Source organism: Xenopus tropicalis, chromosome 8, assembly GCF_000004195.4.
Source record: "Xenopus tropicalis strain Nigerian chromosome 8, UCB_Xtro_10.0, whole genome shotgun sequence".
Classification (NCBI taxonomy): Eukaryota; Metazoa; Chordata; class Amphibia; order Anura; family Pipidae; genus Xenopus; species Xenopus tropicalis.
The window spans coordinates 130305035-130412637 of NC_030684.2; the positions used below are offsets into that span (position 1 = coordinate 130305035).

The window sequence follows — 107603 nt, forward strand, 5'->3', positions numbered from 1 at the left end:
CTACGAAATAAAGCCCCTGTAAGCTGATAGGGTGCATAGAGGCCCCTAATAGCCAATCACAGCCCTTATTTGGCTCCTCCATGAACTTATGTTGCTCCCCAACCCCTTGGGTGTTGCTCTCAGTACCCCCAAACCAGGGAGTTATTTTTGAATTCCTGACTTGGGGGCAAGTTTTGGTTGAATAAAAACAAGATTTCCTACCAAATAAAGCCCCCTGTAAGCTGATAGGGTGCATAGAGGCCCCTAATAGCCAATCACAGCCCTTATTTGGCACCTCCATGAACTTTTATGGTGCCTGTGTTGCTCCCCAAGTCTTTTTACATTTGTCTGTGGCTCATGAGTAAGAAAGGTTGGGGATACCTGCATTATATAAATCATTTACCTGCATTACTAGTCTTCTTCTGCAATATACAGCTATACCGACAAGTATAACACAGAGCAAACTCATGGGAATTATTAAGCGCCAATAACCTCTTCTAGTTGCTGAAATGACAGAAACAACAACAACGCAGATTACAAAATATTCATCTCAATATCATAAAAATTAAAAAACTTTTTCCCTGTCTTTTCAGTTCCCACTGATTACATTCTTTTTGCTTTCGTGTTATCATTAGTGATGAGTGAAAGTGTCACCAGGTTTTTGCCATGAAAAAACATCCATAGGCTCCAATGTTCTGGGAAAAAGTACACAAAAAATGCCCATTGTATTCAATGTGTGTCAGAAATTTCTGCCATTTCACAAATTTTTCAGTGATGCAAAAAGGGAAAGATTCGCCCATCACTAGTTATCATTTGTCCCTAGGTAGGCAGGATAAGTAAAGCCTGTTATTTATACATACAATGGATGTCAGATACTTTGTATTACAGGTATTGGACCCCTTATCCGGAAACTCATTATCCAAAAAGTTCCGAAGTACGGAAAGGCCATCTCCCATAGACTCCATTTTAATCAATTAATTTACAATTTAAAACATGGTTTCCTTTTTCTCTGTAATAATAAAACAGTACCTGTACTTGATCCCAACTAAGATATAATTACCCCTTATTGGGGCAGAACAGCCCTATTGGGTTTATTTCATGGTTAAATGATTCCCTTTTCTCTGTAATAATAAAACAGTACCTGTACTTGATCCCAACTAAGATATAATTATCCCTTATTGGGGCAGAACAGCCCTATTGGGTTTATTTCATGGTTAAATGATTCCCTTTTCTCTGTAATAATAAAACAGTACCTGTACTTGATCCCAACTAAGATATAATTACCCCTTATTGGGGCAGAACAGCCCTATTGGGTTTATTTAATGGTTAAATGATTCCCTTTTCTCTGTAATAATAAAACAGTACCTGTACTTGATCCCAACTAAGATATAATTACCCCTTATTGGGGCAGAACTGCCCTATTGGGTTTATTTAATGGTTAAATGATTCCCTTTTCTCTGTAATAATAAAACAGTACCTGTACTTGATCCCAACTAAGATATAATTACCCCTTATTGGGGGCAGAACAGCCCTATTGGGTTTATTTCATGGTTAAATGATTCCCTTTTCTCTGTAATAATAAAACAGTACCTGTACTTGATCCCAACTAAGATATAATTTTATTAGTATAAGATATAATAATAAAAAACACCTGCCATTAAAACATTGCTTTATACATATTTAATTCCTGAAATGGAACAGTCCGAGAAAATAGGTACTTTTTTGTGTAGTGTCTATAGGTAAGGAAATAATTAAAGTCAAGTTCTCCACTGGTAACTGATTAAAAGCTTATCCGGTGTTGGGTCTTATTCAGACCTGTAGCGCCACTGTGTGTAAAATACAGCATTCCTCCCAAGATTTGATAAATGTAAAGAGGGACACAAAGATCTGCCATGGGTAGTGGGTTGACATTCCCAGTTCCCAGTATCCCTATGTAGGAAAATTCAGGAAAATCTCCTGCACTAAGCAATTAAATACGGCCCAAAGAAGTGAGTGTAATGAAATTTCTGCAGAGTGTGCCAAGAAAGGGTTACACTTACTATTAAAGTAATATGATGTTAAACATTGCAAATGTTCTGAGAGTTGGAATATGATGCATTATATTGTATTAGTGCTGTGCTTCCCCCCCATACATACCTTCTGTCTGTGCCTCCCCACATGGATATAAAGGGACGGATGTGCTGTTCCTGTGAGTAGTATTCTGTACCCAGCAGGTAAATTCTGCCCCCAATGCCTTATCCTTCAGTGATACAGTGATTGTGCTGCCATTGGCATATAGTCTGTCAGTGCCAGTATCTCTGTAGGTCCAACTGTAGGACAGGGTTGGTGAGTTTGATGGGACAGAACAATGAAGATGGCAGAGATCAGAGGAATTCCCATCTAATGTCTTCTCTATTACTGGTGTAGGGATGGGGAGAGGCTCTGCAATTAGAAACAGATCATATTTACAAATTACATATGATAAGCAATGTTTATAGATCATTCTAATAGGTATAATGATGGTTTGTGTAAGCAAGCTTGTTGCTTGAGAGTAATTGTGGGCCAAGGTGTATATATGTTCAAGTGAATTTCAACTTCCAACCTAATGGTCGTCAGTACTTTTCTATTTAACCTTCTTCTATTTAAGTGTTCAGAACGGAGACCCTCAAGTTAAATTATACAGTTAAATCAATCACTGATGCTGCAGTACCTAATCTACTTCTGAGCAGCCTTGTGTTTAAACCTAGACAGTCTAATCCATCATGAACAATTCATGACCTGTCCAGAAAAAATCCTTCACATCATACAGTATATACATATATATGTATTTATACGTTTAATTTCACCCAAACTAAATAGCAGGGGACATTCTGATTATATAAATTTGTTCTGGGTTTTAAGGGTAAGTATTGAGTTGCAGGATAATTGTTTTCTTTTGATTTTGGATTACCCTTTGGTCAAACACTCCTAATTTAAAGAAATGTTATTATTTATCAATTCTAAGTCTTTCGTGTGTCTTTCACTTCTTTTCCTATCCAACCATCAGGAGGGAGTGAAATGTTAGGGACATCCTTCGTCTAGTGTTGCCATCTACCTGGTGTGCATATTAAGAGACACACACTTACCCCACACAGTGACATTATAAAAAATGTCTGTCATTTCTCCATTAACAAGAAACAGTGCAGTGAAGATCCCAGAATCCTCCATTCTCAGCTCCCTGATCAGTAATGCGGTGCCACTGTTAGACCCTTCCAGCCGGTTGGGGAAATAATTCTCATTCTCTCTGATAAACTTCTGGTCTCTGAATTCAGCCAGGAGCATTCTCTTCCCATTGACATGAAATATCCATGAGACTCTATCAATGGGATGTGTGAGATTCAGACGGGGTGTCAGTGAGACAGTCTCCCCTACACGGCCAGTCACTGGGAGAGAGACGTCTCCTCCTCCTGCTCCTGCTGCTGCTGCAACACATAGAAGTAGGGAATGAGCAGCAGGAACACTCAGTCACATTTTATGGCGAGTCAGAGAGAACATTTTTCTAGGGCTAAGAGGGAACTCTGTCAGTAACAAATGTAAGTAGCGGTAGTGCAGTAGCTTATTTATGTGTTCCATATAAATAATGCATAAATAGAGATACCATCTTTTTGAATTGTGCCTGCGTCACTGCGCTAACCTGCCAGTTGCAGATGAGAAGCAACACAGACCACCTTACCTGTATGCTGCGGTTCAGCATGGTGCCATTGGTACAGGCAACACTGAAAAGAATGGGCCCATTACCTCATGGGGATAGCATAACACAGCTACCACACGGGAACACATCTGCCAGGTTGTTAGGCAAACCAGGACATTAACAATTAGATAAACTTAATATATTCAAATTTATGCAAATTACCTTTGAAAAACCCTTTGAAAGGGTCAGTGTTAAATAAGAAGGGGACTAACAAATCCCAATATTATGATACTATTTTGCCAATTTACATTCACCAAATAATCATGTTCAGTTGGAAGGGCCACAGTTTTAACTAGAAAGGGAAGTTTGAGAACAAACTTTTTCTAACCTTCGAGCACAGTTATATAGTAAAAACCACTGTGCAAAGTTTGGGGCCCCTGGTATTAATAGTGTCTGAATGGCAGCAATTTAAATTTCCCCACTGAAAGTCAACGAGTGACATCTGATTGGCAGTTAATGGCTCCACCCCCTTTTTCTAACCTAACACTGCAGTTACCCAGTGACTAACTCTGCAAATTTTAGGGTCCCTAGGATAAATAAAGAATCGCAGCAGTTTGAGTTTAAACCAATAAATTAAATAGGTAAATTGTGATAGGCGGTTGGTGGTTGTGCCCATTTTTTCTAACCTTGAGTCAAAGTATTCTGACTCCAATTGTTAGGATAATGGCTGAGTTTCCCCTGAGACCCCTCCCCCTGGGCATGTATGGAGCTGGGCACAACCACCGTGGGCAATCTTTGCCAGATACCAGAACTCACCAGACACTTGGGATCCATAAGGGTTGTTTATTTGTTGTGGGTAAACAAATGTTGGGGTGGATGGATAAATGGAGGTCAAAAGGAATATTGCTTTCCTAACCCCTGGGGTAGCTCCTCACTAGTGATGGGCGAAAAGTTTCGCCAGGCATGGATTCGCGGCGAATTTCCGCGTTTCGCCATTGGCGGATTGTTTCGCGAAACGGATGAAAAATTTCGCCGCGGAAAAATTCGCCGCACGTCCAAAAATTGTCGCCGGCGTCAAAAAAGAATAGTCGCGGGCGACGAAACAATAGCGCGCAACGAAACAAGAGCCGCGTGCGACGAAACAATAGCCGTGCGACAAAATAATAGCTGCGGGCGACGAAACAATAGCCGCGCGACGAAACAATAGCCGCGCGACAAAACAATAGCCGCGGGCGACGAAACAATAGCCGCGGGCGACGAAACAATAGCCGCGGGCGACGAAACAATAGCCGCGGGCGACGAAACAAGAGCCGCGGGCGACGAAACAAGAGCCCCGCGCCACGAAACAAGAGCCGCGCGCGACGAAACAAGAGCCGCGGGCGACAATTTTTTTGTCGCACGACATTTTCGCCGTTTCGCGAATTTTTCGCCGTTTCGCGGATCTTTTCAAAGATTCGCGAATTTTTCGGCGAAGCGAAACGGAACAGATTCGCTCATCACTACTCCTCACACATGGAAAGCAGGAACAGGAAAGGGGTGATGGGAGGAACTGATGTCACATATAAGGAAAGGGAATGGGAGGGTCTACAGACTTAGCAATAAACAACTTGCAATATGACCTTGGTCACTAGGTGGCAGTGTAATAATGAATATGTATGTATGTATAACTTTATTTATAAAGTGCCACAATGGTACGCAGCGCTGTACAGTCTTACAATATACACAATTACCCACAGGGAGGACAAGTGTTATAATAAATACAATAAATAAGTATAAATACACAGGGAGTAAGTGCCATGTGGTATGAGACACAGGAGGAAGGAGGTCCCTGCCCCGAAGAGCTTAATGCATATAAACCATTAACTTTAAACATAATACACAAATATTAACTGCTGGGGCAGCACATATTATACAATTGTGTAACTGGGGGGTTGTTTAAGCAGAGTGTGTAAATAATACTCACTTTATATAACATAATAATAAGTGATATAATTTGCTGCTTCATGTAATACTGAGAGAAACCCCGAGGCACTATAGTTTCAACACAGTTTTAAAAGACAAAGGATTTTGGCACACCTGCCTTAGGTCGAACTAAAAGCAAAACTGTATTTATGTACCTGATAAAGCCAATTATCGTTAAAAATTCACAAAAAAGAAAAGAAGGAAAATATTAATATATGTACAAGCCTTAGTACCTATCAATTATTCTACTGGGCTGTTACTAAAAAATGTTTCATTGTTGCCAGCTGTCTTAGGTTGAGAGAGTCAACTATGTCTCAGTATAAAGTAACCTTCATCTGAATATGTAACAGTTCTGTTACTTACCGAAAGGTAAGTATTTTGTTGGATCTTATTCCACGGGTCTTTCTAGTATAAGTATTCTCAGGACATAAAATAGTTCTATGTTATTTGGAAATGTTACTGGTTCACCATTAAGATCCAACAAGATACTTACCTCTCAGAATCACAATCCAAGTGGTTAAACAAGTTCTAAATAAGCTTACCATACGTCGCCAATTAAGCTTGACCTACTCTCCCCTTCATACTGTGTAGCCAACAGACTGGGTATCTGAATTTTAAAATTCTCACAATGGACTGAAACTCTATTGGTAACAGTTTCAATATAAACAGAACTGTTACATGTTCAGTTGAAGGTTACTTTATATTGAGTTAACAATGAAACATTTCTTAGTAACAGCCCAGTAGAATACTGTATATACTCGAGTATAAGCCTAGTTTTTCAGCTCCCAAAATGTGCTGGAAAAAGTCACCCTCGGTTTATACTTGAGTCGGGTGCCATGGGACCCTCTAGACTAGCACCCTCTGTCCTTTGTGTGCAAATTAGGCCCCCCGCAACCAGACCCCCCAGTGCCCTGGCCTGCTCCCAAATTCATCTTCATCTATCTATTCCTGTCCCATTCTACACTAGACATTGCACTTTATATTCTATATAAACTATATATAGTTTTGAAGGATTTTAACTCTTTGTGTTTTAGCTTGGTTGCTAATTGAGCTAAAGGGGTAGTACTCTTATGGTATCATCGTTGATACCATATTGTTTTTGTTTACCCTCTTCTTGACTAGAGCTAGTTTACTGTTTAAATATTTAAAAACACACCCCACTCATTTCATTTAATTTTATTGGTATTTATTTTAATTATTGAAACTTAGCAGTAGCTGCTGCATTTCCCACCCTAGGCTTATACTCGAGTCAATAAGTTTTTCCAGTTTTCTTAGGTAAAATTAGGTACCTTGGCTTATATTCGGATCGGCTTATATTCGAGTATATACGGTAATTGATAGGTACTAAGGCTTGTACATATTTTAATATTTTTCTTCTTTTCTTTTTTGTGAATTGTTAATGATAATTGGTTTTATCCGGTACATAAATAAAGTTTTGCTTTTATTGCGCCCTAAGGCAGGTGTGCCAAAATCCTGTGTCTTTATAAACTAAAGTTATAATTTGCTGCTTCTACTGTAAACACCATTATGAGGACCCAGGGAACTTGTTCTTGCTTTGCTTGTTAAATAAACACTAAATGGGGGGCAAGTGTCCCTTTGTGGATACCTTGTTATACTCCCAGTAAACCAAGACAGGGAACCCCATGAGGATTATAAATCCCCATATTAAGAACTCACCAATGTGGGCATTAATGAATTAAATTAGATAAATTAAATGAGTCCTTTATTACTTATTCCTAAAAATAATAAGCATAACTCATATAATAAAACATTTGAATTATGGGAAAATCCTAATATATTAAATATATTCGCTGTATGCCAGATATCCTTAGTTAATAGCCAAACATGTGCATGGGTAAATATAAATATATCAAGTAGCTGTGATACTTTCCCATTCATTGTTACGTTAATAAACACCTATATGTCACCGCAAATAATTAAATAAATAAATTGAAATATGTCTGGCCTCAACCCCTAAGGTAAAGGGGCACCATAGATAAATATCACACAATATTAGATAATTCTAGCCTAACAAGACAATGCAACAAATACATCAGTCTTTAGAGGCTGTAAAACTGGCCATTTTGTAACCGCAAATAAACTACACCCAATATCAGCTAAAATGGCCGCCTGAACCAAACACAGGGATTGTCGCTGCTAAAAGCCAACACATCAGGAAACATAAGAACACTCCTTAGATTTCCATATAGACAAGAACATATACTACTGATACTCTCACATTCCCTGTAAATATATTTCCAATGCTTATTTCGTGCCAAACGTTTCTTGAAATAGACAATATACAATGACCAGTCATCAATGATTTCCCATGAGGTCTGTTGTTTGTTGTGAGTCGGTGTACAGGTGTAGGCCCGTTTTCAAAGGTGAAGTCACACCGTACCACCAGGAACAAAATACAGACCAAAACAAAACTGCTATATAGATTTAAAAAATAGTCAGGTTTGTAGTTCTTCAATACAAACGCTATTTTTTTGTATCTCACAAAACTGTGTGCTCCCTCAGAGATCAGCTGACAGGAAATAATGCAGCTTTGCATTATCAGGGGCGGCCCTTAATACTTAAAATGACAGTTTCCTGTTTAGGATTACCCAATGGCAGATACTACTAAAAAAGTACATTTTTATAAAAACGATTTATCTGTATGAAGCAGGGTTTTACATATGGGCTGTTTTATGTAATATATTTTTACAGAGAACTGTAACATTTAAGGGTATAGTTTTCCTTTAAAAAGAGACATTCATTTATAAGTGATGCAAGAAAATGTAGTTCAAAGCCCTTACAGGTAAAACCATGCCCAAGTGTTAAGACGTAACAGCAAAATGACTTTCCCTCCTATATATAATACAAAGTGCACAATGTCACAGTGTAAATATACAAATAATTATTTAAAAACAAGTTTACATTTAAAAACACCAATATACAAAAAACATCAATATATAAAATTACAAGGGTGCTGGGGCAAACAAAACTTTGAGGTGGGCATGGGGAAAATCTTAATTCAGAAACCCATGTGACTATTTAGACGTTATTAAACATAACTAATTTAAAATAAAAAATAGTGCTTGCGTATAAATCTCTAGAAACAATAAAAGCTAAATAGTCGCATTTACTACCCCTAGCATTCTCTTAGAATAAAACATCTTTGGAAAAAATAAACAAACGAAAATAATTATAGCAGGGTAAAATATTTCTAAAATGAGCACAAACTCTAATTTCCTAAGAAACACTGAACCCAAAGGCTTGAACGCATGCTTTCAATATTACAGAGGATACAGATGACAGTTTGAAATTGGACCGGAGCACTAATCAGGCACTTTGGCATTGGGTTTGGAAGTAATGTGGATAGACATACAGTCCTATTGGGTTTATTTAATGTTTAAATGATTCCCTTTTCTCTGTAATAAAAAAACAGTACCTGTACTTGATCCCAACTAAGATATAATTACCCCTTATTGGGGGCAGAACAGCCCTATTGGGTTTATTTAATGGTTAAATGATTCCCTTTTCTCTGTAATAATAAAACAGTACCTGTACTTGATCCCAACTAAGATATAATTACCCCTTATTGGGGGCAGAACAGCCCTATTGGGTTTATTTCATGGTTAAATGATTCCCTTTTCTCTGTAATAATAAAACAGTACCTGTACTTGATCCCAACTAAGATATAATTACCCCTTATTGGGGCAGAACAGCCCTATTGGGTTTATTTCATGGTTAAATGATTCCCTTTTCTCTGTAATAATAAAACAGTATCAGTACTTGATCCCAACTAAGATATAATTACCCCTTATTGGGGCAGAACAGCCCTATTGGGTTTATTTCATGGTTAAATGATTCCCTTTTCTCTGTAATAATAAAACAGTACCTGTACTTGATCCCAACTAAGATATAATTACCCCTTATTGGGGGCAGAACAGCCCTATTGGGTTTATTTCATGGTTAAATGATTCCCTTTTCTCTGTAATAATAAAACAGTATCAGTACTTGATCCCAACTAAGATATAATTACCCCTTATTGGGGCAGAACAGCCCTATTGGGTTTATTTCATGGTTAAATGATTCCCTTTTCTCTGTAATAATAAAACAGTACCTGTACTTGATCCCAACTAAGATATAATTACCCCTTATTGGGGGCAGAACAGTCCTATTGGGTTTATTTAATGGTTAAATGATTCCCTTTTCTCTGTAATAATAAAACAGTACCTGTACTTGATCCCAACTAAGATATAATTACCCCTTATTGGGGGCAGAACAGCCCTATTGGGTTTATTTAATGGTTAAATGATTCCCTTTTCTCTGTAATAATAAAACAGTACCTGTACTTGATCCCAACTAAGATATAATGACCCCTTATTGGGGGCAGAACAGCCCTATTGGGTTTATTTCATGGTTAAATGATTCCCTTTTCTCTGTAATAATAAAACAGTACCTGTACTTGATCCCAACTAAGATATGTGGGTACAACTGTAGTAAAAATAACTAGCCAGCAGCAGTGATAGCAGCAAGGTTTTGAGCCAGTAAGCCTCATTTTGAAAATGCTGTGCAGTTTTATGAAATTATTCAAATAGAGAAAGTCCAAAGAAGGACACTAAGCTGGTAAAGGGTATGGAAAGTCTCAGTTATAAAGAAAGACTGGGCAAGTTGGGGCTGTTTATGCTGGAGAAGGTGGGATATATAGCATATTCATTTTCATAGCTGACACTTAAGCTAAAACAAAATGCCTGTTTTATATACGGTAAAGGCTTGTTACAGTATTCTCTCCACAGAATTTTTTTTTTTTTAAACAAGTGTTAAAAGTATCCCCTTGTGGATACCTTGTTTTAATCCCAGTAAGCCAAGACAAGAAACCCCATGAGGATTAGAAATCCCCATATTACAAACTCACCTATGTGGGCATTAATCGTGAATTAAATTAATTTAATTAGATAAATTAAATGAGTCCTTTATTACTTATTCCAAAAAATAATAAGCATAATAAAACATTTGAATTATGGGAAAATCAAAGTCCTAATATATTAAAAATATTCACTGTATGCCAGATATCCTTAGTTAATAGCCAAACATGTGCTGGGTAAATATAAATATATCAAGTAGCTATGGTACTTTCCCATTCATTGTTACGTTAATAAACACCTATATGTCACCGCAAATAATTAAATAAATAAATTGAAATATGTCTGGCCTCAACCCCTAAGGTAAAGGGGCACCATAGCTAAATATCACACAATATTAGATAATTCTAGCCTTACAAGACAATGCAACAAATACATCAGTCTTTAGATGCTGTAAAGCTGGTGATTTTGTAACCGCAAATACACTACACCCAATATCAGCTAAAATGGCCGCCTGAATCAAACACAGGGATTGTCGCTGCTAAAAACCAACACATCAGGAAACATAAGAACACTCCTTAGATTTCCATATAGACAAGCACATATACTACTGATACTCTCACATTCCCTGTAAACATATTTCCAATGCTTATTCTGTGCCAACCGTTTCTCGCAAAAGACATTATACAATGACCAGTCGTCGATGATTTCTCATGAGGTCTGTTGTTTGTTGTGAGTCGGTGTACAGGTGTAGACCCGTTTTCAAAGGTGAAGTCACACCATACCACCAGGAACAAAATACAGACCCAAAAAAAGTGCTATATAGATTGAAAAAATAGTCAGGCTTGTGGTTCTTCAATACGAACGCTATTTTTTTGTATCTCACAAAACTAAGCGCACGTGTTGCCAGAGAGCTTGCAAATTGTAGCCTTCGTTTAGTTCATGCCTCCGGTACAGATTTAATAACAACTCTAACATATTACATTCATTACAAGTTTAACCGTGCAAATCTTTTCTTACCAGAGTCAGAAGTGGCAACCGCTATGAAGCTCAGGAGCAACACAACTTCACCCGCGCCCTTCATCTTAGGAAGTGAAAGATTGCATTGCAACCAGAGGGCTCATCTATTCCTTCAACCGCCAATCACAGAACAGAGTAGGCGTGGTTTCACCCAACGCTAATTTATTCAAGAGAAGTACCTAACGGTATCGTACTCTTATACGGCTAGTATACTGATTGTGGCACACACATGCTCTTTGGGTGCTTATTCATGGTTTGTTGCATTTCTGTTATTATACAAATCAGTTCACCCGCTAAGCCGATTCTAAGCCTACACAGGTATTGTGCTCATAGGTTTAAAGAAAAACTATACCCCCAAAATGCATACGTAACCAACAGATAGTTTAAATCGTATTAAGTGGCTTATTAGAAGTATCTCGCCAAACTGGAATATATATATCAGTAAATATTGCCCTTTTACATCCTTTCCCTTGAGCCGCCATTTAGTGATCGGCTGTGTGCTCCCTCAGAGATCAGCTGACAGGAGATAATGTAGCTCTGCATTATCAGGGGCGGCCCTTAATACTTAAAATGACAGTTTTCTATTTAGGATTACCCAATGGCAGATACTACTAAATAAGTATATTTGTATAAAAACGATTTATCTGTATGAAGCAGGGTTTTACATATGAGCTGTTTTATGTAATATATTTTTATAGAGAACTGTAACATTTAAGGGTATAGTTTTCCTCTAAAACGAGACATTCATTTATAAGTGATGCAAGAAAATGTAGTTCAAAGCCCTTACAGGTAAAACCATGCCCAAGTGTTAAGACTAAACAGCAAAATGACTTTCCCTCCTATATATAATACAAAGTGCACAATGTCACAGTGTAAATATACAAAGAATTATTTAAAATCAAGGTCACATTTAAAAACACTATAAATATATAAAATTACAAGGGTGCTGGGGCAGATAAAACTTTGAGGTGGGCATGGGGAAAATCTCAATACAGAAACCCATGTGACTATTTAGCCGTTATTAAACATAACTAATTTAAAAGTAGAAATAGTGCTTGCATATAAATCTCTAGAAACAATAAAAGCTAAATAGTAGCATTTACTACCCCTAGCATTCTCTTAGAATAAAACATCTTCGGAAAAAATAAACAAACAAAAATAATTATAGCAGGGTAAAATATTTCTAAAATGAGCACAAACTCTAATTTCCTAAGACTGAATATTTTAAATTTATATTCAAACCCAAAGGCTTGAACCCACGCTTTCAGTATCATAGAGGACACAGATGACAGTTTGAAATTGGACCGGAGCACTAATCAGGCACTTTGGCATTGTGTTTGGAAGTAATGTGGACAGACATACAGTATTATCCACACTCGCTGTAACTCTGCTGCGGTAGTAATAGGGAGCTTTAAACCTTTCACATCACAATTCCCTGCGCAAAAGTCCATATACAATGGAATAAAGGCAACTACACCAACATCCCAGCTGGGAATTACATGCCTTGTATTAAAATATTATATTAGTAATACAGCACTAAATGTGTATGGCACATACAACATTGTGGGGGGGCTCCTGCCCCTAAAGTGAACATCCATCAGCCTTAAATTCCCATTGTTGTTAAGTATGGAAACACCCACAGTGTATATATTAACCCTGTGTTCATGTGTTGAACGATTAAACCATCACCTTTTATTAAATACAACACATTCACAATACTAAAACATCATTATATTACAATTCATTACCCCACAAAATGTGACTCTCTTTTCAAAAGAATAAAGGTAATGAATTTTAATATAAGGATGGTATAGTGTTTAAACCTACACTTTGCACCAAAATACATTGACACCAAGATATAAAAATGTAACTGTAAGTGATTCTTTTCTTCTTTTGTCAGTGTTTCCGTGCAGCACAAACAGATAGAAAAGACTATTCAGTGCACTGAGTAGTATACAAATTCATACTTTTTGATGTATTGTGGCACAAATTATATTACTTCTTAAAGAAAAGTAATTTACACATTAAAATGGAGGCACAGAAAGTATGGAATTTTTGGCTGGGTCCAAGCTTTGGGGTAGGTGCCATCTGTGTTCTATTTAGCAGTTTTAACATCAGTGCAAGAACAAATGCAATAAACCTTTCAGTAACATTTTGCTATTCTGTCTTTTGTTTCATATATACAGAGACTTCATAATGTACCCATTATCCAGAAAGTTCCAAATTACAGAAAGGCCATCTCCCATAGACTCCATTATAAGCAAATAAATTAAATTTTTAAAAATAATTTCCTTTTCTCTGTAATAAAACTGTACCTTGTACCGATATAATAACCCCTTATTGGGGGCAGAACAGCCCTATTGGGTTTATTTCATGGTTAAATCATTCCCTTTTCTCTGTAATAATAAAACAGTACCTGTACTTGATCCCAACTAAGATATAATTACCCCTTATTGGGGGCAGAACAGCCCTATTGGGTTTATTTCATGGTTAAATCATTCCCTTTTCTCTGTAATAATAAAACAGTACCTGTACTTGATCCCAACTAAGATATAATTACCCCTTATTGGGGGCAGAACAGCCCTATTGGGTTTATTTAATGGTTAAATGATTCCCTTTTCTCTGTAATAATAAAACAGTACCTGTACTTGATCCCAACTAAGATATAATTACCCCTTATTGGGGGCAGAACAGCCCTATTGGGTTTATTTAATGGTTAAATGATTCCCTTTTCTCTGTAATAATAAAACAGTACCTGTACTTGATCCCAACTAAGATATAATTACCCCTTATTGGGGGCAGAACAGCCCTATTGGGTTTATTTAATGGTTAAATGATTCCCTTTTCTCTGTAATAATAAAACAGTACCTGTACTTGATCCCAACTAAGATATAATTACCCCTTATTGGGGGCAGAAAATTCCTGTTGGGTTTATTTAATGTTTAACTCTTTAAGTGCCAGCAGACCCTGAGCTTTCCAAATCAAGGATTTATACCAGAAACATATTTTATTTTATGGACAAAATTTCAACTGATTTGGAAAGCCTCATGTCTCCCGAACGTGCCAATACCTGATATGTATAGTTTTATGGAGATTTCTGACTTCTATAGATCAAAAACTCCCAGCAGTAAATTACCAAATTTTCAAAGCATTACAGCAGAATACGGCACACTTTACATTCCAAAGCCAAAAATCCTGGAACATTAGGTTTACCCCAGGAAACAAATATATTTGAAAAGTACACATTCTGTCGAATCCGAAATGGGTAACCATGTCTTCCAACTCCTAAGTACCAAACGGCAATGCTTTACTGAATTAAGCAGTTTCTATAAAAAATTATGAAAATTCAAAATAATCGCCTCAAAGCTTCCAATTTCAAGCACCTTATCTCCCTCTCCTTAGGTACCAAGAAAATACATCCTAAGTATGAAAGCCAAGGGTCCTGAACAGTTTGATGCCCATTGTGCATAGGATCACCAATGTATCTGGCATTTAGAGACCCCAAAAGGAAGTGCATACAAACTGCCCCAGAGATCTTTAGCTACTGAAAATTCAACAAAATACCTGGATTTTTGTGGGGTAAAAACACAAAAAAATACATTGACCTCCAAAACCATATATTTTCAGAAAGTAAACATTTGGGTACATTCAAAATTGGTACCCATGTCTTTCTACTCCAAACTACAGAGTCACAATGCTTGCTAGCGGTTGTGATGAAATACCTGAAAATGGCAACAAGCCTTCCACTTTCAAGCACCTTATCTCCCACATAACATTAGGAACCAAAAAAACACACCCTAAATATGAAAGCCAAGGGGCCACTGAACAGTTTGATGTCCATTGTGCATAGGATCACCAATGTATCTGGCATTTAGAGACCCCAAGAGGAAGTTAGTGCATACAAAGTGTATACGCTGCAATATAAGCTACCGGTATGTGTATTATGTGCTATAAGGCCCGCTAACAGTATGGAGACCCTAGAAAACCATATATTTTCTGAAAATACACCTTCTGACAAAACAAAAATGGGTAAATACATCTTTCTACTGCAAACTACCAAACTACAAAGCTATGCTAAACAGAACGGTTTTTATGACATTTCTGAAAATTGTCACAAAGCTTGCATTTTACCTTATTATGTACCCCCACATTTTGTAACATATAAACATAAAACACTCTAAATATGAATGCCAGGGGTCTACTGAACAGTTTGATGCCCTATATGCATAGATATACCAAACTATGTGGGGTACAGGGGCACCCAAGTAAAAATAGTGCATATGAATTTTCACATAAGAGGCTTCGGCTCATGCAGTTTTTGCACCCGGCATGTGTATTATGTGGCATAAGACCCCCTAACAGTACAAAGACCCTAGAAAACCATATATTTTCCGAAAATAAACATTGTGACAAAACAAAAATGGGTAAATACAACTTTCTACTGAAAACTACCAAACTTCAAAGCTATGCTAAACACAATGGTTTTTATAACATTTCTGAAAATCATCATAAAGCTTGCATTTTGCCCCATTATGTACCCCACATTTCGTAACATACCAACATAAAACACCCTAAATATGAACGCCAGGGTCTACTGAACAGTTTGTTGCCCAATATGCATGGATTTACCAAACTATGTGGGGTACAGAGGAAGCCAAATTGAAATACAGCAGACAAAATGTCCATGTGCAAAGACAAGTAAATAGGAACAATGTGAAATGCAATAAAATTGCTAAATTCCCCCCAAAAAATCACTAATCAATGCTTTTTTTCCTAGTGATCTAGTAGCAGTAATCTGCAGTGAGAATCACAGTTTGAGTATTTTGGCTTGGGCAAATCAGTTTTACAGACAAAGTCAAGCGAACTACAACTATACATAACTGAAAATGCAATAAAATGGCTGAAAACGCAATAAAATGACTAAAAATGCACCAAAATCATAGAAAATGTAATAAAAGCACCAAAATAATACACACAAGGTATTGCACAGTGCAGTTAGCGAATATGATATCCGCAATGGCAATTAAACATTTTTTCAGGCAAGAAAAAAAAACCGATGCAATAAAAAAATGAAAAAAAATCCACAAAATTGCGTAAGTGTGTAAGTATGTGTACACTAGGGAAAATGTGTGTTTTGTGCATGTGTGTGCATGTGCAAGTTAGTGTGAGTGCTGTGCTGTTTAAATGATTCCTATGGGTCAGATTTATCAAAATGTGAATTTAATACATAAAAACGTACCTGCAGTCCATTCATTTAGGATTTTTAGAAGCGTATTTGTCAATTGGTGAGAGTCAGAGTTCACTAATTAATAAATACACTTCTGAAAATCCCATAGGAATGAACAGAATGTGGGTGAGTTTTTATGTATTCAGCTCAAAAATTACATTTTGATAAATCTGCCCCTAGGTCTGGTAAGACTGGTTCAAAGTTAAAGGACGACGGAGATCAGCTTGGCAATAGACGGCGGTTTGATCATACAGTAAAATGTTTTGAATATGGACATATGTCTAAAGACTGCCCTTTAAATGTTGAGCCTACGCAATGCGATATGAGTCACAGGGGTAAACCCCACTCGTTGCTTACAAGAAAGGCAGGTGCAGATGTTGTAAGTTGTTACGCGGGGAAAACACAATGGTGTACCATAAACGTAAATGGGAAAGAGGTACAAGCATTACTTGACTCAGGGAGTATGGTAACCCTAGTAACCAGGTCCCTTGTGCCCCAAAGTAAAGTTAATAATGCAATACAAGTGGGAGTTGTCTGTGTACATGGAGATAGACAGGATTATCCTACCGCCCAAGTCACCCTGTCTACCCACATCTGCTAGAGTCCTTAAGGTACAAATAACCTTGAATATGTATTTCCCTTTGCTGATGTGCAGCCTGATGAGGTATTACTTAGCGAGGTAGGCTGCAAGGCCCCAACCCCTCTCCGGGCTTTGGGAGGGGATAACACAAGCAGTGATACTGAGCCCCACACGTCTGATGAACCTGATAGGGAGTTAGCTGACTTAGAAGTCAGTCCTATTCATTTTAAGAGTGCTCAGTGGGAAGATCCCACTTTACTGGAACCTAGGCGTAATGTTCAGGTGACAAATGGTGTTAGGAATAACCCAGATGACTCATTAATGACCTTCTATATCATGTAGAAGGTTGTTAGTGAGCCATCTGGGTTATTCCTAACACCATTTGTCACCTGAACATTACGCCTAGGTTCCAGTAAAGTGGGGTCTTCCCACTGAGCACTGATAAATGTAAGGTTATGCATTTGGGTTTTAAAAAATAAGCAGCCATTTATTTATGGGACTAAGTTAAGCAAATCAGATTGGGGATAACAACTGTATAGCAACAGTTATAACTGCAAGGTTTTTAGCTGGTAAGCCTCATTTTGAAAATTCTGTGCAGTTTTATGAAATTATTCAACTAGAGAAAGTCCAAAGATGTGCAACTAAGCTGGTAAAGGGTATGGAAAGTCTCAGTTATAAAGAAAGACTGGGCAAGTTGGGTCTGTTTACACTGGAGAAGGGTGGAATATATGTATATATGTATGTATAACTTTATTTATAAAGTGCCACAAGGGTACGCAGCGCTGTACAATATTACAATATACACAATTACACACAGGGAGGACAAGTGATATAATAAATACAATAAATATATATAAATACACAGGGAGTAAGTGCCATGTGGTATGATACACAGTAGGAAGGAGGTCCCTGCCCCATAGAGCTTACAATAGCATATTCATTTTCATAGCTGACACTTGAGCTACAGCAAAATGCTCATTTTATATATGGTAAAGGCCTGTTACAGTAGAAAATATATTTTTTTTATAACACACATTTTGATGAATTTTACTAACTATACATATGTTTTTCTGCCAAGCTACCAAATTGGAAAGTTTTGCTACAGTTAGCAGCTTTAATAACATTTTTCCAAATCAAAGCTTACATTCTATAGCACCTCATTTTTTAAATAACCGGTGCAAGGATACTATATCATACGTATGAATGCAAGGGATACTCTCAAATGTTAGCTAACCCAAATGCATAAGCTTACTAAACCATTTGGCATGTAAAGATACTAAAATAAATGTAGTGCACACTAAGGGGCACATTTTTTTTCTGGCCTTGATAGTCGTATAAACTCGACATGTTATAAATTTTAATTTAACTTGATCATTGCTATATTTATATAATGTCACGATAATGCTTGAATCGTACATACAAATATTTTGAGTTTACATTAGAAAATCCCAATTTTTTAGAGTTGAAAGTATTGTTAAAACTCAAAAAATTCGAGTTTAAACAGACATTAGTTTCCATCAATCCTCTTTATTTTTCCCAAACAGAAATTGCCCCAGCAGTCATTTTAGGAGCATTGGCTCATTCTTGGAAAACCATAATGTATTTAAGTTTCACTTGAAACTGGGTGAAATAGAAACCAATGAGGGGATTAACTTCCCCTTGAAAAGGTATGAAATAGAAAATAGTGAGGGGATCAACTTCTCATTGAAACTGGGTGAAACTGAAAACAATGAGGGGATTAACTTCCCCTTGAAAAGGTATGAAATAGAAAATAGTGAGGGGATTAACTTTCCTTTGAAACTGGGTGAAACAGAAAACAATGAGGGGATTAACTTCCCCTTGAACTGGGTGAAACAGAAAACAATGAGGGGATTAACTTCCCCTTGAACTGGGTGAAACAGAAAACAATGAGGGGATTAACTTCCCCTTGAACTGGGTGAAACTGAAAACAATGAGGGGATTAACTTCCCCTTGAAAAGGTATGAAATAGAAAATAGTGAGGGGATTAACTTCCCTTTGAAACTGGGTGAAACAGAAAACAATGAGGGGATTAACTTCCCCTTGAACTGGGTGAAACAGAAAACAATGAGGGGATTAACTTCCCCTTGAACTGGGTGAAACAGAAAACAATGAGGGGATTAACTTCCCCTTGAACTGGGTGAAACTGAAAACAATGAGGGGATTAACTTCCCCTTGAAAAGGTATGAAATAGAAAATAGTGAGGGGATTAACTTCCCTTTGAAACTGGGTGAAACAGAAAACAATGAGGGGATTAACTTCCCCTTGAACTGGGTGAAACAGAAAACAATGAGGGGATTAGCTTCTCCTTGAACTGGGTGAAACTGAAAACAATGAGGGATTAACTGCTCCTTGAAAATATTCTAAGCCTCCATAGGACTCAATAGTACTCGACAGATCAATCCTTCCGGTTTTTTTTACCAGAAAAAGTTAACTAAACATTAACAAATCTTGAATTCTAGGGCAGATTTATAAAATCACGAGTTCGAATCCCGAATGGGATAAATTTGGATTGGATATGAAAATTTCTGAAGATTGCACATATCACGAAAATGCTTATGAAAAAATTGTATTAGTCACGATAATATCGTATTGGCGATCCGAAAGTCATGAAATTTTCGTACCGAACGATTGTAAACAGCGGGAAAATCGAAAAAGTCACGCGGGCGCATGAAAAATTTGCGCGGGAGTTGACAAAGTTGCACAAGCGGCAAAAAACACGGTGCAAATATGCTCGGAACGTTTAAATGAATGCTCCGAGCGTTCGTGCATTAGTAAATGTGCCCCTAAGAGTTATTTTCAGGGAAAATTCCCAGAAAAACTTGAATCTATTCATAAATCTCAAAAATATCTAGAAGTAAAAAAAAAAAATGACTTTTAGTAAATGTGCCCCTAAGAATTATGCATAATAAAATTCCAAAAATAATTAAACCAATCAAGCAATAAAAAAAAATGTATATTGGTAAAATTGCTGGTTAGACCCTCAGTTCTACTAGTCTTTCAGTACAATAAAAGTTTTGTAGACATAATCAAGTCAATAATGCAGAACCGAAAATACAATAACATTTTAGAAACAGTATAAAAAAAAGTGAATTGGCAAAAGTGATATCGGAGCTCATACTAATCTCACTGGGCAATAAAACTTAGTTTTTGGAAAATAAACACTTTATAAAAAAAATAAAAATGTTCGGGGGGGGGGCAGATTTACTGAAATTCAAATTTTTCCAACGTTTTTTTTTTACACTACTAATAGACTCATTTTCATAAATGTCGGGTATTTATGAAAAAATCTATACTGAAAAAAACAAGCGGGAAAAAGTTCCGAAAACTGTGACTTTCGACTTGTCTCACGATTACCACAACCATTTCGTATTGTGGCACAAAAGCCAGCATCAAAAATCCAACAACCTTTTAAAATATTGTAGCAAAGAACGATCGTCCAATTATAAGGGGGGGGGGCATCTGCCATTGACTTCTACATGATTTCTGGATTAAGAATTTTTGCATTGACATACTTTTGTCACATAGTAAATCTTGCCAAAGTCACAACTTTTTTCTGCGACTTTTAGAACTAAAAAATCTGAATTTAAAAAAAATCTGACCGCTAGTAAATGCCCCCCTTAGGGTTCACCATTTGATAAATACACTTTTATAAATCTCATAGCAATGAATAGAAAGTAGGTGAATTTTTCTGTGGTGAGCTCTGATATCACATATAATAAATCTGCCCCTTGGAGGAGCATTTACTAAGCTGTGACTTTTTTCGGGTTAGGCTTTTTGTCGCTGAAAACCTGAAAAAGTTGCAGAAATAAAGCTACAACTTTTCTGAGATTTATTATGTGACAAAACTGTGAATTCAAAAATACGCCATCTAAAACCTGTCGAGATCACGTAGAAGTCAATGGCAGACGTCCCTTTTACAACTAGAAGATCTTTCTTAGCTTTGGGGTTTTAGAGGCTTTCGAATTTTTTGATGCTGGCTTTTGTGCGACAATATGAAAATATCGGGGTTATTGTGTGACAAGTTGAAAAAGTCCTTGTTTTTGACTTTTTTTCCTTTTTCAGTTCAATAAATAACTGCCATTCGTGAAAATACATTTTCTCATGGTTTCTTAAAAATAAAATGAGAAAAAAAGAGTTTTAGTAAATCTGCTCCATAATATGTAGTTTTACAGCCCTTTTATTATTTTGATTTCCAAATCAGTTCTATATTGTATAGCACCAATTCTTTAAAGCGGACCTGTCACCCTAAGAAATAACCCCAAATTATTTTCTATATTGTTAGTTGAGCAAAATAAACTTCAGTTACACTATATAAATAATATAAATCTTGTTTCCTTCTGTCTTGGAATTACACAGCAAGCAGGCAGGCACCATTTTGTGGGTACTATTATTAAGGCAAGTTTTGTATCACCCCAAAATCTTGTGTATGTGCCAGAATGGGGGAGCAGATGCCCATGCACTGGCTACACAATCAGATGGTGAGGAGGGAGGGGAAAAGTGAGATGCACAGTGACATCTAGGTAGTGCTGAATGCCTAAGGCATAGAGGCGGGGCAAGCAATATATGATTGACAGCTGGGATTTTTAAATGCCTTTATAATGGGTATGGATGTGTTAATATAAAAATGAAAAGGACCTTTATTATACAGCTTTTTATGTCTGGGCAACAGGTCCCTTTTAAGATAATTACAGACGTCTTGTACTTTTAGACATTGGGGCTTTATCAAAAATAGGAAAAAAGATTTTCTGGCAGAAATAATAGTTAGTTGAATATACTTTATACGTTAAATTTCAAAGGGGATAAAGAGAATGTCTAAATCTTCTGACTAACCAAAAAAACAGAATTAGGGTTAAAGGATATAGAATCTCTCGTGTATAGGTATATTTAGGGTTGCCACCTCTGCCGGCTTTTTTTGACGGGCAGGGAATGGGCGGTGATGTCACGGGGGCGGAGGGGAGGCGGGACTGTGACACCACGGACAGTGAATAGGCGGGGCAGTGGCAGGCCCAGATTTGCGGTGAGGCCACAAAGGCCCGGGCCTAGGGCGGCAGAAATGTAGAGCCACAATGTGACTTTGCTCATACGGAGCAATGGGGACCGGACGCGCAGAAACTTTAGCGCATCCTCTCCCCACCGCTCCGTATGACTTAAGTGGCGTACATGTGCGAACGGGAGGGGAAATCTGGCCCTGGGCAGTGGTGTCAGTGGGCAGGGCTATGACACGGTGATCATGGATTGACTGATTGCAGCATCAATCTCAGTGAGTCTTGGTTCTCTGTTGTGAAAATTGGGCTGTCCAGGTCAAAACAGGACAGGTGGCAACCCTAGGCATATCCTAAGGTAATTCAAAAAGATGTAAAATTTCAGACGACTTCAAATTTAATTGAAGAGATCACCATTTAGTATTTTTCAGAACAGAGAGAAGCAGGCCATGCAGCTCAGCCCTGTCCGTACCTTCTGCCCGAGATGTACTGTTCCTTGTGCCTCTGAATGATGTGCAAGGATGGAGCGGGTAGGGGGTGATTTGCAAACATCAACAATAAAGCTACAGTATAGAAGAAAAGTATATATTTCCAAAGACACATAGGTGAATATGGCCCCTTTCTATCAATATACCATTATGCAACAAATACATCTTCTCACTACCCTCCACTTTGATACAATTAAAAGACCCCTTTTTAAAAGCCAACAGTAATGGCTAAACTATATTGTTGGTGTTTGTTTGTATATCTCGTCACAGACACTGTATGGTGAGATAGTGAGTTAGTGAGTTAATGAGCAGTGTGTCACTTCTGCAGCAGTGGGACTGACAGCAACGGAGAGAGAAACAGTTCCAGTTTAAGAGGTAATTTTTAAGTTACTTCTGTATGTGAATGGTGGTGTTGTGTTGTAGCAGCACAAGCACATCTTTTAGAGGGTTTGCTAAACTGTTATATGCTGATTTGCTACAGTGGCTGCTACTTTTGGGGCATCCTTGTTGCTTGGGTATATGCTATATAAATTTTTCAGTTGAGGGTACATTATTCCTTATAATATATGATACTCAGAGTTCCCTGTATAACTCAGCCTGCAGCCTTGTGCCTTTATATGGGCACAGAACCCCTCAGTGACTGCTAATATCCTTATCATTTACAGTAGGGGGTACATTATCCCTTATAATACATGAGTGATACTCAGAGTTCCCTGTATAACTCAGCCTGCAGCCTTGTGCCTTTATATGGGCACAGAACCCCTCAGTGACTGCTAATATCCTTATCATTTACAGTAGGGGGTACATTATCCCTTACAATACATGAGTGATACTCAGAGTTCCCTGTATAACTCAGCCTGCAGCCTTGTGCCTTTATATGGGCACAGAACCCCTCAGTGACTGCTAATATCCTTATCATTTACAGTAGGGGGTACATTATCCCTTATAATACATGAGTGATACTCAGAGTTCCCTGTATAACTCAGCCTGCAGCCTTGTGCCTTTATATGGGCACAGAACCCCTCAGTGACTGCTAATATCCTTATCATTTACAGTAGGGGGTACATTATCCCTTATAATACATGAGTGATACTCAGAGTTCCCTGTATAACTCAGCCTGCAGCCTTGTGCCTTTATATGGGCACAGAACCCCTCAGTGACTGCTAATATCCTTATCATTTACAGTAGGGGGTACATTATCCCTTATAATACATGAGTGATACTCAGAGTTCCCTGTATAACTCAGCCTGCAGCCTTGTGCCTTTATATGGGCACAGAACCCCTCAGTGACTGCTAATATCCTTATCATTTACAGTAGGGGGTACATTATCCCTTATAATACATGAGTGATACTCAGAGTTCCCTGTATAACTCAGCCTGCAGCCTTGTGCCTTTATATGGGCACAGAACCCCTCAGTGACTGCTAATATCCTTATCATTTACAGTAGGGGGTACATTATCCCTTATAATACATGAGTGATACTCAGAGTTCCCTGTAAAATCCCTAACAATATAATTGTGGGATTCTGTTTGACCAGTATAGGGTGACCAGATCCCTTGAAAATTCAGGGACACTTTTAGAAAACCCAGCTAGAAGGGCTGCACTTATTGCAATTGTCTCTGAATTGTCAAGGGATCTGGTTACTCTAGATCAGTATAACTCAGCCTGCAGACTTATGACATTGTCCTAATGTTGCTACCATTTGTACTGTTTGTACACTGGTTTCATACTGTATATGTCAGTCCAACAGCCTTAGATTATAACTTTTGGGCTTCCTTTTATGTAGGATTATTCATCCACCTCACAGCCCCCTATTTCCCCTAATTATATCCAGGTCCCTTGTGTCTCGTTCACAGAATATTTCAGTGTTGCATTTCTGATGCCGTACTATTTGTAATATATTAGCAGGGGCTGCTGCTGCCTGGGCTCACATGGGAGGGTTGTTGGCAAGCAAAGCATTAAATGTCACCAGTGGTGAGTTGTATTAACTTTTGGCACACCAGTATAATTACACATTCCGTGCTGGTGGAGTTTGCCTGAAGCCCACAAAACCCCTAATTGGTCCTGGTCAAGCGCCTTGCCCCTGACTGAAGGAGTATCCATCAGGAACTAATTCCACTAGATGGAGCAACCACTGCCCATACTCATTATTCCTGACTTCCTCATACATCTAGTATATGCTATAAAAGTTGCTAACCCAACTAAGTGTGGCTGTCTCACCGACTGGGTCCAACTCAGCTCAGCTCCAGCAGCTGATGTTGCATCTGCCACACCCCTTGGGAGTGAACCCTGTTCTCCTATGCTGCAGAATTTTAAATAATATATGCTTGCCCCTGGTGGTCAAAGTCATACATTACATTTATATGCTCATTATTTAACACAATTACCATTACTGCTACCTAGTGGCCAATTTCCCACATTACACATTCATTCATTTTCGTACACAAACATTTCAGTAATAATTCACACTTGTATAATTACAGCCTTACATTATTTAGGCACATTTTCCAACCTCTTACATGCTCCACTGCAAATTTAATTTCCATCAGCATAAGAATTGTTTTACCTGAGCACCACTAGGTGGGGCTAAATTAACATTCTCCATTCACAGTGTGCATTCAAAATCACTTAGTACCCATTATCACCATAAAGCATACGGTAGAGTAGGTCGTGCTCGCATCTAGGGGAGGGAAAAGATTTGCGCATGCGCTTTTTCTTACACGGTGCCATGTTGGACTAATTTAAATATCCAACATGGCGGACGCAATAGCTTTTATTAAAGTAGGAGAGTGCAGGCGATATACAAGGTATCAAGCTTAAAAAAGGTAGCGATCAGCTACAGAGATATGAGACATTTCTATTTAGGGGGGGTCGCACTTTAAACCCTTTCCTTCTCCTTTAATAAACACTGTGGCCCCAACTAGTAGCCTCTCCACAAATCATGGCCTGGGCAGCATAGGGCAGGCAGAGTATGGTACACACATTCAGGGTAGAGCAGGGTAGGCAAAGTATGGCACACACAGGTAAGGTAGAGCAAGCCATACTCTACCTGCCCTATGCTGCCTGTGTGTGCCATTCTCTCCCTGCCCTACCCTGCCTGTTTGTACTATACTCTGCCTGCCCTATGCTGCCTGTGTGTGCCATACTCTGCCTACCCTATGCTGCCTGTGTGTGTCATACTCTCCCTGCCCTACCCTGCCTGTGTGTACTATACTCTGCCTGCCCTATTCTGCCTGTGTGTGCCATACTCTACCTGCCCTATGCTGCCTGTGTGTGCCATACACTGCCTACCCTATGCTACCTGTGTGTGCCATACTCCGCCTTCCCTATGCTGCCTGTGTGTGCCATACTTTGCCTGCCCTATGCTGCCTGTGTGTGCCATACTCTGCCTGCCCTATGCTGCCTGTGTGTGCCATAATTTGCCTGCCCTATGCTGACTGTGTGCCATACACTGCCTGCCCTATGCTGCCTGTGCGTGCCATACTTTGCCTGCCCTATGCTGCCTGTGTGTGCCATACTCTGCCTGCCCTATGCTGCCTGTGTGTACCATACTCTGCCTGCCCTATGGTGCCCAGGCCCAGATTTGTGGAGACGCCACAAAGGCCAGGGCATAGGGCGGCACAAATTTGGGGATGGCATGCCGCCCCGCAGCACGAATATTTACATTTTGCTCCTATACAGAGCAATGAGGACCTCTCCCCACTGCTCTGTATGAGTGTAGAGGGGGGGGCAACAAATGGGGACGTGTTGCCCGGATTAGAAATCCGGCGCTTATGCTGCCTGTGTGTGCCATACTCTGCCTGCCCTATGCTGCCTGTGTGTGCCATACAATGCTTGCCCTATGCTGCATGTGTGTCATACTCTGCCTGCCCTATGCTGCCTGTGTGTGCCATACCCTCCCTGCCCTACGCTTCCTGTGTGTGCCATACTCTACCTACCCTATGCTTCCTGTATGTGCCGTACTCTGCCTGTTCTATGCTGCCTGTATGTGCCATATGCTGTCTGCCCAGTGTTTTCTATGTGTGCCATACACTGCCTGTCATATGCTGCCTGTGTGTGCCATACACTGCCTGCCATATGCTGCCTGTGTGTGCCATATACTGCCTGCCCTATGCTGCCTGTGTGTGCCATACTCTGCCTGCCCTATGCTGCCTGTGTGTACATACTCTGCCTGCCCTGTGCTGCCTGTGTGTGCCATACTCTACCTGCCCTATGCTGCCTGTGTGTGCCATATTTTGTCTGCCCTACCCTGCTTGTGTCTGGGCCATACTATGCCTGCCCTATGCTGCCTGTGTGTGCCAAACTCTGCCTGCCCTATGCTGCCTGTGTGTGCCATACTCTGCCTTCCCTATTCTGCCTATGTGTATCATACTCTGCCTTCCCTATGCCGCCTGTGTGTGCCATATTTTGTCTGCCCTACCCTGCCTGTGTCTGGGCCATACTCTGCCTGCCCTATGCTGCTTGTGTGTACCATACTCTGCCTGCCCTATGCTGCCTGTGTGTGCCATACTCTGCCTGCCCTATGCTGCTTGTGTGTACCATACTCTGCTTGCCTTATCCTGCCTGTGTGTGCCATACTCTGCCTGCCCTATGCTGCCTGTGGGTTCGATACTCTGCTTGCCCTATCCTGCCTGTGTGTGCCATACTTTGCCTGCCTTATGCTGCCTGTGTGCCATACTCTGCCTGTCCTATGCTGCCTGTGTGTGCTATACTCTACCTGCCCTATGCTGCCTGTGTGTGCCATACCCTCCCTGCCCTATGCTGCCTGTGTGTGCCATACTCTACCTGCCCTATGCTGCCTGTGTGTGCCATACTCTGCCTGCCCTATGCTGCCTGTGTGTGCCATACTCTACCTGCCCTATGCTGCCTGTGTGTGCCATACCCTCCCTGCCCTATGCTGCCTGTGTGTGCCATACTCTACCTGCCCTATGCTGCCTGTGTGTGCCATACTCTGCCTGCCCTATGCTGCCTGTGTGTGCCATATCCTCCCTGCCCTATGCTGAGTGTGTGTGCCATAAACCGCCTGCCCTATGCTGTCTGTGTGTGCCATATCCTCCCTGCCCTATGATGCCTGTGTGTGCCATAAACCGCCTGCCCTATGCTGTCTGTGGGAGGTGAACCTGGCAGGGGTTTGTTCTGGGAGTTTGTTAGCAGTTGGAAATAACCATGAAATGGACCCTAAGGTGTGTAATTATATGCTGGGGGTTGGTGTGCTATCCACAGGGGAGGAGGAGGCATATGGATTTAAGGGTGTGTCTTAATATGACACAATATAATTCTTTCACATATGAAAATTGCACTTTGGTAGAAATAATATAAACTGAATGGGAGTGTGTTGGGGGGATCCTTAATGGAGAAGGATCTAGGGGTTTTTGTAGATAACAAATTGTCTAATTCCAGGCAGTGTCATTCTGTGGCTACTAAAGCAAATAAAGTGCTGTCTTGTATAAAAAAGGGCATTGACTCAAGGGATGAAACATAATTTTGCCCCTTTATAGGTCCCTGGTAAGGCCTCACCTTGAGTATGGGGGCAGTTTTAAGAAGGATATTAATGAGCTGGAGAGACTGCAACTAAACTGGTAAAGGGGATGGAAGGGTTAAACTATGAGGTTAGACTGTCAGGGTTGGGGTTGTTTTCTCTGGGGTTGTTTACTCTGTACAAGAACATTAGAGGAGATTATAGGCAGATGGGGGGGTTCTTTTTTCCCATAAAAACAATCAGCGCACCAGAGGCCCCCCTATAGATTAGAGGAACGGAGCTTCCATTTGAAGCAGCGTAGGGGGTTCCTCACGGTGAGGGCAGTGAGGGGGTTGAGGAATGCCCTGCCGGGGGATGTTGGGTAGGGGGTTCCTCACGGTGAGGGCGGTGAGGGGGTTGGGGAATGCCCTGCCGGGGGATGTTGGGTAGGGGGTTCCTCACGGTGAGGGCAGTGAGGAGGTTGGGGAATGCCCTGCCGGGGAATGTTGGGTAGGGGGTTCCTCACGGTGAGGGCAGTGAGGGGGTTGGGGAATACCCTGCCGGGGGATGTTGAGTAGGGGGTTCCTCACAGTGAGGGCAGTGAGGTTGGGGAATGCCCTGCCAGGGGATGTTGGGTAGGGGGTTCCTCACAGTGAGGGCAGTGAGGTTGGGGAATGCCCTGCCAGGGGATGTTGGGTAGGGGGTTCCTCACAGTGAGGGCAGTGAGGAGGTTGGGGAATGCCCTGCCGGGGGATGTTGGGTAGGGGGTTCCTCACAGTGAGGGCAGTGAGGTTGGGGAATGCCCTGCCGGGGGATGTTGGGTAGGGGGTTCCTCACAGTGAGGGCAGTGAGGAGGTTGGGGAATGCCCTGCCGGGGGATGTTGGGTAGGGGGTTCCTCACAGTGAGGGCAGTGAGGGGGTTGGGGAATGCCCTGCCGGGGGATGTTGGGTAGGGGGTTCCTCACAGTGAGGGCAGTGAGGGGGTTGGGGAATGCCCTGCCGGGGGATGTTGGGTAGGGGGTTCCTCACGGTGAGGGCAGTGAGGTTGGGGAATGCCCTGCCGGGGGATGTTGGGTAGGGGGCTCCTCACGGTGAGCGCAGTGAGGTTGGGGAATGCCCTGCCGGGGGATGTTGGGTAGGGGGTTCCTCACGGTGAGGGCAGTGAGGAGGTTGGGGAATGCCCTGCCGGGGGATGTTGGGTAGGGGGTTCCTCACGGTGAGGGCAGTGAGGGGGTTGGGGAATGCCCTGCCGGGGGATGTTGGGTAGGGGGTTCCTCACGGTGAGGGCAGTGAGGAGGTTGGGGAATGCCCTGCCGGGGGATGTTGGGTAGGGGGTTCCTCACGGTGAGGGCAGTGAGGGGGTTGGGGAATGCCCTGCCGGGGGATGTTGGGTAGGGGGTTCCTCACGGTGAGGGCAGTGAGGTTGGGGAATGCCCTGCCGGGGGATGTTAGGTAGGGGGTTCCTCACGGTGAGGGCAGTGAGGCGGTTGGGGAATGCCCTGCCGGGGGATGTTGGGTAGGGGGTTCCTCACGGTGAGGGCAGTGAGGGGGTTGGGGAATACCCTGCAGGGGGATGTTGGGTAGGGGGTTCCTCACGGTGAGGGCAGTGAGGTTGGGGAATGCCCTTCCTAGTGATGGGGTAATGGCAGATTCTGTTAATGCCTATAAGAGGGGCCTGGATGAGGTCTTGAACAATCAGAATATCCAAGGCTATTGTGATACTAGTATCTACAGTTAGTACTAGTTGTTGTATTTATAGTTTATGTATGTGAGTGTATAGATTGGTAGGTGTGGGTTGTGGGTGCTGGGTTTACTTGGAAGGGCTGAACTTGATGGACTCTGGTCTTTTTTCAACCCTATGTAACTATGTAAATGAGAAGCCGTAGTCCTAAATGAGAAGTAGTAATTCTGAATGAAAAGTAAAATCCATAAAGTTTCATCACATATTCAAATGCAACAAAATAGACTAGAGCCCGAGATATACATGCTGATTGCATTCGGAAGCCCCAAAAGTATTTCATGATGTCTTTTTGGATGATAGGATGGTTCCTAGAAGAAGAAGTTTCATTGCATTTAATCACACTGAGTCTGAAATGTGTTTTATATAAATATATTTTTAATCACATTCGATTAATACACTTTGAATAGCCACTATAACTAAAATACAGTACACAACTAAAAACCCCTTTGCTAAAAATGAGTACAATAAATTGAAAATGCAATATAACTATTGTTGTGATTGAAGCAAATCCATATTTACCAGCTCATTTTCATAGGGCTTCTCAGTGGACTGGTAATTCATTTTACCAGCTTCTCCTCCACTCTGCAATATTCAGATTAATTGCCAGAAATAACAGAAAGATCTTTCTTAATTAACACAACAGGCAAAAAATATGTTCAGCACAAGCCCTATTCAGTCAGCTCATGTTGAAATGGAATGTACACTGTCGCTTTAACATTCCTTTTCTAAAGATTTTGGCGCACCTACAGCCATGTCTGGGCAAAGTAATAGAATTCGCAATCAATTTTCATTATGTCTAAATGCCGTAACAAAATAAAGTTTTGTATTATTACATTTTTATAGATACTAAACACTACTTCGGGGTACGAAAAAAGTAACGTCACTGTATATTGTACTAACTTAATGAATGCCATTTTTAATGCAATTTAGCAACCGCAATGGTGTTTTTCATTGTAATATTTGTGTGAACATGCACACATGCAGCTCTTTTATAATGGGTTATAAAGGGTTGCTCTTTGTACAAGTTGGTGAAGAATAACAGTGCTAGCATTTGTCTTTCTTGCTTGAATGGACAAGGTTGCCACCTTGTTGCTAGGGTTGCCTTCTGTCCAGTTTTAAATGGGACAGGCCGATTTTTCATGGGCTGCCTAGTTAAAAACTTCCTGTCTGGGTTTAAGCTCTGTGAAACCCAAGCACCCCATGGAGTGTGTGATGTCAAAGCCCTACCTCTGACTTCATGATTCCAATCCAACTGTCATCAGATCACTCCCTGATTACATGGTTCTGCCCCCAATGTCCCAACATTGTCCCCTTTGGCAAGGGTGGGGACTTTGTTCTGAAACTGGTGCAAGTTTCAGAGAGTTTTGTTCCCAAAGGTGGCAGCAGTACTCACTGGAGCTTGCACCAGAACCAGTTGCACCACTAGAACCTTCCCAATATCTTCAGAAATCTCCACTGAACTGTCTTGGAATTCCCAAATCTCTAAGAACCATCATGACCTGCAAAACTTTTCAGCAAGTCAAATTCCGAAAGAAGAGTCTGACGTGGATATCGTAGATATATCTGTAGCGGAAAGATTATGGAAAATATTAGAAATATTATGTGGCTGATGGAAAATTCTTGGATTGGATGTTTTTCTTTGACCCACATACAAAGTGATGCTTCAGTTGAATTTTCAGGTGGTTCTTCATAACAATCTGTGAAGTCCTTGTACACAATTCCATGTGGTGTATGATCTCACTGGATGCCTACAGCCTGTGCCTCGAATCACTAATCTGTTTGTTACTTTCTGTGGTTGGTATTAAATGGGTTTTGTCAAGTAGACAGAGAAGCCGCTGAAGACTAACCCCTCTTGTGTCATAAATAATCTGTGCTGTTTCCTCCACTCTTCCAAATAAACATTCTGTGCGAGCCACAGTTAAGCACATAGCTCCTGCCCTCCCTTAGTGCATTGCGGAATTCCCTAGGTGCACCTCTCTCGACATTCCCCTCCGTAGGACAGAATAATCAATGAGCAGCACTCCGGGGTAAAAAGCCACGAAGCGTTATTATGGGAAGGCTGCAGACATGGGCGTAACGCATTTTGGGCATCACACTCTTAATCATAGGCTCACAAAAATGAAGTCACAACAGTTATCTTAAGTGCCCTTAGTGTGTGGAAGGCCTGTTTCCTTCAAGTTTGCCTAAAGAATCACCGTAAATATTCTCTGCTACTACTCTGACTGTTGATAAGTGAGCCCCATTATGTTTATGGTTACTGCATACGTAGAAATTCTGGCACCTTGGCCTTTATTTTAAGACACAGACAAAGCAGTGAGTTTAACATTTTGTGGGGGGATACTCCCCCCCTCTCAGGAATAAATTGATACACACGCATGTGAAAACTTTAAATGCCCAAACTCCTCCCCCTGATCAAGGCAATGTTGAGGTGTCATTAGATAAACGTTCCACAGTCCACGGAGTAAAAAAATGTCAATTCAAGTCCATAGTTTATGCAAACTACAGTTCCCAAGATGCCTAGTGAGTTTGGTAAAACATTATTTATTATCATTCATATTTACCATTTTCACCAATAAATTGCAACTAGGACTTGTCTACTTTAATGTCTATGCTAAAACAAAGTAAGGAGTATGCCTCCCATCAGTCTGAAGGAGCGTTGTGGAGCAGTAACGGAATAGCCGCATAGATTTGCGCACTGTCCAGATCGAAGTTATACAACGCAAAGAGGCCGATAATGAGCAGAGCTATGGGGAAACATGAGAGAGACACAAAGGGCGCATACTTACAGACGCACAGTGCTTGATAAAACAATTCCTGGTCTCCTCCGATTGTGGACTGGACCTGCTAAAATCCAAGATGGTGCCTAAAGAGAAAACAAGCTTCGCCGAGGATTGAATAAAGAAACGATATGGTAGAAAATGCCTTAGATGAGCTGGCTGAATAAAATAACCATCAGAATAAATCAATTGACTCCCTTTAGCTCCAACAAGAGGATATAGAAATTAGGGGGCGCAGAGGCAATGTACGGAGAAGGGATCTGACTAAACAAATTGAGAGCAGGGATCTTTACCATACCATTACCTCTCTCTAACACAATTCTTAATAAATAAAAGTAACCTTATAGAAACTGAGAGAGTCCACAAAGTGTTGTGCATGTGGCGTGGTCTATGCCTCGAGGGCTGGCAATACATAGACCATGAGATGCTATCCAAACTCAAATTTGTTGAATTTTTTGGGGAAAATTCAAATAAACTTGAAAACTTATCAAACTAGAACGTGAGCTTATTTATTAAAAAACTTGAATAAAATTTGAAAAGAAACTTGTATGCCGCAAATTCGCATTCTACTCATCATTTTCAATTGGTCTACCAACTTTTAAAAAAATCTGAATTAGAAAAAAAAAACGTAATTCGGAAAATAACTGCAATTTCTTTCAACTTGCACAAAAGCCAGCGTCAAAAATCCAAAAAATTCTAAAGATTTGTAGCAAAGAAATATCTTCCCATTGCAAGGTGGGACATCTGCCACTGACTTCTACATGATCGACAAGTTTTGGAGTATTTTAAGATTCTGAATTGTCGCAGTTTTGCCGCACAGTAAATATCAAAAAAGTCACAACTTATTTTTCGAGTCTGAGAGCGCAGAGCTATGTTTATATTTATTACATGACAGAATAAACATGGCCAATTTAAGATCAGTGAGAAAGGTAGACGAGTTAGAACGCTTGGCCAAAATCAATCAGTTGCCATTTTATACCGACCTACGAACTTACAGCTGGAACGCTGCAGATGCAGCACAGACGGATCTTCTCCAGAACATCTGTAAGATAGAAATGTTACTGTTTCACTTGAACCGAGCTGAGCCAAAAATATATCTGCCTAATTTTTGCGAGGTCCTTTTTACAGATATATTAAATATCGGATTCCAGAAGGGGCACTTTCCTGCATTAGGCATCAAAATTAGATCTGTGCCTGATTCTTTAGCCGCAAGTGAACACTGGGTGTGATTCGCAAAAGAAGGCGGGTTGGAATCAGTGGCGCCTGAACGCAACTCTGCTCAATTGAACGAGGCCCACACACACTGCTCATGGTTACATTTTGACTCATGCTTTGTATAAAGAAAAGTGTAAGCTATTTATAGGTGATATTTGTACCTACAGTGGAGGAAATAATTATTTGACCCCTCACTGATTTTGTAAGTTTGTCCAATGACAAAGAAATGAAAAGTCTCAGAACAGTATCATTTCAATGGTAGGTTTATTTTAACAGTGGCAGATAGCACATCAAAAGGAAAATGGAAAAAATAACTTTAAATAAAAGATAGCAACTGATTTGCATTTCATTGAGTGAAATAAGTTTTTGAACCCCTACCAACCATTAAGAGTTCTGGCTCCCACAGAGTGGTTAGACACTTCTACTCAATTAGTCAACCTCATTAAGGACACCTGTCTTAACTAGTCACCTGTATAAAAGACACCTGTCCACAGAATCAATCAATCAAGCAGACTCCAAACTCTCCAACATGGGAAAGACCAAAGAGCTGTCCAAGGATGTCAGAGACAAAATTGTAGACCTGCACAAGGCTGGAATGGGCTACAAAACCATTAGCAAGAAGCTGGGAGAGAAGGTGACAACTGTTGGTGCGATTGTTCGAAAATGGAAGGAGCACAAAATGACCATCAATCGACCTCGCTCTGGGGCTCCACGCAAGATCTCACCTCGTGGGGTGTCAATGATTCTGAGAAAGGTGAAAAAGCATCCTAGAACTAAACGGGAGGAGTTAGTTAATGACCTCAAATTAGCAGGGACCACAGTCACCAAGAAAACCATTGGAAACACATTACACCGCAATGGATTAAAATCCTGCAGGGCTCGCAAGGTCCCCCTGCTCAAGAAGGCACATGTGCAGGCCCGTCTGAAGTTTGCCAATGAACACCTGAATGATTCTGTGAGTGACTGGGAGAAGGTGCTGTGGTCTGATGAGACCAAAATAGAGCTCTTTGGCATTAACTCAACTCGCTGTGTTTGGAGGAAGAAAAATGCTGCCTATGACCCCCAAAACACCGTCCCCACCGTCAAGCATGGGGGTGGAAACATTTTGCTTTGGGGGTGTTTTTCTGCTAAGGGCACAGGACAACTTATTCGCATTAACGGGAAAATGGACGGAGCCATGTATCGTGAAATCCTGAACGACAACCTCCTTCCCTCTGCCAGGAAACTGAAAATGGGTCGTGGATGGGTGTTCCAGCACGACAATGACCCAAAACATACAGCAAAGGCACCAAAGGAGTGGCTCAAGAAGAAGCACATTAAGGTCATGGAGTGGCCTAGTCAGTCTCCGGACCTTAATCCAATAGAAAACCTATGGAGGGAGCTCAAGCTCAGAGTTGCACAGAGACAGCCTCGAAACCTTAGGGATTTAGAGATGATCTGCAAAGAGGAGTGGGACCAACATTCCTCCTAAAATGTGCGCAAACTTGGTCATCAATTACAAGAAACGTTTGACCTCTGTGCTTGCAAACAAGGGTTTTTTCCACTAAGTATTAAGTCTTTTTTTGTTAGAGGGTTCAAAAACTTATTTCACTCAATGAAATGCAAATCAGTTGCTATCTTTTATTTAAAGTTATTTTTTCCATTTTCCTTTTGATGTGCTATCTGCCACTGTTAAAATAAACCTACCATTGAAATGATACTGTTCTGAGACTTTTCATTTCTTTGTCATTGGACAAACTTACAAAATCAGTGAGGGGTCAAATAATTATTTCCTCCACTGTATATGGGGGTAGAATAACAGTGCTAGCTTGTGTCCTTATTGCTTGAATGGGCAATGTTGCCTTGTTGCCACCTCATTGCTAGGGTTACCACCAGTCCAGTTTTCAATGGGACTGGTCAGATATTCAAGGGGCTCTCCTGTTAAAAACTTCCTCTCTGGGTTTCTGCATTGTGAAATCCAAACAGAAATCAGCCCAACTGAGTGTGTAATGTCAAAGCCCCACCCATGACTTCATGCTTCCACCCCATGTCATCAGACCACACCATGATGACATGATTCTGCCCCCAACATCCTAACCCTGTCCCTTTGGCAAGGGTGAGGAATTTGCTCTGAAACTGGTGCAAGTGTCAGAGAGTATTGTTGCCAAATGTTGCTCTAGGTGCAAAGCAGAGGTGACCTTGAAATTTCATGGGCACAAATGCTATGTGGATGTGTTGTAAGCAGCGTCAGACTGGGGGGAGTGGGGCCCATCAGGGCTGACAACCCAGAGGCCCCCACACCCCGCCAACCAACTGCCCAACCCAACTCCCTGAGCACACATACCTTGTACTTAACTTTGCCGCATTTGGGGGAATGAGGTCAATAGGGGACCTACAATGCATCAGACTGGGTCTGGGTAGGCGAGGCCAAACATGTTTTTTCCCAGTGTCCCGCTGGCTCAGTCTGACCTTGGTCCTAAGGGGTACAGTTCTGGCCCCTTAAGGGCTTCAGCATTGTCTACTAGAATAATAATTTATACCTCCAATCTGAGATTTGGGGGATTACAATTATATCTGGGGATAAGAAGAGGTAACCTTAAAAAGTAAAACATATTTGGAGCTTTTATTTAAATACTATAGCACTTATTGAAATTCATGAAGACATCTCATGTATATCTTTTCTCTATCGGCATACCTAATTAATCTTTCTGTATTGGATAAACATGTATGATGTTAACATCACATTAATACAGAGATGACTCAGGATTCCATATATATATATATATCTTGCTATGATAAAAAAAATTCACTGTGGAGGTGACCGTCCAAGTACACTGTACATAAGATAATATAGGGTGCTGCAATATGGAAGAAGGTATCGCAATGGCTTAGCGTCGGGTCATTTCCGGTGTTTAGTAGCATATTGTATATTATTAGCACTTTTTGCACTTTCTAACTTCCCACAAGTAGTTTTTTAGAGATAGCTCTAGTAAGCAATAGGGACAGCATTGGGAACCTTAGCATTCAAACTAAATTGTAAGCTCTTCCCAGAAGGGCCCTCATCTTATTGTCTCTTAACAATATTCAATTGTAACTGTGAATCAAAGATGTTTAAGACTTCTTTAGTCAGAGCAGAATCAAAGAGGGGCGGGTGGGAGGAGGCATGTAGGTGTCCCCTCGTGGGAGGTGGCATGTAGGTGTCCCCTCGTGGGAGGTGGCATGTAGGTGTCCCCTCGTGGGAGGTGGCATGTAGGTGTCCCCTCGTGGGAGGTGGCATGTAGGTGTCCCCTCGTGGGAGGTGGCATGTAGGTGTCCCCTCGTGGGAGGTGGCATGCAGGTGTCCCCTCATGGGAGGTGGCATGCAAGTGTCCCCTCGTGGGAGGTGGCATGCAGGTGTCCCCTCGTGGGAGGTGGCATGTAGGTGTCCCCTCGTGGGAGGTGGCATGTAGATGTCCCCTCGTGGGAGGTGGCATGTAGGTGTCCCCTCATGGGAGGTGGCATGTAGGTGTCCCCTCATGGGAGGTGGCATGTAGGTGTCCCCTCGTGGGAGGTGGCATGTAGGTGTCCCCTCGTGGGAGGTGGCATGTAGATGTCCCCTCGTGGGAGGTGGCATGTAGGTGTCCCCTCGTGGGAGGTGGCATGCAGGTGTCTCTTCACCCACCCACAGTAGAAGGCGCCTGCATTGGGGCCCTTTATTAACTAAAAAAACCTTCCTTCATTATGTAGCACATTGATCATCCTTAATTGGTTTCATGCAAAGAATTTAGAAGGGAGAAATATAATTTAAGTACAGAGGTTATACTTAAGCAATAGTCACATTAAAAAAAGAAGTGCTTAGATTAAAATCAATTTGTTTTTGCTAAGCTACTTGATTATTTTATTATTTCCTACATTACAGAATTAACAAGACCAATTAAAGATCAGTTAGAAATGGTATTAGAAGAGCTATTAGAACGCTTGGCAAACCCATCAGTTGCGATTTTATACCGACCTATGACTTACAACCGGAAAACTGCAGATGCAGCACAGACGGAGCCGTTCCAGAACATCTGTAAGATAGAAATGTTACAGTTTCACTGAAACCGAGTTTAATGAAAATATATCTGTGTAATTTTTGCTTAATCCTTTGTACAGATATATATAACATCTGATTCCAGGACTTCCTGCACTCGGCATCAAAATGACATTGCGCCTGATTCTTTAGCCGCAAGTGAACACTGGATGTGATTGGCAAAAGTAGGCGGGTTGAAATCAGCGGCGCTAGAACGCAGGGAAAGACTTAGGGTGCAAGTACCTTTAATGAATGCCATTTTTAATGCAATGACTGAGCCTACAATTTAGTGACCACAATTGTGTTTTTCATTTTAATATTGTGTGAACACGCACACATGCAGCTCTTTTATAATGTACCTGAAGGGTACATTTGTACTATTTTGGTGAAAAACAACAGTGCTAGTGTTTGTATTTCTTGCTTAAATGGGCAAGGTTGCCACCTTGTAGCTACCCTGTTTCCCCGAAAATAGGACATCCTCCGTAAGTAAGGCACTCCCCCCCGATTTTTCACCCCCCTCGGAAAATAAGGCATCCCCCGAAAATAAGACACCCACCTAGGGCTGGGCAATAAATCTCGCCCAAACAATGGAATAAATGTGTATTGTATTCTTCTTCATGGAAAAATAAGACATCCCCTGAAAATAAGACCTAGTGCATATTTTGGAGCTTAAAAAAATATAACACAGTGTCTTATTTTCGGGAAAACACTGTAGGGTTGCCTTCTGTCCAGTTTTAAATGGGACAGACCAATTTTTTCATGGGCTACCTAGTTAAAAAGGTCCTGTCTAGGTTTAGGATTTGTAAAACCCAAACAAAAATCAGCCCAGTTGAGTGACTCCAATCCATCTGTCATCCAACCCCAATGTCCCATCCCTGTCCCCTTTGGCAAGGGTGGGGATTTGTTCTGAAACTGGTTTCAGAGAGTTTTGTTCCCAAAGGTGGTCGTAGTATTCACTGCAGCTTGCACCAGATTCAGAACCAAGTCCCCATCCTTGCCACAAGGTGCAAAGCAGAGGCACCATTAAAATACCATGGGCACAGATGCTTTTTGGATGGGACCTAAGGCGTGATATATTGTTCCCCTTAGGGCTTCAGCACTTATGTCTACTAAAATAATAAATCTTACTTCCAATCTGAGATTTTGGGGATCAACACTATACTTAGGGATAAGAAGAGGTAACCTTAAAAAGAATAATATATATTAGATACTAGAGCACCTAATGGAATTCATGGAAGTATCTCATATATATCATTTCTCTACAGATACCTGATTTATCTTTCTGTATTGGATAAATATGTATGATATTAGAATCACATCCATACAGAGATGACTTCCATATATATATCTTGCTATGATCACTGTGGAGGCGACCATCCGACTACACTTATACATAAGATAAGATAGGGTGCTGCAATATGGAAGAAGGTGACTCGCAATGGCTTAGCGTCTCATTCCCTTGCTGCTCCGGTTACAGACACAGCTCTCTGACTCGTCCTAACGAGCAAGGCGAAAGGAGAATTTGCATCACAATGTTCAAAGGCGGAGTTTGAATAAATCACTCTGTCCAGGATTGGTTGTCGATGTCACAAGGGTGGACACGTACTCTCTTGCAAATCATTGGTGTATACGCCCTTTCAAGTGAAATTTGATTGGTTTATTAAGAAACATTTGCATTTCATTAGTCAATAATTGAACCACCAAACTGCTTACCGATAAAGTATTTACAAAATGCGCAATATGGCTTTTTAATCCAGGTTTGTTCTTAGAACCAATGTATTTATTAGTGATCCTATAGCAGTACGCCGCTGAGGTACGATTTGTGGGTATTCGTAGGTGTTGGTGAGAATAATTATTTTTTAAACTCATTTTATTTCAAAACATTTATGTTCTGTTTTTTTTCTATATATCTGTTATAGCGAAAGGGGTAGACAAACCCATTTTATATTTACCATTGCGTGTTCCAGGGCTAATTTTAATAAATGTTGATTCATTTTTGGGTTTATTCTTTTGAAGTTATGGGAAAGTACAAAACTATGTCTCCTATCTTTCAACATACATTCTAATTAACTGTTTTGTAGAGCTAGTGCAAATTTATTTCACCTATTGACTTGATGCATATAGGCTAACATAAATGGTAATGTACCCCCTACTGTAAATGATAAGGATATTAGCAGTCACTGAGGGGTTCTGTGCCCATATAAAGGCACAAGGCTGCAGGCTGAGTTATACAGGGAACTCTGAGTATCACTCATGTATTATAAGGGATAATGTACCCCCTACTGTAAATGATAAGGATATTAGCAGTCACTGAGGGGTTCTGTGCCCATATAAAGGCACAAGGCTGCAGGCTGAGTTATACAGGGAACTCTGAGTATCACTCATGTATTATAAGGGATAATGTACCCCCTACTGTAAATGATAAGGATATTAGCAGTCACTGAGGGGTTCTGTGCCCATATAAAGGCACAAGGCTGCAGGCTGAGTTATACAGGGAACTCTGAGTATCACTCATATATTATAAGGGATAATGTACCCCCTACTGTAAATGATAAGGATATTAGCAGTCACTGAGGGGTTCTGTGCCCATATAAAGGCACAAGGCTACAGGCTGAGTTATACAGGGAACTCTGAGTATCACTCATGTATTATAAGGGATAATGTACCCCCTACTGTAAATGATAAGGATATTAGCAGTCACTGAGGGGTTCTGTGCCCATATAAAGGCACAAGGCTGCAGGCTGAGTTATACAGGGAACTCTGAGTATCACTCATGTATTATAAGGGATAATGTACCCCCTACTGTAAATGATAAGGATATTAGCAGTCCCTGAGGGGTTCTGTGCCCATATAAAGGCACAAGGCTGCAGGCTGAGTTATACAGGGAACTCTGAGTATCACTCATGTATTATAAGGGATAATGTACCCCCTACTGTAAATGATAAGGATATTAGAAGTCATTGAGGGGTTCTGCATATAAAGGTACACACATGCAGGGAAGGAAGAGAGAAATGCTGGATCAATTTTACAGTAATTCTATTGTCTCACGGTGGGGCAATTATTTGCTCAAAATTTCAGTGAAGGTCATGGATGGCCTTTTAAAAATCTTTTAATTTCAATATCACAAGTGCCATACGTAGGTGTATGCATGCAGTGCATACATAGTTTTAATGTGTTATCCAAAACCCATTTATGAAAATACTAGTCCTGATACTACAATAAATACAGCAGAATTTAATCAGATTATTGTGCCATTGTAATGCAAATATGAATAGCTTTCAGAGTTTACCTTACGTAAATTACAAACCAAAAAATGTCCGGTTTTGAACTACTACCCTTTCACTGAAAGCCATCTGAGCAGTTATATGCAAACTTGGACAGCTATTACCCAAAATGTTTGAGACATGGGGTTTTCCAGATTAAGTATATTTCTGTAATTTGGATCCACATATCTTAAGTCTAATTAAAAATCATTTAAACAAATTAAATAAACCAAATACAATTGTTTTGCCATCCAATATGGATTAATATATGAGTAGGAATCTAGTATGAGCTACTGTTTTATTATTGCAGAAAAACGGGAAATAGCTGTAAAAATGCAATTATTTCATTAACATGGACTCTATGGAAGATGGCTTTCCCTTTATTCAGCGCTTTCTGGATAAGATATCCCATACCTGTATTGCTAATACAAAACAAAAATGTACTTACATGGTTATGAGTGGATCCAATAGGAACCTAGAATACTGCAGCAGGTACTGATGTGAATAATGTGCAATTTGTAAACAGCTCTGGAATATATAAGAGGTATAAAAATAAAGCAAAATAATGTTTACACATTAAATTCCTGTGAGGATTTACAAAAAACACGGTAAAAGGCCGGTGACTCAATACAAGCCAAGTACATACAGTTCTTACAAACTCAAGGCTAGAAATGTATCATGCACCTAAGCAATTATTCTCTTATACAGACGTCACTGTAAACAGCCAACCTGTTATTATTATGTTTTTAATAGGTAGAAAAGCACCGCTTCTCACTTCCCCTATGTCCCTGCCAGCTACCGATTTATGTCTGCCCCTACCTAGTGGTCTTTGACTTGGACAGACCCCCACATTTCTCAGCATGTCTGGTTGTAATATTTTATTTTGTAATTTTGTGCTCTTCCATTGTTGATTCATAAGCTAAATACTGTACCTATTCAGGTAAGTAAATCCGTACTACAGGTATGGGACCCGTTATCCAGAATGTTCGGGTCCAAGGGTATTCCGGATAAGGGGTCTTTCTGTAATTTGGATCTTCATACCTTAAGTCTACTATGAAATCAATAAAACATTAATTAACCCCAATAGCATTATTTAGGATGAATTATATCTTAGTTGGGATCAAGTACAGGTACTGTTTTATTATTACAGAGAAAATGGAATCATTTAACCATTAAATAAACCCAATAGGGCTGTTCTGCCCCCAATAAGGGGTAATTATATCTTAGTTGGGATCAAGTACAGGTACTGTTTTATTATTACAGAGAAAAGGGAATCATTTAACCATGAAATAAACCTAATAGGGCTGTTCTGCCCCCCAATAAGGGGTAATTATATCTTAGTTGGGATCAAGTACAGGTACTGTTTTATTATTACAGAGAAAAGGGAATCATTTAACCATTAAATAAACCCAATAGGGCTGTTCTGCCCCCAATAAGGGGTAATTATATCTTAGTTGGGATCAAGTACAGGTTTTATTATTACAGAGAAAAGGGGATATAATTACCCCTTATTGGGGGCAGAACAGCCCTATTAGGTTTATTTCATGGTTAAATGATTCCCTTTTCTCTGTAATAATAAAACAGGACCTGTACTTGATCCCAACTAAGATATAATTACCCCTTATTGGGGCAGAACAGCCCTATTGGGTTTATTTTATGGTTAAATGATTCCCTTTTCTCTGTAATAATAAAACAGTACCTGTACTTGATCCCAACTAAGATATAATTACCCCTTATTGGGGGCAGAACAGCCCTATTTGGGTTTATTTAATGGTTAAATGATTCCCTTTTCTCTGTAATAATAAAACAGTACCTGTACTTGATCCCAACTAAGATATAATTACCCCTTATTGGGGGCAGAACAGCCCTGAAGGTTTGGATTTGGTTCAGGCAATTTTGTGGATGTATAAATTAAGTTTATCTCAAATTTTTATCCCAGACTAAATGACCCTTATTGGTCCCCCCCCACATCCCAGCCGGTATTATGGTTGCAGAAAGTGGCAACTCTAGACCCAGACGTTACCCCAGATTAGAGTTACTGGGGGGCACCTCTCAATGAAGTTCACTTTCCTTGTCCTGTAAAGCTTATAGGTTGACTGTGTAGGAAAAACAGAGGCTGTTTGTCACAGATCAGATTTCCCTAATAACAGAGTATCTTGTTTAGTTGTGCTCTGTAATTATTACCTGGGGCTGTGTTACACAATGCACTGTACTGCTGCATCACTCGTTTACAAGATATCTAGCTTCCACATGAGTCTAAGGGCCAAGGATGAATATTTCCTATTTTGTTGTGTTATTAATGAAGGGATGCTTATAACTGGGCATGGTTAGATGGCTTTCTGTAAGAGGGGTTGTAGGTTTAAACAGAAACAGAACAAACTATACTTTGCATATTGCATCCCTTATTTTAATTATACTATGGGTAGTCATCATATATATTCATCAGATATATTGCAATGGAAAAACAATACCCTCTGAATAATATAGCACTATTTTCAGAACTGATTAATATATATTTGTTTTTTTTTGGCTAAAAGTTTGGGGAACATATTAGAACTAGAAAGGGACGTTTGAGAACAAACTTCATGTTGGGTTGAAAAACGTGAAGTCACTGAATAAAATCTGATCTGTTGTTGGCTCCACCCACTTTTTCTAACCTTGGACCACAGTTATATAGTAAAACCGCTGTGCAAAGTTTGGGGGCCCTGGTTTTAATAGTGTCTGAATGGCAGCAACTTAAATCTCCCCACTGAAAGTCAACGAGTGACATCTGATTGGCGGTTGGTCGCTCCGCCCACTTTTTCTAACCTGGAACTGCAGTTACCCAGTGACTAACTCTGCGAAGTTTAGGGGCCCTAGGATTAATAGTTACAGAACGGCAGCAGTTTAAATTTGAACCAATAAAAGTCAATAGGTGAATTGTGATTGGTGGTTTGTGGCTCCACCCACTTTTTTTAACCTTGAGTTGAAGTCACCCAGTGACAGCGGCACCCTTACATTGGTTTAAATTTAAAATGCTGCCATTCTCACACTATTTATGCCAGGGTGCCAGTCACTGGGTGACTTCGACTCAAGGTTAGAAAATGTGGGCGGGGCCACAAACCACCAATCACAATTCACCTATTGACTTTTATTGGTTCAAATTTAAACTGCTGCCGTTCTGTAACTATTAATCCTAGGGCCCCTAAACTTCGCAGAGTTAGTCACTGGGTAACTGCAGTTCCAGGTTAGAAAAAGTGGGCGGAGCCACCAACCACCAATCACAATTCATCTATTTCCTTTTAATGGTGAAGTGTAAAATGCTGTCAGTCCCACAATTTTTATGCCTGAGACCCCAAACTTTGCAAAGTTGGTCACTGGGGGACTGCAGTTCAAAAATAGGAAAAGTGGGTTGGGCCACTAACAGCCAATCAGATTTCATCCATTGAATTTCATTGGTATAAATCTAAAATGCTGATTGTCAGTCAGTGGCCCAACCCACTTTTCCTATTTTTGAACTGCAGTCACCCAGTGACCAACTGTGCAAAATTTGGGGGCTGAAATCTGACTAGTTGTTGGTGGCTCCACCCACTTTTTCTAGCCTTGAACCACAGTTACCTGGTGCCTAACTCTGCAAAGTTTGGGGTGCTTTACAGCTGTACTCTAGCATTGCTTAAATAGAGTCATTATAGAGTCAATAGAGAAGGAAAGTCATTTTGCCATTTTACTGGCAATAGATTCACCACATTAGTGCCACCTAGAACAGACCAATCACAAGACTTCCCCACACTACTAAAAATGACTGAAAACAAGAGTAACAGTGGGCAAATAAACAGATGGCTAGTAATGCTACCTGCTGATATGTTGCTATGGGTTACTGCTCCTGGGCAAACATAATGCCTTTTTTTACATAGCCCCAGTTCCTGCTTATTTGCCTAGGGAAGAAGAGGCAGATGAGCAGCTGGATGAGAACCAATACCACTGGGGACGCCTGGCTTGACTGCAATGAGAGAACGCTGACGGGAACACTAAATACAGATAATGACAGTTGCCAAGTATCGGTGAGCTGAGCTGCATAGCGAGGCAAAAACAATGAGGAAGCAGTGCGGAAATTAAACAGTAACATGAAGCGCCAAAGGCATAGTCACACTGAATAGTCTAGCAGAGCCATACACGAGACAGAGAATGAAACAGTAAGGTAAGGCTACAAAGGGTTAACATGGAATAACACAGCTGGGCCAGGTCATACACAAGAGACATGGATTTAACACGGTACTGAGGATTTAAGCATAAACGGAGTCAAACCTACCTGCAACGTTACCCTCCCTACTGTCAGGAATCCCATGAACTCAGGCAAGGGAGTGGCTAGTGGGAGGGTCTACAAGTCTTTCTAAGCACCTGATTGGTGCAAAAACCAATAGGCTAATAACCCCTCTCCCTGCTGCAAAACACAGCACCCCATGTTTAACATCAGAGTTTCTTTACTGGAAGAGCAGTCTGTAGGGAGCAATTAATAAAATTCACATGGCGTAACTGACATTAACAGTTAAATAAATACTGTACCTAATTTACTGAGGGAGTAAAGAAACTTTTGGAATGAGGCTTCTGCCTTGAGCCTATGATTAAGTGCCCCGTAAGGCATGAAACTCGTAAGACTTGTCCTTTTGCGATGTCTTGTTACTAAATAAATTCATAATTGATTGCTTTATATGTTACTCTGTATGTCCAATGTATGTAACCCACTTATTGTACAGCGCTGCGGGATATGTTGGCGCTTTATAAATAAATGTTAATAATAATAATAATAATAATAATGTAGATTGTAAGCTCTTTTGGGCAGGGCTCTCTTCCCCTCTTGTATTGGTTACTGATTGCTTTATATGTTACTCTGTATGCCCAATGTATGTAACCCACTTATTGTACAGCGCTGCGGGATATGTTGGCGCTTTATAAATAAATGCTAATAATAATAATAATTTGCTAACTGCATCATCATCTGCTTCAAGAGCCAGTTTTGTGCCTGGCTGTTTTGGAATCCAAGTTCTGTCATGAAGAGCTTACAATCTATGTTGAAGAAGGTGACACACGTGGCAAAATACAGGGGATTTACTGTAAATGCATGGCAGGAGTGACTTGGAGACAGCTTGAGAAAAGGTATTGTTGGAGGCTGCCTGATGCAAAGTGTTAGAAATTTAGCAAGGATGTGGCACCATCTCAAAAAATGATGCTATTTGCAACTCTAATCAGTCTGGATACTTGGTTGTCCCCAACTGAGCCCAGGGACCATGACTAAGTATATGAGTAGGTAAGAGCAGATTTATACAGTAGATCAGGGGTGGCCAATACATTGATCGCGGTCCACCAGTCGAACCCCCCGTGGATTTCTGGTGGACTGCGATGAAACCGGGAATGCGCATATCCAGCTTCATCAGTTGATTGCGGACAAAAAAAGTCTGGCCACCCCTGCAGTAGATAGAGCGTTTACAGCTTTGAAGTCAACTTCTGTCTATACAGATGAAGCACTGGGTAACCCAAAACATAACTAGTTACAAACAGGATAGCCTGTGTTATCTCGTGCCATCTCCCTGCTGTGTCAAGGGGAAAAAAGCCTTCTTAGGGCCGTGACAGACAGGAAGATTCTCCCTTGCCATGGGCGACTAATCTCCCCGAAATGCCATCCCACGGCAACTAAGGGGGGGTCCACTTTGACACCAGGCTTCTTATCTTTATGTTCTTTTTCTGGAATGTGGGAAGTGCTAAGAGTGATTAAGTTGACCCCTTGGTAAAAGCAAATAGAACATTAGTCTCTGCTGTGGGTAATTACACACTGGGCTGTTTCTGGGCACTGCATCAACCTAGGTGCAGACACATGGAGCCAATTTTGGTGCAAAAAATCTGCTCCATGTGTCTGCACCCAGGCCTACTCAGTGCCTCCAGGTGCAGACAGCAAAGGAGAGTGGATGCAAGTGAAGGGGCTGTTTCTTGGCCTGCACGGTTATACATAGGCCAAGCCCGTGTGGCATAAGCCTTAGGTCATTTGTAAAATCTGAGAAAAGAATGAGGATGGGTTGGAGAGACTAATGGTGGTGAAATATTGCCTTGAGAAATACAAAGGCACAATTTGTGACCTTCTGAGACTTGTACTATATCATAATAATTTTATGTATGATAAAGAGTTTTATCTGCAAACACAGGGAACAACCAAGGCATGTGTATAGGTCTGGTAGAACAGACTATGACATTGAGAACAGTCCTATTGGGTTTATTAATGGTTAAATGAATCCCTTTTCTCTGTAATAATAAAACAGTACCTGTACTTGATCCCAACTAAGATATAATTACCCCTTATTGGGGGCAGAACAGCCCTATTGGGTTTATTTCATGGTTAAATGATTCCCTTTTCTCTGTAATAATAAAACAGTACCTGTACTTGATCCCAACTAAGATATAATTACCCCTTATTGGGGCAGAACAGCCCTATTGGGTTTATTTCATGGTTAAATGATTCCCTTTTCTCTGTAATAATAAAACAGTACCTGTACTTGATCCCAACTAAGATATAATTACCCCTTATTGGGGCAGAACAGCCCTATTGGGTTTATTTCATGGTTAAATGATTCCCTTTTCTCTGTAATAATAAAACAGTACCTGTACTTGATCCCAACTAAGATATAATTACCCCTTCTTGGGGGCAGAACAGCCCTATTGGGTTTATTTCATGGTTAAATGATTCCCTTTTCTCTGTAATAATAAAACAGTACCATGTACTTGATCCCAACTAAGATATAAATAATCCTTATTGGGGGCAGAACAGCCCTATTGGGTTTATTTCATGGTTAAATGATTCCCTTTTCTCTGTAATAATAAAACAGTACCATGTACTTGATCCCAACTAAGATATAAATAATCCTTATTGGGTGCAAAACAATCCTATTGGGTTTAATTAATGGTTTATTGATTTTTTTAGTAGACAACGTATGGAGATCCAAATTACGGAAAGACCCCTTATCCGGAATACCCTTTGTCCCGTGCATTCTGGATAACGGGTCCTATACCTGTAAATACAGTACATTAATACACCCCATTTTACCTCTTCCCTTACCCACTGAGCTACAAGAGAACATGTATGGTATGGGTTTTATTTTAATATATATAACGCTGCATACTGATATTTATATAGGCACGATATGAGGAACCATATAGCTTTTAACTTTCACCAGTAATTCAAAGGCTGCATCCATATGAATAGATCATTACACTTCTGCACATTTAAATAATCTGTGACTGATTGTTCTAGTCTCCAGAGCTAACACTTCATTAGCACAAAAGCCAAATGTGACACTGAAGAAGATCAAATGCATTCCAGCAAGCACGTTCACAAATGTGCCTGTCTTGGGTTTTACAATGTGTACTGAGTGACTAAGCTCACTAGGAGCATCTTTTCATCTTTTCGGAAGGGCTGTCTGGGTCAAAACCGCCGTTTTCCCCAATTTAGAAAACTGGGCAGGACTCTTTTATATCAACTTGATAGTCCGCCCTGTGATGCTGTAGCCCCACCCACATGATGTCACTGCCCCATGTGATGCCAAGTCGCGCCCCATTGCTCAGGGTTAGCCACAGCAAACCCTACATATGGCAGATATATGGTCTAGGTTCCTGGGTAGCTCTTTCACTTTCGCCTGCTGGATGATGTAACAGGGGACCTTTTATAACCTTTGCTTGCCAGCCCCCTGAATTTTGAACCAAACCCAGACTCTCTGGGTTCTCCTTTTTTCCCAGATGCCTCTGGGGTTCCCAGCAAGCCTTTTTCTGCCTCCCGCCCAATCAAATTGTTCTCCTGCCTGTAACCAGGCTACATGATGTCACATGCAAAACAGATTTAGAATAAATCCATTACAATCCAATCCATAATACCATCCAATTACCATAAAAAATAAATCTTTTCAAATTGGTTACATAATTTTCTATATAGCCCATGCATGGAGATGTATAATAAAGTGTATTTTTGTATAAACATTGTTTTCAATCACAATACTGATATTTTTGATAGACCTAAGCTTTCATATTCAGTTGGGCTGAATGGCAAGGTTTTTCTATGGAACAAGTCACACATGTTTATGTTAAAAGCCACTATAGTTAGCTGTATAGAAACATGTACATCTTATTTACAAATGCAATCAAATTAGACACAAAGTTGTTATGAGAGATATTCATAACTTTAAATATTGGTATCTGTGGAGAGGCTGTGGGTTCTACTGACCAAGTTCAGTTAATGCTGTTATTTTGCTATATTTTTTAACATTACCTGTGAATATTTTGCTAGTTCTGTAGGTGTGTGTGTATACTGTATATAAGGCTTGACAGCAGTTGTATATATGACTATGCCTACAGATGTGTTATTTCCCTGTTTAGAGTTAGGAGAGTTCTGTGGGTTTTTGTGTGAACGTTCTTTTTTGCGGGTGAAAAGTTCCTTTGTTGATCATGAGAAAACCCAGCATACTGTCCGTCAGATACTCTTGTCTTGTTCGCACTATTCATAGTCATTTCCTGCAGCCTCCGTCCTGCCTGTCACTGTCACATTATAACTGTATATAGAGGAAGATGTCGGTCAGTGTCAATAAGAAGCTCCTGCTCTGCCTTCTCTCTTCTGCCCTCCTCACTGTTACAGGTCAGTACTATAAATACTCAGAGAAGTCAGACTGTAAAATATTATTCAATATATCTTATATAGACCCATTTGTACAAAGTATACAGCACAGGCACAAATATTGCTTTATATATGTATTTCCTCTACAGCGAGTCAAGTTGCCCCATTCCAGGTGTATGGGCTAATAACCCAGTCTGTCAGTCTGGCACCCACTGAGCCCTTGGCACAGCCTGTAGAAGAGGTATCATGGCATTATATAAGCAATGGAACAAGATACAGACTGGCAGATTACAGGAACCAGCGGCTGAGTATCCGGCACAGTCAGTTCTCCCAGCGACTGGATGCTGATAACAGCGGCACAAGGTTATGGATCAGGGAACTGAGGAGTGAGGATACCGGGAGTTACACAGAAGCCATTACACTGCAAGGCACAGCACAAACAGTAGATCTGTCATTTACTCTCACTGTGTATGGTAAGTGTTCATATAATGGCACCTGTATTGTTATAATTTTATATGGTGGTAATAAATAATTAATAATAATTAATGAAATAATTCACAGATAACATGTCTCTGCTCTGAGGTACACAGCTTAACAAGCTATTTATTGGGCTGGTTGTGGGCTGGTTGTGTCTGTATACTTGAAATGCTAAGGGCTATTATTAACCCCAGTCCAGACCTGAAAGGGTACCAACTGCACCTTTAGCATAAAACAATGAGGGAATTGCTGAAAAGATGTAATTTGCACCATGCCCATCATTATATAGAGTTGCCACTTTATAAAGTTGAATACTAGATGGGGCCGGCTGTTTTTTATCATTGCCAAAAAGGAAGCAGCCCTATATAAAGATGGAGATGGAGCAGATTAGCCCTGACTGGTGCAATTTCACCCTTCATTGTTCTGCCCCAACAAACCCATCAGCGCTGTCCTACAGTTGGATGTACAGACAAAGGCCAGGGTTGCTAACACAGAGCTTGGTTGGAGAAGTGGGTCTTGGCCCAATAGCTGCATTTTAGCCTCAATTTACCTAGAGTCATTGAGCTGGATTTGAGTAGCAGTTTTATTCGCTCAGTGCATTGCTCTCAGGATTTTGTAGTGGGAACATGGCCTTCTCAGTTGGAGAATGGGCCCCAGTAGTATAACTGACCACACTTTAGGCTACTTGCAAGGATGTCTTTCAAGACCCACCCAATTTTAACACTGTACCCCTCACAAACAGGCACCATGTTAATAAGGCTGTAGTCAATTACTTTTTTAGTTCATACATGCCTGATTCCTTTAACAGTCAGGTTGGATAAACTCGCAATTTTAATTCCCATTCCCTTCAGTGTTTCTTCCCACACTTACCATAAGCCTTCAGTGCCTTCCTAGGGGTCTAGTCAGCACTTCCCCCATTATAGGACTTAGCCCAAAACGCCAGAAACACGGAAACCCAGCAGACACAAGTACAATTTCTCTGAGGGGCGCGCACTCTAAAGACAAATGGAGGTTTTCATCTGAAAACTAGAAATTACTTCAAGAACTAAACTAACACCCCTTTCCACCCCATTATAATCTTTCTTTTTACAGTAGGTTTAGTGAATAACTGTAATGTTTGTTTTTCAGATAAAAGGCATCGGATGAGACTGTACATCTACCTGCCCATACTCACTGCTCTTTCCTTGATAGTATCAGCTCTCATCATTGCGACAAGAACTCAAGGAGGAGAACAGAACTAACAGAGATTCTTCATATTTCTGTAACTGAAGAGAAAGACAATGGAAACCAAGATGGCAATAACTGCCCCCCCCACGATGTATTTTTTTGCTTCACTAAAGTTGTGGTGTAACTCAAGCGCAGTGTGTGCACATAAATATTTGATAATATTTGATAAGGATAATTGCAGTGCAAATACACTATGTTCATGCCTTTTCAGTTAGGATGTTTTTATAAATGACTGGACATTTGGGGTTTTAGTATAAATGAGTTTAGTTGTGGTTTCAAAAACCACTAAAAACCTGAATGTTAATAAAACTGCCCCTAAGGGTTCCAAAACCCTTATTAGTATTAGAAACAAAAGGCAACAGATGTGATCTATAGTGATCAGCAGAATTTTTCGTCAGACATGGATTCGCTGCGGAAGCCTGCATTTGCCATTGGTGAATTGTTTTGTGAAACGGTCGCAAAAATTCGCCCTGACAAAAGTTTGAAAAGTGAGGAAAAAGTCCCGGCTGTGTCAAAGCAGTTTGTCGAGAAGCAGTTTGGTACCATGTTCAAGAGGTAATTACTAATAGTTAATAGTAATACCAGTGCAGAGAAGACTTTGGGATGCAGGGATGAAGCATCAAGAAACCTCTGCTAAGGTGTAAACTTACATATGGTTGGCACTAAAATGCTATGTTTTTATATATATTTTGCAAATATAAAACTGGAAAATTATGCCCCTTTCTCACTGGCAGTCCCCTAGCTATTTAGATGGCTATAGGGGGTCCTCAATATTATAGGAAGTGAGTACCTTTTGGCACTATGTTATAATATAAAAAGCTTAGCAGCCATATGGAAGGAAGCCATTTTGCTGCCTGAGCAGGCAGGTGTATAGAGAGAGTGGAACCCGGGTGCAAGGTAGGCCCAGACAGATCAGGCAAGTTCTGTTATAGGTCGCACCAGGTATGATAGATAGTTAGGGCTAGATAGTGAGCAGCTTTGGTCCGACAAGGATCAGAGAGGGATTATTATCCCGGGTATACTGTTGCCCAGAGTGGGGTTACTAGTGTACATACCTAGGGCTAGATAGGGAATTGACTGGGTTCCACTGGGGAGAAGTATAACCTGAAAGCTTGAAGTAACCCATTGTTGTCCTGTGGGGATGGAGTCAATTTAACCAAGTACTGTGAGTATAAACCTGACCTGTGATATGCAAGAGACAGGCACTGTCATCTGTAAATGCTTCTACGTTGATCTGTACAATAAATAAGTTCCTGTTTAAGGTGTCCGTCATTTTGTGAGTTACAGTTGCACAACACCATGGCCTCCAACCTATGCAAGGGCTCACTCACACTGGGTAAAGTTGGTTATGGTTGTACAGTACAAGTACCTTGTTTACCATTAGCTTACACCGTCATTCACATGGATATCAATAAATAATACTTTATAAATTCACCTTAGATTATATAGATTATAAACTCCCCTGGGGGAGACTGATGGGAATGATATATAATGTCTCTACAGAGCTGCAGAATGTACTGACTCTAAACAAATAAAACTATAATGATTTTTAAGGGTATGTTTAAAAGCAGCACTGAAATACTTCACACATGGTCAGGGTACAACATGTTCAGTTAATCACACCTAGTTATAAAGCTGTGTAACGAACTGTGGCGGATGTGTGGCCGAGTGTAAAATACGTTTGTTAACTTTTAGTGATTCTGCTTTTTAATTGGTATTTTACACTGTCCCGGAAATTCTTTTTCACTTGAATGTGTCCCACTGATTTCAAGGGGCACACCTAGGGTGTGTAATAAAATGCATTAGTCTGCCTCAAATAAAATACACAGATTTATTCTGATCAGCTCTGGATGCTTTCTACAACTCATAAATAACTTCTGAGAAGAACTACATGGGGCTCTGTGGGTAACACGTCGGTACCAGAGCAGCACCCACTGGGGGAAACCAGCAGAAACCCAAAGCGCAGAACAGAATGTGTAACACGTCAGCTCTTAGGGAAATGGTCAGGCCACACGCAAGGTTTCTGCTGGGTAGGGGTTCTGCACATATGTCCAACGATCAACTGAATGGTCTTTCCTTTTGCACACAGAATATTCTTTCATTTCTTTGCTCATTATTCTTTAAGAATAATGTCCTTACTTAATAATCATATGTAGGAACGAGCAACAGTATTCTGGTTTCACTCCTGTCTCCTGTCTGGCAGTTCAGTTGTCTAAAAGGAAAATGGAACCTGCTGCGCTGATATTGATTCTGTTACTGGTCTATGAAATGTCCTGTGGTAAGTGCTGGGGTTTCATTTTATTTAAATACATTATTTAAAATGATTACAATGATGGAAATAGTGCTGTGTTTGAGCACAAAAAATACACAGATTCAGTGGTATTTAGTTTTAGAAATTCATATTGTATCTCTCTTGGGATTCCAGTTGGACCTTATTAACACCATAGTGGGGTATCTTCTGTCTGTCTGTGTTCTCTGGATGTCACCAGTAGGGAGATACTTTCTTACTCTTTATTAACCCCCTTTTCCAATACTCACTTTCACTGATACCCCAGTACCCAACTCAACCTCCCCTTCTGCCTCTTGCTTTTTATTTTATTCAATGAAATTATTTTATAGAGGGCTCCTTTGTGTCTAGAGGCTTCTGACACTGTTTGCACTTCCTGAATGATGGATCATGCATTTCTGCACACAATAACAATATATTATACAACAACTATTGTGTCAAGTGTATACAAATACAGAATCACCCCAAGTGAGCTTCTACGGTATATTATGTCTGGGTACTTAAAAGACTAATACAAACAACCCGATATCCCTTTTTTTTTACTGTTTTACTAAAAAAGTTGGTTAGTAGAACTGGATTGAGTGTTTGGGGAGTGGGTGTATACATTAGCTGGCCATGGGTTTATGTCTCCATTACTAAATCAACATCTATAAGTAACCCATTGGCACTGTTATATACACTCTGCACTGCATATGCTTTTAAGAAACAACAACAATCCAGGAGAAGGAGCTTTCTGTATTTGTACTCACAAAGGCATAGGCATTTATTATATGGACCCTCATTTTTATTATTGTGGTGACAAACATATATAGTATTTACAGACAATCACCATACTGTAAATAGGTCCCTTTTAAAGAGATATTACAAGGCTGCTCTATAGCAGAAAAGATGCATTAGATTAATTACAGCACAGAAGAACTTTGACATTGATAAAGATTTCTCTAGCATAACAATGTGCTATATAACTGCTAATTATTTCCTTCACTTTATTGTGTGACCAGTAACAGGGAATGGGCCTGTCCCAGTCATTGGCCAAGTAGAAGGTTCTGTCGTGCTGCCATACAGCCTGTCAGTTCTAGTTAGAGAAGCATTTTGGGAGTTTCCATGCAATGGAGTAATAGTGGCCGAATTCAGAAACCAAAAATTTAGTATCACTGGGGAGGAGTTCCGCAGCCGCATGGATTGCTGTGATAATGGAGCCTCAGTAATGATCAGAAATCTGACAATGAACGACAGTGGGATCTACACTGCACTCATTTATGACACTGAACGCAGAAGACATGAAATATCTTATAATCTCACAGTATTTGGTAAGTATAACACAGGGCACTTACTATGCAAACAGAGCAAACATGCTGAGCAAAACAAATGAAATACAGTCAATGGGAATCACTGGCTTCTCTTTAAATAAACACAGCGGTCGCCCCACACTTATAATCAACAGAAACTGTGCTTTTGTGGTTTTAAATGAAATAGAACCTGCGGCCTTAAAAGTATATTCTTGTATTTCTCGTAAAGATGACTTCTCAAAATGACAAATGTATATATTTATATTAGCCGTAGCTTAAAACCCAATGAGAATGCGTAACTAATGCATATTTTAAAGTTGATTAGAAATGTATTTTCTTTATCGTGTAAATGAATGTATTTGGGTGGCGTTTCCCTTCAGGTTAATGGGAGACTGCTATCAATGACAGCCAACCAGTATAGCCTGCCCACCATTGGAAATGTTCAAATGTTTATTTTCACACTGATGTTTAAACATGCCCCAAAATATATATACAAAATATTTGTTTATTAAGATATATTTTTATTAAACATAAACATTTTTAAGGAAAAATGAGTTACAATCGCTACATGATAATTATAGGACCACTCAAAATGCCATTCATCCATATGCTGCAGTCTACAGGCTCTTGTCTGTACTTACTTTGTGTGCCAAGATGCTGGTTGCATCTGTTTAATAGCATTGGCCCAAAGGAGCAGTTTTGGATATTACAACATAGCATGAATCGCTAGATATATTTTCTTGTGTGCCAAGTAAATAAAATCAGTTAATCCCAGCAACAATGGTCACAGTGACCTCCATCAGTATGAAAGGGCTCAGTGACTCTTAGAAACCTTTAGCAAAGTTCAGCTTTACAAAGAACAAGTATGAAACTCTAACTCATTTATTTACATTGGGCAAATTTGTATCCATGCAGCAACCAGTAGCAACCAATCAGTAATGAGATTCTTTCTCACAGCTGCAGGTTTATTAAAAGCAAAATCTGATTGGTTGGCATAGGCTCCTGCACTAGTACAGAATTTCTCATTGTTAGCCATGTGAGGCATTGTAGGAAGTGTAGTCTTGGCTACAAAACAGCTGATCTGGTTGTTCTATCAAGAAGAGAGGTATCTACAAATAGTGCTTTTAGTTTCAATTACATGTACAACTAACTGCATATCTTTCTATACACAGAGCCAGTTCCCACCCCAGATATAAAGATGGAGAAGGTACAGATTAACCCTGACTGGTGCAATTTCACCCTTCATTGTTCTGCCCCAACAAACCCATCAGCGCTGTCCTACAGTTGGATGTACAGACACAAAGGCCGGTACCAGCCCTATCCCAATGGTACCACAATCCGTGTGTCACTGCAGCCTGAATCCTGGGATGGGGAGTATCTGTGCTTGGTACAGACCCGGCTGATCAGAAAAATGCCTCTATTTCCACTAAGAAAGTCTGCCCTGCTACCAGGTTCTCAAAAGATATTGCTGGTGGGTACAAACTACTATTCACTTCTGTATGTTATATCATCAATGGGCATCTCAAAAATATCTATGTGGAAGGAAATAATTAATAGATGTTTTTAAAAAAATATGGGAGAATCACACAAATGCTATAAATGTTAACTTAGATTAGTGGATGATTGTGATTTCTGTGTTTGTGTTTCAGATAAAAGCTGTGGGATGAAGCTGTACATGTACCTGCCCATACTCACTGCTCTCTCCGTGTCAGTAGCAGCTCTCATCACTGTAACAAGAACTAAAATTGAAAAAATTGCATTGTAACAAGAAGAAAAATGAATCCAAACTGGTGTTTGTAAATATTTAAACATGAAGAAAGAAAGTAAAGGACCCTTAGTATCAGAGGGAGGTCAATTGGTTGATGAGAGCAGGGAAAAAGCATAAATTCCAAACTGTTATTTGTTGTCTGTATATACAACTGAGGAACCATTTAATAAAGATTTCCTTTTAAAAAGACCTGAGTCTAATAATATAACTATTGATAGATGGAAAATTAAAAAAAGACTAGATTATATAAAAGTAAACAAAGGTCCAGAGCCAGGTGGTATTTATCCCAGGACACTGTGATTACCAAACTTCTTAAAGTAGAAGGGAAGGTACAATCACGGGGGGGGGGTGCCAGAATGTTAGGCAAACCCGCACCAGTCTGGGGTAGCTGCGAGCCAGCGATCCTGCACATCCCAACAACCGAGAATAACTTTAGGCAGGCATAGGAAATGATGAGAGTCAAACCAAGGCAAATAAGAACAACACTACTAAAGACGGTACAAAGGCAGCGTGCCTGTGTTTACTGAGACGCAATAAACCCACAATGTTTTGATGCAGAGCCCTTCCTCAGGTGTAAAAGTGCAACCTACATCATAAGTACACCCTTACATCCATGGATTATACACCCAGACCGCTCTCTTATACCTAAACTCTTGAAAAACTTTGAATTGTTTTTTTTGACTGTGTATCAATTTATATGTGTCGGCATCCGCAACCATGTCAGTACTTTATGGGATATAACTAAAAACACCATTGCAAAACTAATAAACTAGTTTATTCATTGTAAAAAAGATGGTAATTATATCAACCTAATGATGATAACTGCTTCCCCCAACTATATCCCTATTTCTGTGAAATGTAAATAAAAAGCAAATGGGATGATCTGCAAATCATTGCATTCTGTTTGTATTTACATTTTATGCAGTGATCCAACTTTTTTAGGAATTGGGGTTGTAACACCATAGCTTCTGGAAAAATGTATTGATCTCCCCAATACTCAAGGCAGCCTTCTTGAATGAAAAAATATCCTTCAATGAACTAATTCTACTGTGCTGTTTTATAGTTGGTTACCAAAAACTTGGCCCCATACTCAAGATGTGGTCTAACCAATGACTTCTACTCACTGTACCCTTTGTATCATACCTGTCTCCATTGAATTAAACACATTTTTAATAACATTTTCACTAATAACACACTAATACGATGATATTCTACTGGCCGTTGCAACTGCTGCCTGGCACTGAGCACTGGAACAAAGCTAGATGTTTATTGTTATATCAAGTTCCTTTTCCTTTAATAATACATGTTAATGATGTGAAAGTGTTTGCAAGTTAATACAAACAATGATTTAATCTGCTGTTAATTGCAGTTACATAGACAAGTCAATTAACTTCCAGTTTTGCACTTTGAAGCTTGAAGAGAAGCCAGGAAGACATCAAGCCATTGCTCTAGTTATCATCAAAATTATATCAAACTATTAGCGGTTTCAATTATCTTGGAAAAGACATTTTGATTTATGAGTTTTAAAACGATTAATTAGGACATTATAGACAAACGGCAAAGTGACAAAAATATAGTGTATATTTTCTAATATTTTGCTGATCAGCATCAGTATCAGGTAAATAAATTGCTATAGAAATAGGTTAATAATGTGAATTATTTCTGCAGTGCAGTTACACAGGAGGGCATCTCTCCCACACACTAGCAAGCAACACACTGACCACAGAAATGGCGCATAGGGCCTGACTATATCCGTTACAGTCGAGGCTGCTAATGCCAGTGTGTGTGCATTGGCCGAGCCCTTAGTAAGATGGAAAGTCTCGCAGCTTGGTATAAACCTGTTATGTCTTATGGAACTGAACTTGTACATTTTCAAAAATGATCTGCATAGACTCATTTACACATATTCCCCTTATATACACATACACAACAATATAATGTAATGGTTATTAATAAAAATAGGGGTTTTAGATTTATCAAATCCAACAAGCGAATATTAAAATCACTAACGGATTATATAACCAGCTGGTACTGTTCTGTTATCACTGCTTGATTTCTAGGGGTTTAATATTTTATAGATTTAGTATCAGTATTTTTGTAGTCGTCAATTATTTTTACACCAAAATTTGCAATGTACAGTCTTATAGATTAGCCATAAGTCATTGGGTTTAGAGACCTAATTTAATTACTAAATATATGTATCTAGCAATGAGCTAATTTCTTCACCAGGCATGGATTCGCCATCGGTGATTATTTTTGCGAAACAGGCGCAAAATTTTGCTGCAAAAAATTTGTGCTTGTGTCAAAAGTGATGAAGCCACGTCAAAATGTGTCAAAAAGTTGCTTGTGTCAAAAAAGGTGAATTTTTCAGAAGTTTCACAAATTTTTCCATGAAGCGAAACGGGATAGATTCGCTCATCACTACATGTATCATTTTTATGTTTAGGAATGTAATGAAATAAGGGCATATTCTCATTCTGTAGTTCAGATAATTTAACTGGATTTCTCTCCTATTTAGGAGGTAGATATTTAGATTTTGAACTAAATCAAGAAATAATATTTACACTTTTTGTTCTGCAACTCTCAGGCTTGAAATGTTAACCCCTTCTTGTTGCTAGTGCTTAATTACCCTAGCAATCAGGAGCTAGTATGGAAGCCAGAATAGAACATCAACAAGACAGGTCCTCAAATGAAAGATAAGAAATTGAAAATTAAAATAGCTAAGGAAATTAAACCCTGACTGTCAATCTGGTATTGGGTTTGGGGGGTCAATTTCATTCAACATGAGGATAATGAAAATTCTAAAGGAATAGTTATGTGATATGGGGGCAGAAAATCAAGTTACATTACATTATTCGGGTCAGTACCAATGTGTTTTGCAGCAGTTACAGCATTTCCCACCATCACTAATATTATACTCACAGTCACTTCTCCCCCCTGTTTCCTGTTATACTGCTGCCTCCCATTCCCCTTACTGCTCTCATTTACCCCCCGGCTGAGGATATGAAGGGCTAAATTCATATTCATATATTTATTTCTTATCTATTCAAACCAAAGATTCACAGTTATTTAATTTTTTTAATTTCATATATCAACAGCAAGGTTCCCCAGCCAGTGACCCTATGCTTTGATATTGAGAATATTTTTGAGGATTTTCACTCTACAGGCCGCTGATATGCTCTGCCCATAGTGTAATACCAACGTGGGATTTTGTTTTCAGCTTTGCCCCGGCTGTACAGCTTGGCAATCAGGGGCAGCAGGAAAGTGATCTTGTGGGATTATTATACTAATTGTCAGCTCCTGTGTAACTGGGATAACTGGCTCATTTAATCAATATGATTACATTTAGTTCTTGGGTTTCCCACTTGATGTTTTGGGCTTCATTCCTCATTCCCTGTGGTGAGTACATTTGCTTTAGTCCTCTATCCCTTATTCCCTACTCCCCAATGTACATTTAAACAACTTTTAATTTCCATTTCTGAGCACTGTATAAAATTCACCAGTACACTAGTTCATGTAACCAGGTATGTTGAAAAAATCACACATCTTTATTTAAGTTGCTGGGCTGTACTGATTGCATTAAATATGAATCCTTTTAGGGGGCCCAGCCTGAAGGCCAGTTAGGGCGAGAATTAGGTGGGGTGGGGTGAGTGCTAATCAGTGCCCTGCGTACCCCTTGAACTATAGTAGGGTGACTGTTACCCCAATGTTTCTATATATCTGTAACCTTGTTATGGGCTAAGGGGGCCCAGCCTGAAGGCCAGTTAGGGGGGGATTTGGGGTGAGTGCTTATTTGTGCCCTGGGTACCCCTGGAACTATAGCAGGGTGACTGTTACCCCAATGTTTCTATATATCTGTAACCTTGTTATGGGCTAAGGGGGCCCAGCCTGAAGGCCAGTTAGGGGGGATTTGGGTTGAGTGCTTATTTGTGCCCTGGGTACCCCTGGAACTATAGCGGGGTGACTGTTACCCCAATGTTTCTATATATCTGTAACCTTGTTATGGGCTAAGGGGGCCCAGCCTGAAGGCCAGTTAGGGGGGGATTTGGGGTGAGTGCTTATTTATGCCCTGGGTACCCCTGGAACTATAGCAGGGTGACTGTTACCCCAATGTTTCTATATATCTTGTGAGAGATGCAATGGAAAAGGTCATTATTTGGTGTATTTCCACCAGTGTTAATAGTGGGATAAAAATGGCCCAAGGTAAAATACCTGGTTTTACAGCAGGTAATGCTGTGTTGGAGTAAATCTCCCTTTAAGATTTTGATTTGGCCAGCTGTAGGGAGCTGCCTGATTAGGCTGCAGGTGAGCAGCCAATAAAAGGGCTGTATGATTTACACAGAGGGGTGGGAGTTGGAATTGAACCGTGACTGAGTGAAGGTCACTCTCAGAGCAGGAGGGCTGCCTGTGTTAGGAACTCCCAGAGGAGCTGGGGGTGCCACTTGCCACTGCAGGGAGCAGAGGGAGTTCTGACCAGATGGATGAGTGCTGAGAGGGCTCAGCAAGGCTTACTGTGAAGCCTGAGTGTTCCAGAGTGTGGAACCAACCCTGGAAGGTGAGAACCCTGAAGGAGGGACATATCATAACACTGAACTGTTTATGAACTTATGTCTTTATGTTTCTGTTGGGAAGAACTGGCCCTAAATAAACCTGAGTTTTGCCTGAAGACTTGGTGTCCCTGTCTCTATGCTCCAGATCCTCTGCCTGCCTACCATTGCTAATTCCCCCAAATTGTGTGTAATGGCATTCAGCATGTCACAATCTGTAAACTTGTTATGGGCTAAGGGGGCCCAGCCTGAAGGGCAGTTAGGGGGGGATTTGGGGTGAGTGTTTATTTGTGCCTTGGGTACCCCTGGAACTATAGCAGGGTGACTGTTACCCCAATGTTTCTATATATCTGTAACCTTGTTATGGGCTAAGGGGGCCCAGTCTGAAGGCCAGTTAGGATGAATCCTTGGTCCCAGAAATCCTCTACGCTAGGTCAGCCTTGGTGTATGCCCAGATATAAGCTTTCTACACATGAACCAAGCCTGGACAAATGTGGAGGATTGTTGGGAGGTTAATAATATAAAAAATACAAAATAAAAAAGTTTTGGCCAGCATAACAGGTACAATGCAAGTGAGGTTTAGCCTGTGCATGTTTATTTCAAGTGAAGCAACATTTCAGGGGGACCTATCCCCCTAAATGTTGCTTCACTTGAAATAAACACGCAGGGGATAAGCCCCACTTGCATTGTACCTGTTGTGCCGGCCAAAACTTTTTGCACTGTGTATTTGAGGGTGCCGAATCTCTAGACTGAGCACCACGTGGTATAAAGGAATAGTGTGCTTGTGGAAGTTTTTTCTTGTCTGTGCACTGAGGTTAATAATATACAATTCTATAACGTTCAAGTTAGGTAGGAACCAGTGTGCGACCGCTGGATGCAATGTCTGACTCTTACGGTATAGCAGGAACTCCCAGCCCTTCCCGGTCTTCACCAATGCCCTTTTGGGGCCCCGGAACTTTCCGCTGCGGTCCAAGCTGGGTTCCTGCAAACTTTCAGAGTTCAGACAACATACGAGGTACCGGCAAGGCTAATGCAAAATTGTTGTCAGGGTACAGGCAAGGTCAAAACCGGAACAACAATCAAAACGTTTGAGCAAGTACTGATTAATAACCAGAAGCCAGCTTGGGCAATGAAACACTGAAGGAAGGGGTTTAAATAGCAGCTTTTGGCGCCAAAACAAAAAGGAACCGGAAGAACTAAAAACCTGCACAAAGATGGCGCCCAAAGCTTCAAGGCGTGCAACTGCGCATGTCAGCGCGTCATCGCGCATGCACAGTAACGCTGCACCGTCCCCGCCGAACCCGGAAGTGTGGGCCCTTACCAGAGGGCTAAAAACAGATTTTACACCCTTTAACAACACTTTGTACTCCACCAAGGACAAATTCCAACTAAAGGATTAGTTGCATAAGGAAAATTCCCTCTGTCTCCCCCATAAAATGGGAATCTGAGTGTTCCTGCTGCTCATTCCCTACTTCTATGTGTTGCTCATTCCCTACTTCTATGTGTTGCTCATTCCCTACTTCTATGTGCTGCTCATTCCCTACTTCTATGTGTTGCTCATTCCCTACTTCTATGTGTTGCAGGAGGAGGAGATGTTCCTCTCCCAGTGACTGGCCGTGTAGGGGAGACTGTCACACTGACACCCCGTCTGAATCTGACACATCCCATTGATAGAGTCACATGGATATTTCATTGCAATGGGAAGAGAATAATCCTGGCTGAATTCAGAGACCAGAAGTTTATCAGAGAGAATGGGAATTATTTCCCCAACAGGCTGGAAGGGTCTAACAGTGGCACCGCATTACTGATCAGGGAGCTGAGAATGGAGGATTCTGGGATCTTCACTGCACAGATTCTTGTTAATGGAGAAATAAGAGACAATAATTATAATCTCACCGTGTTGGGTAAGTGTGTGTGTATGTTTCTGTGTGAGTATGTACATGAAGGTGAGAGAGTTGTTGCAGCTCAGAGCAGGTGGACTTGTATGGGGGAAATGAATGTATTCAGCCTTTGAGTGTTCCTGCTGCTCATTCCCTACTTCTATGTGTTGCAGCAGCAGGAGGAGGAGGAGGAGACGTCCCTCTCCCAGTGACTGGCCGTGTAGGGGAGACTGTCACACTGACACCCCGTCTGACTCTGACAGATCCCATTGATAGAGTCACATGGATGTTTCATGTCAATGGGAAGAGAATAATCCTGGCTGAATTCAGAGACCGGAAGTTTATCAGAGAGAATGGGAATTATTTCCCCAACCGGCTGGAAGGGTCTAACAGTGGCACCGCATTACTGATCAGGGAGCTGAGAATGGAGGATTCTGGGATCTTCACTGCACTAATTCTTGTTAATGGAGAAATGAGAGACATTTCTTATAATCTCACTGTGTTGGGTGAGTGTGTGAGATTAAAGCTTAATACATAAAAACTCACCCACGTTCTATTCATTCCTATGGGATTTTTAGTAGTGTATTTATCAATGGGTGAAAGTTGGAACTGATCATTTGATAAATACACGTCTAAAAATTCCATAGGAATGAATAGAACGTGGGTGATTTTTATGTATTCACATTTTGATAAATCTGCCCCATACAGTTTTAGTAAATGTGCCCCTAAGTAGGCCTTGGCCCAGAATTAATGTCTAATAACACACACTGGCCCAGGAGTTCTAACAAGAAGCTATACAGTTATTAGAATAATGTTTAACTTTTATTTAATAAATGTATTTTTAAAGTTTCATTTATTCTAATTGCAGAGCCTCTCCCCATCCCTACACCAGTCATAGAGAAGACATTAGATGGGAATTCCCCTGATCTCTGCCATCTTCATTGTTCTGTCCCATCAAACTCACCAACCCTGTCCTACAGTTGGACCTACAGAGATACTGGCACTGACAGACTATATGCCAATGGCAGCACAATCACTGTATCACTGAAGGATAAGGCATTGGGGGCAGAATTTACCTGCTGGGTACAGAATCCTGCTCACAGGAACAGTGCGTCCGTCCCTTTATATCCATGTGGGGAGGCACAGACAGAGGGACAAAGGAAGGGTATGTATGGGGGGCAGAACTTTAACAATCTAACTGGATCCCAAGTTTATACAAATAAAAGGTAATTAGGATTGAAACATTACAATACACGTAGATTACACACTATATGTATCTGCTTATTCCAGGATCCCATTCCATTCCCAGTGGGCTGCCTTAATGGCCACAACTTCTGCCAATCAAATCAGACCCTAATCCCATTATTAATGCCATGAGATAGAATTGATGCTATTCCCATTATGAAAATGCTCTTTTCAACTTGCATGTAATTTATGAAAAGCAAAGTATTATTTGTGCCCATATTGGTTAATTCTAGGCTGGATTGTGACCCAGTATATAACACTAATGGAGTCACACATTCATTATATATTTCCCCTGGTTTTAACATTATCTATAAATTCAGTTGCACTTAGAAGTGTAGATATTGGTTTTAGATGTATTCTTTGTACATATATTAGCTGTTACTGAAGAACTAAGATTTAAGAATGGGACACTGGCACAGAATTGATGAACTTGAGTCTTTTCAGCTTTACTATTTAATATGGCATTACTGTAAATATCAGTTTAAATGCACCCATTTGGCTTAACCCTGACACTGTTTATGTTATCCATATTTTAATTAACAGTAGCCAATCACAGGACTAATGCTACCTTTCTCATTTTTTGTTACAGATGGAATTTGCTGGATTAAAGTATATATTTATCTTCCTGTTCTTGGCATACTCATTACAGTACTTGCAGTAATTACAGTAATATTTCTTACAAAATAAAAGCCCACAAGAAACCAAGTTGCAAGGTGAAACCAAAACCCAACTTAACCAATACCTGTACAGCCTCTTTATGCTAAGGGCCCACCCTTTTTTGGAACTGTTACTGTGCCACCTAAATAAGGGGGATTGAGCAGTATGCAACTAGGTGTGTGTTAGTAGAATATCCTTTTTAATTCTGTAGGAACATTGATGGATGCCACAGATGGAGTGCTTGCTTGATAAATCAAAGTTGGTAGGTCCTGTGGCTGGTGTAAAGAGTCTCATTTAGTAATGGTGCCGAGATATTGATGTACTAAGGGTAAGAACCCATGGAGCGGTTTAGTCGCCCATGGTTGATCTCTGCTATCGCGGGCGATGAACTGCTCCAAAATGGCTTTAATCCAGCAACAATTGGAGTTGCCGGTGGTAAGCCCTTTAAATTGCTTCATTTTCCAAATTGGATTACCGAAGCAATGTGAAGGGCTTTCCACTAGCAATTCCTATTGTTGCCAGTGGAAAGCCATTTTGAAGCTCTGTGGGATCTTACCCTAAAACTTATCCTGACTACGCTTCCCAAATTATGAATACAGATTGTTCAGTATTAAGCAAATAAGTTTATTATTTCAAGCATTGGATAATGTTTCCTGATTAAATTTAAAAATGTATGTACAATAAAATATTCTATATTAAAAAAAGAGGGTCAATGGTGGAACTCATTACTTGAAACAAATCAATTAAGCTTGTTTGGGGTAGGCTCAAGCCTAAATTAGGTACCAGGGATCCCTTAACTATAGAATAAAGAGATTTCCAGAAGTAGTAACATTTTTACGAAAGCAATAACCACAAATAATGCTCTTTGCAAGGTTATGGCTTCTCTGCTATATACCCTTACCTTAATTACCTTAAATACCCCAGAGAGAGCTCACCTCACTAGCTAGTCATCTGCTTGTCTCTGACTGCCCTACTTCAGGATACATCTTATTCATAGGACCTATTTAGCTTTGGGCTGCCTGCATTGTCCACTGTCTCTAAGAAGTACTGTCCAAGGGGCTGATGGCTAGGATCATCTCACTTTTATACGCTAGGAAACCCATCTGACACCCCTGGGCCAAGAGCTCCATTCTTTCTCAGGGCATGTCTCAACTGGGTGGGAATAGTCTCCACTCACACATTCCTATAAATGACTCATTTATGGTGGAGTTATTCTTAGCTGGAGCTTTCTGAATTGTGACTGAATCCCTACTCCACTAATTTGTTCAAAGGGGGATGTAAAGAAATGAATCTGGTCCAGAGGATCTACTGTTTTGTTTTCCTGTTTACTCCACGTCTGAAACCATCTTCAGAAGTTTCATCAGTGAATGTGGATAAACATTATGTAATCTTTATTAAATACTTCTCAGCACAGACTTTATTGCATTAGAGCCATGGTTTGAAGACTGTTTAAACCTCCATTGAAGCACCAACTTCAATAAAAAGTAAGGGAGATTGTAACTGTAGGAACTACCAGACCTAAGGTAATTAGAGGGTTCCCTTTTAGCATTATCTTTATGCAACATACTGTAGGTCCTATCTGACACCTAGGGACATTTTTATGATCCCTTGAGGATCATGGTTAAGCAAAATAAAGGCAGAAAATTCAAGTGAATCACTGAACTCAATTTTAACAATCCATATTGTTATGAGGCATGGAGATTTTCGGCAATATAGTTGGACAAACTACCTTGAATTGAGTAAGTGTTGCCCCATTCTACTATTACTCAGAAGGCACAGCAAGTCAGGTCTTGAAATTTAGGTGGGTGAACTACAAAAAATATATTTCTTTCATTGCATTACTTAGAAAATTGACATAGGGACTTTTTTTTAAAAAAAAGAGAGATCTTAGCTTTGGCAGAAACTTCAACTGCAGTCCCACAGGCTTACTGGACTTATAAACCTCAGTGTTACTAGTAGCCATGAAATGATTTAATTGGGACAAGTGTTTGGGATCTTGAATTTAAAGAAAAAAAAATGTAGGGACCTACATAGTAATCAGTCCCTTTAGCTTTAAATCCCTACATTTCCTTATTTCACAGTTACACAGTTTTGCTACTTAGCATGGTGTGTGTCATTGGCTTATATGCCTTATAATCACTTCCTGCACACTGTAATATAGTGTTTGGAAGGGGGTGGATCTCTAAGTTTAATAAGTTTAATAAGTGTTCGGCCCTAGAGGGACCTGTACCTCTAGGGAATACAGGAAGCAGGGACCCTGTGACGAGGAATAGTAAGAGCAGTTTAGTTCTGTAATAGCACTTTCTAGGAATGTGAGATAGTCAGCTCTGGTTAGCAAGAGCAGCTTTCTGGCTCCAACCAGGAGAGATAGCTGGAAGTAGTCTCTTTTACAGCCTCTGCTACCTTAGTGAAGGGACCCCATTAGTGACAGGGAATTCAGGAATAGTTCAGCACCCTAATTTAAGTTGTCTATAAGGATCTGGGCCATTAAAGGAAGAAACCCTAAGGACATGAGTCTACTAGTCCAGTTGGTCCTCTATAGTGTTGCATAATTTAATATTGCTGTAATATTGCTGTATTTTGCCTATCTGCACACCTGCCATTTCACCTGTATGAGCAACCCTGCTTTGCATTGTTATTGTCTTGGCCAATAAAAGTTATATTTTCCAGTTTGCTGCAAAAGAACTCCTTGTGTCCTTCTTTTCCATTATTTTACTATGTTTGGCAGTGGAAGATGTAGTTCAACAACACCCTCCAGATATACTCTTCCACATAGCAAAGGCCCATCCTAAGAAAGCAAGACCAGTGTTCCCCATGCTCTAACCTAACTAGCTGGACAAGGTTGGGTACAGCCATAAAGGGTGTTACAAATATACAATAATTCATATAGGATAGAGAACATAGACTTATTATGAATTTACTTAAAAAAACCCAGACAAAATACATTTAGGCCATAGCCAAGGCAAAACCTTGAATACTGTGTTCTGTTTTGGAAGCCAAGTCTGCAGTAAGATACGTATGTATAAAATAGCAACCATACCGTTATCTAAGATAGTGTATGGTGGTGTATGAGCAAAACAACAAACACTGCCCTAAGATTTTAAAAAGAACTTTTCATTATCGTAGGACCAGGCTTATCCTGAAATGGTCATTTAAAAGTACGTTTTGTCCATCGATGCAAATGGCCATCTCAAGCAACATTGTCTAGCTGAAGCTAAGAAAACTGTCTGCTTTGTCCTGTAAACCAGTGCTGTCCAACTTCTGTGGTGCCGAGGGCCGGAATTTCTCTCGCATACATGGTGGAGGGTCGCTAATGGAAGCCAGTTTTGGCCACTCCCCCATTTTTAACCACACCCATTTTATCACAATGGTCGCTGCAGGGATATCAACCATCATTCATATGTTAAAGAATTATATTATGTCATATTAAGACACACCCTTAAATCAATATGCCTCCTCCTCCCCTGTGGATAGCACAGCAACCCCTAGCACCCCGAGCAGCATAGGCCAGGTAGTACATACAATTACTGAGGTGTGAACAGGGGAACAATGTGGGTGATTAGAGTCTGAGCCTGAGGTGTGAACACTGCAGGGGGTGAACAATGCAGAGATTAAAAGGTGTGAACAACACAGGGGATTACATATTTAAACAATACAGCCTGATTACAGCCTGAATCTGAGGTGGAACCATGCAGGGGGCCAGTTAATCTCAGTACTGATACCATTTAAAGCTTACACAAGAGTAAGCCATCAAAGCAGCCAGACAGGTGGGGGGCCACACAGAGGGGGGTCGAGGGCCGCATGCGGCCCGCGGGCCGCCAGTTGGACAGCACTGCTGTAAACAATTGGACAATGAGCAAATTCTATTGTTAATGACTAATAATGAATGAAAAATGGCTAAATGTAAGATCATTTGGTGCACACTAACCTTACGATAATTTGACGGATTTGTTGGATCACACTAAAATTAGTCGTAAGGGAGAGAAAAATCTTAACATGCATTTCCATTGGTCTTTTTATTGCCTTTTACTGGAATAGCACCAATATATTATTGTGCAAAAGTATGTGGATACCCCATTCACATACATGGAAAATCAAAAGAAAAGAGGCATACAGAATTGGGTTTGCTGTTATCGACAGTTCTTGAATCTCTGCCTGTTCGTGAATACTCTGATTGCTGCCTGCCCGAACATTGCCTGCATTCTGACTACAAGTTTGATTAACCCTCTGGATACCATGTTATTGGAATTCGGGCTGTTCTCCGGTGTAAAACTGCATTCTAACTACCTCTCTAAAGATCATGTTGATATAGTAACATACGTTCATCATGTTCAACCATAATGCCTATATATAACCTGCCTAACAGCTAGTTGATCCAGAGGAAGGCAAAAACCCCATCTGAAGCCTTTCATGTGGCCCTGATAATATTTGAATGAGAACTAAACCCTAAAAATGAATATGGGTCAAAATGCCCTATTTTATATACTGAACTTGTTGCACCAGCCTAAAGTTTCAGCATCTCAATAGCAGCAATGATCCAGGGCTTCAAACTTGTTACAGGGGCTCCCCATCTTGGAAAGTGTCTGCGGCACTCAAATGCTTAATATTCAATGTTATTTATAATAGATAGAGTAACTAAAACACAGAGCACAGACTGAATGGTATTTTACCACATGATTAACTTCAGATTATGAGCTGCAATTAAAAAACCATTCAGCTTCAAACCCAAACCTGGTGATGCAAATGCCGAGCAATGAAAAATGAACATGATACTCACAGGAGGACTATACTATGTTAGAATGAACATTGCTCGGTACTCTTTGTGCGGAACAGGTAATACCTTGAGCGGAGCAATATTAGCCTGATCTGATTGTTTGGCCCTCGAGCTGATTAATCAAATTGCAACACTGGCAAATGCAGACTAAAGTGTTATTAATGATGTAGTGTAGTCCCACAGAAATATGTCTCTCCCACCAACTAGTAGGTGACATTGGCCATCTATTCAAAGAAATGACACACAGTGCTGACCATATCCGTAAGTGAGGTTTCCTATACCAACATGCAGGGCCGCCATCAGAAATCACGGGGCCCATCACAAGAAAATTTTCTGGGCCCCCCTCCACCCACGTCCTGCCCCCCAATGGCCCCTCCCATCAGTAAAAAGGACACACAGACATTGGTAGCCAGGGCCCCCTAAGTAGCCAGCATCTCCCCAGCATCCTCCAGTTAACCCCCTCCCTTGTCCTCAAGCTCCTCCCCCTCAGCATCCTCCAGCTCCCCCCCCAGCGTGCTTCCACTATCCTCTAGCTCCCACCCGCCCAAGCATCCTCCGGCTCCCCCCCTGCTCCCACCAGCATCCTCCAGCTCCCCCCCAGTGACTTCCTGCAGTTCCCCCCTCTTGATATGTGCCCCAGCTCCCCCCCAACATCTGCACAGCTCCCCCAGCAACCTCCAGCCCCCCCACCAGCGACTTCCTTCAGCTCCCTCCCCTCTAGCAACTGCCTCCAGCCCCCCAGCAACTTCCTTGAGCCCCCCCAACAGCGGCTTTCTCCAGCCCCCCCAACAGCTACTTCCTCCTGCTCCCCCCCAACAGCTACTTCCTCCAGCCCCCCCCAGCAACTTCCTCGAGTCCCCCCCAACAGCTACTTCCTCCAGCTCCCCCCAACAGCGACTTCCTCCAGCCCCCCCAACAACTTCCTCGAGCTCCCCCCAACAGCTACTTCCTCCAGCCCCCCCCACACCCAGTGACTCTCTCCAGCTCCCTCCCAGCGGCTTCCTCCAGCTCCCCCACAGCGACTTCGTCCAGCCCCCTCCCACACCCAGCGATTCCCTCCAGCTCCCATGCGACTTCCTCCAGCTCACCTTCCTTTTCCGTGTCCTCGCGATCTGTGCCGGCTCCCCGCTGATCTGCACCTTTCATATGGTTGCGCCCCGTGCATACGGACGCACGGGGCGTAACCAATCAAATTTTCCACTGGCCACCAATGACAGGGCCCGGAGTTCTTTAAAGGGGGCCAGAGCTAAAAAAACTGTATCACGGCCGGGCCCCCTTTAAAGCAAGGATATCGTCCGGGCCCGGCACAACAGTACCCCCTGTGCCCCCCTGATGGCGGCCCTGCCAACATATGTGCTTTGGCCGGATATCTCACACTACGGCTCGATATAGATATGTGCTAACCAAATACTAGGAACTCACTAATAATATTTAGATGAAAAAAATGCAAAAATATGCACCAAATTAAACAACATGGCAACTAAATCCATTGGTGATGCAGCCTTTTAACACATACAAAAACATATTTTTGTCTAATTTTTTTATTCTGTAACCCATATTTCTTAAATTATTGTGAGACCCTTATTTTACCCATGGGCACAGGTTAAAAAGATTTTTATCAGTGCTGTGCCCTTCTTTTCCTTGTGTAAAAAATAAATAAATAGTAATGATGATTAATGGAAACATGTATTTTAGATTTATTGCATAGTTTTGGGGGATTAGGTATTTTAATATCTGGTAGTTATAATAAAATGAGTACTTATATTAGTAGTTATTTAATTTTTTTTTTTTACTATATGTGTTATAAAACGGCATCTCTAATGTGAAACAAAAAGGGTAATTTATGGTAAAGTCACATTTCAGATGCAAATCACCATTTTTTTTTTAACCTACAAAGCAGTGTTTTTTTCCCCATAATTCCAGTTGTAATTGCAGCCATGAGGGGGAGCTACCCTTGAAACAATTGCAGATGATGCATCAGAATATGTGCAGTTTGTGCTTCAGGTATGGGCAGGCCCGGATTTGTGGCGAGGCCACAAAGGCCCGGGCCTAGGGCGGCACAAGCATAGGGGCGGCATGCCGCCCCGCCACAGGCAAAATTGAACATTTTGCTCCCATACGGAGCAATGGGGAACTCTCCCCACTGCTCCGTATGGGAGCTTTAACTTTGGCGCATGCGAGTTCGCTAGGCGGGCGGGGGGTGGGTTTCGCGCATGCGTGTTGACGGGGGGGCGCCGAGTGGGGGCGGCCTCGGGGCGTCCCCAGTTGAAATCCGGCACTGGGTATGGGATCTTTTATCTGGAAACCCGTTATCCAGAAATCCATGTGTGGGCCAATTTATCAAGATATGTACATTTTTTACCAGCAGTATCCGTACATAGGTGTTTTTTTTAGTGGTTACAGCATTTCCCACCATCACATCAGTAACATCACTAATATTATACTCACAGCCACTTCTCCCCCCTGTTTCCTGTTATACTGCTGCCTCTCATTCACTTCTACAGGGAGATTCAGACTATCGCTGTCCCTAAGTGATAACTGCTAATAACAAGTATTTATCTATCATTCTTTTATCCCTTATCAAACCACAGACTCATCAGATTTATTTAATCATGTTTCACTCAATATTTTTTGATTTATTTTGATTTCACAGATGAATGGTTACCCATAGTAGGACCCTTGGAAATCAAGGGCAGGCAGCAAGAGATTGATGTTGTGGGAATATTTTACTTATTTTCATGTGAATATGTACATGAAATATAATGCTTGGGATCTCCTCCTCATCTTATGGCCACCTTTCCTTATTCCATGTGGTGAGTAAATGATCTGCAACATCCCATATTACATATAAATACATTTACACTGGTTCATGTTCGAGGTCAGAATACCAGATAATTTTAACAAATCTAATTTTGTCCTTTGTCTTCCTATTCTTTCCTCTCTTTCTTTTTAATAGATGTTGATACTTTATTACTTTTATTCCTTTATATTACTTTAATACTTTATTTATAATGAACAAGTTTTTGTTCTTAGACTGTACCATTGTGCAGACAGGATATGTAGAGAATACTTTAAAGAAAATGGAAAGAATAAAACACTAACCCCCATATGTAATAAAAGGCCCTAACTTGCCCAGTAGCAGTAACCCATAGCAATTAATAAGATATTTGCTAGTGACTGGTGACCAGTAAATGCTACCTGCTGATTGGTTGCTATGGGTTACTGCTCCTGAGCAAATATAATGCTTTTTATTACATAGCCCCCTAAAGATACCTGTAAGAAGTAGTTGATGTGTTCATATTTAGAGCTGCTTGGGGGGCTAAGAGGGGGGACCTAACTAGCAGCCTGCAATGCCGGGGGGAGTATATTGTACAACATATTATAGTATAGCCTTTATATGTTGTGAATTGTAACACCCATTGACTTGCTTACATGAGATATAAGTCGGGTAAGCCAATAGAACCACTTTTGGTAAACATTTCTTGTCGTTCCTGCTCTTGGCTGTTCAATTTATGCTTTTCAAATCAATATATTTTCTATACTTTCAATATGCACGCCTTGGGAATGTGAATGGATTTCAGCTGTTTAAATATTAATCCGTTAGCAACACATCCATAGAATCTGGCTAATCTATTATTATATCTAGTTCACTTCAATCCTTGTTGTATTTGGGATGACTTTGAAATACCTTCTATATAACACGTTTCAGCCGTGTTGTGAAATAATTTAACATATATAGGCTCTTCCATTAGAATAAGAGCTTTATGGATGGAGAGCATTATGCATGGAGACCAGTCTGGGTACCTGATGATCTTGAGAAAGCTCTGCATCTACAGAGCGAAATGAGCATTAGGCTAATTTTCCGGTGTGGGGGCTCTACCCTGATGCCACAAAATTCCCTGCCATAGACATTACTGTGAACTGTCTCTGCTGAAACCTGTGAAGAGACAATTATCAGCACTGTCTATTTTTGTAGCCACAACAAGTAGCTGCTACAAGAACAGATGCAGCCAAGTTCTTTGTTACGTTATGCCTCTTCCAGTTAACACAGGAAAAAAAATATATACCAAAATTAACCACCAGGTGACACATGATCTATGACATTTCTTACTGTGTTTTGCTGGAAAATCTTTGCACTCTAGCACCATCTAGAGCAGTGGTTCTCAACCTTCCTAATGCCACAACCCTTTAATACAGTTCCTCATGTTGTGGTAACCCCCAACCATAAAATTAATCCTAAGACCACTGGAAATATGTGTTTTCCGATGGTCTTAGGCGACCCCTGTGAAAGGGTAATTCGACCCCCAAAAGGCCCCGACCCACAGGTTGAGAACTGCTGCTCTAGAGGCAAAATTACACACTAAACAAATGGTGTATGAACATGGTGAGACAAAATATGAAAACTTGCTGGCTGCATCCGTAGCTCCATGTGTCTTAGCCCTTAGATGCACTGTTCACTTGCCATTTAATATAGTTATCTATGAATGCTATGATGACTGGAGGTAGACTGCAAATGTAGTTAAGTGGTGACAGTCAGGATCAATTCTAGGGATAGAACAGCAAACAAGGGAAAGTTTTCTTTGCTACTAAATGTTTAACCATTAGGCGGGGGTGTAATGAAGCTGTAACCAAAAATTCATACAGACAACAACAAGAGCCCCTCTGCACTCACCCATTACCAATATACAGTATATAGGGCATTAAGCCATTCTGTACATTAAGCTACCAAGCAATGCCCTCCCCTTTAAGCAAAACAGGGTCAGAAAAGTCCTGTTGTTTTAGACTAAATCTTCATAGACAATAAACAGTAACAACAAGATTTGTAGCCTCAGAGCAATAGATTTTTGGCAGCTGGGGTCAGTGACCCCCATTTGTAAGATGGAAAGAGGCGGAATAGGAAGACAATCTAAAAGAAAAAAATGAGGACATCCAATAACTTCTAAAAGTTAACTTAGAGGTGAACTATCCCTTTAAGCTTAACTGCAATACTGAGAATTATAACTTGAAGAATGCATCTAGGGTGTGAATATCACAGATATCTGCATATATTATAGAGCAGCAATATGTTCTTTGTGCCTTCACTAAGGATAAATCCCAACTAAGAGACACTGGTCCAAGATGAATTCCCTCTCTGTTTTACATGAAAACTGAACCATAAAATGTGAATGTGAGTGTTCCTGCTGCTCATTCCCTACTTCTATGTGTTGCTCATTCCCTACTTCTATGTGTTGCTCATTCCCTACTTCTATGTGCTGCTCATTCCCTACTTCTATGTGTTGCTCATTCCCTACTTCTATGTGCTGCTCATTCCCTACTTCTATGTGCTGCTCATTCCCTACTTCTATGTGCTGCTCATTCCCTACTTCTATGTGCTGCTCATTCCCTACTTCTATGTGCTGCTCATTCCCTACTTCTATGTGCTGCTCATTCCCTACTTCTATGTGCTGCTTATTCCCTACTTCTATGTGCTGCTCATTCCCTACTTCTATGTGTTGCTCATTCCCTACTTCTATGTGCTGCTCATTCCCTACTTCTATGTGTTGCTCATTCCCTACTTCATGTGTTGCTCATTCCCTACTTCCATGTGTTGCTCATTCCCTACTTCTATGTGCTGCTCATTCCCTACTTCTATGTGTTGCTCATTCCCTACTTCTATGTGTTGCTCATTCCCTACTTCTATGTGTTGCTCATTCCCTACTTCTATGTGCTGCTCATTCCCTACTTCTATGTGCTGCTCATTCCCTACTTCTATGTGCTGCTCATTCCCTACTTCTATGTGCTGCTCATTCCCTACTTCTATGTGCTGCTCATTCCCTACTTCTATGTGCTGCTCATTCCCTACTTCTATGTGCTGCTCATTCCCTAGTTCTATGTGCTGCTCATTCCCTACTTCTATGTGCTGCTCATTCCCTACTTCTATGTGTTGCTCATTCCCTACTTCTATGTGTTGCTCATTCCCTACTTCTATGTGTTGCTCATTCCCTACTTCTATGTGCTGCTCATTCCCTACTTCTATGTGCTGCTCATTCCCTACTTCTATGTGTTGCTCATTCCCTACTTCTATGTGCTGCTCATTCCCTACTTCTATGTGTTGCTCATTCCCTACTTCTATGTGCTGCTCATTCCCTACTTCTATGTGTTGCTCATTCCCTACTTCTATGTGTTGCTCATTCCCTACTTCTATGTGTTGCTCATTCCCTACTTCTATGTGTTGCTCATTCCCTACTTCTATGTGTTGCTCATTCCCTACTTCTATGTGTTGCTCATTCCCTACTTCTATGTGTTGCAGAAGCAGCAGCAGGAGGAGGGGGAGGAGACGTCCCTCTCCCAGTGACTGGCCGTGTAGGGGAGACTGTCACACTGCCGTGCCCTCTGAATCTGACAGATCCCATTGATAGAGTCACATGGATGTTTCATGTCAATGGGAAGAGAATACTCCTGGCTGAATTCAGAGACCAGAAGTTTATCAGAGAGAATGGGAATTATTTCCCCAACCGGCTGGAAGGGTCTAACAGTGGCACCGCATTACTGATCAGGGAGCTGAGAATGGAGGATTCTGGGATCTTCACTGCACTGTTTCTTGTTAATGGAGAAATGAGAGACATTTCTTATAATGTCACAGTGTGGGGTAAGTGTTGTGAGTGTTTGAGTGTGTGTGTGTCAGTGTGAGTGTGTGTGAGAGAGTGAGTTTGTGAGTGTTTGAGTGCTACATTGCTTCAACATTCAGAACCATCAGAACATGAAATAGAAAGGGACAGACAAATACAACTTACAATTATTTTCATTATGCAAAATACTGTTTTTAGGGTTAACATCCCCTTTAAATCATGAACATTACCTTACTCTGAGCAGTTCTATGCGAGCAACATAACAAGGTGATTCTTTTCTCAGAAAAATCAGTTTTAGCCAATCCAGCCAAATGATCAGTAGGTGGTCTCAGTTTCCAAATTAATCATATACCAGTTTGAAAACTGCTAATATTCTAAAAACTGAAAAGTAAACTGCAAATGAGGTTAGAATAGTGCTCTGAGTATTTTTACAATTTGATTTTTTAAGGGTTTTCTTTCAAATGTGCCTGTCACTCCCTAACAGTTTCTCCCATCAGAGGTGCAGGTCAATACAGCCCACACTCCGGTTGGTGGTAACAATAGTTTTTTATTAAAAAAAATCTCCCCTTAAGTGCTAGGGCGCCCACACCAGGAGGGAACTGTCGATAAGAGAGGTCATTTGTGGCACAGAGAATTTGTTCCACAGCTTTTACTCGTTATGCACATACACGCCACTCCCACTGCGGGTGGCCTAGCGCTAACGGGGGCCTTTAAAAAACAAAGGTATTGTCTCCCCCAACCAGAGTGTGGGACACACAACATGGAAACCGGAACCACCTGCTGGCCAATCCATGAACTGATGCACCAATACTCAGTGATTAGTGCCAGGCATGGATTTGTGGCGAATTTCTGCGTTTCACCATTGGTGGATTGTTTCGCGTAACAGATAAAAAAATTCACCACGGAAAAATAAATAGTCGCAGGCGTCAAAAGAATAGTCGTGGCCGTCTAAAGAATAGTCACGTGTCAAAATAAATAGTTGCGGGTGTCAAAAGAAGAGTCGTGTGACATTTCCGCCGTTTCGTGAATCTTTTGAAAGATTCCCGAATTTTTCGGCGAAGCGAAACGGGACAAATTCGCTCATCACCAGTGATTAGTGCATAGTGCTATGATACATAATTCTCTTGTGACTTCATTATTTAAATTCCTGTTATTAAAATGTAGGTAAAGGAGAGGACAACTGATTACCATTAATTAGTGAGTTGGATTGCACCCCAAGCAATGACCAAAGGATACTCACAGGAAGCAAAACAGATATAAGAATGATGTATAAATATTCTTTATTATATGTGTAGGGACCCATAGGAACTAAGCTCCCTATGGCTTTAGCCCTACACTGTGCTATCTGCTGTTACTGAGCAGAATGTAGTGTTGCCACTTTAGTTATGTGTCACTATGCACTTATTGGCCCTTAGTTAGGATGACCACTTCCTGCACACTGTAATATAGTGATTTGCAGGGTGTGGGCACTTCCTCTTTGGCATTCCTATCCTTCAGAACAGGTTGCACATCGAGCCTGGGTTCTCAACTTGGCCCAGAAGTCTGTGCCCTAGAGGAAGCCAATCCATCTAGTGATTCTAAGTCGGGGATCAGGGACCCCGTGAATGAGGTGTAGTCATTTGCAGGTTAGACTCTGTTATAGCACGCTTTAGGAGTGTGACTTAGTTCAGGGCTATTTAGTATGAGCAGCTATACGCTCCCACATAGGAGACTATAGAGGGTTTAGTACACCCAAGGCTCTGCTGCCTTACTGTAGGGACCGCAGTGTCAGACATAGGATTTAGGCTGTTATTAACCCCTGAACCACCGTCGCTGTAGGGATCCGGTCCAGATAAAGCAGACACTATCTTTGGGACTCCTGGCTATCCCCTATACCTATCTCCACAGTGGTGCCATACTATTTCTGCTATCTGCAACTGCATTTGACATTTATGTGCTATTCTACCTCAAAGCTGTGAGTATTAACCCTGCATATGCTGTGTACCATCAATAAACCAAGTTCTAGTTCAATGCAAAAGAACCTCTGGCGTCCATAATTACTTATATACACGTTGTGGCAGTAGAGAGTTGTAGTTCTGCAACACCTCTCAAGTGTAATTCTTCCGTTTTGCGAAGGCCCAGCCTGTGTGTTGGAGTCACATGTGCCCGTGCTCATACCTACTAGCCGGTACTGGCAATTATTAGCCAGAATAGGGTTACATTTATGGCGCCCAACGTGGGGCCCTTATTGCACACTGCCGTGTATTATCTTTATTAAAGTGACTGACAAGCGCTTTTGCAGCTACGGACTCACTAAAGCAAAGCGCCTGATCTTTGAAATAATACCTGTATAAAAGGCCGTGGGTTCGGTTTGAGGTTCTTCCCGAGTGCCCCATGTGCCCAGACTACTAAAACTGTATTTTGTGATTTTCGCGCCTATCTCCTACTCCACGCTGCAAGCTGTGGGCGCCGCCATATTTGGCGCGAAGTAAAGCGCCGCCATCTTGGTAAAGGAGACGCGCGCTGCAGAAACCGCCGCCCATCACCCCAGTCACGTGGGGGGAGACAGCCAATCGAGTGCGGTTCTGTAGGGAGGTGCCCGGACATGATGTCACGAGCGCCATTTTGTGCCAGACTTGCTGAGAGTGCGGACGCATCTCAGATAGCTCTTGCAGCATCGCTACCTGACTTAGCTAAGAAAGCCTTTAACAGCTACCCAAGCTTTTACAGCATACAGTCCACACCTACCAAACACAGCGGCTGCTGTTGTGGACATTTCACTGTGGCGGATACTACCTCCAGGACCCCACAGCATCTGTACCCAGATAACAAAATGGCGGACGCCGGCTGGGACGGATGGGAGGAGTTGGATATGCCCCGGGTAAAGTATCCCTTTTCATTCCGGGAGCCCGACAAAGTAAAGCTTGAGCCCAGATACACATGGGCAGGGAACTTTGGCATAAGGGTGATACGGGACAACATCCACCTAGTAACCCCTTACTGTGGGAAGTGCGGGCAAGCGCTTATAAAGGAGTTTGACAAATTTAGCTCCATCTGCCCCCATTGCTCAAAGGAGTGCTGGAATGGCCCCTTCAATGTTGTTGTGGAGCCAGAGGACAGTGAACCAGCCTCCTCAGTGGTCTCAGCCCTGGATAGTGTGTCTCCCAAGGCCATCGCCGCCACAGACACAGAGATTAAAGGGGAAGCTACCCCTCCAGTGGATACTACTGAGCCACCTAAAGAGCCACCCACAGAGCCTAATAAAGAGTCTGCTACAGCGCCTGAATGCGCTCCTATTACTGGACTGTCTCCAAACCCCCTACGCAAGCCATCTTACACTATTGCGAGGAAAAAGGGCACATTTCCCATGTCAGTGTCCGAGGTTTATGGGAGCCAGCCAGGGGAAGGCCCATTCATCATGGGGTCCTCCGACTCCGATGTGGCTGAAAACAAGCCACCCGCCAGGGGGAGGGGTCGCGGCCGTGGCTCCTCCAGACCATCACCTACTCTGGGGGTATCACCTTCAGGAAGTGTCCTTGATACTCCTGCAGAACAATCTGCCCCAGAGTCAGTTCCAGGATGGGGAGATCAGGATGACCCCCCAGAGACTCAACAAACCGACACTACCGCTACAACCAGCACCAAGGTAGGCCCTTCAAGTGAGAGGCACCTTGCCATCCGACGGTTTCCAGACGTGGATGAGAGTACCTTTTGGGTCCTCCCCGGTAGAGCAAATCCAGAAGTCTTCCGCACAGTCTCCCGGGTGCAACGGATAATAAATTTCCGGGTTCGAGATCTGTACGGATACTTCATGCCATATGCACCTGAGTGGGTGTTTGATAAAGTGGATCGACACCTGGAGGAGTGGTTGTACGGGGAGTTATGTCGCCGCGAGGATATCGGGCCGGCTGGCTTGTTCCACGCAAACCCAAAGAAAAGAGAGAAAGATCTCACCTATTTGTGCGACACAGTAAATGAGTGGTGGTACGGCCGTACCATCATGAAGCATTTTGTTAAAAGCTGTGGCAAATACAGTGAGGAGAAGCACTTCTGCATCAATGCGTTGCTCCCCAGCGGTGCTCGCATAGACAAACCACATCCAAGGTACTATATCTCCTACGAGGACACTGTTGAGAGGTTTGGGACCCTAGTCTGAATACCCACAGTGGCTCTAGGATGCCTGGATAATCTTCAGTATTGGGAACCTCTTCCCTTAAAGTTTTTGCTTGGACTCGCTCACATGAGTTAGAGACTTGCACCATATCTCCTCTGTTGCCCAAAAGTTGTTGGGCTGTCTAATTTTCATTTTTCCCCCCTAAGAGACTAATTTGAGCTTTGTAAATAGTTGGCTCTTAAAAAAAAAAAAAAGACTGCTGAGCCCCCACCACAACATAACTTCTATTTTGACTTGCCTATCAAGGTGGGACTTACTACCTCTTCTCATATCCTACAAAGTGCATAGAATTGGCACTCTATGAACACTGGGCTAGGGTGGGATGAGATGCATTGACTGAAGAATGGTTTTTGGTGGGGCCAGTTGATTAAAGTTTGCACTTACATGTTTGCACTGCTAAGATGTGCTTTATATGATTTTTCCTTTTCAGAAAAACCCAACCGGGGTAGTGTAACGAACTATGTAAAACCTCACCACAATCTAAGCAAGTGCCTGGGTGGGCCTGATGGCAGCAGGACTCTCCCAAGTTGTAAGTGTGTGCCTGGGAAACCCTGAGCAGGGACAGGAGTTATCCCATGGTTCTCTAAGTATAGGCCTGAGTGTTCTCTGGTAGACACTCATGTGGGTTGTATATATGTTCCAGTAACGTAACAGTAACAGTTCACTATTGTGCCTTAACTATGCTTTTTCTTGCAGTATCCATTATGTCGTGATAGATCTCAGGAGAGACTATCTGAAGCGGTTGTATGGAACTGTTTATTTTGCAATATTTTCAAACTAATGTTTTGATATATGTGTTTGCATTCTCTCTCCATTGCCGGGTCGGAATGGGTTTTCCCAGGGGAGAATGTAGGGACCCATAGGAACTAAGCTCCCTATGGCTTTAGCCCTACACTGTGCTATCTGCTGTTACTGAGCAGAATGTAGTGTTGCCACTTTAGTTATGTGTCACTATGCACTTATTGGCCCTTAGTTAGGATGACCACTTCCTGCACACTGTAATATAGTGATTTGCAGGGTGTGGGCACTTCCTCTTTGGCATTCCTATCCTTCAGAACAGGTTGCACATCGAGCCTGGGTTCTCAACTTGGCCCAGAAGTCTGTGCCCTAGAGGAAGCCAATCCATCTAGTGATTCTAAGTCGGGGATCAGGGACCCCGTGAATGAGGTGTAGTCATTTGCAGGTTAGACTCTGTTATAGCACGCTTTAGGAGTGTGACTTAGTTCAGGGTTATTTAGTATGAGCAGCTATACGCTCCCACATAGGAGACTATAGAGGGTTTAGTACACCCAAGGCTCTGCTGCCTTACTGTAGGGACCGCAGTGTCAGACATAGGATTTAGGCTGTTATTAACCCCTGAACCACCGTCGCTGTAGGGATCCGGTCCAGATAAAGCAGACACTATCTTTGGGACTCCTGGCTATCCCCTATACCTATCTCCACAGTGGTGCCATACTATTTCTGCTATCTGCAACTACATTTGACATTTATGTGCTATTCTACCTCAAAGCTGTGAGTATTAACCCTGCATATGCTGTGTACCATCAATAAACCAAGTTCTAGTTCAATGCAAAAGAACCTCTGGCGTCCATAATTACTTATATACACGTTGTGGCAGTAGAGAGTTGTAGTTCTGCAACACCTCTCAAGTGTAATTCTTCCGTTTTGCGAAGGCCCAGCCTGTGTGTTGGAGTCACATGTGCCCGTGCTCATACCTACTAGCCGGTACTGGCAATTATTAGCCAGAATAGGGTTACATATGTATTGTGTAAATATGATCTGTTTCTAATTGCAGAGCCTCTCCCCATCCCTACACCAGTAATAGAGAAGACATTAGATGGGAATTCCACTGATCTCTGCCATCTTCATTGTTCTGTCCCATCAAACTCACCAACCCTGTCCTACAGTTGGACCTACAGAGATACTGGCACTGACAGACTATATGCCAATGGCAGCACAATCACTGTATCACTGAAGGATAAGGCATTGGGGGCAGAATTTACCTGCTGGGTACAGAATCCTGCTCACAGGAACAGCACATCCTTCCCTTTATATCCATGTGGGTAGGCACAGACAGAGGGACAAAGAAAATGTATGTATGGGGGGCAGAACAGTAACAATCTGTTTTGGATCCTGATTTCATGTAGGTCAAAGGCAAGGATTTTAGACATTACAAGGGGGTTCCCCTACCTGTGACCTGCATCAATGGCCACAACTTCTGTCAATCAAATCAAACCCTAATCTCATTATTAATTATGTGAGCCAGAATTGATGCTATTCATATTACGAAAATGCCCACTGCAACTTGCATGCAATTAAAGAAAAGCAGATTCTAATTTGTGCCCATATTGGTTCATTACAGAGAAGCTCTGATGAACACTATAAGCAGGTCATATGTGTTAATTTACTCATGCACACTCCCATACTAATCCAGTAGCTACAGATACCCACTCACATTCACACTCTTCCTACATATATGAGCATATATCCCTTACTCACATTGATGCTTAAAGATCAATTCTGCAGGAAATCAGATTACGTCTTTGCCTTCTTTTTAGCCAATGATTTTGGTCAGTTGCTGAAACTGATGAACTTGTGTCTTTTCAGCTTTACAGTTTAATAGGGCACTACTGTAAATATCTGTATAAATTCACTTATCTGGCTTAACCTTGTCTTGTTTATTTTATCCATATTTCAATAAACAGTAGCCAACCAAAGCGCTAATGGTAACCTTCTCCTTTTTCATTACAGATGGAATTTGCTGGATTAAGATATATTTACATCTTTCACTTCTTGCCATACTCGTTACAGTACTCGCTACAGTAATATGTGTTACAAGATAGAAGCACACAAGGAACAAAGTGCAAGGTGAAGCCAACCCCCATACAGCCTCTTAATGTTAGTATCCCGCCCTTTTTTAACTGTTACTGTGCCACATAAATAAGGATCATTGGGAATAATGCAATTATGATGCAGAATTTGCTATTAGATGCGGCTTCTTTATATTCATAGACATGTATAGAAATGGGCGTGTGTTAGCAGAACGTTCATTTGAGTTTTGTAGGTATATTGATTGATGCCACACATGGCAAAAGAGTGCTTACTTGAAGGATCAGACATGGTGGGTCCTGTATCTGCTGTAAATAGTCTCACTGAGTAATGGTCCCAGGAGAATAATGCACTAAAGTTATCCTGATTCTGCTTCCCAAAGTATGAATACTGGAGAATGGAGAATGAACAGCAAGTAGGACAGAGCAAGATGTTGACCAATGCGGTTTATTAAGTTGATTTTAAAGCATCAGAAAATGTTTTCTAAATAAATGCAAAACTACTGTATATACAATAAAACACATGTATTGAAATACATTTGGAACATGGCTGGTTATGTTATTATGGGAAAAGGAATGCACAAGGGCTAATGGTGGAACCAATAATGCTTGGGGTGGGCTCACCAAGGTTTTTGTATAATAAATAGATTTCCAGAAATTGTTATATTGTAACAAAAATAATAACCACAAATGATACTCTTTGCAAGGCTATGGCTTCTCTACTATCTACCGTCACACTGTTAGAGAGTGCTATTACAGGAGACTTCTCTCTAGAGAGAGCTCACCTCCATTATCTAATCATCTTATTGTCTCTCGCTCACTTACTTCTCTTCTCACTGAATTTCCTCAGTCCATTTCTTCTTTACTGGGACCTATTTAGCTTTGGGCTGCCTGCATCATCCACCCTTCTGTAAAAAGTAGTCTCCAAAGGGGCTGATGCCTAGGATCATTCCTTCTTTATATGCCTGGAAACCACCTGACACCCCTGGACCAATAAGGAGCTTTAGACATATACTGTAAAGGATCATTTACTAAACACAGAGCATAGTATAATGAGCACAAAATGTGCAGAACATCAGTATTGGCACAGGGAAAGGGAAAAGGGACATTTTAGACCATCCCTTGATCGGCCAGAACCACCCGCATTTATACTCTGTCTTAATCTCTGCTACTTACCTGCAACCTCTGCCCTTTTTGGATCTGCAAGTATAAGGCACGGTATAAGAGCTGTGCACAAGGAAGAAGGTCTTTCATCCAGTTATGGAACAAAAAGAAAATGCACAATTGGATACCAATACATTTGCCCTATGGAGGGAACCCACATGTGATGATGAAGGAATTTTGGTGGTGAGATTAAGAAACTGAGGTGTTTAATGGTAGCAAATAAACGGGTCTCAGACCCAAAAGGCCTTAGACCCAAAGGTGCTAATAGATGCTAAAACCTTCACCCGATACTCAAGATGTGGTCTAACCAATGATTTTTACACACTGTTTCCAATGTATCATACCTGTATCAATTGAATTACTTGTATCCATTGAATTAAACACACTTTTTTTTAACATTTTTATTTATAATTTTGCACATGACATTGGCCTTTACAGCTGCTGTCTGGCACTGAGTACTGCACAAAGCTTGCTATCTACTGTTATTCCTAGACCCTTTTCCATAAATGATAGCCAGAAATAATAGCTGTCAAGCTATAATGAAATTGCTTGTTACTCCAGCTTGGGGGCATAAAGTAAATTGTTCAAACTGCTTGTTGAGTTTAATCATTGTTTTCTAAAAATATTAGTCACAGCCACAGTCAGCAGCTCACGTTTCTACTGATCAATGAGCCGCACTTTATTTTATATAGCAGCGCTGCCACTGAGACTTTAGGGCTTGATATCTACTATACTATATTCCTAGCACCCGAATTAATATTATATTAGTATATAAACATGAAGTGCTAGACTTTTGATGCTGCAAGTAGGCTGCATCCATATCACTCTCCAGTGTCAGCAGCTGAGCACTTTTAATTTTAAGCATCAATTTTTAGCCAAATAAAGTGTGTATCCTAGATTCACAGTTCCTGATGGATAGAGTTGATCCCCAGACACAGTGAGTATCATGTAATATTGCTAATAATAAGTTAAAGTGAATGTATTATTGTTGTAGAGCAGTCATACAGAAACACACCTCTCCCACACACTAGTAGGTACCATTGACCACCTGATGCGGGGGCCCTGACCATATCCGTTACAAGTGATAATGCTAACGTGGGGTTTGGCCGACTGTTTCACTCCCCTTAGTAAAACAGAAAGTCTCGTACTTGCTTGGTGTAAATGTGTTAACCAAATACTAAGAACTCACTAAACCAAATGAAACAGAGCTGACATAATAAAAAAAAATAGAAATTAGATGTCTTGTAATGTACAAAAAAAGTCAACGAGACAAATATTCCCTACTGGAAATGCAGCCATTAACCTTATATATTATATGGGGCACATTTACTAAGCAATTTTGAGAAAAAAATAAAAAAATTTTGCCAGTACACTGTACTTGATTTTTCTGATATTTCCCCCCCAAAAATAGAGTTTTTCAAAAATAACTTCAATAGTTCGTGATTTATTCATGTTTAGTTAACTTTTTTTTTGTCAAAAAAAATTTTGGCTGGATTGATCTGTCAGGTACTGTTGAGCCCTATGGAGACTTAGAATAGTAGGGGAATAGAATAGTCAGTCACAGCCTGCCCTTGACACATTTTTCAAGGGGAAGTTAATCCCATCATTGTTTTCTATTTCACCCAGTGTCAAGGGGAAGTTAATCCCATCATTGTTTTCTATTTCACCCAGTGTCAAGGGGAAGTTAATCCCATCATTTTCTATTCCACCCAGTGTCAAGGGGAAGTTAATCCCATCATTGTTTTCTATTTCACCCAGTGTCAAGGGGAAGTTAATCCCATCATTTTCTATTCCACCCAGTGTCAAGGGGAAGTTAATCCCATCATTGTTTTCTATTCCACCCAGTGTCAAGGGGAAGTTAATCCCATCATTGTTTTCTATTCCACTCAGTGTCAAGGGGAAGTTAATCCCATCATTGTTTTCTATTCCACCCAGTGTCAATGGGAAGTTAATCCCATCATTTTCTATTCCACCCAGTGTCATGGGGAAGTTAATCCCATCATTGTTTTCTATTCCACCCAGTGTCAAGGGGAAGTTAATCCCATCATTGTTTTCTATTCCACCCAGTGTCAAGGGGAAGTTAATCCCATCATTGTTTTCTATTCCACCCAGTGTCAAGGGGAAGTTAATCCCATCATTGTTTTCTATTTCACCCAGTGTCAAGGGGAAGTTAATCCCATCATTTTCTATTCCACCCAGTGTCAAGGGGAAGTTAATCCCATCATTTTCTATTCCACCCAGTGTCAAGGGGAAGTTAATCCCATCATTGTTTTCTATTCCACCCAGTGTCTAGGGGAAGTTAATCCCATCATTTTCTATTCCACCCAGTGTCAAGGGGAAGTTAATCCCATCATTGTTTTCTATTCCACCCAGTGTCAAGGGGAAGTTAATCCCATCATTGTTTTCTATTCCACCCAGTGTCAAGGGGAAGTTAATCCCATCATTGTTTTCTATTCCACCCAGTGTCAAGGGGAAGTTAATCCCATCATTGTTTTCTATTCCACCCAGTGTCTAGGGGAAGTTAATCCCATCATTGTTTTCTGTTCCACCCAGTGTCAAGGGGAAGTTAATCCCATCATTGTTTTCTATTCCACCCAGTGTCTAGGGGAAGTTAATCCCATCATTGTTTTCTATTACACCCAGTGTCAAGGGGAAGTTAATCCCATCATTGTTTTCTATTCCACCCAGTGTCAAGGGGAAGTTAATCCCATCATTGTTTTCTATTCCACCCAGTGTCAAGGGGAAGTTAATCCCATCACTGTTTTCTATTCCACCCAGTGTCTAGGGGAAGTTAATCCCATCATTTTCTATTCCACCCAGTGTCAAGGGGAAGTTAATCCCATCATTGTTTTCTATTCCACCCAGTGTCAAGGGGAAGTTAATCCCATCATTTTCTATTCCACCCAGTGTCAAGGGGAAGTTAATCCCATCACTGTTTTCTATTCCACCCAGTGTCTAGGGGAAGTTAATCCCATCATTTTATTTTCCACCCAGTGTCAAGGGGAAGTTAATCCCATCATTGTTTTCTATTCCACCCAGTGTCAAGGGGAAGTTAATCCCATCATTGTTTTCTATTCCACCCAGTGTCAAGGGGAAGTTAATCCCATCATTGTTTTCTATTCCACCCAGTGTCAAGGGGAAGTTAATCCCATCATTGTTTTCTATTCCACCCAGTGTCAAGGGAAGTTAATCCCATCATTGTTTTCTATTCCACCCAGTGTCAAGGGGAAGTTAATCCCATCATTGTTTTCTATTCCACCCAGTGTCAAGGGGAAGTTAATCCCATCATTGTTTTCTGTTCCACCCAGTGTCAAGGGGAAGTTAATCCCATCATTGTTTTCTGTTCTACCCAGTGTCAAGGGGAAGTTAATCCCATCATTGTTTTCTATTCCACCCAGTGTCAAGGGGAAGTTAATCCCATCACTGTTTTCTATTCCACCCAGTGTCTAGGGGAAGTTAATCCCATCATTTTCTATTCCACCCAGTGTCAAGGGGAAGTTAATCCCATCATTGTTTTCTATTCCACCCAGTGTCAAGGGGAAGTTAATCCCATCATTGTTTTCTATTCCACCCAGTGTCAAGGGGAAGTTAATCCCATCATTGTTTTCTATTCCACCCAGTGTCAAGGGGAAGTTAATCCCATCATTTTCTATTCCACCCAGTGTCAAGGGGAAGTTAATCCCATCACTGTTTTCTATTCCACCCAGTGTCTAGGGGAAGTTAATCCCATCATTTTCTATTCCACCCAGTGTCAAGGGGAAGTTAATCCCATCATTGTTTTCTATTCCACCCAGTGTCAAGGGGAAGTTAATCCCATCATTGTTTTCTATTCCACCCAGTGTCAAGGGGAAGTTAATCCCATCATTGTTTTCTATTCCACCCAGTGTCAAGGGGAAGTTAATCCCATCATTGTTTTCTATTCCACCCAGTGTCTAGGGGAAGTTAATCCCATCATTGTTTTCTGTTCCACCCAGTGTCAAGGGGAAGTTAATCCCATCATTGTTTTCTGTTCCACCCAGTGTCAAGGGGAAGTTAATCCCATCATTGTTTTCTATTCCACCCAGTGTCAAGGGGAAGTTAATCCCATCATTGTTTTCTATTCCACCCAGTGTCAAGGGGAAGTTAATCCCATCATTTTCTATTCCACCCAGTGTCAAGGGGAAGTTAATCCCATCACTGTTTTCTATTCCACCCAGTGTCTAGGGGAAGTTAATCCCATCATTTTATTTTCCACCCAGTGTCAAGGGGAAGTTAATCCCATCATTGTTTTCTATTCCACCCAGTGTCAAGGGGAAGTTAATCCCATCATTGTTTTCTATTCCACCCAGTGTCAAGGGGAAGTTAATCCCATCATTGTTTTCTATTCCACCCAGTGTCAAGGGGAAGTTAATCCCATCATTGTTTTCTATTCCACCCAGTGTCAAGGGGAAGTTAATCCCATCATTGTTTTCTATTCCACCCAGTGTCAAGGGGAAGTTAATCCCATCATTGTTTTCTATTCCACCCAGTGTCAAGGGGAAGTTAATCCCATCATTGTTTTCTGTTCCACCCAGTGTCAAGGGGAAGTTAATCCCATCATTGTTTTCTGTTCCACCCAGTGTCAAGGGGAAGTTAATCCCATCATTGTTTTCTATTCCACCCAGTGTCTAGGGGAAGTTAATCCCATCACTGTTTTCTATTCCACCCAGTGTCTAGGGGAAGTTAATCCCATCATTTTCTATTCCACCCAGTGTCAAGGGAAGTTAATCCCATCATTGTTTTCTATTCCACCCAGTGTCAAGGGGAAGTTAATCCCATCATTGTTTTCTATTCCACCCAGTGTCAAGGGGAAGTTAATCCCATCATTGTTTTCTATTCCACCCAGTGTCAAGGGGAAGTTAATCCCATCATTTTCTATTCCACCCAGTGTCAAGGGGAAGTTAATCCCATCACTGTTTTCTATTCCACCCAGTGTCTAGGGGAAGTTAATCCCATCATTTTCTATTCCACCCAGTGTCAAGGGGAAGTTAATCCCATCATTGTTTTCTATTCCACCCAGTGTCAAGGGGAAGTTAATCCCATCATTGTTTTCTATTCCACCCAGTGTCTAGGGGAAGTTAATCCCATCATTGTTTTCTGTTCCACCCAGTGTCAAGGGGAAGTTAATCCCATCATTGTTTTCTGTTCCACCCAGTGTCAAGGGGAAGTTAATCCCATCATTGTTTTCTATTCCACCCAGTGTCAAGGGGAAGTTAATCCCATCATTGTTTTCTATTCCACCCAGTGTCTAGGGGAAGTTAATCCCATCATTGTTTTCTATTTCACCCAGTTTCAAGTTAAACTTAAACACATTATTGTTTCCAAGAATGAGCGCCAATGCTCCTAAAATGGCTGCTGGAGCAATTCCTGTTTGGGAAAAATAAAGAGCATTCATGGAAGGCACATCCATTTAAATTCAAATTTTTTGAGTTTAAACAATATTTTCGGCTCCAAAAATTCGGATGTAAACTCAAAATTTTTGTACGAACTATTCAAGCATTATTGTGACATTTTATAAATACAGCAATGGTCGAATTTAATGCGAAATTAAACCATGTCGAGTTTATATGACTTTCAAGGCCAGGAAACAATGAATTTTAGTAAATCAGCCCCTATATGTATTATTAGATGTATTATATATAATATAATGACTATTCACGAAAATATGAATTTTCGATTTATGGCTTTATGGTTTTTGAGGGTTTGGGGATTTTACCATTTGGTTGTTTCAATAAAATGAGTATTTTTATTAGTCGCTATATTATTTTGTTATTGTTAAACTGCATTTCCAATGGGGAACATTGTCTCAGTATTTTGTCCTCTTCTAGTCATCTATTAGTGAGTTACCCACATTTGGAATGTATTTATCATATCAGTAAGTTACACAGAAAGGCATCTCTCACACACTAGCAGGCGTCACACTGACCACAGAAATGGCGCATAGGGCCTGACCATATCCGTTACAGTCGAGGCTGCTAATGCCAGTGTGTGTGCTTTGGCCGAGCCCTTAGTAAGATGGAAAGTCTCGCAGCTTGGTATAAACCTGTTATGTCTTATGGAACTGAACTTGTACATTTTCAAAAATGATCTGCATAGACTCATTTACACATAGAACATCAACAAGACAGGTCCTCAAATGAAAGATAAGCAATTGAAAATAAACATATCAATGAACATTAAACTCTGACTGTCAATCTGGTATTGGGTTTGGGGGTCAATTTCATTCAAAATGAGGAGAATGAAAACTTTAAAGGAATAGTTATATGTTATGGGGGCAGATTAATCAAGTTACATTACATTATTCGGGTCAGTACCAATGTGTTTTGCAGCAGTTACAGCATTTCCCACCATCACATCAGTAACATCACTAATATTATACTCACAGTCACTTCTCCCCCCTGTTTCCTGTTATACTGCTGCCTCCCATTCCCCTTACTGCTCTCATTTACCCCCCGGCTGAGGATATGAAGGGCTAAATGACACTCTTATCATTCATATATTTATTTCTTATCTATTCCAACCAAAGATTCACGTTTATTTTATATTTTTAATTTCATATATCAACAGCAAGGTTCCCCAGCCAGTGGCCCCCTGCTTTGATATTAAGAATATCTTTGAGGATTTTCACTCTACAGGCCGCTGATATGCTCTGCCCATAGTGTAATACCAACGTGGGCTTTTGTTTTCAGCTTTGCCCCGGCCGTACAGCTTGGCAATCAGGGGCAGCAGGAAAGTGACCTTGTGGGATTATTATACTAATTGTCAGCTCCTGTGTAACTGGGAAACTGGCTCATTTAATCAATATGATTACATTTAGTTCTTGGGTTTCCCACTTGATGTTTTGGGCTTCATTCCTCATTCCCTGTGGTGAGTACATTTGCTTTAGTCCTCTATCCCTTATTCCCTACTCCCCAATGTACATTAAAACAACTTTTAATTTCCATTTCTGAGCAGTGTATAAAATTCACCAGTACCCTAGTTCATGTAACCAGGGATGTTGAAAAATTAGGGATCATCTTTATTTAAATGCAGTATAGCAGGGTGACTGCTCCCCCAATGTTTCTATATATCTGTAACCTTGTTATGGGCTAAGGGGGCCCAGTCTGAAGGCCAGTTAGGGGGACATTTGGGGTGAGTGCTTATTTGTGCCCTGGGTACCCCTGGAACTATAGCAGGGTGACTGTTACCCCAATGTTTCTATATATCTGTAACCTTGTTATGGGCTAAGGGGGCCCAGCCTGAAGGCCAGTTAGGGGGAGATTTGGGGTGAGTGCTTATTTGTGCCCTGGGTACCCCTGGAACTATAGCAGGGTGACTGCTCCCCCAATGTTTCTATATATCTGTAACCTTGTTATGGGCTAAGGGGGCCCAGCCTGAAGGCCAGTTAGGGGGGGATTTGGGGTGAGTGCTTATTTGTGCCCTGGGTACCCCTGGAACTAAAGCAGGGTGACTATTACCCCAAGTGCCTTAATACAACTCAACAAAAATGGAACTTATCCCTGTGGCAAAAAACAATGCAAAACCTGCCCACACATCTGTAATTCAGACAAAATACAGATTCCAGACACATTAGAGGAATACAGCATCCATGGCCAGTACGACTGTTCTTCCTCCAACGTGGGGTACTTAATACAGTGCACTAGGTGCCCAACAGGAGGACTGTATATAGGAGAGACTGGTCAAAGCTTGAGAAGGAGAAATACACACCACACTTTACTATAAGAAATAAAAAATTGGACTTTTAAACTGGGTTTTTATGCAATTTAAACTTGTCCCCAAGCCACAAATTCACAAATAAGCACCTGGTTTGAGGCCACTGGGAGCAACATCCAAGGGGTCGGGAAGCAACATGTTGCTCTCGAGCCACTGGTTGAAAATTACTGTGGTACTGGAATCACTAAGCAGATATTGTTGGTAATTTTAACCAACCAGAACCTTATTATACAACAAGACCCTGAGAGAAGGTTCTCAGTATATCAAAGTATTTTTTTATTAATCAAACACCGAGTTCTGTGGAAGCTATCAGCAACACAGAACAGTAACTGAAATGTGTCACTAACAGCTTCCAATGAGACCCTGAAAGTCTTAGCCTTTTATAGAGGATGGCATACCTTATCTAAAAGTATATGATGCCCCTTTTACAACTGTCTGTGTGCTCTGTGGTTCCAGCTGTGCAAACAGCAAAGTGCACATTGGGGCTTAGCTAGTCAGCACTATCATGTCTGGCCTTTGTGATTTTATAAGATGGTATATTTGACTTTTATATTCTACTTTATACCTTGCATATATAGTATATTTGTATACCTTTATCTCCTACCTCACCTGCCTTGGGTTGTCTTTATAGGGGACACTGGGGAATTTTATGTGTCCCTTTATACAGAACTTACCCGTCATAAGTGAGTGTCTCAACAATATTCTGCCCATCTATGCGCTTTCTCTGACTTCCTCCCTGATATTGGCCTGATATCTTATCGGGAAGGCTCAGAAATCTCATCAGGGTAGGGGCTGTGTGTTGATGTGGTCATTCCCCGACAGCCAGCATCAGGGCCGGGACTAGGGGTAGGTAGAAGAGGCAGCTGCCTAGGGCGCAACGATTAGGGGGTGTCAGGAGCCTCTCCTGCCTACCCCATGTCCTCCTTGTTTGTCATTGCGCCTGCCGCTTGTCATTAGCCGTGGGGGCAATGACCCATCGCATCGCACCCCCCCTGACCGGGTTGCCTTGGCCCGCCCCTGGCCAGCATTGGCACCCTAGGCCCAAATGAACGGATCAGTGCAATGTGGCCCAGTACATAGGGGACCATTTTGGGCAAATAAATGCTCATTTAGGGACCTCACCAAATGAGTTGATCTTCTGGTATATGGTCACCTTTACCCTGCCAATCAGGCAAACTGGGAGATGAATAGGAGAAGGAAAGAATAGAAGGATAAGTGATGCCATTACAACAATTATAATCCAAACCTCAGAATAAATCTGTTTCAACTGTATGGGCTAAAGATGCAAAGGAAAAATTGATTGCATGTAAATTGAGAGCATCTCTATCTACATCACAGTAGAAGTTAATGATCAGGGACCTCCCCTTACTAATAACAAGGTTATAGACTTATGATAACTTAGCTGTGTCAACTATTCAGCAATGGTTTTAAGAATATATGGAGCATCAAGTGTCTGGGAAAGAATATATGCATTCTACCCAAATATCACCTTAAGTGGCCTTAATGTTGGGCAGTCCATTGATGTAAGGTAAGCTGGCCATTAAAAGGGGACCTGTCACCCTAAAAAATAATTTCAAATCATTTTCTTTCATATTAGTTGAGCAAAATAAATGTTACTTATACCATATAAAAAATTTTTTTCCGCCTTTAGTCTTGGAATATATAGTCACAGCCAGCAGGCCGGCGCCATTTTGTGTACAGTATTATTAAGGCAAGCTTTGTATCACCCAAAAATCTTATGCATTTGCCATCTAAGTGATATCTAGGGAGTGCTGAATGGAAAATTAAAGTAATTGTAATTAAAAATCTGAGCTGTCTATCATATATTGCCTGCCTCGCCTCTATGCTGCAGGCATGGAGGCGGGGCAGGCAAAATATGATTGACAGCTCAGATTTTTAAATGCTTCTCTAACAGGTACGGATGATTTCATTAAAAAAATAATTTGGGTTTTATGTTTAATATTTAAAGACCTTTTATTATACAGCTTTATATCTGGGTGACAGGTCCCCTTTAATAGTGTGCAATCCCTGGTAAATGCAGAACATTTTGCCCCCCCACCTTGAAACAAACATCTTTGTACTTTCACCAAGGCAAATCCCAAACACGTTCCCACCTAGACTGGGGAGTCCCCTCTCTGTCTCACCCAAAAATGCACCCATAAAATGTGAATGTGCTGCTCATTCCCTACTTCTATGTGCTGCTCATTCCCTACTTCTATGTGCTGCTCATTCCCTACTTCTATGTGCTGCTCATTCCCTACTTCTATGTGCTGCTCATTCCCTACTTCTATGTGTTGCTCATTCCCTACTTCTATGTGTTGCTCATTCCCTACTTCTATGTGTTGCTCATTCCCTACTTCTATGTGTTGCTCATTCCCTACTTCTATGTGTTGCTCATTCCCTACTTCTATGTGTTGCTCATTCCCTACTTCTTTGTGTTGCTCATTCCCTACTTCTATGTGCTGCTCATTCCCTACTTCTATGTGTTGCTCATTCCCTACTTCTATGTGTTGCTCATTCCCTACTTCTATGTGCTGCTCATTCCCTACTTCTATGTGCTGCTCATTCCCTACTTCTATGTGCTGCTCATTCCCTACTTCTATGTGTTGCTCATTCCCTACTTCTATGTGCTGCTCATTCCCTACTTCTATGTGCTGCTCATTCCCTACTTCTATGTGCTGCTCATTCCCTACTTCTATGTGCTGCTCATTCCCTACTTCTATGTGCTGCTCACTCCCTACTTCTATGTGTTGCAGGAGGAGGAGGAGATGTCCCTGTCCCAGTGACTGGCCGTGTAGGGGAGACTGTCACACTGACACCCCGTCTGACTCTCACACATCCCATTGATAAAGTCACATGGCTGTTTTATGACAATGGGGAGAGAATAATCCTGGCTGAATTCAGAGACCGGAAGTTTATCAGAGTGAATGAGAATTATTTCCCCAACCGGCTGGAAGGGTCTAACAGTGGCACCACATTACTGATCAGGGAGCTGAGAATGGAGGATTCTGGGATCTTCACTGCACAGTTTCTTGTTAATAGAGAAATGAGAGACATTTCTTATTATCTCGTCGTGTTGGGTAAGTGACTGTGTGAGGTAGAGGGTGAGTGTGTGTGAGAGTGCATAAGTCTGAGTTTGTGTGAGTGAGTATGTGTGACTATGTGTGTGAGTGAGAGGGTGTGTGTAAGTTTAAGGGGCTGATTTATTAATGCACGAACGCTCCGAGTGTATTTTCGGAAACTTTTTTCTACCTTGTCCGACTTTTTCGTTGCTTTCGCGACTTTTTCGTACTTTGCGACGAAATTTGCACCGAGTACAAAAGTTTCGGATTCATTCAAGCTTGGGTATCGGGACTTTCCTTGGGCCAGGTTGGAGCTGCAGAGTGCCATTGAGCCCTATGGGAGACTTTCCTTGGGCCGGGTTGGAGCTGCAGAGTGCCATTGAGCCCTATGGGAGACTTTCCTTGGGCCGGGTTGGAGCTGCAGAGTGCCATTGAGCCCTATGGGAGACTTTCCTTGGGCCGGGTTGGAGCTGCAGGGTGCCATTGAGCCCTATGGGAGACTTTCCTTGGGCCGGGTTGGAGCTGCAGAGTGCCATTGAGCCCTATGGGAGACTTTCCTTGGGCCGGGTTGGAGCTGCAGAGTGCTATTGAGCCCTATGGGAGACTTTCCTTGGGCCGGGTTGGAGCTGCAGAGTGCCATTGAGCCCTATGGGAGACTTTCCTTGGGCCGGGTTGGAGCTGCAGAGTGCTATTGAGTCCTATGGGAGACTTTCCTTGGGCCGGGTTGGAGTGCAGAGTGCCATTGAGCCCTATGGGAGACTTTCCTTGGGCCGGGTTGGAGCTGCAGAGTGCCATTGAGCCCTATGGGAGACTTTCCTTGGGCCGGGTTGGAGCTGCATATTGCCATTGAGCCCTATGGGAGACTTTCCTTGGGCCGGGTTGGAGCTGCAGAGTGCCATTGAGCCCTATGGGAGACTTTCCTTGGGCCGGGTTGGAGCTGCAGAGTGCCATTGAGCCCTATGGGAGACTTTCCTTGGGCCGGGTTGGAGCTGCAGAGTGCCATTGAGCCCTATGGGAGACTTTCCTTGGGCCAGGTTGGAGCTGCAGAGTGCCATTGAGCCCTATGGGAGACTTTCCTTGGGCCGGGTTGGAGCTGCAGAGTGCCATTGAGCCCTGTGGGAGGCTTCCAAAATCATGCCATGAAGGTTCAAAGTCGGAAAGGTTTTCCTGCATTTTACGATCGTTCAATACGAAAATTTCGTGATTTTTGGATCGCCAATACGATATCATCATGACTAATACAATTTTTTCGTAAGTATTTATGTGATATTTGTGATCTTCAGAAATTTTCATATCCAATCCGAATTTTTCCCATTCGGGAGTCAGTGTGTGTGTGTGTGTGAACATGTGTGTGAGTATATGTATAAGTCTGAGTGTGTGTGTGAATGCATCTGTGAGAGTGTGTATGTGTGATTGTGAGCGTAAGTCTGTGTGAGTGAGAGGGTGAGTGTATGTGAGCGAGTCTGTGTTTAAGAGTGTGAGGTAAATTTAAAAAAACAAAACAACTGCCCATCTAAGAACAAACAACATAAATCATAGACAGTACAGCCAATGAGCCGATGTTCAGCTATAACTCCCATAATTCCCTGTGTGCCTGAGCCTATTGATTGGTTGATGAGATGCTGGGAACTGTAGTGCAAAATAGCTTGAGGCTCATTTCTGGTGGGGAATATTCCCATTATATAGCAGTTATTGCCCAATGTAACAGCTGTACTTTGTACTTTCCCCAAAACACCACAAACATCCGAACCAAGGGAATTCCCTGTTACACTGAGGGCCCCAAACTGATTCCCTCTCTGTCTCCCCCATTAAGTAGGCACCTGAGTGTTCCTGCTGCTCATTCCCTACTTCTATGTGTTGCTCATTCCCTACTTCTATGTGCTGCTCATTCCCTACTTCTTTGTGCTGCTCATTCCCTACTTCTATGTGTTGCTCATTCCCTACTTCTATGTGCTGCTCATTCCCTACTTCTATGTGTTGCTCATTCCCTACTTCTATGTGTTGCTCATTCCCTACTTCTATGTGTTGCTCATTCCCTACTTCTATGTGTTGCTCATTCCCTACTTCTATGTGTTGCTCATTCCCTACTTCTATGTGCTGCTCATTCCCTACTTGTATGTGTTGCTCATTCCCTATTTCTATGTGCTGCTCATTCCCTACTTCTATGTGTTGCTCATTCCCTACTTCTATGTGCTGCTCATTCCCTACTTCTATGTGTTGCTCATTCCCTACTTCTATGTGTTGCTCATTCCCTACTTCTATGTGTTGCTCATTCCCTACTTCTATGTGCTGCTCATTCCCTACTTCTATGTGCTGCTCATTCCCTACTTCTATGTGTTGCTCATTCCCTACTTCTATGTGTTGCTCATTCCCTACTTCTATGTGTTGCTCATTCCCTACTTCTATGTGTTGCAGGAGAAGATGAAGAAGAAGAAGAAGACGACTGGCTGGAAGGGTCTAACAGTGGCACCGCATTACTGATCAGGGAGCTGAGAATGGAGGATTCTGGGATCTTCACTGCACAGATTCCTGTTAACGGAAAAATGAGAGACATTTCTTATAATCTCACCGTGTTAGGTGAGTAAGTATGTCTTTAAGTAAGAGGGTGAGTGTGTGCGTGTAAGTCTGAGTGTGTGTGAGCGAGGGGGTGAGTGAGTGCATGAGTGTGTGTGAGTGAATGAGTGTGTGAGTGAATGAGTGTGTGAGTGAGTGTGTATGAGCGAGTCTGTGCATGTGAGTTAGTGATTGTGTGTGTATGTGCATGTGAGTGTATGTGCATGTGAGAATGACGTGCATCAAAAAATTATGAACTCGTCATTTTTTTTTACGTGCAAAATTTTTTGTGTTTCACAAATTTTTCACCGTTTCACCCATTTTTTCATAGTTTTGCAAATTTTTCAGTGAAATGGGACATTCATTCAATTACTATAACACACTCATAAGTATATTACGTACAGGTATAGGACCCGATATTCAGAATGCTCAGGACCAAGAGTATTCCGGATAATAGGTCTTCGGTAGTTTGGATCTCCATATCTTAAGTCATCTAAAAAATCAATAAAACATTAATTAAACCCAATAGGATTGTTTTACCCCTAATAAGGGGTAATTATATCTTAGTTGGGATCAAGTACAGGTACTGTTTTATTATTACAGAGAAAAGGAAACATTTAACCATTAAATAAACCCAATAGGCCGGTTCTGCCCCAATAAGGGGTAATTATATCTTAGTTGGGATCAAGTACAGGTACTGTTTTATTATTACAGAGAAAAGGAAACATTTAACCATTAAATAAACCCAATAGGGCTGTTCTGCCCCCAATAAGGGGTAATTATATCTTAGTTGGGATCAAGTACAGGTACTGTTTTATTATTACAGAGAAAAGGGAATCATTTAACCATTAAATAAACCCAATAGGGCTGTTCTGCCCCCAATAAGGGGTAATTATATCTTAGTTGGGATCAAGTACAGGTACTGTTTTATTATTACAGAGAAAAGGGAATTATTTAACCATTAAATAAACCCAATAGGACTGTTCTGCCCCCAATAAGGGGTAATTATATCTTAGTTGGGATCAAGTACAGGTACTGTTTTATTATTACAGAGAAAAGGGAATCATTTAACCATTAAATAAACCCAATAGGGCTGTTCTGCCCCCAATAAGGGGTAATTATATCTTAGTTGGGATCAAGTACAGGTACTGTTTTATTATTACAGAGAAAAAGGAAATACTTTTTAAAATTTAGAATTATTTGCTTATAACGGAGTGTATGAGAGATGGCCTTTCCGTAATTTGGAACTTTTTGGATAACCGGACAATACCCCTCTTATTCATTCCTAGCCAAAGCTGCCATTGGATTGGGAACACCATTTCACAGCTTTCCATCACAGAAACTATTTTAAACAGTGAAAGGTAATGTTTTTCTTAAAGAGATACTGACACCAGAAATGAAACCTTTTTTACATCTATCATAACATTGTCTTTGCATGAGCTTTAGAATTTTGCCATAAACGTATTTCCTGAGGCTTGTACATTCCCTATCTGATCCCCCATGTTCCCCTATGAGGGGGCGGCCATATTTGTACAGCAGGAGGCCGTTAGCATTAGAAACTATAACTGACAGGCTGAGAAGGGACACTCAGGTTGGCAAAACAGTCAGATTTAGGAACTTCAAGTAACAATTACTTACAAAAGCAGCCTTATCAGTGAAAAATGATCAACAAGACCTATAGGGAATTTTTTATGTAGATTCATATTTAAAAAAGTAGTTTTTTTGTGTCAGTATCACTTTAAGATAAACAGAGAGATGTAGTTATGCTAAAACAAGGATTAAAATTTGATCAGGGATCCTCAACCTTTTTTGCTCATGAGCCACATGCAGATGTAAAAAGTGTTTGGGAACCATACAAACACGATGCCAAATAAGGGCTGTGATTGGCTATTTGGTTGCCCCATGTGGCCTGCCGGAGGCTCTGCTTGGAATAAAACTGTCTCTGGGCTTCCAAAACTTGTCTCTAGCGATGAGCAAATCTGTCCTGTTTTGCTTAGCCATAAAATTCACGAAAGGGCAAGAAAATATGCAAAATGGCGAAAAATTTGCGTAACGCATTTGTCGCACAATTTTTTTTTTGTCACCTGTGTCCTTTATGTCGCCCACATCTATTGACGTGACTGTGCCTTTTTTGACGCGACCGTGCCCAATTTGACATGCGACAAAAAAATCAGGGCAACAAATTTTTCCGCTGCAAATTTTCATGGAAGTTGAAATGCGGAAATTCGCTGCGAATCCATGCCTGGCGAAAAAATTTGCTCTTCACTTCTTGTCTCCAAGCCAGGGCTGGAACTAAGGGCAGGCAGAAGAGGCTCGTGCCTAGGGCACAATAGCTGAGGGGGTCACAGGGGTCTCATCCAACCCTGAGTTCAGTCCCTTCTATCTTCTCTGTAGCTCCGCTCCTCCCCTGGTCCCCAATCCCCGCTCTTTAAGTTGGGCGTGTAAGGAGGGAATTGGAGAAAGGGAAGGAGCAGGAGGGAGGGTGATGAGCAAGGGGCGTGGTGATCTGGGTCCTGCTGTGGGGAGGAGCTGGAGGGAGGGTGACGAGAGGTTGGGGGGTTGGTGTGGCAATCTGGGTCCTGCCTTGGGCGGATTCAAACCTCATATTAAGTGAATATATACTGCTAAAATAATGAATTTTGCAACAACAGCTCCACCTGCTGATCAGTTTCTGCTCATGATCCAGCCGAGGAACTTGTTAGATAAAAGGAAGAGGACTATTCTGAATTTCTGCTCATATGTGTCAACTTACTTGTGCACACTCCCATACTAATCCGGTAGCTACAGATACCCACTCACATTCACACTCTTCCTACATATATGAGCATATATCCCTTACTCACATTGATGCTTAAAAATGAATTCTGCAGGAAATTAGATTAACTTTTTCTTCTTGGCCAATTATTTTCGTCAGTTGTTGAAACTGATAACCTTTTATCTTTTCAGCTTTACTACTAATGTAAATATCAGTATAAATTCACTCATCTGGCTTAACTTTGACTCGTTTATTGTATCCTTATTTTAATAAACAGTAACCAAGGAATAATGGTAACTTTCTCCTTTTTCATTACAGATGGAATTTGCTGGATTAAAGTATATATTTATCTCCCTGTTATTGCCGTACTCGTTACAGTAGTCGCTACAGTAATATTTGTTACAAGACAGAAGCACACAATAAACCAAAGTGCAAGGTGACACCAAACCCCATACAGCCTCTTTATGTTAATAGCCTGCCCTTTTTTTTAACTGTTACTGTGCCACATAAATAAGGGGGATTATGATGCAGAATTTGCTAGTAGATGAGGCTTCTTTAACATTTATAGACATGTATAGGGGTGGGTGTGTGTTAGTAGAACATCCATTTGAGTTCTGTAGGTACATTGATGGATGCCACAGATGGAGTGCTTGCTTGATGGATCAGAGATGGTGGGCAGTGATGAGCAAATCTGTCGCTTTGCTGAAAAATTTGCAAAACAGCAAAAAATTAGCAAAATGCATTGAAGTCAATAGGCAACTTTTTTACGCTGGCGAAATTTTATACACGCAACTTTTTTTCTTATTCCAAATGCATTAAAGTCAATGGTCAAAGTATGAATACTGGAGAATGAACAGCAAGTAGGACAGAGCAGTTCAGTATTAACAATTTCAGCAAGATGTTGACCAATGTTGTTTATTAAGTTGATTTTAAAGCATCAGAGAATGTTTTCAGAATAAATGCAAAACTACTGTATATACAATAAAACACATGTATTGAAATACATTTGGAACATGACTGGTTAAATTATTATGGGAAAATGAATGCACAAGGGCTAATGATGGAACTCATTTCTTAAAGAAAATCAACCAAGACTTCTGTTTTCTCACCAGGGCAACGGTTTTTGTATAATAAATAGATTTCCAGAAATAGTTATATTAAAATAATAACCACAAATAATACTCTTTGCAAGGCTATGGCTTCTCTACTATCTACCGTCACCATAGGCGGAGGGTGACTTTTTTGTTTGGGGAGGCTAAAGATGGCCCATACACAGACTGACCTACAGCTAATGTGACACTTAATGGATTCGCTGCTGGTGTAAAAAATTAACCTCCCAACTACCTCTTGTGGTTCCCACTGACTCCCAGGGATACTGCGCAAAAGTGCGGGTGGGGGTGCTTTTTTTAACCCTAAAATGCTTAGGATGTAAAAGCATTAATACGTGCACTTCTGTTAGGGGTTCTCTATACATTTGTGTTTGTGATCAGTTAGCTTCAAGTGGTAGTTAACCTTTAAATGAACTTTTAATATGATGTAGACATTGATATTCTGAGACAAGTTGCAATTGGTCCTCTTTTATTTTTAATGGTTTTTCAGTTATTGTTCAGAAGCTCTCCATTTGGTATTTCAGCAGCTATCTGGTTGCTAGGGTCTTATTTACCAGGTAGTGGTTTAAACAAGAGATGGGAATATGAATAGTTAAGGGGCCTGCATGGAAAAGTAAAACTGTAGCTTCACAGAGCAATACTTTTTGGTCAGTGACACTCATTTGAAAGCTGGAAAGAGGCAGAAGCGAAAGGCAAATTATTCAAAAACTATAAAAAATTAACTAGGAAGACCAATTGCAAAGTTGCTAGGAATAGGCCATTCTATAATATACTACAAGTTAACTTAAAAGTGAACCTCACCTTTAGATGTGTTTAAGTTAGCTTTATAGAGAGAGAGGCAGCAGGTACTGACATCCCACGCACGTTATATACAGTGAGACGCAGTCTTTATATACAAACCCAGCACATTATATACAGCGAGACGCAGTCTTTAGATACAAAACCAGCACGTTATATACAGTGAGACGCAGTCTTTATATACAAAACCAGCACATTATATACAGCGAGACACAGTCTTTAGATACAAAACCAGCACGTTATATGCAGTGAGATGTAGTCTTTATATACAAAACCAGCACGTTATATGCAGTGAGACACAAGCTTTATATACAAAACCAGCACATTATATGCAGCGAGACAGAGTCTTTATATACAAAACCAGCACATTATATGCAGTGAGACGCAAGCTTTATATACAAAACCAGCACGTTATATGCAGCGAGATGCAGTCTTTATATACAAAACCAGCACATTATATGCAGCGAGACGCAGTCTTTATATACAAAACCAGCACATTATATGCAGCGAGACGCAGTCTTTATATACAAAACCAGCACATTATATACAGTGAGGAGCAGTGGGTACAGATGACAAATACTTGGTGCAATAAGCAAGAAAAAGTATCAATCAATGTTCAACAAATACACACAGTAATATATAAATGTAGTGCCAAATTCATATTTAATGCCCACATAACATTATTCAAGTGCCAACTTTAAGTTTAATGTGAAAGGATTGTAGTAGCTTTTACTCCCCTTCTTCATGGCCCACTTTGTAGTCTGTCACAGAAACATATATAAAGTAGAAACAAATATATACAGCGGCTTGGTGGGGACAATATTGTTAACTGGGATGAAACTACAGAGACGGATGGCTTGAGCCGCACTCAATAGTATGCTGGGGTGGAAATGAAGTAGTGGGATGTCATTCCACCACGATCTACCTCGGGCACCCCTGGGCTAGACACTGACTGACTTCTGCTGTATACCATTTACACTAGGCACTCTAACACAAACTGCCTCCTATTTCATCCCAATCATTGCAGGGACCCCCCCAATGCAAGCACTTTGGCAGCTTAAATAAGAGCTTCAGACATATTGCCTGCTGCTAGCTCTTTATACTGGTTTAGCCTAAATGCTACTGAATGTAACCAGGACCTCTAGACTTTTAACAGGAACTCCCAGCAGGTACACTGTCTACTGCTGCACTATTTTATATAGGGGCCCTAGTATTTGTTTTGTAAGCACATTATATCATGTAACCCAAAGGTCTCAAAGCTGTGCAGCACAGATGTATTTAATATGATATTTAAATATTAAATATAATAGCTACATACCAGACAACAAGCAGCTTAAGAATCAGCACCTGCTGTGTCTGGGAGCCCAGATCACCAGCAGTACAACAATTTCTTTGGATGAGTTGCACTTGTACTTGTGCTGTGTAGTAGTGCCTGACTAGCAGATCGCCTCTGGTTATGCATTCCTATTCTGAAATCTCGCGAGATTTGCAGTCCGAAATCCCGTGATGATGTCATCAAACACCAGAGTCACTAGCAAACTAACAGGTTGTTGTTCTAACTTCAGAGACACTAAACTGCAGCGTCCCCCCCCCCCCACCCCCCCAAGCACAACATAAAGTAGGCACAACATCGCTCAGAGGATTTTTTTTTTTTTTTTTTTTATTTTAATTTTGTGAAGGGGCTTTTATTTTGGGGAGGCTTAGCCTCCCCAAGCCTTAATGAAAATCCGCCTATGACCGTCACACTGCTAGAGAGTGCTATTACAGGAGATTTCTCTCTAGAGAGCGCTCACCTCTATTATCCAGTCACCTTCTTGTCTCTCACTGACTTACTTCTCTTCTCACTGAATTTCCTCAGTCCATTTCTTCTTTACTGGGAACTATTTAGCTTTGGGCTGCCTGCATCATCCACCCTTCTGTAAAAAGTAGTCTCCAAAGGGGCTGATGTCTAGGATCCTTCCTTCTTTATATGCCTGGTAACCCACCTGACACCCCTGGACCAATAAGGAGCTGCTTCCTTTCTCAGGGCATGTCTCATCTATGCAGAAAATACCTCCACTCACACATAGCTCTAAATGACCCAGCCTATGGATGAGGTTAATCTTTGCTGGGGTTTCTGAATTTTGACTGAATCCACTACATTTTTTAAAGGGGGGAAGGGGGATGAAAGTTAATTAATCTTGCCCAGAAGATGCACTGTTCTATTTTTCTGTTTACTCGACTCTCATACTGTCTTTAGGTGATACATACTCCAGTGAATGTGAATAAATGTTATATAAGCTTTATTAAATACCTCTCAGCACAGACTTTATTGCATGGTTTTAGAAGCCTCTATTAAAGCACCAGCTTTAGTAATAAGTTCCCCTTACCTTGTTTGTTTTCTGACTACAAATTTCAGTCTCCCTCTATATACAACGTTTCTGGAATTTGGCCTGTTCTCCGTTGTCCAATTTTAGTCTAATGCTCTAAAGATCACGTGTCCCTAATAAAATTTATGCCACAGCCATCATTATGGGTGCATCTACCACTGCATCATACTGTTACAGTCTTGACCATTCTTTGATTCTATTTTGAGGCAAATGTTTGGGGAAAGTCCAGTTTCAGTATAATAATACCCCCATGCACATATACAGAGTCAGTTGGCTGGGATAGGAGTGGAAGAACTTGACTGGCCAGCACAGAGCCCTGACCTCAACCCAACTAAACATCTATGGGATGAATTGCAAAATGAACGAGCGTCAGACCTGATCCCCAACATCAGTGCCTAAACCTTTCTAACTTGTAGACTCATAAAATATATATCACTGTACAACTGAGTGTTAATCTTAGTAAATGAGCTCATCCATGCAGTTGTACAGAACAGCAATACCACTATGTCACACACCACTATCTGTGCTCTTCATCTGTGCACAAAAAGGAGGAATAAAAGGATTTTAATGCTTTCCCTTTAGTTACAGGAATAACTGTTAGTTCTGTTCTTCCCTTTTAGTTCTTGTCACAATGCCGGGAGCTGCTACTGACACAGAGAGAGCAGTGAGTAAGAACCATGTTACCTTTGCCATGCCAGATGACAATCACTAGTAGCCAGTGGCTCTGTCTGATGGCTTGTGCCTAAAAAGGAATCTGAAATACCCAGGCATTCATGGCTTCGTCACTGTTCATGGTTGACACAGAATAGGAAGAGAAGTGTAGCTGCCTTGGGTATCTCTATTATTTGTTTTTCTCTTAATGGCAGTACAGGAACATAATTAGGAGACAGTTTATTGGTTAAATGATTATATTCTTCACTCTTCACTTTGCTTTCAGCTCTTTTCACATTTTTAGCAAGTGTACCTCAATGTATATCAGAGGAGTTTTATTACTCAGCAGTCTTCTATTCTTCTAATCTATTCATTTGTTTTGAAAGAGGGTTTTGATGTTGCTAAGGATTTCCTTTCATTGTGCCTCAGTGCAACTAAAAGTCTTTGCTTTTTTATGTGTCAGTTGATTAATATCATTAAAACAAAGCTTATGAGATGCTGAAAACATGGGAGATGGGGGTTTTAGCCAAACAGAAGTCTCTGGATGATCTATATCTGATTAAAAGTTGTTTACTTTCAAGGTAGGGGTCCCAGAATTTTCCCAGTTATTAAAGGGGGAGTTAACATTTAAAACAGTGGTTTATATAACTAAAGGGGCAAGTCAACATATAAAAACCTTTAAATATTACTATATAATTCATTTCATACATATTCCACTTTTATAATCATTTGCCTTTCTGGTCTTCCCCCTCTCATCTGAAATTGAAAATGTTTTTTGGTTGCCAGGGGTAGCAATGCCTGGAAAGTACATTTGTATTACTATTTTTTTAAATTATATTTTATCTCATCTCTCTCCTGTTCATCTTCCACTCTTACTAAAGTTAGTGGGGCTTTAGCAGCTAGACAAACTAAAGAAAAGTAGAACAAAATGTTACAAACCACACAAAATAAAACAAAGACCAACTTGGAACAGCCTTAGAGTACCACATCTGCATTAAATTAAAAGATAATTTCAAGGAGAAAGGCCCATTTAATTATACATTGGTTGGTTGCTCCCCTTTAGACATATAAAGGATCATTTACTAAACACAGAGTATAGTATAATGGGCACAAAATGGGCAGAACATCACTCAGTATTGGCACAGGGAAAGGGAAAAGGGACATTTTAGACTATCCCTTGATTGACCAGAACCACCCCCATTTATACTCTGTCTTAATCTCTGCTACTTACCTGCAACCTCTGCCCTTTTTGGGTCTGTAAGTGTAAGGCACGGCGTAGAACTGTGCACAAGGAAGAAGGTCTTTCATCCGGTTATGGAACAAAAAGAAAATGCACAATTGGATACCAACACATTTTCCTTTTGGTGGTGAGATTAACCCTTTAAGTGCCAAGGGACGTAGATTCTACGTCCTAGGTACCAAGGGACCAAAGTGCCATGGGACGTAGAATCTACGTCCAATGGCACTGTCGGGTTTACAAGCGCTGCGCTCGCTTTTAAAGCAGCGCAGCGCTTGTAAACCCCTCAGATCCCCCTAGGCAACGAGCAGAGCAGCACATACATACCGATCCGGTCCCCCAGCGCCGGCGATCGGGTCCTCCAGCCAATGACAGCAGTGGGCACGCGTTGATGACGTGTCCACTGCTGTCCCTTTAAATAGCGCCGCCTACTGTCGGCTCCCTCACTCCTGCTGCGCACGTTGGACAAGATGGAGCTCCCCTGCTGCCTTCCTGCTGGATTGATCGCCCCTGATCGCCTCTGATCGCCTGCCTGCCTTGGGTAAGCTGAACTACAACTCTC

General features: G+C 41.1%; 2 protein-coding genes and 1 pseudogene across 2 annotated transcripts; 2 read left to right on the top strand and 1 right to left on the bottom strand.

The window, feature by feature from the left end:
• Positions 1 to 35733: 35733 nt before the first annotated feature.
• Positions 35734 to 41780, bottom strand: LOC116406737 (putative proline-rich protein 21). The gene is made up of 2 exons (XM_031891501.1): positions 41695 to 41780; positions 35734 to 37981 (listed from the first exon to the last, which is right to left on the bottom strand). Exon 2 carries the CDS (start codon positions 37543 to 37545, stop codon positions 36997 to 36999), a length of 549 nt encoding a protein of 182 aa, XP_031747361.1. The 5' UTR covers positions 37546 to 37981; positions 41695 to 41780; the 3' UTR covers positions 35734 to 36996.
• An 8046-nt stretch (positions 41781 to 49826) lies between these two features.
• On the top strand, positions 49827 to 63077 carry LOC116406852 (annotated as a pseudogene).
• A 424-nt stretch (positions 63078 to 63501) lies between these two features.
• LOC100490667 (CD48 antigen) lies at positions 63502 to 82866 on the top strand. The gene is made up of 2 exons (XM_031890817.1): positions 63502 to 63853; positions 82580 to 82866. Exons 1-2 carry the CDS (start codon positions 63634 to 63636, stop codon positions 82849 to 82851), a joined length of 492 nt encoding a protein of 163 aa, XP_031746677.1. The 5' UTR covers positions 63502 to 63633; the 3' UTR covers positions 82852 to 82866.
• Positions 82867 to 107603: the final 24737 nt, after the last annotated feature.

Excerpts from the sequence above, each read along its gene's own strand:
- LOC100490667 (XM_031890817.1), top strand. The coding sequence starts at position 63,634 with ATGTTTCATGTCAATGGGAAGAGAATAATCCTGGCTGAATTCAGAGAC. Across the intron at positions 63,854-82,579 it reads TTATAATCTCACTGTGTTGG|AGCCTCTCCCCATCCCTACA; the intron begins GTGAGTGTGTGA and ends TTCTAATTGCAG.
- LOC116406737 (XM_031891501.1), bottom strand. The coding sequence starts at position 37,545 with ATGCCACCTCCCACGAGGGGACATCTACATGCCACCTCCCACGAGGGG.